The sequence below is a fragment of the Colias croceus genome, chromosome 22 (assembly GCF_905220415.1).
Source record: "Colias croceus chromosome 22, ilColCroc2.1".
NCBI classification, from domain to species: Eukaryota; Metazoa; Arthropoda; class Insecta; order Lepidoptera; family Pieridae; genus Colias; species Colias croceus.
Genome location: NC_059558.1, coordinates 8,023,058 through 8,126,984, shown reverse-complemented (window position 1 = coordinate 8,126,984; position 103,927 = coordinate 8,023,058). Strand labels below are relative to the sequence as shown.

At 33.0% G+C, this 103,927-nt stretch overlaps 8 protein-coding genes across 9 annotated transcripts; 6 read left to right on the top strand and 2 right to left on the bottom strand.

Annotated features, from left to right (window-relative positions):
• Positions 1–31,014: 31,014 nt before the first annotated feature.
• LOC123701804 lies at positions 31,015–32,003 on the top strand. The gene is made up of 2 exons (XM_045649366.1): positions 31,015–31,081; positions 31,347–32,003. Exons 1-2 carry the CDS (start codon positions 31,070–31,072, stop codon positions 32,001–32,003), a joined length of 669 nt encoding a protein of 222 aa, XP_045505322.1. The 5' UTR covers positions 31,015–31,069.
• Positions 32,004–32,500: 497 nt separating this feature from the next.
• Positions 32,501–33,619, top strand: LOC123701786. Its single transcript, XM_045649344.1, has one exon. The coding sequence runs from the start codon at positions 32,672–32,674 to the stop codon at positions 33,617–33,619; it is 948 nt and encodes a 315-aa protein (XP_045505300.1). The 5' UTR covers positions 32,501–32,671.
• A 2,046-nt stretch (positions 33,620–35,665) lies between these two features.
• Positions 35,666–37,812, top strand: LOC123701723 (kxDL motif-containing protein CG10681). Its single transcript, XM_045649230.1, has 3 exons — positions 35,666–35,954; positions 36,290–36,463; positions 37,435–37,812. The coding sequence occupies exons 1-3, from the start codon at positions 35,812–35,814 to the stop codon at positions 37,709–37,711; spliced, it is 594 nt and encodes a 197-aa protein (XP_045505186.1). The 5' UTR covers positions 35,666–35,811; the 3' UTR covers positions 37,712–37,812.
• Positions 37,813–39,635: 1,823 nt separating this feature from the next.
• On the bottom strand, positions 39,636–40,551 carry LOC123701718 (ubiquitin-conjugating enzyme E2 T-like). The gene is made up of 2 exons (XM_045649225.1): positions 40,215–40,551; positions 39,636–40,023 (listed from the first exon to the last, which is right to left on the bottom strand). The coding sequence occupies exons 1-2, from the start codon at positions 40,471–40,473 to the stop codon at positions 39,809–39,811; spliced, it is 474 nt and encodes a 157-aa protein (XP_045505181.1). The 5' UTR covers positions 40,474–40,551; the 3' UTR covers positions 39,636–39,808.
• A 565-nt stretch (positions 40,552–41,116) lies between these two features.
• LOC123701705 (oxidative stress-induced growth inhibitor 1-like) lies at positions 41,117–81,227 on the top strand. 2 transcript variants are annotated; one of them, XM_045649211.1, is made up of 10 exons: positions 41,117–41,321; positions 63,676–64,108; positions 66,995–67,100; positions 68,085–68,184; positions 77,420–77,503; positions 77,960–78,148; positions 78,444–78,550; positions 78,711–78,871; positions 79,445–79,614; positions 80,351–81,227. In XM_045649211.1, exons 2-10 carry the CDS (start codon positions 64,036–64,038, stop codon positions 81,161–81,163), a joined length of 1,803 nt encoding a protein of 600 aa, XP_045505167.1. In that variant the 5' UTR covers positions 41,117–41,321; positions 63,676–64,035; the 3' UTR covers positions 81,164–81,227. The 2 variants fall into 2 exon arrangements, with proteins under 2 accessions (XP_045505167.1, XP_045505168.1); XM_045649212.1 differs by lacking the exon at positions 41,117–41,321 and adding an exon at positions 46,887–46,984.
• A 2,085-nt stretch (positions 81,228–83,312) lies between these two features.
• LOC123701814 (von Hippel-Lindau tumor suppressor homolog) lies at positions 83,313–84,636 on the bottom strand. Its single transcript, XM_045649374.1, has one exon. The coding sequence runs from the start codon at positions 84,383–84,385 to the stop codon at positions 83,882–83,884; it is 504 nt and encodes a 167-aa protein (XP_045505330.1). The 5' UTR covers positions 84,386–84,636; the 3' UTR covers positions 83,313–83,881.
• Positions 84,637–84,958: 322 nt separating this feature from the next.
• Positions 84,959–86,243, top strand: LOC123701854 (trafficking protein particle complex subunit 2-like protein). The gene is made up of 4 exons (XM_045649433.1): positions 84,959–85,094; positions 85,252–85,463; positions 85,773–85,949; positions 86,030–86,243. The coding sequence occupies exons 1-4, from the start codon at positions 85,062–85,064 to the stop codon at positions 86,073–86,075; spliced, it is 468 nt and encodes a 155-aa protein (XP_045505389.1). The 5' UTR covers positions 84,959–85,061; the 3' UTR covers positions 86,076–86,243.
• Positions 86,244–86,410: 167 nt separating this feature from the next.
• Positions 86,411–88,382, top strand: LOC123701855 (40S ribosomal protein S20). Its single transcript, XM_045649434.1, has 3 exons — positions 86,411–86,550; positions 87,125–87,286; positions 88,147–88,382. The coding sequence occupies exons 1-3, from the start codon at positions 86,548–86,550 to the stop codon at positions 88,351–88,353; spliced, it is 372 nt and encodes a 123-aa protein (XP_045505390.1). The 5' UTR covers positions 86,411–86,547; the 3' UTR covers positions 88,354–88,382.
• The last annotated feature ends 15,545 nt before the right edge of the window (positions 88,383–103,927 follow it).

Genomic DNA, 103,927 nt, shown 5'->3' with positions numbered 1-103,927 from the left:
TATAAATTTATTTGTCTTCCTTCACGTCACAAAGGAGTGATGTTATGGTATGATTTTTGTCTTGAGATAAGATAAGTATAGTCAAGATGCTAGACAATAACACAAGCTTCTTTTACCACAGTGTAACATCTCATTCCTATAACAATTTCAAATGCCAACACAGACGAAGCCGCAGCAATGTTAATAGCTATCTATATAAATACGGTTCCTTTAACTTCCTTTAAAAACTTTTGATAAATCGCCGTCTACACAAACATTAAACACATACAATCATCTATGCACAATAATCGATGAGGGGTGTTTGTGGAGCAAACAGTGTGAATTATCCACCGTGGGAACGTACCGGCTGGACTGTACATGAGTCGTGTCGTGTCGTCGTGTCGTAGTCGTGTTGGATAAAGGAATTCTTTCTCTGTGTATGATTATTGTGTCTGGATGTGGTAAAGAAGGAAAAAAAATTACACTTATTCTCAAAGTATGGTGAAACAGCAAAAAAAATTAGTTGAAATATATATTATATCTACCGTAAATATTTCAAATTTTCTTCCACTATTTCACCTCTTTTATGTTCATCTATATAATATACTAGCTTACCGCCCGCGGCTTCGCCCGCTTTCTCTAAAACGATGAGATTTAAACTATCCTACCTCTCAAGTTAGATCGAACTGCACATGGTGTGCGAATTTTATTATAATCGGTTATGTGGTTTAGGAGTCCATTGAGGACAAACATTGTGACACGAGATTTATCTATATTATATATAAAACTCAAAGGTGACTGATAGTGATCTATCAACGAACAGCCCAAACCACTGGACTTATCGGGCTGAAATTTGGCATGCATGTCATAACGTAGGCGTCCCCTAAGAAAGGATTTCCCGAAATTCTTGCGGGAACGGGGAAAAATGGGGATGCACGTACAAAGTCGTGGGCGGAAGCTAGTTTTCTAATAAAATTGTCTATGCTTTAAAATAGTTATATTAATTTCGATATAAATAACTTACAAGCCATCGATTTTAATGAACTATTTTTTATTTACTTACTCACTATTAAGTGCGAAGGAACTCGCGTCAATGCATTAATATTCTTAATTGACAGAATGTCAAATAGCTGTTATAGTATTCATTCATTTGGAATGAATTATTGTGTGATAATGCTCACCTGTGTAATAACTACCTTTATGTGTCATGTTTTATCGACTACACCTCTTGGAAATGTTTATAGACTAGGAAAAATACCTTGCTTTGCTACAATTAAACTCAAATTTTGAAGTGAAACTTCTTTAGGCTCGTTGAAAGTATAATTTCAAGGTCGCGTCATGGCATTACCGTCACGTCATAGAGTAAGGCGACGATTTTGGTATTTTTGAATTTTGCCAAAGAAGTTTCACTTCTGACACTTGTGCTTGGCACACACGCCCTGGCCTTTTTTGTGTAGTTTTAATGTTTTGTGCATTTGAGTTAAAATATGTATCTACATTAATTAAATAAAAAAAGAAACTTTTACTAGCTTGACTAATATCGATAAAAAGTAATAATACAGAACAGTGATGGTCATATAATGTTTCAAATGGAAAAACATGAAAAGCAACGGGTCAAAGCTAGTGTATCATTAAATATTGATACAAGTACATCGAATTCACTGAAACTGCTCACAATTTCAGCGTTTACTTTCAACAAATACTCTTTATAAAATCGTTCATTTCCACAGATATACGGTGTCTAGAAGCGACTATATAAAAACAATATTTGGTACATGTATAGGCAAGTATAGATGAACAGTTCTATATGTGAAATTATTAATTGTTGGTTTGCACAGGGGATCAAACCCATGCCTTCTTGGTAACATGCATGCAGCTTGTACGAAGGAGACGGTCTCTACATATACTCTAGTTACATTTAAATACATTAATTGTGAAAATTTTTGAAGATAAATAGATGTCACTTTTTCGCTGCATCACCATTTAACTAATTTGCCTGACATAAATTATATATTTTCAATTTTTATAATCCCGTTGCTACACCGATGACCATAGGCTCTACTTTTAATTACGGTCAACCCATGCAAATCGACTCCTACTGTTTTATACTTAGGTTTTATACTAAGTACTTAAATCTGTATTTTTCGATCAAAGACTATTTTTTGTGTAAGCTAAATAGTTAGTCTTTGTTATTAAACCAGAATAATTTGGTTAAACCAGATTATAAACCAGAATCCTAATGGCCTTACCACAAAACAATTTAAAAACAGTCTAACTTTAAACCTGCAGGGATCTATCATAGTTCCCTGGTTTAAAGTTAGACTGTTTTTAAATTGTCTTTAATAGTTGTGTATGTGAAATACGACAAAACCAGATTAAAGAGAGCCCGCGCTTAAAGATAAACCCTGTCTAACGTTTTTTGAGGTAAGACAGCAAAAGTTTTCAATAAGCTTTAAATCAATATAATTCGATCTTCCTGTACCATATCTAGTAACCATACGTCTAAAAGCCGTCCGTGCCTCGCACCGACGCCGACGTCGTTAGATTATGATCACCGGTTGCGCTGTTCCCACTGCCTACCCTGATACATTATTCCATTTAGGGTGCCTACATAGGTAGCTTTTATTACTAATGTTTATCTATTATGGTTATTTTTTGGTTCGTTACTATGTAATTATAGGTTTGTGTCATTTGATGTAGAGCGTTGTGAAAAAATAATTTTCATGATACATATATTACACGTTTAAAATGTATTCTGCATATAACATATTATGTACATTCTATTCGTGGGTATGTTTGCTAATATTTACGTATAATGATAGTTTTTTAGTTCGTTGATATGTAATTATAAGTTTGCATCCTTTGATACAGATACGCGCTTTTTATAACAATCAATTTTCAAATGTATGTAATTTTCGATTCGTGTTCGTCAAATTGACGGGAAAATTATTAAACCAAAATGGATAAAGTATGGTTCCATTTTGGATATATATATATATAAATATTCAAACTGCTCAAACAGCTCAAAGGGTAAACCAGAACCCTGTTACTAAGACTTCACTGTCCGTCTGCCTGTCTGTCAGCAGGCTGAATCTCATGCACACTGATATTATATTTTAGACGATTTAAATTCTCTTCACGTTGAAATTAAGCATCACTACCGATTTTAGTCCGGTTTCAGTACTATAAACTCAAAAAAGATTTAAGGAAAAAGGCTGGTTGCAATTCAGGCATTTCATCACACGACGTCATTTAATAAAAAATCTAGTCTATCAATTAAATGGCTGATTTTAAGCAATTGGCTACGACATATGAATAAAGACTTTTATTCCCGTAAAAATATCAAATCTGACATCATTATTCAGCAAGTATATTCATATATTTTAAAAAATAATGCTTTTTGAGATCTAGATTATTTTAATATTATATTTTACATACATTTTCTCCTTTCTGCAGTTGTAGACGGTTGATTGTAATCCTTATCAGGCACTTCTTCCTTCACTTTCGCTTCCATCTGTAACAAAAATAAATTTATAATTTATATCAATAATATTAAATAATTATATATTATAGTGTTTGTGTATTAGAAGATAACATTTTATGGAATAAAAAAGTTATATGGTTGGTAGATTTAAGTAAATAACGATCATTTAAATAAAATAAAAATACGTTGATAACGAAACAACACCGATTTTTACATTGACAAAATAAAATACAATGAAACCTAGATATTTTCTTTTACGTTAATCAACGACTTAATAAATTTTAATTCAATGACGATCCTATGACGTAGGCTACGTAACGTTGCGAAAGCAAAGCAATATCTAACTGTAAGGTTTTTAAGGGCTCGTAAATTGTGTTATTAATAAAAACCAAAACCATTGATAGATCTTAAGGCAGCTGTGTTTACGATATCTATAAATACTCAAGCAATACAAGACACGCGCGCACCTGCGCTCAGCATCTGGTGAGAGTCTTATGGAATAATCTATAATATTATACAGCTGAAGAGTTTGTTTGTTTGAACGCGCTAATCTCAGGAACTACTGGTGTGATTTGAAAAAATCTATCGGTGTTAGATAGCCCATTCATCGAGGAAGGGTTTAGGCATAATATATATCATCATGGTAAGACGGTAAGACCAACAGGAGCGGAGCCACGCGGGTGAAACCGCGGAGCGCTGCTAGTGAAGGGTATGCAAGTTTTGAATAGAAGTTAATGATAATTACGTTCTACAGTTACTCTCTAAAGTTAAAATCTATAGACTTTAACTTTTTCAATATATCTACGCTTGTTCTTAACATCACCACTGCTCGAACGGTGAAGGAAAACATCGTGAGGAAACCGACATGTCAAAGCATTAAAAACTCGACTACAAAAGACAACCACCAACCCGCATTTGGCCAGCGTGGAGGATGATGACCTGTACCCTCATAGAAGGCCCGTGTCCCAGCAGTGGGAACGTATATGGGCTGATGATGATGAATTAGTTGCAGCGCAAACACCGCTAGTGACATCGCAATTTTGACTCTCTATGGCATGTTTAACTCAAACTCAACTGAATGATATTATTTATTTAGATGAAGATTTTCTTAACTAAGGGCTGATTTTTCAATCCTTGGTTAAAACTTATTCATCGAATAACGTATTAAACTACCATTTCAAAAATGTATTCTAATTGTCCGTATTTGACAGTTTACAGGTGACATTTTAATATGTTCGTGTAATACTTTATTGGACGGATAAATTTTAACCAAGGATTGAAAAATCGGCTCTAAGTATAATATTGTATTTTTAGTGTACGGTCTACATGAATGAAAAAATAATTATTCACGTAAAAAAAACACAATCGGTGTTGTTATACAGGGTTTAATCGTTAAGTGTGTACAGAAGATTATTCCGTAACTATTGCAGATATCAACTAAAAACTTTAAACTGATATCGAAAAAAAGTTTTTTGTTATCTGCAATTATTGTTACGTTACCGAATAATCGCCTGTGCACACTTAACGATTAAAAAATGCGGTAGCAAACAAACAAACAAAAAGTTAAATATTTTTAAATAGGTATTAGAATAGAAGTAGGTAACAGCTTGTATGTTTATTACTGCGCTAAACCTCTAAAACAAACATATTAAACCTGAAGGATAGATGCACTAAGTCGTAAAGATTGTGCCTGCAATATAGGATATAGAATGGTCTACCGTCTAATTCTGACTAATACGTTTTTCTTATGTTATAGAATTAAGTTTTGTAGTCCATTGAAAAGTTACATTTGGGGTTGCATTTTTTAGAGGACGCAATTTTCTTTGACGGTTTCTATGCGGGTTTTTCTTTGACTGCGCGGGCGAAGCCGCGGGCGGAAACCTAGTTTTCTATAAACAAACTACAAAGGAAATTAACATGTAAAATTTTTGAATTAGATAGGCAATGAATTGATGTTGAAAGTGTCTCTTTGTAGATTTTGAAATAAATAATTTTAGCTTATTTCACATACAGACATTACAGGCCAAAATCATAAATGTTTAACTTAGTCAGACGACGACGATACGACCAGAATTAAAAAAAATATGATTATTCATACAGTCAGTAGATACTTATTAGTTAATTTTATCGTACAACTAATTAATACTCAAAATTTGGCTATACCCTACTTATAACTATTTATCCAAGGTCATACAGTATAAAAAGCTACATAACCCTAATGGATATCGAAACACGCAGCCAGCTGGGTTCTGTCGACGAGATGTGAGCCACATGCCCTGGTACTGACGCAGGACTTAGGGTTCCGTGGTGCCAAAGAATACATGAAATTAAAACCTATATTAATTTGACCGCGTATCGCGTACTCTTATAAAAAATGTTTTTTAAGGAAATTTATGTACCTAAATGTAAAAAACAGTACAAAGTATAAATTATAAATTAACCTTCTATTTGATTGCTAGAACATCACTTTTTTTCGATAGGTAACTAAAATAAGTATATATACTTTTTTATTAACTCCTCCTATACTTATGAATTGCTAGCTATCTACCCGTGGCTTCGCTCGCACTGCATTTTCGTGTACGATGTGTACATATATATTATTATATCACTCCCAACGATTCGTTTTCTTTTACAAAAGTACTAAGTCCGTTCGCAAAGTTCACACTATCTTTTGTCCAAATTGCATTAGAATCGGTTCAATGGTTCAGCCGTGAAAGCGTGAAAGCGTAACAGATAGACAGACTAGACAGAGTTATAATATTAATATAGGTCATATTATGTTTATGTATTTATTCAATGGATATTTAAGTTTTTTATCTTATTTGTGAATTTTATACTGTAAGGGCCGATTTTTCAATCCTTGGTTAAAATTTATCCGTCCAATAAACAACAGTTTAAAATGTCACCTGTAAACTGTCAAATACGAACAATTAGAATATATTTTTGAAATGGTAGTTTAATACGTTATTCGATGAATAAGTTTTAACCAAGGATTGAAAAATCAGCCCTAAATGTCACATATTGATATCTTCTCTTATTATACGCATAAAGAAGCCCAGTAAAAACACGGCACGTTCACGGCAGAAAATCAACAATTTTGTATGCGTCAATCGCTAACTTTGTTTCATTGTAAAGTGAAACACTTAAGATATTACTATAAATCTGAATGTTTTAACAATTTTAAAGTGAAATAGATTTAAAATAACAATTTAACAATAACAAAAATCCTGTGATATGCTAAAAGCGCATGTTAGCACTAGACTTTTAAAACACGCTCTAATATAAGCATGAACTACAATCATTTACAAACCCACACTAAAAGAAAGCAGAGACAAGCTGTTTTGACGTGATGCTGTACAGACATACGAATTATTCTCATTGCACAGGAAACGTTGTTTGTTATAAAATGTTTAATAAATATTTACTTCCGCGCAGGCGTAGAGCGTCTAACTGGTTCACGCGAAATCTGATAATATTGTACATGTTTTTTTCCAGATTTTTATGTTACTGGTTCAATTTTTAGTTAAAAAAATTGGTTGTCTGTAAAGTCGGTTTACTGACGATAGTTGAACGTGACAACGATTGTGCTTCTTTGTCGCTCGTTGCGCGCTCTCGCTTAAACTGGAACACCTCAGAGCGAGGTAACGCCGCATGAGTCATGTTTTTTCGGGCGTGCAGCCGGCTCTATCGAAAAGTCAAGGCTCGTCAAAAAGTCTCACCTATATGTATATAGGGTGATAACCCAAGGCTTTGTCCGCATTGTCAAAGAAAAGTCCCATGAAAATGAAATGTTTAGCCAGTAGCCACGTTAAAAAGTAGCGCACTGTACGAGTCGTTACGACTCTATAGCATTCTAACTATCTCCATACACAAAAATTATATAAAGTCTCTCTGCTGCGAGAAAGAAAGATAATCAAATCTCTTTTGCTATCATAATATTATATAAGTAAGGTTGAATTCTTAAGTTAGATAAATGTAAACCTATAAAAGAGATGATTCAGGATAAACCTGATGAGTTTGTTTGAACGCGCTAATCTCAGGAACTACCTACTGGTCCGATTTGAAACATTCTTTCGGTGTTAGATAGCCCATTTATCGAGGTAGGCTCGGCTGTATTATTATATCATCACGCTAAGACCAATTGTAGCGGAGCAATGCGGGTAAAACCGCGGGGCACAGCTAGTTACGAATACAAACGTTACGAATAAATAATAAATGTCTCTATAACATAATATAATCGAATCTAGTAATTTAATCATTGTAAATATGTGAAATATACCAGATCACTATTATGTACTAAGTGATAAGGTCGTCTAATAAATTGTAAGTAAGAACTTCATATCATAGTTGTAAGGTTTCTGTACGTAGGTATTATAATAAAATGAGTTAAAAATAATAAATAACATACCCATTCTAATTAGAAATCCTCAAACACCGTACTTCACAACAAATTTTTAACCGAAATACACATTTTAATATAAACTTGAAAACAGCTGAAACATCAATTGCCACATAGCTAATATATTACATAATTTATATAGGACCTGATTTCCCACCCCCAGGGGAGGGAGAGGGGCGGAATTTCGTCGTTAGCACAGGTGTTGGCGCCAGGTGGCGGGAACAGTTTTTACTTTTCGCGTAATTGAACTATTTGCAAGTTTCATATTGATTCCGGAAAAGCGCGCGAAATGCTGGCAGTTTGATGGTTTTTTTTTATTAAAAATCTTGTGGTCTATAGTTGATGGTTTGGGTTCGTTCTGAAACATGTTAAAGATTTGTAAGGTTTGAGATTTAAATATCAAATTGTGTTCCAAATTTAAATTTATTTAATTGGAAATTAATAATTTTTCCAACAATTAAAACTAACGCTAATAATTCATGTTGTGCCCTATGAATCTAAGTTATACCCATACCTATGTGTTTTCAAACAAAAGTTACTCAAACTGTTTCAGATCTATTTCGAATGCGAATAGTACAAACGAATATTGGAATTGGAATATTAATACAAATATAAATATTCCAATTCAATTCTTATAAAAATCTATACAGCTATATCGGTGTTACGAATTCATCTCAACGAGTCTCAGTTCTAATGACACCATTGTCAAATTTTCAAAAAATAAACTTCTATAAATAGTACGAAAAATCCAAACAAATGCTCATTAAAAGCTGGTAGCAGGTCGGTATAAATAGCTGGACCATATGGCTCACACGTGGTCCCACGTCATTGTATGCATGCCAATGTATCACATAACATTCTGCTGCTATTTAAGAAGACCGAAAAGACATTAATAGGAAGAAGAAAGACGTAGATATAGTAAAGGTAGTTCGACTCTATCTCTATAAAAAAATTCTATTTCCCCCGGTCACGGCATCGCGCGTAAACGACTGGACCGATTTCGATAATTCTCTTTTTGTTGTGTTCGTTATTGTCACGAGAAGGATCGAAAAGAAAAACTTAATAAATTTGCGTCAGACATACAAAAATTAAGAAACATAACGTAAATCATGTTACGTTTTCTGTAGGTATTTCAACGCCAGGAATCGTGTACAAATAAAATCATTTTTGTGTTAGTAAAGATTTAAAATGTACTTACTTAAATAAAAATAGAAAGCGTTTATTAGGAGTCGGATTTTTACACGATACACGAAAAACTAGCAGACCTTTAGAAATCTAGGCTCTATGGGAAAGCGGAATTTGGGTCATAAACCCGACAAAAAATCTCCAGGAACCGCTATAGTAACAGAAAATTATTAATTCAAGCAAATTGCACAGTTTCTTTCGATTTTTCGATCTTTCTTGACTTCGTTTTAGAAATCCTATTTCCTTGAACTCAAGAGTCAGTAAGTAGATCCCACTCATATAAAATTCTATTTTACAGACCATATTATCAATTTAAAACGCAAACTCAATACAATCAAAAATACTACAGAATCTTTTGGAAGTTCTTTGAATCGTTTCAATATATCTATGATTTATCTGCCCTTTAAAAATTCGACTACAAGACAAATGTAATGTAATAATGTAATCAAAAAAGGTCTGTTACTATTCAATTTAGGTCCTTATAAAACGTGATTGTTCTAGTTACCTACAACCTTTTCAATTTTTATTCTTTCTCATATTTTATTATTGTCGTCTGTATCAAACTGTAATACTATTGCAAGAAAACTTAGTTACGTATCTATATTATAAAGCTGAAGAGTTTGTTTGTTTGTTTGAACGCGCTAATCGCAGAAACTACTGGTCCGATTTGAAAAATTATTTCGGTGTTAGATAGCCATTTATCGAGTAAGGTTAAGCCTTAAGACCAAAAGGACCGGAGCAACGCGGGTGAAACCGCAGGGCAAAGCTAGTAGGTAGTATATATGCATGTTTAAAGTGGTTTTATATTATCGTTAAACTTCGAAAAGGAAAAGCTTGAGCTTGAGCTTTTTAACTATTTTCTATCTGCAAAACCTGACACCTACAATCACGTAAAGAAAATCTATTGATTAAACAGATGTGAAACGCTATGACACCAAAAACAAGATGAAAATAATAACGTTGCAGCGGATAGCAACAAAAATCTAGACTAAAATCTAGAAAATAGAAGAGGATGGAAATTTACTCCATCTCTACATTTAAGTTTACCCTTGTATCAGTGTTATAAGTAACTAGCTTTCCACACGCGGTATCGCCCGCGCAGTCAAAGATAAAACCCGCATAGTTCCCGTTAACATGGGATTTCCGGGATAAAACCTATCCTATGTCCTTATGTCCTTTATAGAGGAAATTATCAATAAAAATAATAATTAAATTATGTTTATTTAAATTGTATTTATTTCCGTACCAATTGAAAAGATGGCTGATGCGGTGGTGACTACTGCTAAAAAACTGTGACCTCAAAATTTACTAAGGTTTGTAGTAACATCGCTAAATACAGAATTACAAAAGTGCTTTCCTGAAAATCTGGCTAATTGACTACTTTTATCTAGATTATTCTCTCGTTTACAAAATTACTGAAATTCTAATAATCTTCAGCTACGTAGGTGGTCTACGAGAACTTCGGAAAAGTCCACAAAGCCACAGCATATAATAAAATGACTATTACTTCCGATTTAACATCAATTTATTTAGTAGAATTCCTACAGAAAATCAAATAAAGGCTAGGAATTAAGAAAAACGTCGAGATTGTTCTAGATTTTTTTGCCACTGTCCTATCTGGTAATATATGGGAGAAAATAATAGAATTAACAATATTAATATCAAAAAAATCGGCAGCATCTGGCGCCATGTTTTATAATAGACAGAACAGTTTCAGTATTGGCAGTGGGGCGGCCAACTGTCGCCGCACTGGGGTGACCATACGTGTAGATAATATGGGATAAATTAAATTAATAATAGTTTTAATCGTAATTTCTGAAAGAGTGATGTGTAGGTGGGATTTTGTTTGTTAATATGTAGGGCTATTAAAATATATGACGTTTTTATATCATCTAAATAATAAAATCTTCTTAAACAACAATATTGTAGTGACATGTTTGTCCTATTGCAAATGATAAAGTTATAACTTTGATACGATAATTACGATCAATCAATAACGTAGAAGCACAAAATAGCAAGCACTTATAACATTAACATACAACAGGTACTTACTGTATAAACACAATGGTTATTACTAAAAATCTAGATAGAGATACCTGTCTATAAAAAGTTAGTCTAAATTACATTGGAAATCTGCCCTACGCATGTAGAAAAGGGTTTCAATGTCCATTATCTTTAAAATCTAAATCACACAAAAGGAAGGGTTGAATTGTCACCCTATTCGCATTAATATAGAAAAGATTTGAGGCTCCAGATGGTGCAATAGACTGCCTCTAAGCATAATCGATAAATACGTTTGTCGAAATTTCAATAATATAACTTATTACAGACTTGCTTTTACACCCGGATCTGTCTTTTTATCTAGGTCCAGTAGTATATGGATGTTATAACGGCTAATCAGAAAGTGATCTGGTTGATATTTAGTTGTATGGTTACACACCAAGCATGATATATTTTATAATTATTGAAAAACTAGCCGCTCGTCTCCCGGATAAAAACGTCAAAAAGTATGTATGTATGATGATAATAAAATGTATGATGCCTATATTCATCAGGGATAATTTATTTAGGATTCGTTTACTATTAAGTAAACGAATTTTTAAACAGTCAAATCTTTCCTCTTTATAATATTAGTGTAGATAATACTGTGGATTGCATAAAAATTGGCAAAATATACTTTTTATAAAAATAATCAATAAGAATTCAAGAGAATTATCACGAGCAGAAAGACCTTCATTAGTTCCATGTGCAGAAACATCCACAATACATACAGCTATTCTTCCGCCATTATGCATAAAACCTACACGTACATAATCCAAAAATCTAATTAAAACTAACATTAATAGCGAAACAAACACATAAATCAGACGCAGGTGGGGCGCGCCGCTGTGCACACAGCACGGACGGACAAACAAACACACGTATATCAGGATTGGTAGGATTACGGATTTCGTAATTCGTGCTGTGTAATTCGTTTGTTAATTGCTGTTTTTATGTAATGGGTAAAAACGTGGAATTGGTGACTGAAATATGATTAAAAAGTGCTAAAAAATAAGTCTGGTGGAATACAGCGGAGTTTGAGCTTTTCCGAATCGGTGGTAACTGTAAAAAATGTTATGACGATTTAAAAGTGCTTCTTATAAAGAAGTCTAATTGAATAAATTAATTTTAAGCTATTGCATATCTTCTATCGTGGGCCTTGAGCGCGGGGACCGAATCGAGAAATTTCGTAACGAAAAAGCCTCACGCTCCCCACTCCGTCGGGCGGAGGTGTGGTTTGAAGGCATAGCATGCAATAGCTTTACCGCGGCAGTCCCCGAGTGTCTTTTTTTTTTGTTTTTGTTTGAGTTTGAAAGCCAATTTAATCTATAGTTAAATAAAGTTAATCGTGTATTTCACTATAAATAGTAAGTTTGCCTTTTAAAAGTAAACGGATAATTACACTCTAGCAAAAAATATATAATATAAGTGTACATTGATTTATTTTTCATATCTTCTGAATATGTACATTGTACACAGGTTGAAAGTGTGAAAATTATTATAGTTTTATTTAGAGTACTAGCGTACCGCCCGCGGCTTCGCCCGCTTTGTCTAAAACCTAATAAATTATATACTAAAACCTTCCTCTTGAATCACTCTATCTATTAAAAAAACCGCATCAAAATCTGTTGCGTAGTTTTAAAGATTTAAGCATACAAAGTGACATAGGGACATAGGGACAGAGAAAGCGACTTTATTTTATACTATGTAGTGATTATTATTTAACACTATGTATTTGTTAGAACAATGAGCAAAAACAAATCAATATACCGTCCTATTTTTCAGAAGATATATTATAAATAAATTTTTGCATAATGAATATTAATTATATTATTTTCGTGTTCAACGTCAATACATTGCGATATAAAACAAACTGTTATCAATAAAAAGACACCTGTTCGTCTCTCAGATAACACAGACGTTGTTTCTCAGAGGGAATGCAAATTCATCCCTTGAATAGGGGATGTTTGTGCAAGGGAATTCAGCCTTTATGGGGTGATTATTGGGGGTAGAATTGTGTGTACTAACAATGCTCTGTTATTTTTAATTGAAGGAATTTGTGATAAATTATCAAAAGGAATCGTTGTGATTATTTACACGTATTTAAAATACATTAAACAATTTCTTCAATTCAAAATGCAAGTAAATGGAATACGAATGTATAAAACTATGAAATTTTTCTTCTTTATGTTCATCCATACTAATATTAGCTACTATTATGTATTCTGTGCTAATATTATAAATGCGAAAGTAACTCTGTCTGTCTGTCTGTTACTCAATCACGCCTTAACTACTGAACCAATTTGCATGAAATTTGGTATACTTAGAGATATTTTGATACCCGAGAAAGGACATAGGCTACTTTTTACCCCGGGAAATAGGATAGGTTTTATCCCGGAAATCCCATGGGAACGGGAACTATGCGGGTTTTTCTTTGACTGCGCGGGCGAATCTGCGAGTGGAAAGCTAGCTTAATATATTTTCGTTTTAAATGAATATGAATTTGAACAAATATATTGAATATAAATAAAAACAAGGTTAATATTTAAATACATAATATAATGAGACTATCTTAGTTATATTGTGGTTATATTTTAACATCCGTAAATCATAATGCGTAGCACTACAGTGCTACGATGTGACGGCGAGTGCTACGCGACCTCTCGTAGCAAGCGTGTACTCGTAGAGCCCACTAATCATTTATTTGATTTATTGTAAGATACAATTTAAAATATTAGTATGAAAAAAACAATTTAATATTTGTATGTAAAATTAAGATAATTGTTACGAACATTTTTGGTACAAACTCTTTCTATTGTTAAGAGTTATGGCAGAATACAATTTTCATATACACATTCCTATCAACGTTATTTAATTAATAGCCTGAAAACATATTTAGGCATTTTAAAAAAAACTTATCTTGAGCCAGTTTTGTCCCCACTACACAGATGCTCCATTTTCCTATGAGGATTTAGGCTACGCATCACGTCAGACCATTTCAGTTTTAGTTTCTACAAAATACAGTTATCATAATTAATAATTAACGGGGATATATAATTCTTGTATTAATCTTAATATATATAAATCTCGTGTCACAATGTTTGTCCTCAATGGACTCCTAAACCACTTAACCGATTAAAATAAAATTCGCACACCATGTGCAGTTCGATCCAACTTGAGAGATAGGATAGTTTAAATCTCAAATCGTTTTAGAGAAAGCGGCGAAGCCGCGGGCGGTAAGCCAGTTGGTATATATGGTTATGTGAACAATGTACTGATAAACATAACATTTGAATATAAACTTCTTATCTCTATACTTTTTGATTTAAATGCTAAAAATAACCCCGCCTCCTCCTTGGTACAGTGGTTGACGTGTGAGCGTAGAACCGAGGGGTCCTGGGTTCAATTCCCGGTGGAGACGAAGAGAAAAGAAAATATCTATATCTCGGTCTGGTAGGCTGATCACCTACTTGTCCCTAAAGAAAATCGATCAGTGAAACAGATGCATGCATAATGCATCTGCCCCTTACCCCACTACGGGGATACGGGACTTCACTTCACACATACATACAAAGTAAAAATAACGAGTTTTCTATTGTATTTTATGAATAAAATCTACTCTCTGCATTGCATAAAATCACGTACAAATGCAAATCGCACCACAGATGTTATAAATTTTTTGAAGTTTTTATACATTTCAGTTCCAATCAATACATTATACAACCTTATACAAAACACGCTTTTCTTGGGCTCATGCTGTTAATATCGCGTTGTAGGTAGTACATTGCGGATTATTTTTAGATATTTAAATGATAGACGGTGCATAGCAAGACATAGTGTGGAAAATTGCAAATCTCGTGTGATTTGTGTGGTTTATGGATACGGGGCGTCGTTTTTCTAGTTCGTTAATACATTGATAATTAATTAATGATAAAATATATATAATGATAAATAATTAATAATGATTAATAATATAATGATTATATAATTATATAATGATCATCAACGTTCACAAGATTCATTGAATATTGGTAATACTCCTATAGTAAATAATATTTAAATAAATAAAAACATAACTGATACCAAATTGCTTCAAAAAGCTTCCAGCCACACTCTAGCGTATTGTATATTCGACACAAATCAGCTGTTTATGAGTGTTGAAGGTGCACATTCATATTTTATTCTCATCTTTTTATTTTCCATACATACACCATAATCAAACATTCAAAAAATATATTTATCTTGCATAAGTTTGGAACTTATCTCTGTATTTAATAAATGTTTATAGCTTTATCGTGATTATTTTTTGAGAGAGCAAATGCTCGGAATTTCTCTGCGCGACAAGATCCGCAAAAATAACAATATTTATGTATAGACATAAATTTTGTTAATTCCTTACTATTTTTCTCATCAACCATAATCAACTAATACGCAAACCTTCAAAAGCATAAATTGTTTACAAGCCCGAAACTATAACCACCCGAAATTCACTAACTCAAATTAGTTGCACCGCGTTCAATGCTGTTAATGTACCAATAAAGTTTTTCGGGCAGCATACTGGAGCAGTAATGTAGGTGGTGACAAACAATTGTAGCGCATTTGGCACGGGTGTAGGCGTCAGGTGCGACCGACGCGCCGGGTTTGGCAAATTTTAATGAATGTTTGCGTTGATATACGGTGCTGGATGTGGCACGGAGTTTGGATTTTGTCACATCTGGAAGGCTGGCTAATTAGAGAGGATGTATGTTGAGGGAAGTTTATTCAAAGGATATAACTATGCATTACCTTATTGTTAAATATACAATGTTACAATATATTTAATAAAACAAAATATGTAAATAGAACAAAAAGTTGAAAACCTTCTTCATTACATTCTTATCTGATCTTCAAATATTTGCCTAGGTATTATTTAAATCACCTTTACCTATGAAATATCGTTCTCAAATCGCCATTATATTATAGTCTTCACCTTGGTCTTCACTCGTCAATTTATTTTCGCAGCGACAGTCATATTGTTACAACTGATTTAAAGATTATTATTTACATTCGAAAAACACACACATGTAACACAACTTATTCCCCTCTAAAATGATCTCTACCTCACAAAACTATCTACCATGAACAAACTTTACCACAAACAGTCGCTTCCAGCACATCTAGACCCACGTGGGCCACCATATGCTACCGACTGGCGTGTTATATGGATTTTCATTTAGGAATCGTATAATATAATACCGTTTAGCTGGCGCTAATGTGAATTTTTATGCTTAATTTTTCTAAATTGCCACTCACACAAACGTGAGACTTGGTTGACCGCTGCGCTGGTGGACGCGGTTTTTTTGGTTGCATGCATGGAAAATTGGGTCATTTTACACATATTATTAGAGGTGATATTTTTTAATTAATTCTATGACAAACAAATTAGTAATGAAAGAAATAAGATGAATATTTCATACACATAGAATATAACTAGCTTGTAAATCTGGATAAATCGACGTAAAAAAGTGTGCTCTATGATAACATTTACCGAAATAAGTTACATCACAAAATTAACTGACTTATCCCAAAATTTCTACTATTAAAAAATCCAAAGAAACATACTTCCTTAGTACTTATTACTATTCAATAATTGAGGGGGGGGCACCATCTGCGCCTGTCAGTTCCAGAGCTCCATATTTATTTGAAAGCGAATTGATTCGTTTGATATGTTTCCACGTAATTTACTTTTCTGTGATCCTTGTGCATTGAGATATTCAAATTCGATTTTGTGGTTGACTGTAGAGTACCTTTTTATGTAATGTCTGAGTTTAAATTAAAAAGGAGAAAGGTTACCGACTAAAAATAACAGATAACTTATTTAAAAAAAATTGTAATTTTTCTGGATGTTTAGATGTGCAAATTTTTCTTTAAATACATTACTAGGTTTTTGAGTTCGCGATTATATTTGAGATCTCATCAGAGATTATATTTTTTTAAGAACAAAGTATTTATTATTTTATTAAAGATTAAATATTAGAACAAGAAACGTTCAATCTCAACAGTCGATAAATGTTAACCGGAGGGCGTCTGTCACCCGCAGCCACGCTTTGGATAAATAATAAACAGTTTTAAACCATAATACTTAGCTATTATTTGAATTACGAGATCAGAAGCAGAGGATTTTGGATAAAACACACACGTGTACGCTCTTTCTTTTCTAGGATGTTTTAAGCACGATTTTATGTCTAAACTCATTTATGTTGGTGCTTTTAGCGTTTCGTTTCATTTTTATTTAACCAGTGGAACTTTTCCTTTATTCCTTTAGTCAATCCTTTCTTTATATATTGTTATTTAAATAACAGATTTGAAGAGAATCTGCTCCTTGATAGTGCTTGCTTACTAATACTAGACGCCTCGCCAGTTCGTTTGCGCATTTGTATCATTATGAATAGCTCTATACAGGGTGTCCCACTATTGGTATACTAAGCGCGAAGGGGGGTTGTAGTTTTGCATACACTGATCACGTAAAAAATAGTTAAACAACAAAATTAAGTCAAAAAAAAATTCCTATATTTTTTTCTCCAAATCCATGTTTTCTTCTCTAGCTTCGCGCAGCCGGCATATACGGCTTCGCTAATGTGAGCATTTTGTCTATGAAAACATAATCTTAAACGGTAGCTCACGTGCGGGTGGCAAAATAGGGCGGGTTGCTTGTTAGGGGTGTTATTATACATAGAGTTTTAATAATTCATCTATTTGAAAAAAAAATGCGTCTGGAATTTTATAAGTATTTTTTTCGTACTCAGCATATGCAAAACTATATATTCCTTTGAGCTTAGTATACCAACGGTGGGACACCCTGTATATTTTTGTCTTTACCGAAGAGCTTACGTTGTTTTTTGTTAAATATAAATGTAAAAAGACTGAAATGTCTTTATTATTCGAAATGATATAAATAACAAATTACTTATACACTAAACATGCACACATACACATATCATAGTATATAAGCAGGTATTCTATTACGCTACCACTTTTTGTATTTCTAACATTTCATTTACCAATAGCTTCGGCTAGATAATTAAGAAAATCATCTTCCTTCACATATTAGTTAGTATCTTATAGGTATAGTCCTCACATAACATAATACATCTTCAAAAAAATATAGCCCACAAACAGCACACAGACAATACAACAGTCCACCTTTCGTATTGATAATTAAAACAGAAAATTTCGATGTTTTTGATCGTCTTTGCCTCGTATAATGGAACTGTCTCTCGCACGCGCCGGCCGCAAACTTTGATTAAACGCGAAATAACGTGGGAACGGGCTGATGTTTTGGTAAACTATTTGAGTGTTTTTTGTTGGGGATTTCTATGGATTGTATACTCTACATTTACTTTAACTATTGGGGTGTACCTCGAAACGGTGAAGGAAAACATCGTGAAGATGCGACATGTCGAAGAATTAAAAGTTCGATGATGGACGTTTGATGTTTACTAACCCGCAAAAAATCTGTATTTCTATCTAATAATTATGACGATTATTGAGCATTACGGCAAAATATTTTTTCAAATTCAGATTAGTGAGCTCCGCCCTATAAATATATTTGTAATTATATTAATTTTTCTAAATAAATATCCTTAGACAAGACGCGTTAACCAAAAATCATTAAAATCCGTTCATCCGTTCTTGAGTGTTAACCGGTGTTACTAACAAGAGAACTCGTTATCAAATGTCAGTCGCAAAGTACAAAGTTTTACCAACCAATCGGAGCGCGGTAATTTGCCGTGGGAAGCGTCAGGTGACAGACAAACAAAAAAAATATTAATATAAAATTAAATAATTTATAGGTTTCAAAATGCAGTTACAAGATAAGAAACAATACAAAGTATAATTTATACTCTATAGTCTATATTATTTATATTATGTATTCTATGATTAACATAAAGATTGAAAAGAACGAAATTTAATTGTAAGATTTTAATTATTAGGTTTTCGCACATGTAGCAAAGCCACATCACATTAAATTATTTTAAACTAGCTTCCGCCCGCGACTCCGTCCGCGCGGATGTCGGTCTTCGCGTGGATGGTTATTTCTCCATTTTGAGTACCTCTGTCAATAACATCTTATAAATATCTATTGGACCCAATTCCCAAATACGGCTAGGCCTATAATAATACGCAACGTGTGTTCGCGGTTCTACGGAACAACGTCTATGGATAAAACTGAAAAATTAAGATTAATTTTTTTCTACGTATTTTTCCAGGATAAAAAGTATCCTATTTTACGCCCAGGATAATAAGGTATAATTATACCAAGTTTCATCGAAATCGAACCGCTAGTTTTCACGTGATGCCTTCACATACAGACAGACAGACAGACAAAAATTTTTTTAATCACATATTTGGGTTTGGTATCGATCCAGTAACACCCCCTGCTATATTTATTTTTTCAATATTTTCAATGTACAGAATAATTGACCCTTCTACAGATTTATTATATGTACCTATAGATATAGATTTGAATTAGAATTATTATTATTCATCCTTTATCAGAGATTCCATGCAATCTTTATGACACATCGATATCTATATTAAATTCGAATTGTGTTTTCTAATATACATAATACATATTATATTTTCATACCAAACAATAAAAACTTCATAATTACAAAAAACAACAATCAGGACAACTCCTAAAGCAGGATTCTAAAAAAATATTTTTTTTTGTACAATAAGATTTTCGTAAAGTAAAAAAGATGCCTCAGTTTTTATCTATCTTTATCTAAAAAGATTTGTCCCAAGCCCCATGCCCCATGGCCCAACGAACATATCGCACCCTATAGCCCAGTGGTTTTATCTCAGCAGCCCGCAGGTCGTGCATTAATTACTTCAACAATTCGGTACACAATTTATCTGCTGCGGGCAAGCTAGCCCGCATACGGGGTACGGTGCGCAGAAAAGTGTTTTCAAACAAATCAGTATACAGTTTTGTTCGGTTTATTTTTTACGTTTTTTGTCGTGTTTCTGTGTTAAATATTTTGTTCGTTTAATTTCTACATTTCTAAACAAGAGGGTTTTAACATTACATAATTTAATTTTCATGCAGTTGCATTTTTCTTTAAATATATTAATTACTAGCGGTCCGCCCCGGCCTTGCCCGTGGTACATATTTCGCAATAAAAGGTAGCCTATGTTCTTTCTCAGGGTCTAAAGATTGTCTGTGCCAAATTTCATCAAAATCGGTCCAGTAGTTTATGCGTGAAAACCATACATACATACATACAAACCTTTCCTCTTTTTAATATTAGTATAGAAGAATAACAAAAACGTATCACATGTTTATTGTTAACGAACTCAAATTATTTAAAGCAAATCAACCAGACTCTAAGTCTACTCTATACAAACGTTTTTTAAAGTTATAAAATTAAAACTACCCAAATTTTAAGGATTAAATAGGGACTATTTATGTATTTATTTCATTTTATCTTAGTATTAAATAATAAATATAAAGAAAATAAACTCTTCTTCACGATTATAAAAAAGCTAAATAATATTTGTACTTACTAAAATTTATACCAAAAACATGTATAACTACATAATAATTTATTTGAATAATAAAGATTGTAAACACTCCTTTCTTTACTCTTTTGTACAAATAATGTACTTTAAGTAAGTAAATTAAAAGGGTAAAAAATTTATACCATGCTTTTTTTGCTGTCTCTACACGCCCGCATCGGAGATATAGGCTAGGGTCGGTGTTTGGTACAATTTTATCTCCGTTTGTACACACTCCATATCTTCTGACCGTATGCAATTCTGCGATTTTACTAGCTATTTCACGGGAGAGTTTCACCACTTACGGTTTATCGTGGATTTAACCTATTTGGCAAAGGTTGCTTATATGCGTGTTATGTTATAAGAATTTGTCATAATATATTGGCACCGGGCAGAACAAAAAATTTATTCTGCCATACTCGATCTTACCAGTAAGATATTAGAGGTATCAAAAAAATTTAGACTACTAGTTACTGAACAGGTAATCAAATCGTACGTTTGACCAATCAAAAATTGTGACAAGAGAATTTTATATGTATATAATTACTAGCTTTTCACCCGCGGCTTCGCCCGCGCAGTCAAAGAAAAACCAGCATAGTTCCCGTTCCCGTGGGATTTCCGGGATAAAACCTAGCCTATTTCCCGGGGTAAAAAGTAGCCTATGTCCTTTCTCGGGTATCAAAATATCTCTATACCAAATTTCATGCAAATTGGTTCAGTAGTTAAGGCGTGATTGAGTAACAGACAAACAGACAGAGTTACTTTCACATTTATAATATTAGTATGGGTGTTAAAATAAACAAATAAATAAACCTAGTATAGGCACATATTGTGTAAAATTTCAAAAGAGATTTTATCACTTTGTACTATATTTATAAATGTATATTTATCTCTGAACAGATTTCAATAAATATTTTCATTGGATTGAGAGTCCTCTGTCAAATATGTGTATGTAAATCGTAAATAGAAAACGTGAACTCGGCTCTATTTATTGACTTATCCCTTATTCCATGTTATATTTATATTGAAATACCGAGTAATTTTATTAATAAATCATTGTACACACGGATAAACTAGAAAACTAAGGAATTGATCTATATTATTGGTCAGAATTTACGCTACCTATATGAGACAAAGGCGAGGCGAGCTTTAAACTTTTTGATAATAATTGGCACACTCAAGAAGCTAAAATGTTTTTCAAACATTTGTTGTACTAAGTTATGTAGCGGTAAATTCAGCTTATACATATGCAAGGGTAAAAATAAATATTTAATTGTTATTTATGCGTGCATTCTACAATAATGAGCAATAAAAAACATAGCGTGACTTTTGAAAAGAACTTCTATAATACTAACATAGCTAATAAATAATTAAATTAAATAAAAAATAATGTTATTACATTAGACATCTAATAATAACGATTTGTTGTATCAAATGAGGCGCCATCTTGTTACAGCTGAAACAACAAATGGCGCGCGCGCACAGTTTGACAAACAAAAATATTTCGCTTTGTCTTTTATACAGATGTGCTGAATTTATATCTGTTACTTGGGAAATTTCGGTAATAAAATATTATTTTTTTAAATCACATTTTTTACAATAAAAATAATATAAATTTATAAAGAATAGAAAAAATTCGATCACGAGGCGGGACTTGAACCCGCATCCTTCGCGCCATTCCGGGGCGGATGCCTAACCAACTCAGCCACTCGTGACCCGCCTGAGCAATCGAATTTATTCTATCCTTTCAGTTTTATGTGTCTTAAGGGACACACCGCGCGCCATCTATTGCGATGATTTAACAACCATCTCAACCAACATGAAGCACTTTTCAGTGAATACAATATTGTAACGATGGAACACGACCTTTTCTTGAATTTATATTTTTGGTTTTTTATGGCATTCAAATGCTTTATAAATATAAATTTATAAAGAATAGAAAAAATTCGATCACGAGGCGGGACTTGAACCCGCATCCTTCGCGCCATTCCGGGGCGGATGCCTAACCAACTCAGCCACTCGTGACCCGCCTGAGCAATCGAATTTATTCTATCCTTTCAGTTTTATGTGTCTTAAGGGACACACCGCGCGCCATCTATTGCGATGATTTAACAACCATCTCAACCAACATGAAGCACTTTTCAGTGAATACAATATTGTAACGATGGAACACGACCTTTTCTTGAATTTATATTTTTGGTTTTTTATGGCATTCAAATGCTTTATAAATATAAATTTATAAAGAATAGAAAAAATTCGATCACGAGGCGGGACTTGAACCCGCATCCTTCGCGCCATTCCGGGGCGGATGCCTAACCAACTCAGCCACTCGTGACCCGCCTGAGCAATCGAATTTATTCTATCCTTTCAGTTTTATGTGTCTTAAGGGACACACCGCGCGCCATCTATTGCGATGATTTAACAACCATCTCAACCAACATGAAGCACTTTTCAGTGAATACAATATTGTAACGATGGAACACGACCTTTTCTTGAATTTATATTTTTGGTTTTTTATGGCATTCAAATGCTTTATAAATATAAATTTATAAAGAATAGAAAAAATTCGATCACGAGGCGGGACTTGAACCCGCATCCTTCGCGCCATTCCGGGGCGGATGCCTAACCAACTCAGCCACTCGTGACCCGCCTGAGCAATCGAATTTATTCTATCCTTTCAGTTTTATGTGTCTTAAGGGACACACCGCGCGCCATCTATTGCGATGATTTAACAACCATCTCAACCAACATGAAGCACTTTTCAGTGAATACAATATTGTAACGATGGAACACGACCTTTTCTTGAATTTATATTTTTGGTTTTTTATGGCATTCAAATGCTTTATAAATATAAATTTATAAAGAATAGAAAAAATTCGATCACGAGGCGGGACTTGAACCCGCATCCTTCGCGCCATTCCGGGGCGGATGCCTAACCAACTCAGCCACTCGTGACCCGCCTGAGCAATCGAATTTATTCTATCCTTTCAGTTTTATGTGTCTTAAGGGACACACCGCGCGCCATCTATTGCGATGATTTAACAACCATCTCAACCAACATGAAGCACTTTTCAGTGAATACAATATTGTAACGATGGAACACGACCTTTTCTTGAATTTATATTTTTGGTTTTTTATGGCATTCAAATGCTTTATAAATATAAATTTATAAAGAATAGAAAAAATTCGATCACGGAATGGCGCGAAGGATGCGGGTTCAAGTCCCGCCTCGTGATCGAATTTTTTCTATTCTTTATAAATTTATATTTATAAAGCATTTGAATGCCATAAAAAACCAAAAATATAAATTCAATAAAAATAATGTCAAGCTATAAGCTTGACATTGTGGGATGAGATCGCGCCCGCGCCGTGTGTGAAAAAAATTTTTTTATTCTTGTGTAAAGGGGAAGGAGAAACTACTATGTATAACGCAGTCATAATCTATCTACATACAACATTTGAGCTAAATCAGTTTCTGCATGGACAAACAATAAACATACATACAAAATTATCGATAATTAAGTATATATAAGTCGGTTTAATTTTAACTACTTTTAATTTTTAAGTCTTTCTATGAGACCATAGACTAAAAAAGATGCAGGAAACATAAATTCTATTTCTATGCTAAAGAAGGGAAGTCAAAACCACAAATGGCATTCTTTATAATAACAACAGCTAAACTAACAATATTCCTTCTGTATACATGTATAATGAAAAATAAACGAAGTATATTTTGTGGTATCAAACACGGCTGCGTAACGCTGAGTATCTTTATTTTTTTTTATAACAAAGAATGAAGAAAATACGCTTAGAATTGAGAAGTTCCGTAGTTTTTTGGCAAAACTGTAGGTAAGTTCATAATATTATTGCCATAGCCCATATTCTGCCAGCTGCTTGTGTTTATTTCTTAAATTTATTATACTTAGGGCCGATTTTTCAATGCTTGGATAAAACTTATTCGTCGAATAATGTATAAAACTACCATTTTAAAAACGTATTCTAATTGCCCGTATTTGACAGTTTACGTGACATTTTAATATTATCGTGTAGGTTATTGGACGGATAAGTTTTATCCAAGCATTGAAAAATCGGCCCTTATTACAAAATAAATTAACATTCGAAATATAACTTAAATTCTTACCCTTTCTTACCATTTTACTAATAACGTTTCTACCAATGAATTATCGAATAAATCCGTCATTTTCTTGTAGATAATATGTTATTTTGGCGCCCGTATTTGAGCCTTTGAGTGATAGATCTTTCTCGACCCCTAGCCAGGCGGTTTGTTAGGCTTTAGATTAGAATATATTCTGAATTCAAATCTCAGCGTAACATAATGCTCTGTCTACACTCACTTGATTCTGGTCTTGTTTATTACAAAGAGCTAATATTTATAAATTACTAGCGGTCCGCCCCGGCTCCGCCCGTGGTACATATTTACGTTTTCTCTACATAAGAACCATCCTCGTACTTCAAGGAATATAATAAAAAAAGAATTATCGAAATCGGTTCAGCCGTTCTCGAGTTATGCGCTTACCAACACATTTTGGGATTAATTTTTATATTATAGATTTGATGAAATAATAAATTGTAAAATAAATATTTTATCTGATTTAGTTGCACCTAATAAAACAATGATAAAAAATGTATAAGTACTAATATCATCCCGAAGTGAAATTAAATTAAATTGTATCGCTATATTCACAACATATAAAAATTTAATATCTCAACTCAAAAACTCAAATCAAAAATTTACAACCCAACACGCAGCCCTAACCTCAACTGGCCTTATTAGAGGCAGCCCTATCGCAGCACAGGTGTGCCCGCAGCGAGAAAATTGTTTCTAACATCCAATATATATGAGTCCGATTTTTCTTTCGTTGTTTACAAAAGTATTTAAATAAGTTGTAAATGCGTTGTTGATAATTTTACATTCTATGTACCTATAACATAAGTAAGGATCGAGGTCTTTGAGAAGTTCTTTGGCGCTAGAAACGTAACGATACCTACTAATTTGTATTTCGAAATTCGAATTTTAAAGCTTAATCAGGTTAGGTATAAATAATTGCGATTGTATAATTTGCTCTATAACAGACCATAGACAAATACAGTACCCATATATTCATTATTTCTTTAATTTTTAACCCTATTTTGCGGCACATGAATATAAATAGCAAATCGCAGTTTTTTTACTCGTGAAGATATTAATATGTTTGTTAATGTTTCTTTATCACATAAAAACTACCTACTCAATCAGTTCCAATCTATGTAGAAAGCTTCAGATATTTAAGAAATATGCTGGTAACTAAAATAAATTCAATTTAGAATACGTAATACCCGCATATGAGGAATACCCGCATGAAAACAATTGAGTTTGAACAATTCGTATATGTTTGTATGCTTATACACATCGACCAGCATTTGCTGAGCTGTTTTTGACACAGATATTTTGTAAACCTATCTCGTTTTAATATTATTGGTTAATTTCTGACAATGATGTTCATAGTATCACAGTTGACAGATATATACTACGTACCTATAGTATTTTCTTGTGTTTGATTTTTCGCGAATATAATACATTTAGATATCAAAAATTTTAACGGATTTTAAACGCGATTAACGAGATGACCACGCTCGCTGCAAAGTGTGCGAAACGTCAGGATAATAATATCCGTTAAAATCCGTTAATCCGTTAAAATCTTTAATTTCTAAATAGTGTTCATATTTATGTACGCCCGCTTTAAATGTTATCTTATAGCAGGCTCTTGAGCTTTCATAAGCTTTTCAAATAACTTATTTACTACTTAAAACTGAAACAATATCTGTTAATATTGGTCAAGTCCTTTAGATAAGTCACGGAGAAAAAATCATTCAAATTTCATTAGAAAAACGACGTTATAAAGCCAAAAAAAATGTCCAAGAATGTTATAATGTTACATATTTTTAAATACCTATCTATTAAAGTAAGGAACCATTAAAAATATTATAACCTACATGGAAAATAATAAGAAAACCCATATTCTACGTGTTAGGTTTAATGACGGCCTGGCACAGATGTGGGCCCAGGTGCCGTCTATATCACATGAAATGTAATAACATTTTATTTATTCCCGCCAATACTATACAGCCCACGTGATATTAAACATCTGACAGATTTATTTTTTAATTTCTAGGCAAAGGGTGCAATAATATACAGCCGGGTATTGGATTTTGGATTGAATAATATTGGTATCCGAAATATAGATATAGTTTAAGTATAACGATAAAAATTTAAGGTTTAGCGATATTATTTTATAAATAAATTACTTGTCTAATAAATATATATATATATATGAAACATTGTAGCTTGTACGATAAAATTTTGTAACTGTAAGTACCTTATATTATAATGTTTGATTGATTTGCTTCAATATTACCTGTTCCTGTAGGCTCTGTTAAATCATCCCTTTACATAATATAATTTCAGATATTTATTTACGTGTGTAAACACTTGTATAATTAATATTTGATATTTCACTACTCAAAAATAAAATCTGTTAAATATTTAATGAATTAGATTTGTAAATAACAAAAGTAGCTTTATAGAATTAACACAGCATTACTTTTATAAGTACAACTTATTTTTGTACTAATAGAAGTTTTAAGAATTATGCACAAGGCAATGAGCACCCGCTTAAATAATTCTGAATAAGAAAATCATCAACATACAGTGCATACAGCCGCACTGCGTGCCTGAACTGCAACGTAAACCAATGTTTAGTTTATATCTTTAGATCAAACGCATCATGCTATTATGTTTCTAAATAAATCACTAACATTATCTTAGAAATGCATTACAATCCATCTCTAACAAAACAAACGCTTACCTTGACAATCCTCAAAATCGTTCACACCAAACACTTACAAATCACAAATATGTTATCACAAAAAATATGCGGTTACAAGTTTCCGAACGCAACGCTGTCAGCGTGACGTAGAAAAGCGCGGGAAATTAGTGACGTCCGCTCTTCGAAGCGGCGGGCCGGCGACTGAGAGGGCGGGAACACAGCATGGTGGTTAGATTTTAATGAAAAGTCTTGTTGGGCGTCCTGTTTTTCAGTAAAGCTCGTTCAAGCCCGAGCTTTCGCAAGGCCTGTTGTTCACTCCTTTATTTCACACGATTATTATCATTATTTAGTACTAGTTAATGTATTTTGCATTTTATTAACGGTTTCTTTTAACAAGTTGGTTTTATCTAATATTTAGAGTGTTAAATGTGGAATTATTCACTGTTATATACTTAGTTTAAAAAATGCTAATCTCCGCTATTCAACGTTAATTACCTAAATAGGTTAGATTTATATCTATAGAATAATTTAACCGATTGAAAGCTTCATTTGTTTATGCTTTTAACCTTGCGTAGGCTTTAAATTTAAATGAATATAATAATATTTTAATAAACGCCCACCTGATTTCATTAACAAAGCAATATAATTAAGTTACGATGCGAAATGATTTGAGTCATTTGACAGTAAATTTAATTTTCGGCTTAACGTTAATGTCATTAAACTATATTATATTCAAAATTATAACGACCGGCTCAGTGGTTGCTTCACTATTAATTGTCTAGCCTAGCCTTTTCAGTATTCGAATTCCATTTGTCATATTTTTGTTATCTTATGTTTACATTGCATATTTTAATGCTAGATAAAACTTAATATTGTTATCGATGTCTTTCTTCTGATGTGTTTTTAAACAGTCGTTGTCACTTAACCACAGAATACATAATAGTAGCTAAACGCTACAGAACGGACACTCTCCGCCTCCCGCCAAAATTAAACACTTACCTCACCCCGCACGATCAGACATGTTATGGTACCCATTTCCCCGCAAGGACGATACCAACGACGTCTTTAGACGAAACGCAACGAAGATTGACAACATTAATCAAATTGACTTAAAGCAATTTTATTATTTTGGATTTGTGATTATCGTTTTTCGTAGAAAATGGTTAGATATTGTGCTGTTTACGGATGTATTTCATCAGAAAAACGCGAATTTTTTTTTACGCTAGTCACAAATGTGCCAACCATAAAGAGTTTACACACACATTTGCAGTCTCTACAGTGTGACTGTCAAAACTATAATTTTGTATGGAGTGTCCGGGGTGTGACTTAACATTAATTTCACATATCATCTTCATCACAGGAACATTTAAGAATTCGCCTGAAAAAATATAAAGATTTCTACAATTCCTACTCAATGTTAAAATATGACTGTACCTACCTACTAATATAATACACTTATTTCCCCATTATATAACTAACAATTAATACCTTAAAATTAAGATAAGCAAGATTGTTTAACACCTGAGCGACGCACGCGTTCGCTGTGTACAGGTGTACAAACATTCGGAACACTTGTGCACACAACTAACTTTTGCGACTTTACAAACAGATAATATAAGCATAATCTGATGTTTTTACTTTTACGTCATATACTTAGTCTAAGTTAATTCTTGAAAAAATACAAGGAGTAAATAGGTCAACAAATGACCTATTTACTCCTTGTATTTTTATATGTAAAGAATGTAGTAAGATATTTTGCTATAAACCGTGAAATAAACTTCATTGAAGATTTAAGCAAATTTTTCAACTTATTATAGAGTAGCTAATGATTTTAATTTTACCGCGTTGTATTCATTAAAGACAACATTGTAATAGTATTGATGTTAAATTAAAAATCAAATGACGGAATTTTATATAAACAGAGCAAGAGAGAAAGGAAGAACTGCATTGTAGCGCAATTTCATTAGTAAATGATGTGCCGAATACCTACGAAAGATTTCTAAATAACAGACCACAGGGCCCGCATGTAGGGAACCATTTTCATTTAGTCGATATGGCCCACATGCCAGGTGCGAAAGATTTGTTCCTTCTGTCTTCCTAATCCAACAAGAACGAATAAAATTGAATAATGAAAAAGTGTTTGAACCCGCTGCAGTTGTACTTGTATATCGACTGATTTATTTCATTGGTCGATATCACGATAGCTAGGATTTCCCCATTCCTGCAGACGGTCTAACGAACCAACATCATATCTTATAATATAAAAATGAATCCCAAAATGTGTTGGTAAGCGCATAACTTCTTTTTTTATTATATTCCTTGAAGTACGAGGATGGTTCTTATGTCGAGAAAACTAAATATGTACCACGGGCGAAGCCGGGGCGGACTGCTAGATAACTATATGTGTAAATTGTTTATGAAATGTGAATGTAAAATAAATAAATAAACATTGAAACGAACAACTTGTAACTTTCATTAGTTGTTATCTCGACTGCGAGGACTCACTATGCTTTTTAGCGAAGAAGTTAACGACTAATGAACTGCGCCTTTAATCTCGTCCACCGTTAAAAATAGTTGAAATACGCCAGATTTTATGAAAACTTTCAAACGAAATAAAACATAACGCGGTCGTGTAATTAAAACAACATCAAGTCGACACTCGACACGCGCGATCGCATATGGCGCGCGGACGTGACGACACGCGGCCATTTGCATTTTTTCCCGCCATTCGCCAAGCGCGGAATGCGTTCTGAAAGTGATTTTTCTAAATTACATGTAGGTATTTTTATGTAATTTTTTATACTGTTTCACTTATACAGATCTATACAAGTAATAAATGGAAAGACAATATCAGCTATAGAAGCAAATTTAAATGAACTCTATTGAAAAAATATTGTTCCAAATAATACTTAGATCTGTAGACTGTAACTATAAAATTTTGTTAAAAATAACCCTATGTAATATAAACCTACGTATATAATAAACATATGTAGCTAAGTACATAAAATACATAGGTACGATAAGTCCTAACTATCTACCGTAGAAGCTCAAAATTTGGGGCTAAAATAAAAATTTATTGACTACGGACCAGTAATTTTGTTAGACGGTCAAAAGAGCTTTAAATTGTACTTATAGCAGTCGATAGAGCAAGTGAAAGAGTATGCGGGTCTGTACCGCAGTCCTCTTAAAAACATATTTGTTATTTTATTAGCTTCAAATAATGTTGTGCATGAATATTTGAAAATTGTGAACTACAGAACGGGCTAAAGCATGAACGGTAAAAGACATAGATTTTACTCCCGCCTATGCTACAAGCCTTCTAACAGTAAACGTCTTCAAATATTTAATTCATAAATTGCATTTCATATTAGCCCGTTTTCCCTACTGAAATAAATACCTAATTAACTATTTCAGTTAGGAAAAATTTTATATCAATAGTAAAAAAAAATAACAAAAAAAAGAAGCAACAACAGGCTGTATAACTAGTTATCAATAAAATGCTACGAACCATTAACTATAAAGTATATGCTTGTAACTTTATTAACAAAATTGCTTTATGTAAAACTCAATCTTCAACGTCGTTTTAAATGTTAATTAAATCCAATAGAACGAAACATGGACAGAGTGGTGGGTAAATAATATTTAAAACTTATTATATTGTAGATAGGGATAACACAAATCATAATAAAGTCCTCGATATCAGGATAGTTCGTATCAAAATTGCATGTCTCAAAAGTGTGAACAGCTATATATGATGGCTTAGATTTATTATCTCAATATTTCGTACGATTAGACGAATTCGGAATTTTTTATATTGTATCAACGCCCTATAGAAATTACGACACAGAGGAATTAAAATAATTATGATGTAATAATTAAGTTTCACCCACAGGTTTCACTTGTTTTCCTGATAACTCCAGTCTTCTCTCAATATGCAATGAACACTGGGATGAGAGCTGATGTTACGTTCGATGTTCGCAATGACAGATTTGACATGGGCGACCTCATACGGAAACAAAATAAGTACTACGGAGTTACAGCCATGGACCCACAATCATCAGAAGAATATAGACGCAATTACGGACAAGATAGAGACCAATTTCCCATATTTAGAAGAAGAGGAGACGACTCAAGCGAACATAAACATAGACGACAAACGAACAAAGGCAGAATGACTAGAAAATCTAAATCACTAAGTAAAACGAGACAGCAGATGTTGAATGACATTAAAAGGGAAAGAGAGGCTCGATTGAATAACATTCTAAACGAAGCCTTATTAAGAATAAATTCAGCTAGACGAAATGAGGATTTCGCTTATCACGATGAAATCGTAAGCAATAGTGACAATGAAGAAGACTTTAAGAGAAATCTTAATACATTTAAAGCTAACGTTAAAGAGAATTCGGGTAAATTGGAGGATGTTGAAGATATTCTTAGTAACTTAGTGAGTAAAGGCAGACGCAGCATGCCAGATGAAGACCAGAAGGTTTTATTGCATTATGCCTTTCCAGTAAATATGAGGGTTGAAGGATTTCTTCAGACACCTTGATACGTGGATATATTTTGTTTGTTTAATAAATTGGCTTCTTATTGAAATAAAAACTGACTTATTATCCTTCTATAGCTCTCTATAGCTTCGTGTATGCTTCTTAGTACCTATGTACTATCTTTACCCCACTCAAATAGGTAAAATATTTTAATTTTTTTATTAAATGCAAAGACATATAGCAAAAAATTGATAGCCGTTAGCAGCTGTTGTTTAAAGTAGCTCTTTATTGTTTTCTATTCTAACGATGTAAAGATATATGTATGCAAAATAATTCAAACAAGCAATGACGTCATCTATTACGTGAATTTCACAGTCATCATTTTACTACTATGAATAGTAATAATTTTCCAAATAATCGTAACGTTATTAAGTCTCGTCCTATTTCACGCTTAATTAAGAATGGTTTACTGTGAATTATAATCACAAAATCAATTAAAATACCACTTCACTACAAGTCTTTAGTTAGGTTAGGTTTAAAAATAAAAATGAGAATGAAAAATAAATCAATCTGTTTTCTTTTTAGTTTTACTATTCAATCATTTATTGCTAGCGCATCAAATGAGTCACGGGAGAAATTTCTAGCTGATATTGCAGAAATAATCAATACAATTAACTCTCAAGATAAAGATACAACTGATGATAATTATTTGCATGAATTTAAGGACCCAATGTATAACAATAATTTAAAATTGTTCCTGAAACAACTTCGTAATGCTGATGAAGATGACCATTCTATTAACATGCAAGACAGAATGTGTAATAAAAGAGGCAAATCGAGAGGTCTCTGCAATGCTAAAGATGTATACGAAGTAGCTAGTGACGTAAGCAAAATTATAGATAATATTAACCGACAAGCAGAAAATGAGGAAGAAATTTTAAACGCGTTGCGTTGTAGCGTAGGTAGGTGTGGCAAGGATGATATTGATTATAAACTAAAAAATACAGAAATTGATGATTCTGCAGAAGATAATCCTAATATGGAAGGGGAAATACATGACGACGATTCAAACCAAAATCTCTTGCAAGCTGTTTTGAAAGAAATTAACGAAATATCCAGTGGAAATGGTAAGAATAATACCGTTTTAGGCAAACACAGTAGAGTTGTGATACCGCTCACACCAGAAGATATGGCTAATTATTATAGATCAGCTGTGGACGATGTTAGAAAAGCCCTTATGGATTACGTAAGATATAGATCTAATTTTAAAACGATGCGTGGACTGCCGAGAGCCGTCCGTCGTGGCGTACAAAATATACGAGAGAAGTATAGACATTTCAAAATAACAGACAAAGCATTAGCCAAACACATATTCGATCTTCTATTAACTGACATGAAGAAAATAAGAATTATTCCAGATAAAGATACACGAAACTTGTATGATGTGTATTTACCAGTTTGGATGTATATGGAGACGTTAAATAAGAAAGAAGGTAGAAGATTGAGATCAAGCAAGCGCATATTACCATTAACGTTACACCAAAAGAATAGAATGCAGAATAAAGAGCCACCTAGGAAACTATTGAAATACGCGTGGAGGAGAAACTTAAATCCTGATCAAGCCAAATATGGAGTTCCATTTGTTCTTGATATTCAAGGTTTAGGGCAAATAAATTAGTAATATCAATGTGTGTTTTATTCTGTCCTTTCAATAAAATCACTTCAAAGACCAATGACGTAAAATCAAATCAATAACATAATTTCAATTACATCTCTATAATAGGTATCATACGAACTACAGTTCTTTCTTATTTTGTAGAGTTAGTGCTAACAATGTTTAAATTAAGTGATTCAACTTTATTTCGAGAGTTTTTCATAATATTATAAATGTAATACGTTAGGTTTAATGTGGTTCTGAATTAAAGGTAGGTACACGTAAATGTAACAAAATACAATATTCAGACAGAAAGCCAAACAGAAATAATATAAGTTAATACATGCAATAACGTATAACTGCTTATTTCACGCTTGACTGTATAGAGCTATGAAGAAAAGCATAAATTAGTCTTTTATTTTCGATATCCAGTCTTAAAATGATTTAACATTGTAATTCTTGTTAAAATGAAATGTTTACTTTTAAATTTATTTTACATCGGTGCACTGGTATCATGCAAGGAAAATTCATTAAACAATTTCGTTTCCAAAGTAGTAGAGATAATACATAACATCAGTTCTCAAAGAAATTTTCAAGTTGACGATTATGAATTTTTACATAGAGATGAAAATATCAACTCACAAGAACCTGAAAGTATTAACTCCAATGAAGATAAAATAATGTACACATTAGATGATACTCAAGATATAGTAAAGGATTTGATATCTAAAGTAAACGAAGACGATATGTGTAAGAGTGCTAGATGCGGGTGTGGCCGGCCAGGACGATGTGGTACTACAAATGGTAACAACAAAATCAATGAGCTTCTTGATGATGTATTCGCACAATTAGAACAAGACAGAAAAGACAAAGAAAAACTTCTTCAATTTAAAGAAAGTAAAGAAATATCTCATGTGCCAAATAATCAAAGAAATAATATTTTTCTTAACATTTTTTCTGCTGATCCCTCCAAACTAACACACGTGTTAAAATCTGATTTGACGCGAACTAAAGAAAAAAGTAAGAAAAAGACAAAAGTAAATGATGAAGATCCGTCTAATGTTCTTAAAGTATTACTTTATGACATTTACGACCTTACCGACGATAAAAGTAACGAAAAGCAACAACTTAAACGTTCTAGAATACAATTTGCACCTAAAGAAATTGCAAGATTTTACAACGAATTTAAAGATCAAGCCACGACACGAATTTTTAACTATGTCAAAAATCTATCACCAAAGAAATCACTCCCCTACTTGACTTTAAAGCCGAGACGGGAATTCGAAAAACTGAAAAAAAGATATAGGCAGAAAAGAATGAAAGATAATGAATTAGCAAATGAAATTGTGGATATGCTTCTTGGAAATAAAGGCAACATGAGGATTATGCCACATAGAAAATGTAATATGTATGAAATAATTGTGCCCAAATGGGTATACGTAGCTTTCTATAAAATGAGAAAAAATGAAAGACAGAAAAAGAAACTTATTGGCTAATACGTTATATCTAAACACTACCTTAAATTCACATAAATGTAATACACATACAAACATTATATTTACTTATTTTTCGTCTTTTAATGCCTCAGTACCTAAGGCCTCAGCCCCCGGAATCACAGACACAATAGAAAATCTATTGTGTCGTGGTCTCGTCAGGCCGCTCGGTGGATAAGCATGGGTTAAGCTATTGCATAGCTTCTATCGCGGGCTGGACCGAATCCAGAAATTGCGTAACGAAAAACCTCACGCTTCCAACTCCGACAGGCACGGAGGTGTGGCTTGAAGGCATGCTATGCAATAGCTTTACCGCGGCAGTCCCCGAGTGCCACACGTATTTTTATTATTCTCATTCTCTTTCTTGAGTGGCACCCCCACAGAACAGGGCACCCCCTTATTGACCCCCTTAGACTTGACACTGGCAAATAGTTCAGCCTTATCGCCTCATATGATGGAGACAAAAAAAATCATTGACATGTTGTGCTATTTTGATTTTTGACTTTGACAAGTGACAAGTGACTTGAAAGTTGAAAGTCTCTGACTAATATATAGTTATCTGTGGACTGTGGTTGAAAGCTAAAATAATAATCAACAAATTTTTCATTGCAAAGTTTAATAAATTTTATTAAAAAGAACACACATCTAATTGTAATAAAGACAATAAATAAGTGTATATTACATAATAAATTATAATCTCAGTGATTAGAACCGCTAGAATTAATGATGGCAAATGACACCCCTGAAAGCGATTTTTCAATAGAATGTTTTCAGAATTATTCAGCACCAGAGGTGTTCGTTCAGGGTCTGGCTGGTATGGTCAATCAGAGTGATGTAGAAGCAATTATCCGTGCTCAAAAAACAATGTAAGTGTCCTATAAATTAAAAAAAAATTGACAAATAACTACGAAAGTTATGCTCTGAAAACATTTACATTTTATTGATATACTATAGTGGTCCGCCCCGGCTTCGCCCGTGGTACATATTTAGTATCCTATGTCCTTCTCCTGGCTCTAAACTACCTCCCTGCCAATTTTCAGCTAAATCGGTTCAGCCGTTCTTGAGTTATAAGTGGAGTAACTAACACGACTTTCTTTTATATATATATATATATAGATTTGTTTCTATTTGTATCAAAAATTGGAAGTAAAATAAATAAGTGATTAATATTTTCTTAATTTGAATAATTATTTGTTATCAGGTTGCAAAGGTTTGAGAAAACAACAGAAATGCTTACAAATTGTAATCAGTTATCAGCCAGTCGACTCCGCGCAGCTTCTTTAGAGTTTAAAAAACATACTCAACTGTTATTAGATATGAAGAAAGATCTAAACTATATTTTTAAGAAAATAAGAGCTATAAAGACTAAGTTGAGGTAAGCTTTTAATTATGTTTTTCAAAAGTTACCATAATAAAATCATAGCATTATTCTTTTACTTAAAAACTGTTATATTTGATATTTTGCAAGTCATATAATGCACTAGCTGTGCTCCGCGGTTTCACCTGCATTACCTTGCTTCTGTTGGTCTTAGGGTGATGATAAATAGTCTATATAGCCTTCCTCGATAAATGGGCTATCTAACACCAAAATAATTTTTAAAATCGGACTAGTAGTTCCTGAGATTAGTGCGTTCAAGCAAACAAACTCTTCAGCTGTATAATAATATTATTATAGATAACTAGCGGTCCGCCCCGGCTTCGCCCGTGGTACATATTTACGTTTTCTCTACATAAGAACCATCGTCATACTTCAAGGAATATAATAAAAAAAGAATTATCGAAATCGGTTCAGCCGTTCTTAAGTTATGCGCTTACCAACACATTTTGGGATTCATTTTTATATATAAAGACCTGCGGTCCGCCCCGGCTTCGCCCGTGGTACATGTTTACGTTTTCACTCCATAAGAACCATCCTCGTACTTCATGGAATATTATAAAAAAAGGATTAACGAAATCGGATCAACCGTTCTCGAGTTATGCGCTTACCAACACATTTTACGATTCATTTTTATAATATAGATAGATCCATCTGAATGATAACCATCTTCGATTGCATTTATACCAGTCACTATTTAAACTTTCCATTATACATATTTTAAGTTATTTAGGGTGGATTTTTCAATCCTTGGTTAAAATTTATCCATCCAATAAAGTATTACACGAACATTTTAAAATGTCACCTGTAAACTGTCAAATACGGACAATTAGAATACATTTTTGAAATGGTAGTTTAATACGTTATTCGATGAATAAGTTTTAACCAACGATTGAAAAATCAGCCCTTAGTAATATAATCCATATATTTTTGTTAATATTATATTCTATTTAAATATTCCTACATTCCAGCACACAATATCCAGACGATTATAAAAAAGCAGTAGCCGCAGCTGTAGCAAATAAAAAACCACTCGACGAAGAAGACGAGACAAAAATGAAATCGGAAACGAAAATACAATCCAAAATGGTTGCTACAGTATCAACGGAAACTTTAAAACCATCTACTAGTGATAAGAAGAAAAAGAAAGATAAAAACACAGATGTAGCGGAGAAGAAGAAAAGTAGTAGTTCTTCTGATACGGAAAGTGCTAGTTCTGGAGATGATAGTAGCACAGATACTGGTTAAGTTTAGTAGTTTTTGGTAGTGATAGTTAGAAACATGCTAGATAGATTAATAATTGTTGTATGGAGTTGGAGTGAAGGTGGAGTGTCTGCTTCTATATGACAAAATTTATTTGGATGAGAATCTGTAAAATATAATGATGAGAATATTGTCATAGATTACTAAATCGTTACTTCATATTATATTTATTTAGGGCTTATTTTTCAATCCTTGGTTAAAACTTATTCATCGAATAACGTATTAAACTACCATTTCAAAAATGTATTCTAATTGTCCGTATATGACAGTTTACAGGTGACATGTTAAAATGTTTGTGTAAGGGCGTATTCAGAAAGAAAGCTTGAAACTTGTAAGCGCTTATCGGCGCTTGTCAATGCTGGTTCGTTCTACACAAAGGAAGCAGGTTGAAGCAGACCAAAACAAATTTTATATGGCAGCCACCAGCATTGCTGAAGCTTGTCGGAACTTGTCGGCGCCGATCAGCGCTTATAGGCGCATGTTCATATATTTTCCTGCGCAGGTTACCAGCGCTGACAAGCGCCGATAAGCGCTTATAAGTTTCAAGCTTTCTTTCTGAATACGCCCTAATACTTTATTGGACAGATAAATTTTAAGCAAGGATTGAAAAATCGGCTCTCAATATTCGACAGATCCATAACTTTATTTTCATTTTTTAAAATATTAATTTGCTGAAAAATGATATAGCTTGGCAGATTTAGCAATAAGCACGTTTATAAAAATGGAAACACTTGTATCAGCATAATGCAATATTTTTGGACTTATGTAATTTCTAAAATTGTTGACTTATTTTTTTTTTCCAATAATTTTATTTCTAGGAAGAAGAATGTGTTCAGAAAAAACCTTGAAACATCTTTACTTTACTTTCCATATTAATTTAAGTATTACTAGTTACTTAGATCTAATGTTACCACTATTGAATAAAATATACTTGTGTCTAGTTAATGTCTTCTACTATGTTTTTCGATTGATTTTTGATGAATATAAATAATTAGGGCTCAAGGACAGAAAAACGCTCATTGTGTGAAAAAATAGCTCACATGGACCATCTAATAGTGAAATAATTTTTCAAATCGGACCCGTGGTTGCGATTAGCATGTTCAAGCAAACAAACTCTTCAGCTTTATAATATTAGTGCAGATTTTAATTTTTAATCTATACTAATATTATAAAGCTGGAGAGTTTGTTTGTTTGTTTGAACGCGCTAATCTCGGGAACTGCTGGTCCGATTTGAAAAATTCTTTCAGTGTTAGATAGCCCATTTATCGAGGAAGGTTAAAGGCTATATTATATCATCACGCTACGACCAACAGGGGTGGAGCCACGGGGGTGAAAACGCGCGGAGCAGCTAGTATTTCATACAGGTGCTGTGCAATCACCCTCAATCATATGAAAATATTTATTTGTAGTTGTAAGTTGTAATAAAAGCTAGTGAGTTTAAAAATAACATATTATTTAACTATATTATTTTTAACATTGCTTGTTAAGGTGCTTTATTTAATTATAATAATTTTTTAGTTTGTTACTTCGGCTGATCATCAATTTTGACAGAAAAAACTTATGTATGTTATAACAAATGCCTATTCTAAGTAAATAAAATTCTATATCTATTACATATTATTATATATTATGTATGTATTAAATAACTTCCTGGAACAATGAAAATTAGACCAAAAAATCTTGCAATTAATGTAACTAAAAGCGTTGAAAATAAGATGTCAATTTTATAATATTGAAAAATAAAACAATATTTAGCAATACTTGAGTTTTATTGTGAGAATCTTTTTCTTATTTACTCTTATGACATATCCATTATCACAATTTTGGTTGATTTTTGTGTTTACACATACACAGATTACAAATATTATTTGTATGTATCGGCAATAGCGTCACATTATTATCTATTGATAAACACATGTTTTACTTATATGTTAAGAATTAAGATTGTAACAGCATGTTGTGCATATACTAAGTAATGTTGTGTGTAAAATATGTTAGTCGATATATAGAAGAGTCATTATGTAAACATTATAACACCTTATCACATTGTATTGCCATAACACCAAGTCGGCAAAGTAATATTCACACAGCATGTTCTCTAGTATGTTTCCTTGCTTTTTCTTCGAATTCTTGCACATTATACTTATATTCCATGGCTATTTCTGTGACGAGGGGGTCATCTGGGTTCGGATGTGCCAACAATGTCTGGATGGAGATCAGCAATGTTTCTATTGTGATTGTAGGTAACCAGGTCCCTTTTGGTGGCATTTTTAACATGTTCATACATATTCTACCAGCTGAAATCACCGTAAGATAAAATTACGAAGGTATTTCACTCCAAAAGCTATAAAATTTATAATTTTCCTTATTACTAACAAAGATTAATGATAACATTTTAATGATTTAGAAGCCAGTTAATTTATAAAGTTAGCAACTATTTATTCACTTTATAATAAATTCATAGTTCCAACTTCCAGAATGTATTTACCTGAATCAATGTTTGGATGATACACAGAAGTAACAAATTTCACTTGAGGCGGTTCAAACGGGTAATTACTCGGAACATTAATCAATAATTTAAAAACTCCGGACTCGTATGGGGACCCTTTTGGTCCACACATTCGAACATTAAGGGCATCGTAAATATCTTCCTTTTCAGGAGAACATGTAATGCCCCAAGGCGGTTTTGTAAACAAACTTTTTATTTCGTGACATAAACGCGCTTTTCTGGCACCTTCACTTGCCATTATAGTTATTTTAACGTCTCCTATTAACAATTGATTTTAAACATTTCAATATTCGCACTTGAACAATTATTTAAATACAAAACATGTACCTATGTACAACTCCACACAAATTAAAAAAATTTAAATTTCCGTCAAATTTTAAAAGTTGCAATGTCAAACTTTGATTTCTGATTAAATAATATAGATAATAATATAAAGGACAGACTAATTAAAAAGAATTACAATTTAAAATCTTATGATAAAATATTCGTGAATTTAGAAAATAACAGTTTGTTGGGTTTGTGGTTAAGATATTTTCACAGAGCAATATTTTACAGTCAATAGTTACAAACATATTATAATATAGTAGGGACCTAACGAAAAAATTGTGGGACCTTAAAGGACCTAACGGAGACCTATCGATTAAGGTCATTTTCGACCGAAAATTCCATTGATGGGGTGCTAAGTTTGCATAGGTTCTGAATACAATATAATTAAGACTGCTTTGTTACTATTAACTAATACTTGTAACTTGTATCATACTATTTCCGAACGTAAACGTCAATAGTCAATGACATTGACTTTAAAATTGTCAGTTCCCCGCGGCCCGCTGACAGCCGACTGCTAGTAAAGTCAAAGTGTGAGCCAAAGTGTGAGCTGCGAATTTCTGTGTGCTCGACTTCGGTAAAGTTTATCGTGAAAAGTTTTGCCGTTTTGAGTAAAAATCTAGCTCTAAAATAATAAGGTGTACAGACTAGTTTATTTGGGGTGTGGTTATAACTAAGTTTCCCATAATTATTAATTTAGTGATCTGTTCATATACGTATCTTTAAAATAGGTGTAGCCAGCGATCGGTCCATCAGGTTTCGGTAAGTATTTTTTTTCTTATTCCAACATGTGCATATTGAAATACTTATGTATTGAAATATTCAAGACGCGTATTATTTTCAATATTGTATGTTTGGATCGTCAGTAACGACATTGATCGTCATAACTGAACACATTGTATACGTTCTGACGGAAATAATGTATGTTGATTGAATGCGACCAATTAAATATAAGTAATCGATTTCAGAATATGTAAAAAGGTTAATCTAGGTCACATGTAGACTGTCGTATATAATTACGAAGAGGGCTCTAGTTTATAGTCACACTTATTGATTAGTTTTAAATGTCGTAAGCCGGCGATGACAATGCGTTTCCAATGAATCAAAACATTTCCAACAATAGAGTTCCGTACATCGTACGATTTGATTTATAAATACCATTTCAAGGTAAGCCCTTTCAATCTTTTTCTTAATTCAATTAATGGTTAATGTTGTGACACCTACGGTTATTATAGGTTACTTATAGATTTTATTTCTCTATATAGTTTCTCTTGATGTTTCTGTAGGTACTTGAATCTGAAGCTATAACTTGAGAAAATATTTAAGTTATATGTTCAGGCAATTAATCTTAGTTCTGAGAAATGTCAATGTTGAATAAGTGATTAGGCATTACATAATTGCTAATATATTATCAGTAAGATGTAGGTATTTTTTTTTGTATTCTATACCTACTTATACATATTATTATTACATATATTACAGGCCAATTAATTAAAAACATTCTGCTTAATTTCTATATTATAATATACTAGTTTTTTTGCCCGCATTTTCAAAGGAAAACCCGCATAGTTCCCCTTCCCGTGGGATTTCCGGGATAAAACCTTATCCTATGTGTTAATCCAAGTTACCCTCTATATGTGTGCTAAATTTCATTATAATTGGTTCAGTAGTTTATGCGTGAAAACCATACATACATACAAACCTTTCCTCTTTATAATATTAGTATAGATTAATCTTATAAATTTATAAAGAATAGAAAAAATTCGATCACGAGGCGGGACTTGAACCCGCATCCTTCGCGCCATTCCGGGGCGGATGCCTAACCAACTCAGCCACTCGTGACCCGCCTGAGCAATCGAATTTATTCTATCCCTTAGGTTTTATGTGTCTTAAGGGACACACCGCGCGCCATCTATTGAGATGATTTAACAACCATCTCAACCAATATGAAGCACTTTTCAGTGAATACAATATTGTAACGATGGAACACGACCTTTTCTTGAATTTATATTTTTTGGTTTTTATGGCATTCAAATGCTTTATAAATATAAATTTATAAAGAATAGAAAAAATTCGATCACGAGGCGGGACTTGAACCCGCATCCTTCGCGCCATTCCGGGGCGGATGCCTAACCAATTCAGCCACTCGTGACCCGCCTGAGCAATCGAATCGAATAGATTAATCTTATTTTTACAATAACTTTCCTGGTATTGCTTATAAATTACATTATAACAAGCCTATAGTAAAACAATTGAACAATAGAGTTTGTTTTTGAGAATTTCATAAAACATTATGTATCAATGTGTTTATAGAAGACTAGCTTTCCGCCTGCGGCTTCGCCCGCGTTTTCAAAGAAAAACCCGCTTAGTTCCCGTTCCCGTGGGATTTCCGGAATAAAACCAATCCTATATGTTAATCCAAGTTACCCTCTATATGTGTGCTAAATTTCATTGTAATCGGTTCTATAGTATTTGCGTGAAAGGGTAACAAACACACAAACTTTTGCATTAATAATATTATTATTAGTAGTATTAAATTACTATTTGTTAAATAAGTTAACAAAAAAAAATACAAATCTGACAATATCATTAGTATATCTCCATAGATGCTTTCCAAATTTGTGGTAAATTATAAAAATATGTTATGAACTTATGACGATTCAAAAGGACTTTTAGAAGAAGTCTTATTGAATAAATAAATTTTTGAGTTTGAGTTAGATAAGGCCTCTGCAATGATGAATCTACATTATGATGATAAATAAGGAAACTTTAAAATATAAAATTGTCTAGTATAAAATTACACATTTCAGTATGGAAAGTCAGGAGAATCACTTAGTGCAATTTTAAAGTTAAATTGGTCTTGTTAATTGTCATCAATCTTTATTAATTATTACCGTTCAGACGATTTTGTCATAAGCTATTTATGTTTAAACTAGCATTTACTGTCTGTATTATTAATTGTATTTTGTACCTCTGAAATATCTAATGTTATAACAATTGAATTGTTAAGTAAAAAAAAAGAGCGTGTATGCCGAGCACACGTGTCAGAAGTGAAACTTTTATGACAAAACTCAAAGATACTAAAATCGTCGCGTTACTCCATGACGTGACGGTATGGTATTGCCATGACGCGATCATTAAATTTTACTCCAACGCGCCTAAAGAAGTATCACTTAAAAAATATTTTATTGGCAAGAATAAATAAATTAAAATTTGTAATTCATGAAATTTATTTATAAATACTTTTTTTCAATTAACTGTTTTAATATGACGCAATATGTCGCAATTTCTTATATACTTGCCCGATAATCCAAACTAATATTATAAATGCGAAAGTAACTCTGTCTGTTACTCAATTACGCCTTAACTACAAAACCAATTTGCATGAAATTTGGTATAGAGATGTTTTGATACCCGAGAAAGGACATAGGCTACATTTTACCTCGGGACATAGGATATGTTTTATCCCGGAAATCCCAAGGGAACCGGTACTATGCGGGTATTTGTTTGACTGCGCGGGCGAAGCCGCGGGTGGAAAGCTAGTTGTTTAATATTTTACAAACTATACACCTGCATATGATGGATCTTATCTACGTTATTGATTTAGGTAATAGAGATAAAATAATATTTAACCCTCTGCAAAAACATAACACGCTTTTTTCTTGTAAAAATATCATTAAATTACGAATTTATATTTTTACTAGCGGTCCGCCCCGGCTTCGCCCGTGGTACATATTTAAGTTTTCTCTACATAAAAACCATGCTCGTACTTCAAGGAATATAATAAAAAAAGAATTATCGAAATCGGTTCAGCCGTTCTCGAGTTATGCACTTACCAACACATTTTTAGATTCATTTTTATATATAAGAATTAATTATGACTTTGTGAATGAAAAAATTTTAAAACACAGAAAAGGAAATTTTATTTCGTTTTGTGCATATTGTGCGTTTTTTATTGCGAGCAGGATATAAGGTATCTGGTACATAAGGTAACCTTATATTAAGGAATCAATCCTTAATCTAAGGAGGTAACTTTAAATGATTGGAATACTAGGTGGAAATGTCCAAAGCTATTGTAAGCATTTCGTAGTTCATAAAAATGATTCAGCACATTTCCAAGGACAATGACGTCATATAACAAAGTCGATTACAATTCTATGTATGTACTCGATTAAATAATCGATGTTAGTGCTTGCTGTAAAGTGTAGGATCATGTATGCTTTGGGAAACGTCACAATTCATGTGTAATATTATGTAATACAGATTAACTTGAAGCCTGAAGGAGTAACTTGCAAGTATTTTTACGTAATTCGCAGTCTAGTCATAAACTTGGAAAAGCTCACTTCAATTGTGCTTTTTAATTACATACTTAAATTTATATTGTTCTATGAAAGTTCTCGAAATAATTTTAATAACAATGTATTTTGAATTTTCATAGTTTATAACTCTTTCACACGAAAACCACTGAACGGATTTTGATGATACTTGCCAGTGAAATAGCTTATGTACCGAAATAACACAAGCTAGCTTCTACGCTTTCGTCTACGGGTGAATCCGCGCGGCACAGCTAGTTAAAAATAGTCATGAAATGCTATACTATCCTATGCTATGCTGTATGTCCTAACCACGGGACCCTAGGTCTTCTATCGTATCAATGAAGAGACTGCATAAAGACATTAAGATAAATATTCGCGTACGTTTACTAAAAATATAATTGCGAGATAACCTTTGGGTTCAGACTACACACTGCATGATAATGCGGCTGATACGGAACCAAATGTCACACGATTGTCGCAGATTTGTTTGGAACTAGACAAAGAAATAAGTTTGAGGTGGTATTAACATAGTATTCATGTATTATGAGGGAGCTGATGCTATGTGTAACTCTGATGTATGACCTATATTCGTGTAAAGTTTTATTCAAATCTGTCCAGTTGTTTTTACGTGAAAGCGTTACAAACATCCATACATCCATACTTACAAACTTTATCGAGTACACGGTCGATCACGTAGTACACGGGAAAAACCTATGAGCTTATCCAGACTGTAATCTATCTCTGTACCTAACTTCATACAGATCCGATATTTTTTGCGTGATAGAGAAACAAAAATTCTTGTTTATAATATGTATTACTAGGATATAGGAATAATTAATATTTACGTAATTTTGATTAAATTTATTTGTTTTTCGGTGCATTTTTATTCCTGAGGTATACAGGTAAATAAAAAAACTAGATTATGGTGTTAAAAACTATAGAGATCTAGCTTATTTTCGCAGTTTCCATTACATGCATAAACAATATTATCGTAGAAACTGTATGTACCTATATGAATCTTTGAATTGAAAAAAAGAACGAAAACGTTTATTTAACGGCACATACACGTTTTCTTTCTTTCTATTTCTCGGAGACATCAGAAAACGAGAAGATTATTAGAGTATGATCTTATGATTTGATAATTTATATTTTTACGCATAGCATCTGTTTTCTCTTTTATTAAAGATATTTTTAATAACCAAAATAAGGTACATGTGAAGACTACAGAGACGAGCTTTTAATAGTTACATAAAGCTCATCAAAAATGTGTCTATAAAATCGCACTTCAAAGAGAATGATTCTGTTTGTATGTGTTGCTCTAAATAACAGCTGAACAAATTTTGATGTAATTCGAATTTCGACACCTTTATAGCTTAGCTTTAAAGTAATTCAATCCAGGATTATTGTTTTACAAAGTTCTTATAACAGACCAGATTACGTCTCATAAAATAATAAACATATTTTGCGGCAAATAATTTAATTAGAAGTGAAATAAAATAATCCTTTGATTTTCGGCAATATTGATAAGAATGTGTCATAAATGATAACATCATAAGATAGTAAAAGGGGAGTGTTCACTGGCTATCATATTCTATCTTTGTCAAATTATTTTGTAAAGGCAAGGACACATGGTATAAGTATTTAATTAATTTATAGAATAAAATGTATTGATACATAGTTGGTTTGGGGTGTTTAAGGTAGGATAGTTTGGTTACATTTCACCGAGTCAAGTACTAAGGGTATTTTCATGTGTCATGTATGCAAGCAAAGTGTACGTTTGAGCTGACTGAGATTAAATTAAAACCTTAGATTAGATTACTGTTTTATCCATATCTACCAAGGACTAATTTATTACGACGATACTTATTTTTCTATTTTTATGCCTTTTTTATACGTACTAAATAAATAACGATGACCTCACGACAGTTACATTAAGCAGTGTGTGTGTACTGCGCCTTATCGCTATATTCTAATTTTGAATTTCAGTCATTCATACAGGCAAATATTCAGTCTGTTTCCGATCGCCGCCGTGTGCGCACGTATGATCCCAGTTTTTTAAATGTTTCGCGAATTATTTGTGCTCAATTGAACTGTGGATTGTCCTGAAAGGTAAATATTTATTCGGATATTGATATATTAGTTTTTATTTAATTATGCATAAAAAAGAACTTGAGATATTGATCGGTTGTTTTACTGTTTATTTTATTAATAAATACCGGCGAGATAATGTAAGTACATAATATTAAATAATATATTGTAAGCTTTACCTCGAAGATGTTTGATTTAATTACTCTAAAATTTATATTGATATAAAGTTTATACTGTTTCAACATAAGTTATTTTAATAGGTTTTTTATCGTCTCACATTTTTGATAACTAATAAACTCTAGGAAAATAAGATAAGTGACTCAGATACAAAATGAGGACAGAATTATATCTAAGGATTATTAACTTACAAAAGAAGGTTCTATATAATCCATATCCATTAACTACGGCTATACAGGGTTACAGGAAAAGTCGATGTAGATCCGTTAAGGGCATGTAGTACACATCATTTCTGAATGATTTCACTATGTTACCCCCCATCCTAAACTTAACCGTTTTCGAGATATTCGAGTTTTAATTTTTTTTATGCAAATGCCCAATTTTTCGGCTATTCAATTGAATATTTTGAATATTTTTGACTCTTATGATTATTTTTTTTGTTTTTACGTGAAGATTGAGATGCTTAATTACCTCAATGACTAAAATTGCACGTAAGTTAACTAAATAGGTCATTGTAGACGATCGAAACTTAAGAAAATAAGTACAAATTATAAAAAAATATTTTTCTTTTCTGGATATCTCAAAAAATTATTACGGCACTTGCTCTGCAGATGTGCTTAAAAACATCTACATTTTATCAGCTATCCAACGAGGTATAACAACCTAGGGTTGTATTTAAACTCATAGAAAATAACATAGTTGAAAAGGTTCAGGTAGTAGGTCTAACGGGTCCCTCGGCTATTGTCCTTCAAGTTAATCCGGTGCATGTGAACGAGACAACTTTCGATTTATGCAGATGAGAGTGAGAAAAATAATGTGCAAAAACAAGTTTGGGGATACAACATACCCATTGTTTCGTATTTGGTCGTTTGTTTGCTTGCCATCCATTTTAGACACTCATGCGATTCGTCCATGGTAGATGCGAATTATTGTGCTTTCGGATTCCCACACGACTTATGTATGTGACTTAGGTGACCTACTAATGATCTCCCATTACAATTACTGCGGGACATGTGGTTTCAACATGATGGCTGCCCTGCTCATTTCAGAAGAAGCGTTAGGGAATGGTTGGACACTAACTATCCTAACAAATGGATTGGACGAGGTGGGCCTTTACCCTGGCCACCCCGATGTCCCGACCTGACCCCCATTGATTTTTATGTATGGGGGCACATGAAGAGCCTCGTTTACAGTGAGCCCAACCCCATATCGTCAGTGGAAGTTCTCAAAGAAAGGATAATTAATGCTGCTAACGACATAAGAAGAACATTAACCACATGGTGTAGTGAATAGTGGACTACGTGAAAGAATGAGAAAATATGTGCGAAATAAAGGTGGACACGTAGAACATGAACTATAAAATTTTATTCAAAAACATTAGGTGATTAAATGTTATTTTGAACTGATTTATTGTTTCATTTAGCTTACTGCAATCACCGACGATCTGTATGCCAACTATGAGTTGAGCGTGAGTGACTTTGTATGCCAACTAGCGTTAACAACGCACCGATTACGTTATTTTCCAAACAATAGCCAGTAACTAGTCACTTACGCTCAAGTAATAGTTGGCGTACGGTCATAATTTGTACGATCGACAATGTGAACAAAAAAAATGCTATAAAACTGAATGATCTCCTAGGTCAGGATAGCGGGATATCGATGGATGCATGAAGGTTGTACCTAGCCGAGGGAGGCCTATGTTCAATAGTGGAAGCCAGAGTAGGCTGAAATGATGATGCTGAACTTAAGTCAAATTAATTAGATTAAATAAGGACTATTTATTCTGACTGCCATGTAGCCTTAGAAACTAAGTTTCACCTTTGAGGTTCATAAATACCCTAGAGTGTTATACCTCGTTGGATAGCTGATAAAATGTAGATGTTTTTAAGCACATCTGCAGAGCAAGTGCCATAATAATTTTTTGAGATATCCAGAAAAGAAAAATATTTTTTTATAATTTGTACTTATTTTCTTAAGTTTCGATCGTCTACAATGACCTATTTAGTTAACTTACGTGCAATTTTAGTCATTGAGGTAATTAAGCATCTCATTCTTCATGTAAAAAACAAAAAAAATAATCATAAGAGTCAAAAAGATTCAAAATATTCAATTGAATAGCCGAAAAATTGGGCATTTTCATAAAAAAAATTAAAACTCGAATATCTCGAAAACGGTTAAGTTTAGGATGGGGGGTAACATAGTGAAATCATTCAGAAATGATGTGTGCTACATGCCCTTAACGGATCTACATCGACTTTTCCTGTAACCCTGTATATTTATGAAAACACGTTGACTATTATGATGAGTATCTGTAACTAGTTGAGCCATGCAATTTTTGTGTATTGTATTGATCAGGTACTGTTTTACTGTTTATTCTTCTTCTTCTTTACTTCTAGGGAAGCGCGTACCATCTTATACGGTATACCACATCTCAGCTTAACATCAAGCGAGATTGTGGTCAAGCGCTTCCCTATTCGCAATTTTAAAAAAAAAAATTCGTCTCTGAAAAGGAATATTTTTTCCCGTTTTTGCAACTTTTTTAATCGCTTTATGGCCGTAGTACCTACATATAATGTGGTATAGCCAATAAGCCTTGCTCAATTAAATTCTTCAGGTGCTCAATTTTTATACAAGTTAAGTAGGACTTTGATTTCGCTCGAGAAATATTCCCGTTCTTAGACTTTTTTTATCTTAAAAAAGTATTTAATTGCTAAAGGATCGTGTAATGACCACAACTTCTGAATTCCGCTACTGATATTATTTTGTTTTAAATAGGTACAGATTACTTAATAATTAATAGGTCTACAATTCCAAAACAATAAAAATATGATTATAAAATTATTATAAGTAATTAATAGTGAGAAGATGTATCTCCTGAATTCTGGCAGAACAACGTTTGCCGGGTCGTCTAGTATATCTATAATCATTATGTTTCATGTGTTTGAAGTAGGTATACTGCGCAGTAACAAATGAAATATGTAAATCTGAGGTCAGGACTTCATGAATTTTTTATTCATTCGGGCAAATAACGGTACTGTAGATTTTTATTTGTATTTAGAGCGATAAATTTAAAACCCATTTGTTCAAATAGAGCTTAGTAGAGCTTTGATTTATGTAGATGAGATAATTGTGACAATTATATTGAACTAGCTGTGCTAGCGGTTTTACCCGCAGAGCTCCGCTCCTGTTGGTCTTAGCGAAATGATAATAGCTGTGCTAGCGGTTTTACCCGCAGAGCTCCGCTCCTGTTGGTCTTAGCGAAATGATAATAGCTGTGCTAGCGGTTTTACCCGCAGAGCTCCGCTCCTGTTGGTCTTAGCGAAATGATATATAGCCTATACTTAAAGCTATCTCGATGAATGGGCTATCTAACACCGAAATAACTTTTTAAATCGGACCAGTAGTTCCCGAGATTAGCGCGTTCAAACAAACAAACTCTTCAGCTTTATAATATTAGTATAGATTGATAGTGTAGGAACCGAATCCACAACCTGTGGCTCTGAAGTCACTAACCACTGTGCCAGTCTATTTAAATAAAAATAAATCGTCAAAAAGTAGGTAAGGAAACTTTACTTCCGACTGACCCAAGTAGGATAATTCGTGTTTTTGTTATTGACAAACATTGTCTAGAAAAAAAATCTTTTTACTAATTGTTCAGTTGCTGCCAACTATAAACAACTTCAAACAGAATATTAAAAAATAAAAAAATTATGGTACGATTTTAGCCGGCTAGTCATATAAAAATATGTAGGTACTTTGAAACATTGTAAAAACACCATTGTTTTTATAAAACGTGATAGCGCTAACGTGACCTTTTCAAAACATGAAAAATATTTTCAAAGTTTATAAACACGGCTTCGGTGTGGACGAATGTATTATATAATATAATATTAATCATTGTGAATTATATTATATTATATTTTTTTGTTAATTAGAATGTATACTGTCGTAATACAATATATTATCATTCGCATAAAGCCACATTATTTTTATGTACCATAGGAAGATTTCTGTTTATAACCCAACTAGCTGTCCACCCCAGCTTCGTCCGTGGTCCATAAATAACCTATAACACGCAGAGAGCACGCATCCAACGTTACAAATTATTTTTGAAATCGTTCCAGTTGTTCCTGAGATAAGCGCGTTCAGACAAACAAATAAATTATTCAGTGTTATATAGCTTTCCGCCCGCGGCCGTGCCCGCACTGTCTAAATCAACAAATTATATACTGAAAAAATTCTCTCGGAACACTCTAATTATTTAAAAAAATCAAAATTAGATCTAAGCATACATAATATGATAGATAGGTGCGGGAAGCGAATTTGTTTTATACTATGTAGTATTATAGTAATTTAATATACCTAGCTACCTAGATTTACCGGACTGGTATGGGTACATAGAGATAATATTATGTACTACGTAGTAGATACATATTATCTCTATGTATGGGTATTATTGGGTATTTTGTAAGGGCTTACCTCTTATAAAACACGTGTATGTCCCTCTAAATAAATAGGCATTTATAAACAAATATTACCATACATTTTTACACTATTCAACGCGTTGATATTTCTTAGAAACAGATTTAAATTATTATGAAATTACTTCCTCGTTTTTTATTCGTTGTTTAACGTCAGGAATGTCCTTCGTTTTTGAAGACAGAAATAAACGGCAAAAAAGCTGTCGATTGTGACGACTAGCCCTTATTTATTTATTTAAATAAATTTCTAAAATGTTGAAATATATGTAATATGCGTAGAATATGTATTATACTGTACATTTTTAATAGGCACCTGTAGTGTGGAATACAGTAAAAGCTCCTTATTCGCGCTTCCTTCATTCGCGGTTTCACTATTCGCGGATGAAAAAAATGCGACATAATTCCTATAGACTACAAGCCCGCATAGGAAAAAAATATGGGTCAAATGAACCACCAGGGGACATATCTAGAACGATAGCAGAGCAAAAAATAATAAGATTCATCACTATGCCGTCACTTGTAAGCTGTCCAACTGAGTGCAGATGAGAATTGAAAAGTACAGGTAGACTCGGTAAATTTTGGTCATTTGACCATGTACGGCATTCTTAACCATCGATAGATCCATTAAAAATAATAAGAAACCGCTCAGTGCCGTACAAAAATGGTGGTCCACAAAGTCGGAATTTTTATTTAATTTCCGAGAGTTACCGGGGGTAAATTTGGTCATTTGACCATGTACGGCATCTGTGTCATACTATGCCTATACTGCTTTTAATCCATTATTCCGCAACGCCGTACAAAAATCATGGGGACAAGGGGAAAAAATCGAGAGTTGTAATCCCCTCTCTTTCCCCACTCCAGGGGGTCATTTGACACAACACGAAATAAATTTATTTTTAAAGTATTTTATGCATAGATAATATTTTTTCATGTGCCGTACATTTTCGTTGGTTCAAAGGGGAAAAATCTGAAAAAGAAAAAAATCCATATAACGAAATGTTTGCTTTATATTTTGATAATAAAATATAAATATACATTAATATTAAGAAGCTCGAGGTGGTTAATTATCACCTTGGAAAGTCGGAGTCAGGTGGAATGGACTCCGTTAAATTGATGAACTAATAAAGAAGCTATGAACGAAAAGATGTGAATTATATGCAATCAGCCCATGAATACAGGTAAAGTCACAAGCAAATGCTAGTAATATATACATATTCAAAATGTACAAGTAAAGCGCTTTCAAATGATACCAAACACGGCATATTTATCTTAACTTTATTTTTTTACTCCGTATGTTTTGTCCGCTAGAGGGCGCCACATTAGATTTTGTGAAACCCCATATAGCCTTTAGCTAGCTGGTCGCTGGTTATCCAGTGAACAATTCAGACGCTTCTAATGATATGTCATTTGTCGAATTCTGATAAGTAGTTTAGAAGTTACGAGGGAATAGATGAACATACATACATGACCTGTCAAAATCATAACCCTCCTTTTGCTTTGCCGTAGTTGGGTAAAAATATGTTAATGCCGTACTGTATCAAATGGCCATAAAGCACCCTTAAAATTGTAGCTTTCGTCGCTTTCATCAGCCTAAAAGATGTGGTCTGCACAAAAATGTACGGCATCGTTTTTTCCTAATTTATCTATGTTAATACTATTTAAAACAACGAATAAAGTGTAGAAAACTATTATATTTCATTAATCTACGATGTTTAAACTTTTACAAAATTTCTGTTTTTGCATTTCTCTATAACTTTTTTTAGAACGGTTTCTTTTGAACGGCAATACTATACAACAATTGAATTTTACAATATCATGTTAAAAAAAAAGTTCCCGTACAGGGTCAAATGACCTTACAGCTCTTTATATCAAGAATTCGATGAAATTAAGATGATTATTGGTATACATTTAAAAGAACAATTATTTTTTGACGGCATTGCTTTTAATAGTACTTTTGAGTGCTAGATAATGTTTTGGAACCGAAGCCGTACTTAGTCAAATGACCCCCTGGAGTGGGGAAAGAGAGGGGATTGCAACTCTCGATTTTTTCCCCTTGTCCCCATGATTTTTGTACGGCGTTGCGGAATAATGGATTAAAAGCAGTATAGGCATAGTATGACACAGATGCCGTACATGGTCAAATGACCAAATTTACCCCCGGTAACTCTCGGAAATTAAATAAAAATTCCGACTTTGTGAACCACCATTTTTGTACGGCACTGAGCGGTTTCTTATTATTTTTAATGGATCTATCGATGGTTAAGAATGCCGTACATGGTCAAATGACCAAAATTTACCGAGTCTACCTGTACTTTTCAATTCTCATCTGCACTCAGTTGGACAACTTACAAGTGACGGCATAGTGATGAATCTTATTATTTTTTGCTCTGCTATCGTTCTAGATATGTCCCCTGGTGGTTCATTTGACCCATATTTTTTTCCTATGCGGGCTTGTAGTCTACTATATTCGCGGCATTTATTCTTTATTCTCGGATCGAATCGCTGCATCGGTACATACATATTATATGTATTTACCTAAATAAAAATCATTCCTTCGTCCGCGACTACGAATACGAACAACTAACAACTACGAATTTATAATATCGACTAAAAAAAAACAAGTAAAAAGTGCCAAGCCATTGCCTAATTAAATGGTAATTAATAAATATGTATAAAAAACTTCAATTAAACTGATTTCTTTATGTATTTGCTTATTTATTTCGTCGCCTAGGAACGTATCCCCTATAACCCCATACAAATTACCATTCCTTATTCACGGTTTCTCTATTCGCGGCATATTTACGGAACCTATTACCCGCGAATAAAGAACTTTTACTGTATTGTCGACAGATACTGTTTAAAAACAATCCCAATTCAAAAATACAGTATTTTTTGCGACTTCTATCCTTTTCAAAGGTTTCGGTAACTATCTACACTAAAATTATGCAGTCATACGTTCAACTCCATTGCTGATTACACAGATAATTTATAAGCAAGCATTATCACTACATAGTATAAAACAAAGTCGCTTTCTGTCCCTACGTTCCTTTGTATGCTTAAATCTTTAAAACAACGCAACGGATTTTGATGCAGTTTTTTTTAATAGATGGAGTGATTCAAGAGGAGGTTTTAGTATATAATTTTTTAGGTTTTAGGCAAAGCGGGTGAAGCCGCGGGCGGTAAGCTAGTTAATTATATTTATAAGCTAAAACTAGTCTAGACTAACATTTGAACAACAATCTCCCATTTCAAATAACTAGATCAAGCGAATACCTTAAAAGTGTTTAGTCACCACATCTTATCTAAATAGGTACTAGCTTTTCCTCGCGGTTTCACCCGTATTGCTCCGCTCTTGTTGGTCTTAGCGTGATGATATATAGCCTATATCCTCGATAAATGGGCTATCTAACACCGAAAGAATTTTTAAAATCGGACCAGTAGTTCCCGAGATTAGTGCGTTCAAACAAACAAACAAACTCGTCAGCTTTATAATATTAGTATAGATATCAAAGGTGACTGACTGACAATAGTGATCTATCAACACACAGCCCAATCCCACTGGACGGATCATGCTGAAATTTCGCATGCAGGTAGATGGTTAGGTCGTAGGCATCCACTAAGAAAGGACTTTGATCAATTTTACCCCCAAGGGGATAAAATAAAGGATGAAAGTTTGCACCATGAAAATATATCTTTTCAACGCAGGCGAAGCTAGTAGGTATACCATAAAGAAGAAAATTAATTTGTTGCTACAGTAATTTTTATAGGTGCATAAAACCTAATAAGAAAACTAAGTATTATTTAAGTGTGGCAAAAGGTCCAGACACAGCTATGATGTTAGACTCTAATCAGTGCTGATTCTCAGTCTGGCCTTCTGACATCCCAAATTACAAATATTTATCCATCAAACAAGATCATTTATGTTAGCTAGGAACGATCAATCAACCACGACCTACATTGTAAATTGTATTTTTAAACGAGCGTAGATTAAAAATATATTGTCTAGCCGTATTCACTCAACTGCCGAGTGTCACTCAACGAATGAGTGGCCACTGAGTGGCCGAATTATCAGACAGTTTTATATTTTACTCTGACGCCGGCGATGTCGTCAATGTGTAAGATAAAATGGTGTATTCTGTCCCTGGAAGCTGGAAATATATATTATGTTTGTTATAAAGTAAAAGTCGTTTTTTAATTGGTTCAGCAGTTACAAAGATTACCCTGGATGAACTGAAGATCCTGTCCACTTTCTTTAGGATAATTAATTATAACTTATATAATAATATCGTTTGATAAAACGATTTTTGTTAAACCACAGTCTACTTCTGCTTTACCTCATAGTGGATATAGATAGGTAGGTACTACTTACTAAATAATAATAATTCAACAGTACCAAAAAATACATTTCAAAATACTAATTAGATGACACACTACATGCAGTTAGATTTTAATGATAAACGACGATTACATTCATGTCTTCATTATAATTAACTGATGGAGGTACGAAATGGTCTGCCCGAAGGATTTGGCCTGCATCCAATGGCACCTGTCTTAATATTGAAGAAAATGCTACTGGAAATGTATTTTATGTATTAAGAATTCATAAAATTGAAATCCATCTAATATTATAAATGCGAAAGTCTGTTTGTTTGTCTTACACGTCCCAACGGAGCGATTTTGATATGATTTTTGTGTCTGGCGACAATTCAGAGGCTAGAAGGTGATAGGCTACTATTTACCGGGAAAAATATCTCGTAACTCGTTCCAATTGGAATTACACTATTTAAAAAGTTAACATGATGATTATAAAGTAGATGACATGCTAAAATAACAAAGGTCGATGACTTATCGGAAAAGGTGACCAAAATGTATGAATAATGACTCTCAAGTCTTATTTCGTTCTTTTTTTTTACTTGAGTGCTCTCAACTATCCCATTGAGCCCCAAGCGGCCCGATCGGTCCCAAACACAATAGATTTTCTATTGTGTCTGTGGTTCCGAGGCCTGAGTTATTATTATAATATATTGTTGTAATGAATTAATGAATTATAAATTATAAACTTTTGTTATTAAATGTTTGTTTACAAAATAATATTTAACATATTATTGTAAATACCGATCCGGGCTAGTGATGACATAATGAATTATCTACTTATTAAATTATTGTTATGAAGTTTGTTACGTCCCGGCCTTAACAGCAAACTGCTGACTACGCCGCGCCGCGGCCGTTCACATGGGAACGGAATGCGAGCGTGGTTTTGCTGTTATAAGACTTCTTTAGAATAATTATAAAAAATGTGTACGTGGGAAATGAAATTAGTTTACGGTTCATTAAAAAAAAAACACACAAATGTTTACGTTATTCCAAAACAAACTGCATAATGCATCCAAAACCCGCTGAATCCATATTTTAGTAGTTTACATAAATGTTAATACTTGCAACAAAGTGGATACATTGTTATGATTTGTAAGGAAGTGATTACAGAGAATCGCGTCGCGATCTCCAGATCGTGGGACTGTTTGAACATAGAATAAATCAGTTACACAATCCATCTTATTGTACAGACCCTAATTAAATTCATCACTACATAGTATAAAACAAAGTCGCTTTCTCTGTCCTTATGTCCCTTTGTATGCTTAAATCTTTAAAACTACGCAACGGATTTGGATGCGGTTTTTTTTAATAGATAGAGTGATTCAAAAGGAAAATTTTAGTATATAATTTATTAGGTTATAGACAAAGCGGGCGATGTCGCGGGCGGTAAGCTAGTTTGAATTAAAATATATTTTTTTTAAAGACATCCCGCGGTCGCTGGAACTTGACTCCATGTCTCAGCATACACGTCGGTTACAATTTACAAACAAACACACGTTGTAATGTGTTGTAATAACTGTACATTATTGATATATTACCGGCAATTAAATCATTGATTCGATTCATTCATTTCGGGCACAAACTTTCATCTATTTTTGAAAAAAGTCTAGATAATCAATCTTCAATGATGTTCATTCAAGATTTTTGAAGTTATAAGTACTTCTTTTGGCGCGATGGTGAGAAATGATGAGAGTGAATTTTCACGATTCGCGCGCACACCGACACCTAAATTTAACAGCATGAAGTTAGTTCTAGGTGGTATGAAAATTGATAACTACATATGTTCAAGTTGTATATGCTAGTATTTTTTCCATACGCCAAAGAAGTATAACTTCTAACGCGTGTACATAAGTACACACACTCTTTTTCTTAAATATTAATGTACATCAACATAAGGTCAAGCTGATTTTCCTTTTGTAGCTTTATTTTGATGAGAACCATCAAATCAAAAATTTTTATCCTTGTTATCTCTGTTAGCTACCACAATCGAGACTTTCGAACACGAAATTATTGGGCGTCTCATCAAAATAAAGCTACAAACGGAAAATTAGCTTGATAGTAGTCACTTGCAAAAATGGGCGATGTATCCTGAACTAGGGTACATTCAGAGCGAGCAGACTCGCGAAGCATTTGCAGCGCGAGGCAGTTCGTGAGAGACGTAGCTGGGGCCGTATTACCAGACCATTATTACCTCTTATTACCAGACAGTTTACGCCGTGAATTGCGTAAGCATGGCTGGTCTGCTCTATAGTACATTATTAATTATAATAATATACAAAAAAAACAAATCCTTATCGTCAAGATTAATCAATGATTCATATAGATAAACGAAGTTTTATAAACAACTAGCTGCTCCGCGCGGTTTCACCCTCGGGGATCCACTCCTGTTGGTCGTAGCGTGATGGTGTATAGCCTTTAGCCTTCCTCGATAAATGAGCTATCTAACACCGAAAGAATTTTTCAAATCGGGCCAGTAGTTCCCGAGATTAGCGCGTTCAAACAAACAAACAAACAAACTCTTCAGCTTTATAATATTAGTATAGATATGTTATCAAATTAATTGTACTTTTACATTTTAAGGAGTAAAAACAATTTATTCTTATTAGTATCTGGGTATTGTTAATAATTTGAGGCATTAAAAAAAACCACAAATCTACTAACTACAAATTACTCAGAAATCCCATATGATAATAAACATTACAAGGAAAATGCAAACACACCATTGTAATATGTTTTACCAACTTAAAAGAGGAAGCAAAACACATGAGGTAATCGATAAGATTATGTGATAAATGATAAATATTAAATTTGATAAGATATGAGTTAGAATAATCTGATAAAATGATTATTTATATTTATATTGCGCATCCATCGCAAAAACTGCATGTCATAATAATTTTAATTAATATAGGAGTTATTAGTTGGAATATCACACTCGATTTATTATAAACAAAATGTCTTCTTCAGAAGAGAAACGGCTCTTTAGTTTTTAATATAGTAAAGTTCCCTAGGTAAAAAATAATGTTTCCAAAGGTAAGCTCATACAAACAAGCAATCTTTTCAGGATATATAGTTTTCACGCACACACAGATATGGGTTATATCTGTGTTGTAACTGCGCAAAATCCAAGATTAAACTGAGTCGGGGTGTTGTATAAGTTAAATGTAAGTGCATTATGCTTTACCGCGAATTCCATAATTAATAATACACGGATCTCTAAGAAAGGACCCAATAAGTAAAAGAATAAATAAGAAAACATTTATCATTAATCAACTGTCCGAAAAACATGGTTGCATAATGCATACCCAAGACTTACTGTGGTGTGTGTTTGAATAAAGTAATACCTAATACTTATAGCCGTACTATTTTTAAGAAAATGTAACTGTGTCGTATGTTTACAAGTCATAGAAGGGTTATATATAGAAGCATTGCTTTAAATTATTCTATGTGCGTTTTGTGTCACTCATAAATGATTGCAATATTTGATACGATTTTACTATTAATATTCTTGTTGGAAATTCAAATTAATATCCGATGAATTTATCTTTATTAATGTTTTGTTTCACAAAAACAATAAAACTATTACTAACAATTGTTAAAGATTACGTAAATGCTACATTTTTATGAATTCATCTGAGACGTTTTACATCGTCTAAGTCAAGGAGAAAACGTGTCCAGCATTAATTAAGTGAACTTAGAATAATTGAATCCAATACAATTGTGTCTAGAATGAAAATTGAAAATAGTGTTAGCTGCAATGGCATCATTACTTTAAAATTAAAATAAATTGCTATTGGAATAGTATCGGGTGTGCCCCAAGGTAGCATCCTTGGGCAGTTATTCTTTCTTATCTACTTTTGTGGATACGATAGTGTTAGCAAATATGTTTTTATTGCAGAGGATTAAATATAACGTACGTAAAAAAATCTTGAAACCGAATGAAGTCGATAAACAAAATGACGAAATTTCTACAATCTAAATTGTTTTATCTGTGTAACTTAAATAAATAATTTACTCAAACATGATTCATTATAATGGTAGGTTTTTATGTATAGTGAAAGCATGTTACATTTTAGATAAGGATTCAACTTTATAACAGTCATCATAGAATTTGTGTTTTATTTAATAGAACCTGTTAAACTTATCTTAGGCATTTAATGAGCTTGATATATGAATTAGATCAATAAAATTTATGTACTTACCTGAACATTATACAGATTGCTATAAATAAAACGCAATGTTGTTTACCTTACTTTCCTTAACATCATAGTAATTTATTTCACATTTTCAAGCTTTTACCATAATGTAATTCAAAGACAAACGATCACCAATGGAATTATAAACAGAAGTGCTTACGCACTCGCAATGCAAATATTCCATACATTTTGTTATCAGTCAATATTGTCCAGTTAATTATTTATGAAGATCATTAACACTTCAATCAATTATTTGAAATTGATCTTTACATTGGAATGTGGCCAAAACTACCCTCCTATTTTTTAAGAGGGTACATATAAATACCGGGACATTAAAGCGTTTTTTTTTTGTTTATATTTAACTAGCTTTCCACCCGCGGCTTCGCCCGCGCAGTCAAAGAAAAACCCGCATAGTTCCCGTTCCCGTAGGATTTCCGGGATAAAACCTATCCTATGTCCCGGGGTAAAAAGTAGCCTATGTCCTTTCTCGGGTATCAAAATGTCTCTATACCAAATTTCATGCAAATTGGTTCAGTAGTTAAGGCGTGATTGAGTAACAGACAGACAGACAGAGTTACTTTCTTACTTACTTACTTACTTACTTCAACGGCGCACCGACCCAAAGAGGATCTTGGCCTCCGACACCAAAAGTTACTTCGCATTTATAATATTAGTATGGATTTAATAAAACTATATATTATTATGTATCTTTAATTTTCCTGTCTTAGCAGATCGGAATGGATCATCCACTAAAATGGAACTAAATATGTTTAAGACACTTAGTTCTAGGTACTCACCATGAACCTATTCATTTATTTTTGTCACTATATTTTTCAATTAAGGTTTTATATGCTAATTATACATGTACTCATACAGGCTTATATTCTATTATTATCAGGAACCTATTATGTTTTGTCAATACGTATTTCGTTAATGAGATCTTATTTATTCTTAAATCAATATATTTTTATTACGTTTGTTCAATATTGGAGTAATTGGTTGAATTATGAATAATGTGGCGGTCAACCGCATGTAATCAGCACAATTAGGTGCTAAAGAATGGTCCTTCGAGACTATTCTTATTTTATCTTTGACACCATAAAGTGTAATAGATGCTCGTAAATTACCTATTGTTATCTTGTGGAGTTTTCTGGAAAATTATATACTTAAGTAGTATTAAATGCAACTTTGTTTAAGTATTGTATAAGAAGTCTTATCATAAGTGACATTCGTTTAATTTTAAATGAGATCTAGGTTGATCTATGACATTAGGTATATCGAGAAAAACAGCATTCAATTCGATGCACTAGTTTTTAGGGGAAATTATTCTGACAAAATTTTTAAAGTAATATACTTTATTGGAAATTGAGTAAAAAATACTATTCAATAGTTTAAATTTTTACAGCACAAAAATTTAATATCTTATGCACAAAATAGAACATTGTTTATTTGCTCTACACCCTACAGCATTTGCAGTAGATCATATATTATGTATTACTAGCTTTCCACCCGCCGCATCGCCCGCGCAGTCAAAGAAAAACCCGCATACTTCCTGTTCCCGTGGGATTTCAGGAATAAAACCTATCCTATGTCCCGGGGTAAAAAGTAGCCTGTGTCCTTTCTCGGGTACCAAAATATCTCTATACCAAATTTCATGCAAATTGGTTCAGTAGTTAAGGCGTGATTGAGTAACAGACAGACAAACAGAGTTACTTTCGCATTTATAATATTAGTATGGATTGTTTACATTCATAAATCATAGAAAGAAAGAAAGAAAGAAAGAAAAAAATATTTATTGCCACATTAAGTTACACACACTTAAAAACTACTTACATTCCTTAAAAAAATTAGAGAATATAAATTTATAAAGGATAGAAAAAATTCGATCACGAGGCGGGACTTGAACCCGCCTCGTGATCGAATTTTTTCTATCCTTTATAAATTTATATTTATAAAGCATTTGAATGCCATAAAAACCAAAAAATATAAATTCAAAATTAGAGAATTTACATGGCAATCGGGTCAGACTCAGCCATGCTGTCGGGCTTTAACACCTGAACAGCGCTGATTTTCAGTCTGCCCGTAAGTTTTTATTTCCGAGGCTCACTAAGTCTACATTAAAATACAAATACCAACCAACCATAACATCTATGTAGTAATTAATAATAATAATAGACGGGCATTTCTCCGCAACTCGACGTCAAGCGCCTATTTTGCGTGAGAGAGGGAGGTGGGGGAAACCAGCTAAAACTGAAACCACCCGAGCTCCTCCATGAAGCCAAGCAGCTTGTGAGGGCTGCCAAAGGCTTCGGGGAGGGACCCAGGAGACCCCAGGTGTCTTGCCCTGTACTCCGCAACCCCCTTACATTCCATGATGACGTGGGCTGCCGTTTCCTCGGTCGCCATGCAAGCTCTGCATAGCGGACTGTCTGTGATCCCTAGATTGAAGAGATGTTTGTTGAAGGGGCCGTGCCCTGTGAGGGTCCCTGTTATTACGCGTAGTTGCACTCTACGTAGGTTGAGAAGCCGACGTGCAAGTCTCGAGTCAATGTCCGGTAGGGCTTCTCTGGCTTGCTTGCAGTCAGATCTGCTTGACCATTCTGCTCTCTGAGCAGTGCTAGTGAGCTGGGTAATCATCATCCGGGTCCAGCTAGCAGGTATCGGTATAATGGGAAAAGGTTGTATTGTAAGGCTATGTAGTAATTATAGAAAGTATACATTGATAAAACTAGAATATTCTATTATAATATTATTAATAAGTACTTCTAGTTCACGATATCATATGAACAAGGACCCCACGCGTAGTCACAATACAAAGCTAGTATTGATACCCGACGCTTCCCGCTTTCCAGCGATCACCTGGAACACAGCCAAATAGCAAGTCAAGAGTCTAGACACAATATAGGCTAGATTATTTTTAACACTAAATGTTTAGCACTACACGTGTTATCAATACTTTGTAAATACTAAAATATGCATTTAGTGCCAATTGCGAAATGTAAGAACATTCGATTCTCGTTGGAAACAATTTTTTTTATTTAATATCAGATGAACTAGCGAACTATGTAGGTACCAGTGACAAAAATACCGATCATAAAGTTTTTTTTTTAGTTTTAAAGGTAAATTTACAAAAAATAAAATCATTTTTCTAATTTTGCAGATTGTTTAGTAACAATTGAAACAATAGAAAAATATTCGACATATTCTAATCTGAGCTAAACATTCAATATTTGTTAACAAGAACCTCTTAATATAATCAATACATAAAATACGTCTGGCTATTTATCAATTAAACAAACACAAATCCAAGAATTTATATTATTATCTTTACAAAGCAAAAACATAACAATTTTCTAGTAATAAAAATAACATTGTTTGATAACCATTTACATAGTTATGTAATGGCAAAATGTAACAAGCGTTTAAAATATTACCATAAATTACATGTACATGAGAATAATTTCAACATTTTTTTTTGTTCCAGATATCAAGAACTATTCATCAGTGACGTCATCAGACCCAAAACAATAATCATAGACATAAAAATATAGTCCGTAAGACTCTAAACTGCTTGTGATATAATTTAATGCATTTAAATTTGAATTTAGAATTCGAATTGACAAATACTTACTCGTGATTAGAATTGTGATATAAATTATTATTTGAATTTAGAATAGAACATAGAATTAAGAGCACGATTGGATTTTTTAATTTGAAAATAGAATCGAATTTAAAAGGAAATTGTTTAAGAATAGACTAGAGAATTGGAATTTGATTTGGAATACTCAGTGATAGACTTCAGCACGAAGACGTTTAAGTTATCTATGATAGAAATAGTTGAAGAATGAGAGACAATATGAAGCCCTGCCAGCACACTTTGTCAGATGACATCGTTTACAAGGATGTTGTTGTTATTGGTGAGTAATTATTATCTGTTTCTCTTAAATAGTGTAATTTTTTTTTCGTTTTCCGTGGGGACCTATAATATGGTAGGTAGATAAGGGATTATGAAATTGTAGAGCGAAGAATCAATAAATGCCCGTTCTTAAGACGCTTTGTCGAAACTATAACACTATAAGGAAACCAAAATTTTGAGTTAAAGATTGATTTTAATTTAAAATTGATCAAAATTGATATCGAAAATAACGTATTCGAAGCGGTAGAAGCTAAATTCATGAAAATAAGATTTAAGTCGAAAAACTAATTAATGCCATGTAAAATTATATATACGTATGCGGAATCTAAATAAAATATTTGTATTTCATCGCATGTGAGTTCTATTTCAATAACTTTTACGATATATTTCTATGATGGTTTCTTGTCTGAAGGTCTTCACGTGACTCTTATAGTATGGACAAATAGTTGATATCACGCAAAGGGACTATCGGGTGAATACACTGTTATCATAACTGATATATAAATCTTCGTATCAATGAAAACAACGTCTATAGGCCTATATTGTGTATCTATAAAACTAAGACCACCAAGTATCCTTCGCAGACTAATGACTCCTGCCTGCGTTCCACTGTACTTATCGCGATGCGATGTAATATATGTAGTTCGATAAATCTTCTTTGTAATACGGAATCAACGCTATATTGTATCATCATGATAATAAATACGAGAGGGAAAATTATACTTACAGGCCAGTAATAAAGAAAATTGTATAAAGGCATTTGTTGATGTAATAACATAAAGAGTAGGACTTTAAATGATATATGTATAGCCTTATAGCCTTCATCGATGGGCTATCTAACACCGAAATAATTTTTCAAATCAGACCAGTAGTTCCTGATATTAGCGACTTTAAACAAACAAACTCTTTATAGTATTACTAGTATAAATGAGTATTGTTATGTTCATTTATGGTTGATAAGTTTCCATAATACAAGATTTTCTTTAGATAATAAGATGAAGTTCTGTGAAATGTCATCGCTTAGTCTTCTATAGAAAACACGCCATTATTTACAAGAGAAAAACTTGCACGATATAACTATAACAGTTGCCCAACGCGCCCTATATGCTCATATATGTATTCATATTGGTCACTTAATTGATCGTTGACCTTATCAAGTGAAAGACACTCGATGTCAATTAGCCCTTATAGCTGATAACTGCCATGGTATCTAGAAGTTTCTTGAAATATCTCTATATCGACAGGTATTTGAAGTTATATGTACTTCAAAATACGCAAAATTTATAGGGCATTTAGTCTAGGAAATCAAAGGTATATGGAACGTCTGGTTTAAATATATCAGAAGCGATTTGAACGCCTTATGGATAGACGAATTTTTACATGAGTCATAAAATCTCTTTACTTTCCTACATACAACCTCTATAGCTAAAATATTCTCATAATATCACAATCCAATATCTCAAAGAAGATAACATTAAGAGCTTCAAATAGAGAAATCTTTGAAAACCCTATTCGTTGCTGCATTTGCTGCGGATTCTCATAAACGGTGATGATTGTTTACTATCCCGCAACATCTCAACACTTTTAAAATATAAAACACACCCACACAAAATTAATCTGGACCAAAATACAGATACGCAATTGATAGCTGGTGTCTGTTAGATGGTACTGATTAATGTTATCAGTGATGTCGATGTTAACACTCACTTAAATATGGCATAGTAGCGGCATAAGTACACATGTTGTTCATTTCGTTTTATATACGTTGAAACATTTTTTTTTCACACGGCACGATAGATCTGATCCCATACTAAGCTTTCGCTTGTGTTATGGAAACCAGATGACTGATAATAAACACCCAGACATAGAGTAATCATCTATGTTCATCACACAAATATTTGCCTTGGGTGGGAATCGAACCCACGATCTCTGGCTTGGAAGGCAGAACTAAGCCAGTAAAGTCAGTAAAGTAGGTACAGTACAAAAACAAAAGAAGGAATGCATAAACATAAAATGCCGAAATCAAAACAAACAGGCTTATGGAAAATATTGCATAACAATAATTACGACACATGTATTCTGATACACTATCAGGATATAATATTACTTGATATCACTTACGCGTAGATTGATAAAGATAATTATGGAAAACATGTTGTTTCCCACGATGTTGTTCACTATATTATAAACTTTTTAGCTATTACTGGATACTAGGAACTCAAAGATTTGATAGTGATTGTAAAAGTATCAATACTGAGGCCACAATTCTAAAAATCTCTAATTCAGAGTCTAAAAGTAGGAAAGAACAAAAAGATGCTTATGAAACTATTAAATCTGTTGTTAGCTTTATTCAAAGTAACAGAGCTTTATCCATTTAAGCCAATAATACCGCTACGACGACAGAAACTGTTATGCTCTTTCTTTTCTTAAGTGTTTTAAAGTTGTATATTTATCTATGCTGTCTTCAATTGTTATTAATCCAATCAGTCATTAATTTTGCCAAGCCCCTTAGCAATTTATTTGTAAACTAGATTTCCGCCCGCGACCTATCCTATGTGTATTTTAATCCAAGTTACCCTCTATATGTGTGCTAAATTTCATTGTTATCGGTTCAGTAGTATTTGCGTGAAAGAGTAACAAACACACACACACACACATCCTCACAAACTTTCGCATTAATAATATTAGTAGGATAGTAGGATTAATAAAGTCATTTACTTTTCATATGATAGCCATCAAAATAACTATAGATAAAGATACGTCAGTAATGTATCTATTTCAAAACCTACTTCAGATATTATCGCTTCGTAGAATACTGCTATCACTTTGGAACATTATAAAAAACCTTCTATCAAATACAATAATTAATCTACCGATGTCCTTTCAGGAAACGGACCAAGTGGTATGGTGACGTCATTCATGCTGGCAGGCAACGTGCCATACTTGAAGGAGGTGCCAGAAGACTTGCCAATTGATGAGATGCTTAAAGCCAGGTAAGATGTTAAGTCATACCTGGACTGTAATCCATACTAATATTATAAATGCGAAAGTAACTCTGTCTGTCTGTCTGTGACTCAATCACGCCTAAACTACTGAACCAATTTGCATGAAATTTGGTATGGAGATATTTTGATACCCGAGAAAGGACATAGGCTACCTTTTATTGCGAAATATGTACCACGGGCGAAGCCGGGGCGGTCCACTAGTCTGTAATAATTGTACAAGTGATGTCTGTAGAATTTGGGGGCTTTTTGCTTTTTTCCTAGCAATTCTTCTTATAAAAAAATTATTGTTATTTAATTGGACCAATTTTATTCGAAATTTTCTTTGTTTTTATCCTGTATCCTGTATCTAAATTGCTGTGTATTAAGTTTGCAAAAATTAAGGACAAAATTAAACAACCGAACGAAACGACGCAATAAAACTAGCCTTTCTGAGAACTTACCCCAGATCTTAGGGCTCTTACGCACTAGCGGTTAACCGCGGGGGCGGCTAACCGCGCGTTTAGCCGCTTTCCCATTTTAATATGCAACCGCTTATGATTGTACGCACTAATCATAAAGCGGTTGCATATTAAAATGGGAAAGCGCGGTTAGCCGCTCCCGCGGTTAACCGCTAGTGCGTAAGGGCACTTACCTTATCTTACGTACGGTTACTTACATATTTTGTAAAATTAAATTGTAATACTGAAATGATTTAAAAGAGCAACTATGGAGTTTCTTGCCGATTCTTCTCCATAGATACTGCTTTCCGAATCGGTGGTAAATGATAAAAATATGTATTGACGTTTCAAAAGTGCTTCTCGAAGAAGTCTAATTGAATAAATAAATGTTTGAGTTTGAGTTTGAGTTTATGAATTAGCATGATTACAACGTAAATTGACTGCACGGTTTTTAGTTGTTTATTACCAAGTTAACGCACATCAGACTTAGAATATCTCTGAAGGTAATAAATAATTATACCTTTGTTATTTACAGACTCACAAACTTACCTCCAGGCCAGAATCTATACGAGACAGATCTATTAGAGCTGGCCGAAGGTCTCGAGGGGAGGAGTCAGAATCCAATTCCTTTGTTGGTAAGTTTTACCTACCTACAGAATAATTTAAAAACTGATTTTATTTAAAATACCTGTTTTTCTAGGGTTCCGGCTACATGCTCAAATCTCTAAGACACTTAAATAACATTTGCTGGTTTAGAACTATCAATAATAATACCAAAACTAATAATTATGTATTCTTTTAAACCCTGTTTTACTAGAGTCCAGTAGAGTGCCTTATACATGCCGAAATATGTAAGAGACACTAAAAACAATACGTATACGGTATATTTTCTTCTGGTCTTTCTATCAGACTAGGTACTTCGTTATCCAAAAAATGTTTTGTTCTGAAATGAATATCGCTAATCTGTTGGAAAGTATAAGGTATCTATACATATAATAAAATCGTAGGAAAGTCAAAACTGTACATTGAATATTTTTTTAAAAGAATACCTGGGCCGTGATCTATAATCGATATAGAAGCCAAAAACATAGTTTTTAGAATTTTTGTCTGTTTGTCTGTTTGTCTGTTTGTCTGTTTGTCTGTTTGTCTGTATGTTTGTCCGAGCTAATCTCGAAAAGTACTGCATAGATTTACTTCAAATTTTGCATGAATATTACTAACAGGACGGGTGAGGCTATAGGCTATATATTATTAAGCTATCACCTACGGGGGAGGAGCTGTGAACCTTTATTTTTCTTACGTATTCCGTGTATTACGACAGCGTACAATCTAAAGACTCATGTTTAAATGTTGGTTTCGAGTAAGCCATGCTATTATCTAGCTTTACAAAATAAAAACTATGTCATTTACGTAATTTGGGCAGAGAAACAGTTTAATGAATTTAGTAGTATAAAGACAAATTAGAAACAGCGCCATCTATTAAATGTTATAAAAATCAAATCAATTTACACGTTAACTATTGGAAATTAATAATCAAATGACGCATATATAAATGTTGTTTGACAATATCTAGATTGACACTATAAAAAATTATGCCACTTAAGTAACTTGGGAAGAGAAACATAGCTTAAAGAATGTAAGTTGTATAATGTTAATTTTGTAACAGCGCCATCTATGAGATTTCGTAAAAATCAAATCAATTTACATGTTAACACTACTGAACACAATGTTAAAAATTAATAATTTAAATATACTTAATTATGTTATTTATTTATTTAACTCTTTAACCCATATCTTCCGTTCCCTATAAGATATATTTCGTGTAAATAATAAACTACATTTTTTAAAGTGAGGGTAGATGTTTATTATTTTAAGTAAAAATAGACACCATTATCTACAGTTAATCTAATGATTGTGTTCCAAAGAGTATAATAATATATTGTTGTGTTCATTAGTTACAATTTTAAAAATCTTCGTGTTTTATAAATTTACTAGCTTACCGCCCGCGGCTTCGTCCGCTTTGTCTAAAACCTAATAAATTATGTACTAAAACCTTCCTCTTGAATTAGTCTATCTATTAAAAAAACCGCATCAAAATCTGTTGCGAAGTTTAAAGATTTAAGCATACAAAGGGACATAGGGACATAGGGACACAGAAAGCGACTTTTTTTATACTATGTAGTGATATTTATAAAGCAATTGAATGCCATAAAACCAAAAATATCAAATGCAATCTTCGTGTTTTGTGAATTTTCACCATCATGCGTTCCCACAAAAGGTAAGTTGTTGTTGTTTGTTGGTAAGTTGTTAAAGGAAATGAAATGAATGATTCTTTTATTATTTTGAGGTGCATTGGGAACAGAAGTTTTTGATAAAATTTTATTTGTAAGTAGCTTTTTTTATAGATTTACAGTTAACTTTTGATTTTTTTATTTACAGATTTAATGCTAATAAAATTATATCGCCTTTGGAAGACGATTTCTGCTGATATTTTTACTACACCACTTGAAAATTGATGATTTGATGATAAAGACAGTAGCAGCGAGGATTAAGTGGAAATTAGTAATCATCCGCTTCGTCAATTTTTGACTGAAGTTAATGTCCAACGTCCAATGGTTCAATCATTGGAAGTATCTCGGGAAATTTTGGAGGATATTTTTCAGGAAGGAGAGGAGGGGCAGCCAACCACATATCAAACTACTACGTTTTAGTACCGAAAAAAATGTTATTGCCAAATGAAACGTAAATTTTGCACTCACAACTTTACAAGTAATGTTTTAAGTTATCAGATAACCGCAAAGTCAAAATTTTTTTTTTTTTTTTGACTTTGCGGTTATCTGATTATAATATTTATCGTTATGGCTATCGACGTACCGACCGTACTGGGATCAGAGTAGGTACATGATATACAGTTCATAATCCAGGATTGCTTAGAGCATTTTCACACTGAAAAAGATGTTTTCTTTGAATCGTAGTTGCTTCATTTATTTATTTTTAATCATTTTACATAATATGTTTTATATTTTATAAATATATCATTTTCATTATTTAAGTAGATAAAATAAATTATGTAACGGTTTTATAAGAAAACACATTATATTTGTTAGGCGACGGTGATTTCTTCCAGGCAAAAGATATTCATCAGCTCAATAAAATTGAACAGTATGTTGTTAGAAACAGTATGTTCTTTAGATTCACAATTGTAATGAGCATTTCCGCATGCAAGTTGTATTGTAGTTTAGATATATCATAGTTTTTACATATTAAAGTTCCAACAAAACCCTCAAATTTTTTAGTAGAGTTGAGCAAGATAATTTGAAAAATGTGCCGTGTTAAGTATTATAGAAAAGGTTAGTACGTTGGTAATTATTATTTCTTCTTCATTTACATGTTGTTAGTAAAAATAAACTTTAACTTACAGTCAAAGTAGTCAAAGTATATTTTAACTAATACTACTTAATATCTATTATACTTATGTTCAGTATTTATCTGTATTATTATTTCTTGACAATTAATATATTTTCATGTCGTATACCAAATTATAAACATAAGTTTAATTTGTAATTAGCTGGATTTATTTTTACACACTCACAGACTTATATTTTATGTTAAATGTTAAAAGAGTGTTAATATGTAGTGTAAATCATAATACATTTTTTCACAATTAAAAACTTTACTTACTCAATATGAAGACCGTTTGACAAATGATAGGGTGCATCATAATAAGATGAACATGAGCATAAGCAATGACTAGAGTAGGGACGCGAATATTACAATTATATGAGACAAGAACGATTAATAAGTTTGTTTAATGAAAGATTAAGAATTGAAACTATTCGGTCTCTGGAAACGTACGAATAGCGAGAGGCCCGTCTTACTGCAGACAGATTTCGTCATAGTCTTAATGTCTTGAGGTAAACAATCTACGAATTCGGTGGTGTGGTCTGACAAATATAAAAGTGGGTTTGCTTATAACCTCACAATTGATTACAGATCATCTTCTGTATAGGCGATATTAAATGTTCTTTTTGTAATGCTTTAAAGTGTAGTAAGGCGAGTCGGCTTTCGTTTGAAGATACACCGGAACCTTTGAAATCACTACTTTTAGAGGAACATACTGTGCAATTAGCGTTTAGCTACTATTATGTATTCTGTGGTGCAATGTAAACTGTTATTAGACAATATTCGCTCTTATAGTAGTGCGTTTCAAATGATCCTTTGGTGCTCAATAATTATCAGAAGATCCGTTCATGCTTACTTTTAAGATACAAGGTCAAGTTTACCATTTGATAGGATCCCTTTTGCCTGAAGGCCAACCTAAGTTTGTTTAAATATATTTTGTATTCGACTACAACGAATAGTGGAATACAAGAAATCAATATTTCTCAAATTTAAAACTGAACTCATTTCACAATTTTAGAACAGGTAAATTCGTATGTATGCAGTTTTAAATCGACATTAGAAGCTTTTCCTCAAGATGGTGATATCGGCACTCAGGAACTCCCTGGACGTGTTATAACGCCCAGGCCACAGTATTACAATTTTTCCTACAGTAGGGCGACGAATGTATTTTCGCATAGCAACGGAGGGGAACTCGCGGGGGGTCAAGTGACGCGGGCCACGTACCACAAACATGCTTAGTTTGTGGTATCGAGCGCGAAAGATAGTCATCGTGTTTTTAGTAAAGTTACTATGTAAACTAACGTAATTTAATACTTAGGTACATATTCTATAATGGTGTGCTCAAACTGTTAATCTACATTTAATTTAGATTATTATTTGATACTAAGTAATGTAGAATTTAAACCACATTCATGTTTTCTTCAGATTTTAAGATTTTCTTATCAGAGTGTTCAATTTTAATGTAGTTAAATTTTATAAGAGACAATACCTAATTAAGAAAATTTTAAAATAAAGTGTCACGTATTTTTTTTAAACGACGAATGACGAAAAACGACCTAATCGCGGACGAAGTCGCGGGCAACAGCTAGTTTCATATAAAAGGGCCGATGTAACCCTTAAGATAGCAAGAGTAAAATGTAATTACATACGTCTTAAAAGCACGAAAAAAGGTGGAAAAACAACTATGTTAATTTATCGATTCAGGTAGCTTTTAAGAAATGTTGCTTTCTCTCATCGCAATCACGAAAATTATGTAGCCTGTACTTACCTTTATAATTTCGATCTGTCCGAACTGAACATCCGCCCATAAAAACATATTTTATTAAATTAATTACCGCGAATTTAAATCTACGAAAATCAATCCTTCTTTTTATTTATGAAAGTCATATCTTTTCATGATTGTGGTAAAAGCTCATTATTTTATTTTTATTATCTTAACATGTCATAATTAAAAAAATTAACTCTTTTTTTTATTATTATCTTAACTTAATTAAAAAAATTAACACTATTCGTTAATCTGCATAGTTACAAGATAAGGAAGGTATCTTAGGTCATTGAGCCTTAATGTTATACTAAAATAATGACCTCTAGATTAAGTGGACTGGGCTTCATCATGGCGTATGGCCTGCACTGGCCGCCGGCCGGTCGAACAAGTTTTTCGGATAAGGAAACATATTATTATTTGCATTTTTTATTGTAGTTTTAGTTGATTTTTAATTGGTTTAACTCGTTTTATGAATAGTGCTACTTGTTATATAATATAACACAATTTTATTACTGTCTTTTTTTGTCATATTTCAACTTTTAAGCGTCCTATTTGTTTTTACGCTAGAATTTATATTTAAGTTAGTTGAATGATCGCTTTATGGAGTGTTAAAAATGATTCGCTTATAAATACGTTTACATTTAAATTGTCGTTTTCGATCAATCGTTTCAAAATTATCAATGGTCACCCATCCATAGACTGGCCGCGCTATATGTTGCTTAACCTACACCACAGAATACTTAACATTAGCTAACGAGCTAATGCTCGGAATATGAAAATCAGAATAATATATTTTTCATGAAAACTTCGGATTTTTTAATAAATTACAAAAACAAATATTTTCTCCATAAACCACGGGGTAAATACAGCATTTGTTTTATACGTAGAGATTTTTATAGAGATCCTTCGAAAATTGTCTCGATAACTAAATAATGCTAGAATATTACATGTAATTGTGTACTAAAGTTTTGTCATTATGTTAAAAGTACGTGCGACAATTCTTATAAATTTTATGGTTATTTTTATAGTTACGGCTTGATCTTTAAGATATTTACAAAGAAGTTGAAGCGACTTTATTTGCTTTTGTATCATTGTATATACAGTAATTTTTATTTCTTAATAAGTGTCATTTCCATGCCTTATTTCAATGCCGTAATTTTTTTGTAACTAAAATTGTAAAAAAGAGCGCGTGAGCGCAGCACACGTGTCAGAAGTTAAAATTAATTGGCAAGATTCAAAAATACCAAAATCGTCGCCTTACTCCATGAGGTGACGGTATTGTCATGACGCGACCTAGATCTATGGACTTTTAATTCAAAATCTATGTCAGTTTCAGGTTATAACGTAATTTACATCTCTGTTAGAATTATTTCACATGTCAATATTACCTATTAATTCATTCATTAACAAAATAAAAATATGTGTAACTCAAAAAGAAAAATTCTTATTTAATATGTATTTGCAATTATTTTCTTTGTCTCTTAAGTAAATTAGAATAATTGGTAGATATGTATATACATTTAGGCAATACAACCAAGGATGAATATTAATTACTCATTAATTAAATTAATTAGAGATATATTTGGTACTGTATAATTAATTATATGTTTAGAAATTAAAGACTTTTTAACGGATTTTAAACGCGATTTATTCATTATATTATTTTCCGGTTTCCTGACGTTTCGAACACTTTACAGCGAGCGTGGTCACGGGGAGACTAACCACGCTCGCTGTAAAGTGTTCGAAACGTCGGGAAAATAATATAATGAATAAATCGCGTTTCAAATCCGTTAAAAAGTCTTTAATTTCTAAATGTATAATACTCGCGTAAAATCAAACCCTAGAAAATACGAATTATATGTTACCTATTAGGATTGCTATAATTGTTGTATTTAATAGGTATCTTCGTATTGGATCATTTAATACTTAGACGTATTAAAAATCAGTTTAAAAATAATTATGCATTTCACACCTATTCAAGTATCCATTTCTTCACTAATAAGTTTCTGATAAGCCTTCCTGCTAACAAACAAAAAGAATCTTAGGCCCCGTTTCCACCTGCAAGTAAACTTCTGCGAGAAATGTCCGACAGTCTGTCTGACAGCAACTTGCACGTCTACTTGCAGGTGGAAACGCGGAATTAGACTTGCAAGTTGCTGTCAGACAGACTGTCGGACATTTCTCGCGGAAGTTTTCTTGCAGGTGGAAACGGGGCCTTAGTTACAAAAATTTCCCCCAACCAAAAAATACTCAACTCGGCTAAAAAAATTTCACTCCACCGAAAGGAAAACTTATTATTAAATATGTATTACTTGTTTCATGTTTTTATTAATAACATTTTAGTAGAAACCACTTAACCGCGCTTGATAAATGATAATGCTATCTCATGGTTTGACCGGTCAAGCGATGACATAGCGTAATAAATATCGAGCTAATAAAAAATATCGATAATTGTACTACATTTATAATGGAAAATTATAAAACAGTGCAAGATCGTTTGGTTTCCTTAATATTTTATCAAATACTAGGTAATGACAAAACTGAAATCATAATCCCTCCATAAATACTGCGTTTTTAATAGGCGAAAAAAAAAACGCGTGAACGCGCGTAATTTGACAGCTAATGCTATCTATATAATTCTATCGTCTATGTTCAATTTGAAATGTCATTTCGAGTGATTTACTCCTAAATTGTTTTTTTTTTTTTTCAATAATGGTTTATTTTATTTTTCCTGATTCTTACATCGAATTTAACTTAAAACATTATTCCTAATCAGTTATTAATACCTGTGACGTCACAAAATGGCGCAGAATCGATCCTAATCTTAATGGAATCGTATAGAACATAATATAAACAAGCTGTATTAGACACAATATTTTTTACATAATCTTTAAACAAATTGTATACTATTCATTATTATGTCAAAGGTCGTTCAATATAAGAGGTCAATATCTATTCTTATAAAAAAAATTATAATAACTACCTACCTAATGTGATGTAAAGAAACCGGTCGCAGCGTGACTTTGCGTTTGCAGTTTTTATATAAATTATGTTTTTATAGGTTGTTAGGCTAATGTATTAGTTGAGTACTGAGTTATAACGCTTGCCACGGAGATGATTTGAGAAACTGGACCCTTGATAATCTCCTTTAAACAGATTAAGATGGACATTCTAACACACACCATAAAATCTGTGCACTGATCAACGTGTCAACTTTTATTTATTTATTTATTTATTAATACTTTATGGCTCTTAGAATCATTACAATAAGACTTAATCTAAGGATACATTACAACAATTGGCGGTCTTATCGCTATGCGGCGATTTCTTCAAGACAACCGGACGTACGAAGAGAAATTAAATTAGAGGAGAGGAACTTTTATTTGGAATTGAAGTGCAAGACTAGTTTTCAGTGAAAAATCTTTAGATTTTATGTCAAACTTTATGTCACTACCACCTACAACGACTGCAGCGACATCTTATAAAATAAAATCCGTCTAGCTGTTTTGACTGTGCCAAAGAAATATAATACCTACATACACTCGAAAAACATAACCCTCCTTCTTTCGCAGTAGCGTAAAAATATAGATATAATTTTAATAATTTATATATTTAGTGTAGTTTCAACAACCTTAGATGCCCTTGGTGAACTTGGTCACACTGTAAAAACCGATCAATCATCTATACTAATATTATAAAGCTGTAGAGTTTGTTTGTTTGTTTGAACGCAACGCGTTAATCTCAGGAACTACTGATCCGATTTGAAAAATTATTTCGGTGTTAATCTAGCCCATTCATCGAGGAAGGCTATAAGGCTATATATCATCACGCTAAGACCAACAGGGGCGGAGCCACGCGGGTGAAACCGCGGAGCGCAGCTAGTTAACTATAATAGAATATTGAAAACATAATTATTATACAATAAATACCCTTGGTGTTTTTCTTATAAATCTATCAATGTTATATTGATAACCCTGAGAGAATAAATAAAAAAAATTGCAAGGTCTGTAACGCTATTTCAAATGGTATTGATACAGTTTTCTAACTTTGAGGTCAATTCGATGGAACAATCTGGATCTTTATTCAAGTTTTACTGGTATTGTAATAATAGATTCTCAAAATAGTCTAATGGATTGTGTTTTAATTTTTAAAATGCAAATAAGTAATAATGAATGCTAATAATAGTCATGTTTAATGTTTAAGAATACATTAATTGATGCCTTCTAAGTTTTTTATACAGTTCATTTTCTAAGTGAGTGGTGGGGGATAATATATACTTGACCATATTTATTCAAATATACTTTCTATGTAGTTATATGGGGATAGTTCGCTATACCATATTTAATAGATATTGATATCAGTTATCCATATCCCTTATAATATTAAAGAAGGATAATTTCCACATAAAAAAACAAATTTAATTAAAAATTAGCTCTATACAACTAGTGTCTGCACTATGCAGGCCAGAGGTTAATTCTAACAATATGTTGGAATTATTTATTATTAGGAAAACATAGTAAAACCATTACCACATTCCTAACCGTGCGAACGGCGCCTTCAGCAGTTTTTAATGAGGACAGGGCCGTAACTAACTTATTATTAGCTGTGTTATTAGTAAAACACTTAAACCTGATATACAAAAATTTTGTACTTAAAGCTGATGAATTTTAACAATTATTTCATAACCTAATTATCTTTTTCAGATGGACAATCTCCTCAGGCCATGTGCAGATGTAGGACTGCAAGCTGATTCGCTTATTGAATGGCGATACGATGTAGAGAAAGAGGTATGTATATTACTTTTATTCTCATAGTATTCTTTGACTTAAGATATTGGTCCTTCGAGACGGAAAAGATGGAATATAAACTATTTGCATGTTGTTTCGATATTATATTGATAATTTTTTATTCATTGATTAATATTGCATTGCAACTTTAGTCATTAGAGAATTATGTATTTTTTGATGATTCAAAATATTGCTCTAAATTCGATGCTTATCACAAAAACAAATCTAAGCTCCTAATACCATTTTAACGAGCAAATAAAGAAATATGGATTATAGATTATCAACCTAAATTCTCAAGCAGCATTCTTCTGTATCAGTCGATCGGCGTGTGATGCATTTATCATCCTTAATGTTTCATGCGTGTCGTGTTGCTTTCATATTGATATCACACACCTAAATTTCTTATCATGTTTATTTTTCCATTTCCAAACATAAAAGTTTATCTACTGATTTCAGATAGACCACGTGGTGCTAGGTCGGGGGCCGCCTGGCGGTGCGTGGCCGACGTTTCCCTCACACGTGCGCACGTTATCGCCGGGCGCGTGGTTGTGGCTACCTCCGCTCCCGGCGGCGGCCGCGGAGCGACTGAGCGCGCGAGCTGTCGCCGCGTACTGCCGTCGGTATGTGGTGGCGTGCGGGTTGCAGGTACGTTTTTTTTTTTTCAATTTTGACGTTCTTTTTTTTATGGTTGTGCATTACTAGCCAATGTGTTGCAGCATTTTCAATATTTTATTTATTTATTTATTTCTCGAATTTGTATGATTGTCTCGATGATTTCAAACAATTTGATACAGAGTGTGTACTTATTTTTTTTAATTAATTGCTATTCGATCCTAAAAGGATCCCTAAACATTTTACTTATATATTTTTTAGTTTCTATGACTTATATTTTCTATAGATTAACAGCTTTTCTATAAATGTGATCAATTTCATGTTCCAGCGGTACTTTCGCTGTAACGTAGTTGTGTTGAGCGTAACACCGGCCCGCGCTACAGCCGCGCCTTGCAGCGCCGCGTGTCCACGGAACGGCGCCTTTTGGGTATCTGGGTAAGTTCTAAATTCTTTAAATAAAATAAAATTTGTTAAATTCTTTATTAATATTAAAAAATATCTGATTCTGCTGATTTTATTTGTTAAACTGTTATAAAACACAAGTATAATTGTAAAAAAAAAACTTTCTCCATACTTAACAACCACCCTATTCCAGTTACGACAAAACCGAGGGCCGCGGGTTCCGCTACCTCTGTCGTCGTGTAGTAGTCGCTTGTGGTGCGAATGACCGACCGAACGTGTTGCCAACACACGTGTCAGAACACGCTACACACTCGCTGGCTAGCGTGGAGAGGGCTGCGCATTTGTTGGCTAGCGGTGAGTGTAGGAATGTTTTGAGGGTAGTTTTAATTTTTTTGTTTTTGAGGGTAGTTTTAATTTTATTGTTTTCGAGGGTAGGTAGTTCTAATTTTATTGTTTTGAGGATAGTTTAATTTTTATTGTTGTGGTCTAAAAATGAAAAAGTCTTAGCATTTATTAGCTAGTTTTATTAAAATTTGCTTTGTACTTTGGCTCGATAGTGTGGAGAGGGCATTTTATTTTTATAGCTAACATGCATTTAAATTGTTGTCAATTAACATCGTGTGAATGTTTGTATCTAACCGACTCCTTTTGACTCGATATTGGCTTTTTTTATGTCAGAGCAAGCAAAGGAGCAGGTGGGCCACCTGATGTTGAGTGGTCACCACCGCCCATAAACACTTGTAACAAGTGTTACAGTGTGTGGCTCATTGGAAACGGACAGATTTTATTCAATACAATGCAATAATTTCATGAATTTATCTTATTAAACTGTGTTTTTTTTTTACTATTTTATCCGTTCACGTTCCCCGACACGTTCGCGTTTTTTAACTCTATTACCTAATTATTTTTATTATTATTTTCTTCTAGGCGCCTACCCCGACACCTACAAGTCAACCCTCGTAGTGGGTTCCGGCGTGAGCGCAGCGGACGCGGTGCGGCTGGTGCGCGCGGCCGGTCTGCCCGTGAGCCACCTGCACCGGGAACCCGCACCTTCCCTGGCGAAATTGGCTCCTGGACCCTACCCGGATTACTGCCAGGTGAGTCACTATAAAAAAAAATTTGTGGTTTTATGAAACCACGGTAAAAGTGATACTTTTTTTCACACTATAGACATTTAACTACTAATTATCGTATTTGTACGTATCGTACGCTAATTATCGTACGTATCGTACGCTAATTATCGCATACGCTACACAGACCAAAAAGTTTGAGACGATGTAATAAAAGTTTCACTTTAAAATAAAAAGAAACAGGTTGCTAGGTGGGTAGAATCCCGTAACTAGGCGGGCGGGATCCCACTACATTGTGAGGTTGGTAGGATCCCGCAGTATTGGGTAAAATGGCTCCTGGACCCTACCCGGACTATTGCCAAGTGAGTGTTACTGGGAAGTTCGTTTGTAGTTAGGTGGGGAGTGAGTTGATGGCTGGGATCCCGCTACATTGTCAGGTAAATAGGATCCCACGATATAACTATATCGCCGGTTCTTATGTCACTATAAGTCGAGTATGACGTAAGAGCGGCAAACACGGTGCGCTTGCTAAATAAATAAATTATTGCCATCTTCTTTTATATGTTCAAATTTAATTTATGAAAAGGAAATAAAAGTTGTCTACATGCTAGTTTTCATTTATAGATACAATATGTAGCAATTGGCATTTCATACAAATCATATAGATACTCTGCGAAATCTATATTAATTATTAAAAACGTAAAGATAGATTTTTTAAATAATAATAACGAAACAAGTTTCAAATTATATTTTTTCTTTACAGATCTACAAAATGATGTGCGACGGTCCATCTGGCAACCACCCGAACTACACGCCCTACCCACACCACATCATACTAGAAGTGACCCCGCTCCCGGAACAAGAACAACCACTCAAAATAGCAGAAGAAGTAGAAGACAACACGATCCGCCTCAAACGAGTCAAATTACTCAATCTCGTCACAAATAAAACAATTGAACTAACAGTTACACTCATTGCAGTACTCATTGGCTCTAAACCCGACCTATTCTTCCTCCAAACCAACTTCGACCTTAACAACATTGACATGAAAAAATGCAAATGCGGCGAAAAGAAAATTGACGAAAATCAAAAACAATGCTTCCTCAGAAACCACTGGCACTATCTCAAATCGGTAGTTGGACAAAGTATACAGAGCTGCAAATCGCGATACTTGAATTACACAGAAATAAACGGCAATATGGACACAAAATGCGCTGAACCAGACTGTAACAGGCGGGACACGTGTACGTGCGACACGAGGGCTGAAAACGGACTGGCCGTTCGAGAATGCAAATGCGAAATCATTCCATATTCAAATTCGAGGCGGGAAAAGAGCTGTCAATGTCAACCGACAAATCCGTATAGCAATGGACTAGGCTATGGCATCGACCCGAAAAAGCCAGTTGACGGAAGATCAAATCCAGTGGCCATAGACAAAAGTACTCACGAAATTTTAAACGCGCCAAAAGGAATGTACGCTTTGGGGCCGCTAACAGCAGATAACTTTATTAGATTTATTCCTGGAGGCGCTCTTGCAATAGTTTCACACATTCACCGAGAAATGAAAACAGAGTAATATATGTATAGATTCAATTGTGATTATCTACTTAATTTTTATAATAAATTATTTTTTATACCCAGTCTGTTGTATTATTGCGCATGATCTAGCTTTTGTCAGAATTTATCTTCAAGAGGGTCTATATAATCGTTATAAGATGTATTTAAAAAAAATGACTTGTAAACTAGTTGATAGATCATAGATGCTAGATTTACATTTGTTTAATCCATACTAATATGTATTATAAATGCGAAAGTAACTCTGTCTGTCTGTCTGTCTGTTACTCAATCCTGAACCAATTTGCATGAAATTTGGTATAGAGATATTTTGATACCAGAGAAAGGCTACTTTTTACCACGGGACATGGGATAGGTTTTATCCCGGAAATCCCACGGGAACGGAAACTATGCGGGATTTTCTTTGTAAACGCGGGTGAAGCCGCGGGCGAAAAGCTAGTTGATAATATTTGAAGAAGATTCTCGTTGTTGTGGTAATAGTGGACTTACATTAACTATTTACTTAATAAGTTTGAATGGCAATAGGAAATGAAACTCACATTATCCCATGACATTAAGGAATAGGGAATAGAAAAAAATCGATCATGAAATCTGCATGAAATGAATTTCAAATCTTAAATATAAACAAAATAGTTCTTGTTGAAATAATTGTATATTGAAACATAACTTGTGGATGCTGATAAATTAACTTTATTTTTATAATACTTTATTACAAACTACATTGTGCGCACACGACATAAGGGTGTATTCAGAAAGAAAGCTTGAAACTTATTATTTATTTATTTATTTATTTATTTATAAATAAATAAATTTAGAGACAGGAGGGCAAAGACAATTGCAGTTTACTGTGATACCATACAGACTATACAATAACCAAAATACAGATTATAATATTTGTCTATTACAACAGTTCTAAATATTAAATTGAGAAGTTTTGTATTGTGTTTTTTAAACACTAACTATATAGCAAGTTAAATGTTTTATAGTCATAACTAATAAAATAAAAGGAACATAGTTTAAAATCTTTATTAAATCTATTCTTTGAGTACATAAAATATAAAACTTACATTTACTTTTGAGTAATATAACAGATAACAATTCAGATGGCACATAATTTTTATATAACGTATTATGGTGTAAACTATACTACATTTAACAAATTTTCATGAATAGGCCAAATACATGTTTCTTTGAATTTTTCATACATACAATTTACCAATACATACAATATACATAGGTATATAGAGATTTGTAAATAATCAAAGTTTTCTTCAAATATATTATACTGTATATAACACTTTCTGAAGAGGACTCTTATAAGATTCATGAAGGTATATTATCATCAAGTTCTTCCCCAAGATGAAAGTTAGGCAAACAGAAACTTTGTTTTATACTATGTAGTGATACATTGAACATTTAAATTAGTATCTACACTCTACAGTCTACACTAAAATCATAAAGAGGAAAGATTTTCAGTTTGTAAGACAAATGAGTACTAAGCTATTTCTGGATATTTTCTACCAAGATTGTGCCCTATATCCTTTGTGAAACTTCTATCGAAACGTTAAGAATAAAATTTCAAGATCGCGTCATGGCAATACCGTCACGTCATGGAGTAAACGACGATTTTTGTATCTTTGAATCTTGCCAAAGAAGTTTCACTTCTCACACGTGTGCTCGGCACACACGCTCTTTTTTTGTTTTCTTATCCATCTGGAGACATCATCTTTTATATAGTAAACTGTAGTCTCTGTAATTAACCACTCAAAAAGCAAAATTTGAAATTTCATATTTATTGTAATTTCTGTAAGTTACAAAGCTGTTTCCATTCTTAGTGTACGAATGCGTAACTAAATATGAGTTAAAATGAAAGAAGGTTATGACAAATAACTCTGATACAGTTAGATCATTGAAATAATTATTATTATCCCAAATAAAATTTTAGAGAAATATACATTATTATATTTCCTAAACATAATTGCAAATAGTCAAATACATAGCTGTACATAAAAAAATTGTAAGTCATAAACAACAGACAACACATTTAATAAAAAACAGCTAATACCTACATATAAAGCAATTTCTAAAACATAATATATTACGATAAATTGTATAAAAATTCTATAAAACATTTTATTCTTATTAGTAGCTACATCAATAAAAAAATGATACATATTTATATTATATACAAAATGTAGTAACAATGTACAGTACAGAATCATTTTATAAGCAAGTACATAAATGCTTAAGTTAATTAAACGACTTTTTTATCCAATATATTGCTTATTTTCAATGGTAGGCTGAAACCTAAGAAATATCAATTGAGTGGAAGTATACATAATAAGTAGTTCTGATTATTTTAGATAACCAAGTTTGTGAGAAACAAGAATTGAAGTGATACTTTGAGTAAGCTTAAGTCAAGACAATAATGTATATTGAATATTATTTACAATTTACAATATTTTACACATATAATGTAATATAAGCCCTGATTATTGACATAATTACATCAGATCCAATAATATATAAACATATATCTAAATATTATATCACATTAAGACATTCTGTAGACAGACCCTTCATCCTTAATATCTGCGATACATATTATCATCCGCACTTATTCTCTATGTTTATGGAAGGGTGGTAAAAAGTTCACCCACAGTATAGACGACATGTACACAAAGCAGCCGATAAGTACAATAATACATAATATCAACCCTCAGTCTCTACTTGGCGGAGGTAGTGGAGTGTGAAATAGATTTGTTAAATGCTGCAACTCCTCTGCTAGAGTCCTCGGCAACCCCAGTGCGTTCACTGCATTGGAATCTTTTAAATGCAATGCCAAAGACAGCAACACAGTCTGTCTCAAACTTCGGACACTGATTGTTATGTTCCAATTAGTTCGGAACATCATACCGCCTATATTCCTCGGCGGACGATATATCGGATTATTATTTATCACGTACCGTTCCTTTGTTGCTACGTCAGTGAACTCCCACGGGTGAGTGATAAAGGAATTAATGTCGAAATGCGATCCTTCATCCAATCGCACGTAATGTCGCTTCATCCCACGGAAATCCCGCCACCACACGTCGACAGGACGCGATGTTTTATTCGTAAACCTGAGATATGCCCTTTGTGTTGATTCCAGCGATCTCACCAGCATATTTTGACCTTTATCGTCGATTTCGTACACTAAATCGCTCTCGTCACTCTCCGGCATTATAATTAATGAGTTCAAATCATGTCACGTTCTTGTGGTCGAGCACTGATAGATAAAATAATTAAATTTCACAACTGCTTCAATTATTTATCACGATAAAAATTTATAATAGAATGAATATATATTTTTTATTGAATAAACAACAGCTGTTAATTTAAGACTTAAGTTCCCTAACTTTATTGGAAAGAATAATCTAATTTTACTTTACACCAAAAACGAAATTCATGATTGTTGACAAACAACAATTTTGCTCTGAAACTCTGAAGCTGAAAATTGAAAAAGCTTTTGACATGAGTGTTGACATGAATTGTATTTTTCATCGATGATGTTATCTTCCACAGAGCAAGTAATATTATCTTCTGTCACTATGAAAATAATACCAGTATTCAACACATGGAAAGATAAACAAATAAATATGTTTTTTGATAAAATTTCCACATAACTAACAGATAATGCACCAAATATTAAAGTAGGAATTTTTTGGTGCAAAATAATAAAATTATAATTTATGTGATAAATTACTCTGAAGCCAGAACTCAAAATTAGGTATAAAAATATGTACTGTCAACTTGTCAAGTGTCAACAGTCAACTGTGACATTGACTTTTGACGGAGAGGTGTTTCTCTTTCTTGTATTTGCCTTCATTTAATGTTAATTTCAGGATTTTCTTGATAAAATGGCTGTTTGTGTAGCTGTTATTGGAAAAGATGTAAGTATAAATGAAATGCGACGTTAATTGTTTTTGAGAATGAAATACAAACTATACCATTTTATTAGAATAGTTTCTCAATAAAAACATGTCATTGTTATACCATTGACAAATACCATGTAAAGATTTACCCATTATTTGGGGAAATTTGTTACAGAATGCTCCTTTATATATTGGTGGAATTGGAAACGATACAAGCACAGATAATGAATTATCAAGGCAGTGGTTGGTTCATACTGCTTTGGATGCATTAGAAGAAAGATTAGTATCCAGTAATACTACTAATACAAATTCAGCTTCAAATACAACACGTACGGACTTAAGAGACTTGTACCTTGGATTACTATATTCCACAGATACTCATAAAATGTGAGTAATTCGTAAATTATATTAGGAAATTTTATCATCTTAATATATATAAATCTCGTGTCACAATGTTTGTCCTCAATGGACTCCTAAACCACTAAACCGATTATAATAAAATTCGCACACCAAGTGCAGTTCGATCCAACTTGAGAGATAGGATAGGTTTTATCTCGGAAATCCCTCGGGAACGGGAACTATGCGGGTTTTTCTTTGAAAACGCGGGCGAAGCCGCGGGCGGAAAGCTAGTAAAATATATATATTAGGAACATTTAAATAGTTTTGTATATTTTTTACTTTTCTGCTTGTTTACAGATATGGTTATGTAACGAATACGCGTATAAAACTAGTGTTAGTGACGAGTTCTACATCCCCAAGTGGGAGCAACATAAGGGATGCTGAAGTGAGAACTGCTTTACGAAGGCTGCATGCTTTGTATGCTGATGCTATTTGCAATCCCTTCCATTTACCTGGTGATCAAATAACTTCTCCGTAAGTATTTGGTATTCATTTTGCTTTGAATTACTAATTTAAATGTTTAATAAATAATGATTTGCTTCTTTTCGTTTCAGAAAATTCGACAAGCAAGTTAAAAGTTTAATGCTAAATAATGTATAAGTAAAACTTTAAACCATAGATTATTATTGTGTAAATGTATTTTGTTCTTTTAAAGGTAGTAAGATTATATTTTAAGTTAAAGTTTTCCATTAGTTTTCAATGTAATCCTTAAATAGCTAAGATCTATTTATTAATTGTAGCTATTAATAAAAATATGTTACAAGTATGTATAATGTCTTTTATTCAATAGTTGAGTTTGTAAGATCCGTTATTGGATATAATACAGATCAATACATTTCATAAACGTTTTAAAATGTTTAAAATATAGATTTCATTTTCATAAAATTCCATAGACAATATCATTGCAAATTTTAAAAAGACAAAGTAAATAGTAACACTGTATTTGTTGTCAAAATTTAAGCGCCATCTTTGTTCTCTTTTAACGTGACGTTTGAGTGAGATTGTTCTCCGGTTCAGCGCTGAGCAATTTTTACGGAAAAGTTGTTTAACTCGACCGGAAAATCAATACAAAATGGTAAGTAACAGCTTGAAATTGACTTTTATATTGTTAGCTTTATAGATATTGTTTAAAAAGTTGGGTTTTCCATTATCACAAATTTTTAGGTTATGTGTACACGTGCCAAATCATTTTCCCGCTTTGAAATTAAACACTTCCAAAGAATTAATTTATTTCAGTCGAATATTCATTAATTTCCATTGTAATCACTACTTTTTTGTTGTTTTAATCAATCATTAACCGAAATATCGTTCAACCTATCTCATATTATAGAGCAACAATTATCTAGCCTTAAAATAAACATACTTATTCTAATTATTGCTACTGTAAGGATCAATATTGTATGTACATCGATATCTATTACAATTTGGCATTCAAAAATTAAATATCATTCAAATAGTTTATTTTCACATACAATATTATACACTCCTGTCTACACACTATATTCTGAAAGCAATGCAACTGTTCTAAATTCTGTTACATACACAATAGCATTTAAAAAATTTAAACACCATAATTATGTGTAACAGTAACACAAATAACACACAATATTATAATCCTGTATAACTAATTATCAACTCAATCATTCCAGGCAGCCGCTGTAGTGTCAGGCAAGGACATCGAGAAGCCCCAGGCGGAGATCTCTCCCGTCCACAGAATTCGCATCACGCTGACTTCCCGTAACGTGAGGTCGCTTGAGAAAGTATGCTCGGACCTCATCAACGGTGCTAAGAAGCAGAAGCTGCGTGTTAAGGTGTGTATTTCTAAGTTGTTACTTTCTAATATGCAAGTTAAGGCTCTCAATTTATATAGTCCATTATAAATCAGTTACCTATTCTTATTATAGGAGTCTTTCAACTGAAACTAGATATAATTTGTCATAAAATCTCTTGTACAGACCGATTCAAACTTAATGGCGGTTCGGAAGTTAGGTGTTCGGAGTTCGCAAACGGGTCCCTTAACGTCCCGCTAATACCTAAAATTGTTTTCTGTGCATCGGATTGTATGATGTTCCGAGTCACCATTAAGTTTGAATCGTACTTTACAACTTTTAGTAGTGTCAGTAAACATGTGTCAAAAAATATAATATTGTACAGCTTTTATTAGTGTTAATAATTGCACCATGATGAAAACATTGCATGTTTTTAGTGCAGTGTTCACCATATTGGTGCAAAATTAGTGCATTCCAAAGTGCAGAGTGTATGTGTCTATAGTTCATTCTGCTCATAGGTCTGCAACAAGCTTATCATATAAAAAAGACATTGATTTATAATTCATTTTTTATTTAACAAATAATATGGAACAGAGGACTAGATATTATTTTATGAGGAATCAATACCAATTCAAATGAGAAAAGTTAGGATAACCTATTATACATTTTTAAAGAACAGAAAAAATTCGACAAATCGACGAATTCCAGGGCGACGCTTTTGCTCTCTCGGTCACCCATAGAATTAGAATATCATAAAACATCAAAATCTTTACCTCCTGTGTGTCTATCCATAGTAGATAAATATTTTTATACTCTCTCTCAACCTCAAAACATAAATAATAATTATGTTATATTTTCTTACAATTGAATTGTTACTCTAATTATTTTTCTCCAATTTCCAGGGACCAGTGCGCATGCCGACCAAGATCCTCCGCATCACAACGCGCAAAACTCCCTGTGGTGAAGGTTCCAAGACCTGGGATAGGTTCCAAATGAGGATCCACAAGAGAGTCATAGATCTCCACTCGCCATCGGAGATCGTTAAACAAATCACGTCTATTAACATCGAGCCTGGTGTTGAAGTTGAGGTTACTATCGCCGACGCGTAGGCACAGCTGCCAATAAATATTTACAGATATTTATGTGTTTTATTTGTTTTATATGCAAATTAAAGTTTTTATATGTAGGTGGGATTGGGTTGCTTGAACCTTGCTATTTGTTATATTCTTTGATATTAATTATTAGACTAGTATAATATTATAATAATTGGGTTTTATAGGTTTTATTTGTCTAGTGCAACTTATATTTCCTAGTAAAGTAGAAGAAGAATTATTTTAGTACAGATTAATTATTTCATGTGAGTAAATCATAAATGAGAAAGCGAGCATTAGGATATAACGTGGTTAGAACGAAATTATTGCTACAAATGAACTACGAAATTACATATACATAGCCTCTAGCTAGATTTGCTGAACATGAGTTCTTATTTATTTTATCAAAGCTAATATTATCGCTTAGAATTTAGATAATTGTTTAAAACGAATTAAAATTTTCGCTTCCCGCTGTCCCCTTTAAAACTATGTAACCGATTTGGATGCAGTCCTTTTTTAATAGATAATGATTCAAGACGAAGATTTGTAAAAATTATGTAGGTAGGTACTAAACATAAAATGCATAATTATTGCAAACGTACGAATTCAGCGTAGGGCGGTCCTGTATCTCTAGCTACCTATGTATTATTTTTTATAATATAAATTAGTAAAATATCCAACAGAGATAATATTAGAATTCGGAACCACCAGTTTTCTAAAAAGAAAATTAAAAACTGCATTTACATAATTCTACTTAATTAACTTTATTACATTTTTATGTTATAGAAAGTGTAAATTAGTTTATGGGATAGGTGAATACTGTAATATAATGTATTGTGAAAGTTTAATGATTTGAATGCTTATGCCAATATACTTTTTTTTTAATCGGTCTAGTGCTAATCAGATTTGCGACCCTAAAAGGAAACTCCATAACCATAACCTATCCAAATTATAACCGCGCCCACCATTGCTTTACATAAGTACTTTTTTATTATTTATCGTATAGCGGCATCAGAAATACACCATCTCTGAAAATTGCAACTGCATACAGCATAGGTATGTCACAGTTATAGGTGAATTTAGGAAAGGCCTTTCTATGTCATTCCATTACCTATGACTGTGCTATGACTCAGAATAATAACTGTACCTACTTAGCTACCTAATATGATGCAAGTGAAATGCCGTTTTGAGACTAAGCAATATCCGACAAGTACATAATATTTTTAAATCTGAATAAATATACCTGCCATGTAATAGAAATTATGAAGTAACAAACCATCTCGTGTTATAGCAATCTGTTATCTGATATAAATAAGTTACCTATTTACCTAAATAAAATTAATGGTATGCAGCACAATTGTAATCTTAAAATGACCCTAAATGTTTATTCGTGCGGCGAAAGTCGATCACGCAATTCACAAATTGTACACGAAAGAATATATTTCCGAACAATGTAGGTTAAATATCATTAATCTCAGGTAGGCGAGTTATATCTGTGGATATATTTTTGGCGGGAAACTTGATTTATAATGTCGTTGGCTTTTTTCTGACAAACGATTGTAGGCGGCCCTAATCAAATAAAGTAGTTACCGGTTATTATGATTTATTGGCTAGCATTGCGCTTAGATAATTCTATACATATTATATGTATCCCATTTTCACTGTTCCATTGTGTGATACGTCCCTACGTATAAACTTTTTTTCGCATTTCGCCTGTATGGTAAAACGAAATTCCGAAGCGACGTTAAAAAAATAGTCTACATCACTCTACCTACAAATCGTATACGTGAAAGAAAGACAAACAAAAAAATTAACTTAATACATATTACGTATAGGTACGTAAGGATTACAGACAATAGGTACCTATAGTCATAAATTGGATTAATAAATTTTATTACACAATCCGCAATAGATTTAAAATAAAAAGAACATTGTTTCTGGCCGGCGATTCGCTAGATTGAACATAGACAATCGGAAATGATTATTGATTTACCTATACCTACATAATATATAGAACTAGCTGCGCTCCGCGGTTTCACCCGCGTGGCTCCGCTCCTGTTGGTCTTAGCATGATGGTAATATAATAATATATTATAGCCTTCCTCGAATCCTCGATGAATGGGCTATCTAACATCGAAATAATTTTTTAAATCGGACCAATAGTTCCTGAGATTAGCGCGTTCAAACAAACTCTTCAGCTTTATAATATTAGTGTAGATGAGACGCAAATGGATATTAAAATTAGTAAAAAATACGCACCATGATATAAAAAATTAGTAACATGGTCCGTTTTACGATTTTACAGTTAGGTAATAGTTTTTGTTGTATAACTATTAATTATATCAATCTAATATGTAACTTACAGACGTGGGTAAGAGATGTGATGTAAGCTGTAAACTTTTCATAACTACTAGTACCTACTCAGAATTATAATAATGTACTCTGTGACTACTAGGTAGGTACTATAGACTCAGAGCACTATGGACGTTCTTTTGAAAAAAAAAATCAAAAATATTTTTACTTTATACATTTATACGAACGGTCATTTGAGAAGATTCAAATTAATTCGTATGAATATAAATCTAAATTTACAATTAATTAAGGGGCAGTAAATAGTAATATGTAGTAAATCACAATATGTCCATAGGTAGGTAAGTATATTATATTTTAGCTCGGAGTCTAGGACCTAGGTAATTAGTTAGGGGCAAAAAAATCCCCCCCTAATCCTCAATTCATATAGTACAGGTACCAAAGAGGTCTGTGTCCCGAGTTTAATCTGTAGAAATTAAAAAAAAGTATGTTATGTCATTCTTCGCATTTCCGTGTAATGCCGCAATGCCGAAATCGTTTTATTTTATTACCGTACCCGCCTATTAAGGCATGCCAGAATAAAGCCAGTTATGCATGTATAATATATTATTTTTAATAAAGCTGTATATAATGTTTCTTTATATTGAAGTACATTTTTGGATGCAATCTTGTACCTACTATAATTAGATACAAGTTACTTAATGTTCATTTTTTATTTTTAATATGGCTTTCTTATTACATAATATGCTATTCCTATTGCATAGACGGAAGGTCCATGTAATATTATGAATATTTTAAAACTATACCTGTACATAAGTACGCACTATGGTACGCACATATCGAAAAAAATACCAACTTGCTTATACATAATTATTCCTACTCTAAGGTACCAACCAGCAACCTATAAGAAAAATGGGGGAAATTATCACAGATGTAATTTTCAGATTCTGAATTAATACATATATGTATTCATTGAATGATTGCCAATTTACTTAATGATTTTCATATAGCAGATAAATAAAAATCAGTTAGTTACAATAAATTTACGAAACTTCTGGCATGAATTAAACAAAGATTTAAATAACAGCTAAGTAGTTATAGGTTGCTTTTACAGTTAAAAATAATAAGAGTTGCTTGCAAATTTTCATTCAACGCGGAAAAAGTCGTGAACAATAAAAGCTAGCAAATAAATATAATACGAAAAACTCCAGACAACCAAACATAATCAGCTTTAATATTTGCCCACTCTGAAAAGTTTACGCTAACGAGAGCTCTCAGTCAGCAATTTAAAATCCCATATATACTAAATCTAGGTAGTATATAAGCACTAGGTCGTCAGACTGGTGCCGATCAATACTGCCTGGATCGAGGCTAGCTAACACAATGTAGGAAACCTGAGTTTAAGCTCTGGTTTACTGTATGGGCGTGTCCCATGTATGAGAAAGGTAATAAAAGTCACAAACTATACGTTATTTCTTATAATTAAAGCTATGTTGTTAATTGATTATGTCACTACATGAATACAATAACTTATGTTTCTAGCTTTCCATCCGAAATTATTAAATGGCTCTGTTTTGTGGCTCCATATTATTAGTTAATTTATTAGAATTAACAGCCTATAGGCTATATCTGCAGTTTAACTATGTAAGCGGAACAGACTTCCTTATTTACTTGTACAATACATTTTTCACAACCTCTCTCAATCACATTGAAATGAGACGAGATGCAACCCGCGGTTTCAACCGCGTAATTGGATTTGTCCTTTTAATTCTTATCTATTTTATTCTTCGTTGATCACTCGTTATTACATCAGCTAAGTATCTGCCAGTGAATTTCCCGTCAAAATCGGTCTAGCCATTCCAGCGATTTAAAGCCGGCACAGACAGACAAAAATGGTAAAAATGCTATTTTGGTATATGTACCTAGCGTGTATACATCCAATTACATTTAGTAAAAAGCGGATATTTTAATATTACAAACAGACACTCCTATTGTCTTTTATTGCTATCGATGTATCGATCTTCTGTAGAAGAGGTTTTGAAAAGAACAAAATATTTAGAATTTAGAATCTATTTAGATTAGAGATAGAGGTATTTACCTCAGTCTATTAAAATTATAAAAAAATGGACATTAAACTTTTGGCTTAACTTTATCAAAACTTAAAATCGCGAAATATCTTTATGCATTTCAGGTTTTAATTATAAAAGATCGATGTGCTTTAAAAATCATTTTACAGTCAAAATTTCGTAGCAACTGTAAGTGAATTTGTTTCTTTCTCGTTTATTTGTACCTATAATACCGATAACAATAATATTAGATATCGCATAGAGTTATAGACTCATAATTTTAATAATCTGAGCTTACAACAGAGCATCTTTATTCCGTGGTAGAAGCTGTGTTAGAACTTAGAAGTCTAATCAACTCAATGATGCGCTTAGCATACGGTAACGATGCACTTAGAAATAATCTAGGTTTTTATTAAACTATGATTTAACTAATCGTTCGTTAACATAATCAGGGTTTACAAATATCGTTTCATCCAGCCTCCGCAATACCTAGGCTCCATACAGACTTCTGTCCTTTCTGGACGCTTCTACGCGCCAGACAGAGACGCCGCGTGGTTACCGCATAGCGCCATCTCGCTCGTACAGGATTAACTTGGGAACCCGTTTCCATGGCAACGGGAAGTGGGCTAGATTTTAGGAATGTATTGAATGTTGGAATAAAATACGTATAATACATTGAAAGTAATAAAGAAATGAGATATCATTTGAATAACTTTTTGAAACGGAAAAACTGCATGGAGAACGAAAAATGTTATAACGGTTGGCCGCTATATTTCATATTTAAGTAGTAAAATAAAAAGTGTTTTATCTAAAGAAATACAATTAATATCTGTATAAACTTAAATAGGTACCATATCTTAATCATACCTAACTACCTATGAAATTTATCATTCCATCTGTAGTGCATCTGTAAATGTATTTAAATCAGAAAACAGCTGAATCGATTTGAATACATAACATTATGATATGACGTAGATACAGATATCATAAGAATCTAAGATAAGAATATACAATTTTTATTCGATCGACTATACAATAAAACAAGAGAAACTATGGCATAGTAACTAGTTCACTACGTAAAGCAAATTAACTTAACAACGATGGGTGCTTTCAAAGTCCAAAAGTTTATCAAAGATCTCAATAGAAAAACTACCTTTAGCTTTGAACTACGTAAAGTAAGACAAATGGTCATAGTCCATAGACAATTACTTTTATAATCTGTTTTCAGTTTTACAGATAATATAGGAAGGTCATATACATTTTGTATAGACATAGAGCCTATTTTAGGCTTCTTAACCGCAAAAAAAGTTGGTCGTGTACTAGGAACTGCTTTCGCCTACGCACGTGCGTGTAGATTAATAAAACACAGAGGCAGGTTTTAAACGTACATATTTATATATTAAATAAAATTTATTATCGTACTAATATTATAACTAATTAGGTTAAATTATTGGTGATAGGTACATTTAAAAGTTCGTATATGTAGAAAAGAGATAGATGGGAGATTTAATTCACGATACTTATATCAATCAAAACCTTAAATTTTATGCGAATTACAAATTTGAACATTATATTATTCTATGTTAATCATAAAGAATAGTACAAAACTATATTTTAAATATCTATATATCTAATCAATCTTAATTCTTAATCTTAATTATTGTAATATGAAACTATATTCATTTTAAAACGCGCATATTTCATATGAAAGCTACAAAGCGAAGCTGCAATACTAAAAAGTAAAAATCAATAAGTAGGTACTAGCTCTACATTATACAATATCTCACACAAGAGCCAGGTTCAATGCAGCTAAGATGAGGGGTGGGGAAAGGGGGATTGCTGAGAAAATATGTGAGAAGCGGTGTTCCTGACATTCTCCTTTGCAGTTACCTAAAAGGTTAGGTAACAAGCTTATATTGAAAGATTCTCTATAGAAAAAATGAACTCTAGTTCTATAGTGAATGTATTTTGAACATACAGCTTATTAAAGATGATATATTTAATTTCCTCTTGGAAATTGAAATGTCTTTTATAAGCTAATTTATCAGGCCACGCCCTTGTCAATCTATTGTCTAACTCTAGCTTATTTAACTAGGTAGTATGTTTTTTCTGGTGAAAGAGTTTTCAAATTCAGTTAAGTAATCTAAAACAAGTCTAATTGAATAAATAAAATGTTTGAGCTTGAGTTTGAAAATAAAACATTAAATAAATTTTTGATTTTGATTTCATGGAGCTATCAAAACTTATTACAGTATTTTTTTTTTCTTATGTCATTTTCTTAAAATTTTTATCAATAAAATGTCTCTAATGAATCATTGCTCTGTGCACCACCGACCTCCCACATGAAATAAAATTGATGGCGAGAGTCCCCTGATTGTATAATTGAACACAAACCAATACAAGGTCCCTCATAGGGCATAATAGGACACAATAGGGCACAATAGAATAATTGTAATGATAGCGAAAATCGAGTGTACGAAAACATTGAAACAGAAATACTTTTAAATATAATTTTATTGTAGGTTTTTTAACTAATGCGACAAAATGAAGGATTTGGTGTTTTTTTTACGTAGGAAAATATAGGTATTTATTTGAGACGCTCCTTCAGCACGCACCATCCAGATCGGATCAGTGGATTAAAAAATATAAGTAGTTAAAGCACAGATAATAATTAATATAATATTATACATATATTATAAGTCATCAAGAAAAATATAACACATTAAATCACTTTCATGTTATTTAAACTAAATATGAAGAAAATAAATTATACTCCACAAACATTTAAAAGACACATTAATAGCCAGAAGGACAAAAAAGGTAAACAATAATTTTAATTTACAGAATTCGGTTATAAACGCGTGGGCTGGTTTTTACTTTTTACTATATCTCTATTCTTTTTACTTATTCTGTATCAATTAAATTATCTTAAGTGTATTAAATGTAATTTACTTATTAAGTCGGCTTTCTCGACTGTGCGAAGAAGGATTTTTTTTTAGATGACCATTATAAAACTATATTTTGGCACACCCTGTAATGTTATTGGATTTTAGCGTTATATATTGTGTCGTAAGATTCGTCTGAAATCTGAATTCTGTGTATTACTAACTGTGTATTCTTTAACGAGAAAAAGGCTTTTCTTTTTTTTAAAAAGACGACCGACTTAAAGGTGATTTTTCTATATTAAGCTTACATTAGAAGCTCTTTATAAGTATGTAGTTACATATTAAATATTATAAATTATTTACTACCTACCATAATCACTATTAATTTCCTCACATCAAAGAACATAAAACTGAAAGAAACAGCTTTTCACAAATGTTACGTACAAGCCAGTTAAAATATCATTACAAAAAACAAGTACCGAAATTGCATAACTATTCATACTAAATTAGGGCATGCTGTTCGAACCTTGGGCCCACTCCGCCAGATGACTTCACTCAGAATCAAACCCACGTACCTTGTGACTCACTACGCCTACGGGCCAAAGATTATTTTGTTAATGGTATTGCAATTATGAATGAAATTTCATTAAGTAATCTATACCTAGGTTGTAATATTCACTAACAAGTTGGTTTGGTACATATTTATAACGCGTTAACCACACGAACTAGAGGTTTGTATTAAAAGTTCTCATTGTCTACTGATATAGCTGGTCTATAAAATAACAAAAATATGCAAAATTTGAAAGTATTCCTTTTTGTAGAGCGGACGAATTGTGTAGGTCAGTTACTTTAGATAATACAGGGTATCATTTGAAATATCTATATGTAGATATGTAATATGCTTTAAAGTTTTGTTACTAAGTTTTTAATACCTACAAACATTTAGTTATATTATATAGGATGTAATGAAGATTTTTTTCTATGTAAAGTACCTAACTATTTATTTATAGTAAAGAGTACTTTCGCATATTTTTCACTTCACATATTATAACTACTTTAATATTCATAATTTAAATGAACAATATTCGTTGAAACTTTTATTTGTTCTACATCTACGCTATTCATCTATGACCGTATTGATTGGTTCCTACGACTTCCAAACTGAGTCTTTTAGAAAGGTAGTTTAGAAGCTTTAAAAGTTGACTTTTTTACTAAAATACCTAATCCGTATATTTTTTTAGCTTTTACTTGTCTTCGAATGTAAATTAGGTATTAAATTCTAACATATATGAATAGTATTTATAAATTATATAAGTACCTACCACCATACAGCATTAAAATCTAGATTCCTAGTATCCATGCTAATTGCTAGTCCACGGTAGAACTAAATATGTAACTTTCTCTATTCGGTCACTTTGTCTATTCTGTCATATTAATTTATATTATGAAGGTACGTAGCTTCTCTTCTTATCAATGAAAGAGATTGAAATACGAGTTTTATATCAAATGAAGAAAGCCTATCCTGATGATAGAGTCGTAATTCGTTTTCCGGTACATGTCATGGTTAATATTAAGTAGGTAGTGTAGTTACTTGAAGTCATGTATATGTAGACATGTAGTCTCCTATTAAATAACTTCTCAACTCAACCTTACTACAATTCTATGTAAGGTCAGAAAGATATCCGCATATTGTTTTCGACGGTGATGAGGGCGGGTGTCTACCGTCTGGTTATTGTTGATATATGCCTACGTGGTTACATAATTATCTATATAAAAAGATAATTTATCTACAATGTTATAAAGAAGACAGATTTGTTTTGTATTTTTTGATGTAGCGAAAGAACTCAAAGACTGCTCTATCAATTGTAAAACTTATTTTCCCAGCTGTAGTAAGCTACATAAACCATAGGTTATTCAGTTACCTATTTTGTCTTATTTCTGTATTAAGTACAAAATAGAACTATTTCAAAAAAACTACACTAGAAGCATGCATTGTAGTTCTTAAAACTCATTATTCAAATCATTATTTTATTGTATAGGTAAACAAAATCTATTATCATAGTCATTTTTACTAGACATAATAATGTAATATTAACCTACCTAAGTAATTCGGTTGTTATTGGATTTGGTTGCTAAGCAAAACTAATTATAGATAAAAAAAAATATTACCCGTATAATGCCTATTGCGCACAAAGATTTTTTAGCTATTACGATAATAATTTATTATAAACGGTCAAAATACAGTGCATTTTTTAATCATATGCAAAATTAGCTTTCCGCCCGAAGCTTCGCTCGCGTTTTCAAAGAAAAACCCGCAGATTTTCGGAATAAAACCTACCCTATGTGTTAATCCAAGTTACCCTCTATATTTGTGCTAAATTTCATTGTAATCGGTTCAGTAGTATTTGCATGAAAGATTAACAAACACATCCATATCACGATCTTACACATCCATCTTCACAATCTTTCGCATTTATAATATTAGTAGAAGGATAGGGTAGAATAGGATAGGATAGGACAATGAATACTAATTAAAACAAATAATATGATTAAATTAGTTTGCATAATACTACCTATTATCCACCAAGTAATAATAAAATTGGCATAAGTTTTGTTGGAGGTTGTTTATATAATGTCATTCAGAGAATTGCAAGAATCAACACCTACGTGTTTATAAACCACAATTTATTTAAATAAAATAACTTTAATTTATTTGTGAAGTAAATACATACATACTCACTTTAAAATAATGTTATCTATGAATAGTCTTTAATTGAATGAATTTCTGTGTTGACAGTGTAGAGTTAAATCGAAAGATTTCAGTTTTCTAATTCCTATTTAATATGGAATTTATAATAACATTTATAGGTTTTTAGTAATTATTACCTTATTAAAAAAATCACCAGCTACCTACGTCTTCATTTTACATTTTATTGTAGTCAATATCAAGATAATAATCGAACATTATTACACCTTATTTTACTCGCGTTAAACCAAACAGGAAAATAATTCATTATCCCTTTATATAAGTATAGATAATCCATTTTTCGTGTAACCCATCCCCTAGTTAGGGGTGCGGGAGGGATGACGCAAGCCTGACTCATGTGCGATCGATAATATCGCAAGAGGTTTTATAATAGTGCAAATTGTCTGGCTAGTTCTCAGCTTTCTGAAGTTTTGAATCTAATGTTGTTGTAGTGTACATAGAGAAAATTGACAATTTTTTTCATAAATGTAGTAGGTACTTATTGGATTCTCTAATCTCTTCAGTTACCAGTGTTTTTAAGTCTCAATGAATGATTTTGATTAAGTATTTTTCGTTTATGGAATATTGGTTTAGATTTTAAGATAGTCTATGCTAGAAAATTAATCGATGTATTACATACAATTAAAATAATATTAGTATCTATGTATTACAAAACAACATTTAGCGTCACCTTCCTTTTTAATATTGCACATATTATTATCAGGCATTTACCTATCATATAAATATAAGTATAAAATTTCCATCCCCTAATACAACCTTTCTATATTTTGTCTTTTCGTTTCAATAAAATTAACCTATGTCCTTCTCCAATTTATCACTACATAGTATAAAACAAAGTCGCTTTCTTTGGCCCTATTTCCCTATGTCCCTTTGTATGCTTAAATCTTTAAAACTACGCAACGGATTTTGATGCGGTTTTTTTAAATAGATAGAGTGATTCAAGAGGAAGGTTTTAGTATATAATTTATTAGGTTTTATAAATAATATAAAACCTAGTATATAATATATTATAAATATGTATATATATTCTTCTATTTGCCTTTCATTCAACAACCACCAACAAGATAGGCAAAATAGGTAGGTACCTAATTTATTAACATTCATGAAGCTTTAGCCTGAATACAAGAATACAAATACAAATACTTTATTTAAATGTTATTATAAAAGCAGGGATTATATTGAGCGAAAGCGCTTAATTGTAAATGATTAAAGCCCAGACAATGGTTTGTAATCAGACTCGCTCCATTAGCGGTAATTTCACACCCACTCCGTCGCCATGGCAACGAGCTTAACAAGATGCTAACATGAGATTTTTTTTAATTTCTCATTTGAATGCTATAACTAGAATTCAAGATATTAACCTGGAAAAAGGAAACAATAAAATAGGGAGTGTTGTTAATTAAGAATATACTTGTAAATAATAGAATTGTAACTGTAGTGAGATTTTTTAAAGAAAAACTTGTTTAAAAAATATGTTATGCGATTTTTCCAATAGAAAGAGGGATTTATTTAATAAATTATATTTTTAAGGCATATAAATTAGTTCAAACTTCAAATGTGACGTTAATTTTTTGAACACCAGCAAGAATAGGACCGCAACGCCCGCGCCGCAACGCCGCGGCCGCGCCATTACAAAATTACTTATGTATAATCTGTGATGTATAATTTTTTGAAGAGTAGGTATACAATACATACATATTTCAATTAATACTACTGTGTTTTAAGAGCTATTTCTAATCAATGTTTCTAATGAAAAATGTGCGCCCTGGAATCGTCTATAATTTTTAACAACAATTATTCTAATCTAAGCGGAGACAAATCCATATCATAAAGGTAAATTCAAATAAAGATTTATTTGATTTGCCATTTTGTTTTCATAAGTATGTCGCCCACACAAACAACCGGAAGACGAACATGACAAAACCATTCATAATTTCATATAAAAAAAAAATCTCATAAGAATCGAACCCCCTATCCATTACTCTAACTACTGAACCACTGGGTCGTATCGAAAAACATAATTCCTCTTAACAATTTTAATGCAACTCATAAGGCTCTGAGTTCTGACCTTAATACCACTGATTTCATTGCCTTAATAGGCAACTTGTGTACATGTGACAAATTTGTTATTCAATACGAAAACATTACACACGATATTTTACTGTATAAACTCGTAATAGATGCTATAATCGTGTGCGTTAATGTATATGTAAGCTAAACTTGAATGTAAATTGTGGCCGAATCGTCAATCGCAGGGCAAGTACTTCGTAAGGAAAATGTTGAATTGAACAAATTTTGTAATTATATAAATGAATCAATTAAAAAATTTCATATCAATTGTGACATTCGTAATGCGCATATTTTTTTTGAAGTGAAACTTCTTTATCGGGTTTGGAAAAAAATTTAGCGTAACATTTTTTCGTTACGCGTGACATTTTTCCGTTACGCGCCATCTTTTTCTTATCCCTACCACGCGTGATTCATATTTCTGTAAAGTTGTATACAGGGTGTCCCACCGTTGGTATACTAAACTCAAAGGAGGTTATACTTTTTTCATGCACTGAGTACGTAAAAAATACTTAAAAATTTCAGCATTTTTTTCAAATAGATGAATTCTTAAAACTCTATGTGTACACCCCTAACAAGCAGCCCGCCTAACTTTGCCACCCGCACGTGAGCTATGTTTTAAAATTATGTTTTCATAGAGAAAATGCTTACATTAGCGAAGCGGTATATGCCGGCTGCGCGAAGTTACAGAAGAAAACATGGATTTTAAGGAAAAATTTAACAAACATTTTTGACGTAATTTTGTTGTTTAAGTATTTTTTACGTGATCAGTGTACATGCAAAACTACAAGTCCCTTCGCGCTTAGTATACCAATAGTGGGACACCCTAGTAAATTATTTTTAAAAAAATAAGGTCATAAAGAAGTTTCACTGTGTGTACACTAGTACACGCACACATTTTTTTTCTATATACACTCACCGGCACGGAATCTTGGCCACTTACAAATTTGCCGATAAAAAAAGTTTGAAGTGTTTTTCACGATTTTTTTGTATGCAGATATGTTAACATATTATTTGTTTAATTTTATGGTAAGAAATCATTGAGTTTGAGAATAATCTTTTACCACTTTTTAAGAGTTACTCGAAATTTGTGATTTGTGCGGTTAAGCCGAAGTTACGAATTGTTCGTTTTAAACTTTTTTCGATATCGTTTATGCCGTTTTAAGATATTGTTATTGTTGTGCTGTAGTCAATGATCATAACAAACAATAAAAAATGCCGTTATAGACGGGCATTTCTCCGCAACTCGACGTCAAGCGCCTATTTTGCGTGAGAGAGGGAGGTGGGGGAAACCAGCTAAAACTGAAACCACCCGAGCTCCTCCATGAAGCCAAGCAGCTTGTGAGGGCTGCCAAAGGCTTCGGGGAGGGACCCAGGAGACCCCAGGTGTCTTGCCCTGTACTCCGCAACCCCCTTACATTCCATGATGACGTGGGCTGCCGTTTCCTCGGTCGCCATGCATGCTCTACATAGCGGACTGTCTGTGATCCCTAGATTGAAGAGATGTTTGTTAAAGGGGCCGTGCCCTGTGAGGGTCCCTGTTATTACACGTAGTTGCACTCTACGTAGGTTGAGAAGCCGACGTGCAAGTCTCGAGTCAATGTCCGGTAGGGCTTCTCTGGCTTGCTTGCAGTCAGATCTGCTTGACCATTCTGCTCTCTGAGCAGTGCTAGTGAGCTGGGTAATCATCATCCGGGTCCAGCTAGCAGGTAGCGGTATAATGGGAAAAGGTCCCATGACCGGTGTTTCAGATGCCCTTCTGGCTAGTATATCAGCAGCATCGTTTCCACGTGAGTTACTGTGTCCTTTTATCCATTGTAATACTAGGGAATTTCCCAGGTCACATACCTTAGTTAGGGCTAAGTGACACTCAAGGGTCAACCCTGAAGTGATTTCATGGCTTTTGATTGCCATGAGTGCTGCTTTGCTATCCGATAGGATCCGAATCGAATAGTTTGTTACATTTCTTTTAATTATGGCCGAAGCGGCAAGTAGAAGTCCTAGGCATTCAGCCTGAAAGACTGTATTATGGGGTCCCAAGGGGTGCGAGATGTTAATGTTTAGGTCCTCAGAAAAGACCCCAGCACCCGTACCATGTCCAGTCTTGGACCCGTCCGTGAAGATTAGAAGGTCTTCAACGCTGTTGTGTTCTGACGTGTATTCACGTAGCTGTACCTTATATTTCTTGTCAAAGATGAATTGCTTTGGGATCTTATCACTTATGGCAAGGAGTGAGGACTCCTTCTCAGCTGCTAAAGTTAAGATCTTACTGTGTGCTGTAGGCAACATTCTCCAGAGGTTTTGTGTCTTTAACCTTACAGCTGTCGCTAGAGCTTCTTGTCTTACAAAAAGATGTAGGGGTGGCAGGTCGAGCATTGCCTCAATCGCAGCAGTTGGTGTTGTGCTCATGCTGCCAGTGATTGCCAGACAGGCGAGTCTTTGAAATCTCTGCAGTTTGCTTATAGCCGCCGATTGTTGTGTCCTTGGCCACCAAACCACAGAGCCGTAGGTTAGCATTGGTCTTATGACGGTTTTGTAGAGCCACATTGTGATTTTCGGGGAGAGCCCCCATCTATTACCAATCATTTTGTGGCACTGCCAGAAAGAAATGCTTGTTTTTTCGATCTTATTTTCAAGGTGTTTGTTCCAGTTAAGTTTATCGTCTAAGGTAATCCCGAGGTACTTAACCTCTTTCGATAACTGAAGTACGGAGCCAAATAGCTTTGGTAGCTGGTAACTTCCTAGAAGGCGTCGGTTGGTGAATAGAACAAGTTCCGTCTTGCGCGGGTTCACTGAAAGGTCATATTTGTTGCACCAGCGCTCAACTATTGATAGAGCTCTCTGTGTAATTTCACAGACAACACTCGTGAACTTACCAGAGATCAGTATTACTAGGTCGTCTGCATATCCAATGGTATGGAATTTGTTTTTGTTTAGTGTGCTGATCAAGTCGTTTACAACGAGGTTCCACAGGAGCGGTGAAAGAACTCCCCCCTGTGGGCAGCCTCTGGTGACCAGCACTTTCTTTGTTTTATCCTTGCTAAGTTGTATCTCTCTACTGCCTAGCATGTTTATAATCCATGAGGCTACTGTGGTGTTAACCTCATGCTGTGATAGGGCGTTTTGTATACTTGAGTAGTGTGTCTTATCGAAAGCTCCCTCAATGTCTACGAAAGTGCCCAGGCACATTGATTTTTCTTGGAGGGCTTCTTCTATTTTGGACACCACACAGTGTAAGGCCGAATCGGTAGATTTACCATGGCTGTAGGCATGTTGGTTCCGATGTAGTGGAAAACGCACGAGGGCAGTATCCCTAATGTGTCTATCACATAGTCGTTCCAGTGTTTTAAGTAAAAAGGAGCTGATAGGTCTGTGGGCTTTCGCATCCGTGTAGTCTGTTTTCCCTGGTTTAGGAATGAAGATAACGTCAACAGTCCTCCAGCCGGTCGGTATATAGCCGTGAGAAAGACTGGATGTCAGAATGGCAGATAGATGAG

Excerpts from the sequence above, each read along its gene's own strand:
- LOC123701786 (XM_045649344.1), top strand. The coding sequence starts at position 32,672 with ATGTATAACAATAATTTAAAATTGTTCCTGAAACAACTTCGTAATGCT.
- LOC123701723 (XM_045649230.1), top strand. The coding sequence starts at position 35,812 with ATGATGGCAAATGACACCCCTGAAAGCGATTTTTCAATAGAATGTTTT. Across the intron at positions 35,955-36,289 it reads ATCCGTGCTCAAAAAACAAT|GTTGCAAAGGTTTGAGAAAA; the intron begins GTAAGTGTCCTA and ends ATTTGTTATCAG. Across the intron at positions 36,464-37,434 it reads GCTATAAAGACTAAGTTGAG|CACACAATATCCAGACGATT; the intron begins GTAAGCTTTTAA and ends CCTACATTCCAG.
- LOC123701718 (XM_045649225.1), bottom strand. The coding sequence starts at position 40,473 with ATGGCAAGTGAAGGTGCCAGAAAAGCGCGTTTATGTCACGAAATAAAA. Across the intron at positions 40,024-40,214 it reads TCATCCAAACATTGATTCAG|CTGGTAGAATATGTATGAAC; the intron begins GTAAATACATTC and ends CGGTGATTTCAG.
- LOC123701705 (XM_045649211.1), top strand. The coding sequence starts at position 64,036 with ATGAGAGACAATATGAAGCCCTGCCAGCACACTTTGTCAGATGACATC. Across the intron at positions 67,101-68,084 it reads GATGAGATGCTTAAAGCCAG|ACTCACAAACTTACCTCCAG; the intron begins GTAAGATGTTAA and ends TGTTATTTACAG. Across the intron at positions 78,872-79,444 it reads TGCGCATTTGTTGGCTAGCG|GCGCCTACCCCGACACCTAC; the intron begins GTGAGTGTAGGA and ends ATTTTCTTCTAG.
- LOC123701814 (XM_045649374.1), bottom strand. The coding sequence starts at position 84,385 with ATGCCGGAGAGTGACGAGAGCGATTTAGTGTACGAAATCGACGATAAA.
- LOC123701854 (XM_045649433.1), top strand. The coding sequence starts at position 85,062 with ATGGCTGTTTGTGTAGCTGTTATTGGAAAAGAT. Across the intron at positions 85,464-85,772 it reads TCCACAGATACTCATAAAAT|ATATGGTTATGTAACGAATA; the intron begins GTGAGTAATTCG and ends GCTTGTTTACAG. Across the intron at positions 85,950-86,029 it reads GGTGATCAAATAACTTCTCC|AAAATTCGACAAGCAAGTTA; the intron begins GTAAGTATTTGG and ends TTTTCGTTTCAG.
- LOC123701855 (XM_045649434.1), top strand. Across the intron at positions 87,287-88,146 it reads AGCAGAAGCTGCGTGTTAAG|GGACCAGTGCGCATGCCGAC; the intron begins GTGTGTATTTCT and ends TCCAATTTCCAG.